The sequence below is a fragment of the Tauraco erythrolophus genome, chromosome 4 (assembly GCF_009769465.1).
Source record: "Tauraco erythrolophus isolate bTauEry1 chromosome 4, bTauEry1.pri, whole genome shotgun sequence".
NCBI lineage: Eukaryota > Metazoa > Chordata > Aves > Musophagiformes > Musophagidae > Tauraco > Tauraco erythrolophus.
In genome coordinates, this window is record NC_141468.1 from 81,106,294 (window position 1) to 81,250,472 (window position 144,179).

At 44.5% G+C, this 144,179-nt stretch overlaps 4 protein-coding genes across 4 annotated transcripts; 2 read left to right on the forward strand and 2 right to left on the reverse strand.

Annotated features, from left to right (window-relative positions):
- Window positions 1-21,040: 21,040 nt before the first annotated feature.
- Window positions 21,041-37,697, reverse strand: GOLT1B (golgi transport 1B). The gene is made up of 5 exons (XM_086610579.1): window positions 37,621-37,697; window positions 33,126-33,217; window positions 31,206-31,384; window positions 24,131-24,212; window positions 21,041-22,795 (listed from the first exon to the last, which is right to left on the reverse strand). Exons 1-5 carry the CDS (start codon window positions 37,643-37,645, stop codon window positions 22,757-22,759), a joined length of 417 nt encoding a protein of 138 aa, XP_086466705.1. The 5' UTR covers window positions 37,646-37,697; the 3' UTR covers window positions 21,041-22,756.
- Window positions 37,698-40,208: 2,511 nt separating this feature from the next.
- RECQL (RecQ like helicase) lies at window positions 40,209-65,941 on the forward strand. The gene is made up of 14 exons (XM_086610584.1): window positions 40,209-40,224; window positions 41,599-41,796; window positions 44,114-44,293; window positions 45,183-45,289; window positions 46,261-46,459; window positions 47,593-47,759; window positions 48,304-48,385; window positions 55,743-55,891; window positions 55,977-56,094; window positions 57,694-57,832; window positions 62,199-62,290; window positions 64,231-64,450; window positions 65,341-65,470; window positions 65,678-65,941. The coding sequence occupies exons 1-14, from the start codon at window positions 40,209-40,211 to the stop codon at window positions 65,864-65,866; spliced, it is 1,986 nt and encodes a 661-aa protein (XP_086466710.1). The 3' UTR covers window positions 65,867-65,941.
- Window positions 65,942-74,672: 8,731 nt separating this feature from the next.
- PYROXD1 (pyridine nucleotide-disulphide oxidoreductase domain 1) lies at window positions 74,673-94,746 on the reverse strand. Its single transcript, XM_009989076.2, is given in 13 exon segments — window positions 74,673-75,252; window positions 75,773-75,910; window positions 76,199-76,321; window positions 79,668-79,780; window positions 80,676-80,805; window positions 82,078-82,178; window positions 83,168-83,328; window positions 84,263-84,336; window positions 86,171-86,299; window positions 87,914-87,976; window positions 87,978-88,034; window positions 90,237-90,317; window positions 94,592-94,746. Coding segments are annotated over 13 exon segments (1,500 nt in total). The 5' UTR covers window positions 94,673-94,746; the 3' UTR covers window positions 74,673-75,003.
- Window positions 94,747-100,199: 5,453 nt separating this feature from the next.
- Window positions 100,200-101,191, forward strand: LOC147528926 (uncharacterized). Its single transcript, XM_086610770.1, has 2 exons — window positions 100,200-100,375; window positions 100,549-101,191. Exons 1-2 carry the CDS (start codon window positions 100,200-100,202, stop codon window positions 101,189-101,191), a joined length of 819 nt encoding a protein of 272 aa, XP_086466896.1.
- Window positions 101,192-144,179: the final 42,988 nt, after the last annotated feature.

Consider the following 144,179-nt stretch of genomic DNA (forward strand, 5'->3'; position numbering starts at 1 on the left):
AAGAAGATCCAAAAGGAATTGTAAATGCAGCATCTCCAGCTCAATGGAGAACCAGAAAGGAAAGCTGATGTTACTGAACTTCTATCTCCAGGTGTCAAGAATCAACCTGAAAATGCCCAAAATCATCTCTGACAAGGTGTTGAAAGGAAAAGGATAATATTTAAAACTTACATTATTCCATTGGTACAGACACTTGTCAATATGAAAAAACCATAGACTTCAGAACTTGTCTTTGTATTCCACAATCCACTGTGTAATCCTGAGGACGAAGCCTGGGCCGTGGATTGGGCCACAGCACAGGCTCAGATTTAGAAAAAAGCACAGCTGTGTTAGAAGGATATAGAAAGAAGTAAAACTGAACTGAACTGAATGCAGTCAAAAAACCCAATGGACTTCCTTTATGGTTACAGAAGCAAAACACTTCCCAGCATGGAAACCTTTCTTTCATTTGTCTCCCAAACTGTACTTCTCTTTCTAAAGACAGTTATTCCAGTTTAAGGCAAGGTCTGCAACTTAGTTCCCATGCACATATAAATAGCTTACAGCATATCTAACCACCATACTTGCTTAAAAAGCAAATTATATACTCATGATGGATAAATGCCTCAAATACATGAGCATGTGAATGCAGTTTCTGTGTGCGTGCCAGTATACACGCACGTGTACAGCCGTGGCAAAACTTGTGGCTGCGTAGCCACCATATGCTATAATACCCTATGCTACAACCACCACTTCATGTTGTGTAAGGAATAAACTTGGCTCACATCACACTTTTATACTACTACACAACTATTCATTTTTTATAATTTTCACCCCCTATACTTCAGGCAGTACTTTCTAGCAATTAGGAAGGGGTTTTCAAGTTTGTAAGTAGGCGCTGCCACAGTACAGGGCAGGATTCAGAAACTCTTATAGTTTTGACTCTTACCACTAGCACCTTGATTACTTAAGATTATCTTAATAAATCTTGATGTTCTGTTCTCAAAAAATTATTATTAGGGTACTTATGAATGTTTTAAAACTACAGATCCTACTCAAAAAGTTACTTATGCTTTTATTAGTCAAGGGTCAAAAACTGAACTTCATCTGTTTTCTCAAACTTTAATATCTGGGAAATAAAACCTACATCATACATCTGGCAAGAAACTTACTTGACAACTACCCTGCTAAATATGTTGAGGATACTGCAAGTATTAAAATTTGTTTTAAAGTTTTCTTCCTTGTATTTTTTTTGATTAAGAATTTCCTTTATTTTACTGGAGGGTAAGAAACTCCATGCATCAATAGAAATTACACTATTACTGCTAATTTTAAGTGGACTTTATGCGATTTTTTATTATTTTTTCATGATGATATGCAGTTGTATAAAACCTTGTGAATTAATAATTTTGCTGTGAGAGTAGAACATGCGATTTTGCATGGTATCTTTATATAGTATATTTAAGATATAGCAATTTGAAGTTCACACTCCAGAAAATCAGAAAAGGTTTCCTTCTTTTCAGTGCTTCATATAGTTTTGCCAGTGTTTAATTTTCCACATATCAAAGGAAAAATTACACAATTCAGAAAATTACAGGAAGTAAAAACTACTAGACAGAGCCTTTTTAAAAGTTTTAAGAATTCTAACAGTGCATTGAACTTTACTTGCAGTCTGTTGCATTGAAAAGAAGTAAAAAGACCTTGCGAATTTATTTTCAAACGAACGAGAAGCTGCTAGCTTTTAAAAAGCCAGCAGTATTATAAAAACCTCAACCTTAAGTAAAAGATGTCTGAATCCCCGAGATATCCTCTTAACTTTCCCTTGACATTAGTAACTGTCCTAGGAGTTTCAACATACCTCTTCCATTCCCATGGCCAGTTCCTCCTGGTACAATGATCCTTGTTTAAAGAATTATTCTTAAAATAGAAGGTAAGGAAAAAAAAGTCTAGCAAAACCAGGATTTATTCTGATTATGAGGAAAAAATACTAGCTTGGCTCTTCAATATGGATGGGGGAAGAAAGTACAGTACTTAGAGGAAGGGTGTTGAGTCTAGGAGGGAGGTACAGTTCTCTTTCCTGGCTCAGCAGTAGGCACACTGATGGAGTATTGATAAACCTTGAGGTAATGAAAGAAACAAGGCTCCCAGAGCGGAAAAAAACAAACAAAATCCAACAAACCATAAAAAAAAATAAATCCCCAACAAATAAGCTCCAAAGTGTCTAAATAAAGTAGCCTTCTTGTGAAGAGACTTGCACCAACATTACTGTTCAACCTCTTCAGTTAAGCACTTGGAGTTCCTTGAGATAATAGAGAAGAATAAAATATTACCACTATACTGATACGTTAAAGAAATCACCTTCCGCAAAGAAATCTGCCTATATTGGTGACTTTAAAGACCATTTTGCACAGAGTTCTTTGTACTGTTGAAAGCCTAGCAAACAGAGCTCTGGAACGATCCATACTACTGTGGCAAAGGCTAAGACTGGATTAAAAAAACATAATTAAAAAAATCTTAGTTCATAAGCTTTTTGCAGGACCATAGGAAAATCCAGGCTGGAAGGCCACAGCAGGTCTCTAGTCCAACCTCTTCCTCAAAGAAGGAGCTCTGAGCTCAGACCAGGTTTCTCAAGGCTTTATCCAGTTGGGTCTTCAGAGTTCCTAAGGATGGAGACTGCACAGGCTCTCTTAGCAACCCATTGCACTGCCTGATTGTCCTAGTGGGGAGAATTTTTTCCTTATATCCCGTCTGAACCTTCATTTTAATTTATGCCATTGTCTGTTGTTCTCCTACCATGCATCATTGCTGAGCCTGGCCCCTTCTCCTTGATTTTCCTCTGGATTTTGGAAGGCTGTTATTACGTCACCCAAAGCCCCCTCTTCTCCAGACTGAACAAATCCAGTTCCCTTAGCCTCTCAGTGTCAAAGTTTAAAAAAAGTTCATTCTCAGTAAGGGTAATGCAAATTCAAGCATTTATTACAGAAGTGATGACCTCTAAGACAACAGTCTAAATAAAACTGAACAAGTGGACATGACTTGTGTGGCACTGATTTCTTTGAATAATAGTGGAAATTAACACAATCAGAATATTGTGGAATTAAACTGTACTCATATACTAGGAAAAGCATTATTTTCTGTGCTAAGAGTGTTTTCACCAAATATTGTGTGAAATGCTCTAACAGGCAAACTGAATTAGCAATAGCTGCATACCTACTGAGAAGTCATATGCTGCACTTCATTAATACATCAGGTACATTCTAAAATAAAACTTGGAACAAACTGCAGACCTCAAGGGAATAAAGTAAATGAGTAACTGTTGGAAGGGTATTATGACATTAGTTTGTAAAAACAGTAATCAGCTATGGGCCAAGATGCACAAAAGATGGGTAAAACTTCTTGATAATTTTAAAGACACGTTCCATTATTTAGCTCACGTTAACTCTTTTGGAGCATTTGATGTACACACACCGAAGGGCAGCATTAGGCCTTTCCATAAGAATAACACTGGATTTTCATCTGCAATAGCATATGGTAACACTTGCTAAATTGCCCTTCTACAACAGGCGCTCTATTTTATGAGGTAATATTTCCTGTCCCTCTAATATATAAAGTCATAAAGTAATGAAATTGTTTCCAAGGATATAGGACCACCCATTCACTTCAGCCTATGTAAGAACTGGAGGTATCAAGTAACTATGAATTACAAATTAGGGTCACATACTACTTTGATTTATGCCCGAGTTCCACTGAAATTCAGATGTTCAAGATGAAGGTCATGCATTTAGTCTCTACATTAGAGCCATTGTGGCAGTTGGATAACCACAATTTATTGTCAAAAGCCACAATCAGTATTGCGTGGCTTGAGCTCACAGGAGTTTCTGAGGAGCTTATCTAGTACTGTAGAGTACATAATATGTCACTGTAGTGACATGAAGATGCCAGTCCTCATGTGCATGGCCTAAGGAGGCTAATTTTGCAGATTTTCCAAACAGATTTCACCCCTTAGCTCCTTCATTCTAACACTGAAGGTCCTGGCTTCAAACCTCCTAATAATCTGCATTTGCTATACATTCAGCTATGACTCTTCATTTAAGAAAACGGCATAACATAAGGAAGCAATAGAAACAACGTCTGTTCTGATACTTTAGCATGCCCACACCAAATAAATTGTTTCAAAATGGCTGAATAAATTCAGAGTGCTTACACAATTAATGAGCTGATTTACCTCCTTTCCTGATGTTGCCCTCCCAGGGATAAATTCATCACTAGTGAATTCCATTTGAATTATTTTCATCTATCAAATTAAACCAAGAGTATGGCCTAAGGAGTGGTTTAGTAAGATATCAATTGTGTTTAAAGCTACCTAATGATTTCACAAGCTTCTTTTTTTACCTATGACTTTGCAGCAGATTTCAATATTCAATTTCCATGGGAAAAATCAGAATATCCACCAGATCACACAGTGCTAGGCCTGTAAATAACAATCAGTGCAAGAGGTGGACAAGGCAGGACCGCAGAAACCAGAGGCATAATTCATTTCTTATACATAACATTCCTTTAAACAGGCCAGAAAGAGAAGGTTGAGGGTGGGCTGGAAACGGTTCAAGGAGAAAGGGAGAGTTGTGACTAAAAGCAGGAAATGATTAGGAGGGAGATGAAGGGATAAGGCGCTGTAATAATGCTGTTGGTTACCGACACCTTTATAAAGGTATTGGTTTTTGCTAAGTACCTTGATAATCAAATTTTCTGCACCTTTGACTCACTCTACAAATACACAGTGACAGCCATAGCCCTGAAGAGCTTACAGTCTGGACAGATGAGGCAAATAAAGGGTAAAGGGCTCAGACAGAACTGACTTGCCCAAGGCTACACCACTTGCAAGTGAAAAGAGTGTACTGCTAGTGCTGTAGCTATTGCTTGGTGCTGTATTTTCTACAGTAAAAATACAAAGCAAAGTTAGGTTTTGTGCAGGTGAGCAAAACCCATAGAGACAGCACTGTTTTGAGCAAACAGGCAGGTAGGTCTATGGCTTGCCTGCTACTTATTTTTTGCATAGGCATGCCAGAGCATTACTGCCAGGTGCTGGATAACAGCCGGGAGACCAGGGTCATGCTCTCTTTCCTAGACAGACAACAGGTACATTAAAGTGATATAAAACAGGACAGTCTGTCTCACTCCTTGGCTCACTTGCATTCTGTCCCTCAGCATTCTGGCTGGGAGCAGCTGCTCGAGTATTTTCCCTGAGCAGTTTCAGATCAGTTTTCTGCCACAGCTGGTCTGCCCCTTTTCAGTTCCAGGAGGTGCGAATGGGACTAATCAGAGCCTCCTGAGGCTCCTCCAGAGCACTCCCCCATTCTAGCCCTGCCATCATCAGTAGCACCTGCATCACTGCTAGACCCACCCAGGAGAGATCAATGTTGATGAGACCTAGGATGGGATTAGAGTAACACTTGGCATCAGCAGCAGAGAGGAGCTGGGGAGGCACATGCCAGTCACATACCTGTTGTGCCTATATTCCATCTGTTATAGTTACTCAAGGACAGCAAATAACTCAGTCTTGTTTTTCCTCAGCTGTTAACCTTGGCATCGGGCAGCAGCTGTGAAGTTCAAAGTCAGCCCAGCACAGACTTTCTTCAAAACCCAAGAATTATTCTTAGTGCAGCTGTTCCACAGGGTATAAAGTTGCTGTGATGTTCCCTCAATCTAATTAAAAAGCACCTGTGCTATCTCCATGTCCTTTGTCTTGACAAGGAAGACTTCTCTTTAATCCCCAGATCAGCCTCACTAAGCAGAAGAACATAAACACAACATTTTTAAAAGGATAGTTCCCACAGATGCTCATCTCTCTTTAGCGTTCACTACCGACAACTCCTCTTCTGTTATTAAAGTTATTCCTGAATTTACTCAGAACTTCTAAATATGTTACTGGGTTTTACCCCTAGTCTTAGTATTAACGGCAGACATAAGACCCATAATAAAGTCATAGGCATAAAAAAGGCATGATGCCTGCCAGGAGACCATTCCCTTTGCATTTTTTTTTTCTTTTTAATCATTAAGAACCCCATGTTACAAATTTCTTACAAAACAGTAAGAAATCCACCTCCCCCCCACCCCGAGGAAATTATACACCTTCCCTTCCCCCCCGCCACCCCCCCCCCACTCCCGACTCATTATTTCTTTCCACACATGCTATCTGCAATAAAAGAACATGGAAACAGGTAGAATCACACACATCCTGCTTCTGAATCTCGAAAATGAATCTCTTGTGGACAGAAATCTTCTTCGCAAAGCACGAATAACAAACGAGAGCGTTAAAATCTGTAAATACAAATCAGTAAACCACCGCTTTCCTTGTTCGCCACGAAAAAGTCCCTCTGCTACTCCGCATCCTCCGACGGATGGACGAGGAGATTTTGGCAGGAAACCCGTTCCGCTTACCTTGATCATGCTGGCAAACGGGGGGATGTTTCCCTGCCGCGGCGGAGCGGGCTCTCGGCGGGCTCTCTTCGGGCACCGCTCGTGCTGGAGCCCCGGGTGCGGCTCCGGCGGGGGCGCGCTGCGCGGGCTCAAGGCCGGCCGATCCGGCTGCGGGCGCCGCCGGGGCTGCTGCTGCCGCCGCCGCTGCCGTGGCCGCTGCCGCCGCTTGCGGGCTCCGATTGCATCAGCGGGCGAGGGCGGCGCGCACGGCGGCCGCTGCTGGGGAAAGCGGCGAGGGTCTGCGAGCCGCCCCGCCTCGCTCCTCCCGGCGCGCACGCACACCTCCCGCCGGGCCGCTCCCGCCCCGCCCTCGCCCTCGCCCTCGCCCTCGCCCTGGGGAAGCACCGGCAGCGCACAGCCGGCAGCGAGGCTGGCGGGAGCCGACGCACCACCCGCACCTCTCGGCGGGGGCAGGTCGGCTCGCAGGGCTAGTAGTGGCCCGTGGCTCACTCCTAACGCGGCTCCGCATCATGCGCTGCGCCTACCAAGCACAGAAAATGAAATGCTTTCACTGGCATTTACACCGACGATAACACGTTCTTCTTACCCCTCTCCCGTAACAAGCATTAAGAAACTCATAATTTTCAGTCTCTGAGTCATTTCCTCCTTCTTGCGTCCAAGTCCTCTGACACACCACCCACCTCACCCTCCAACCCTCCTGTCACTAGCAAGCCCATCAGCCCTCTGCGAGGCAGCTTTCCCCGGGGCCTCCCGCCTTCCACCCCTACGTGCCCAACTTGCTACATCCTCCAGCGCTGGCAACGAACGCGGCAGGGGCCCACACTACCCATTTTATTTGGAGCTAGCTGGGACTGCCAGATGTTTCACAACGGGCTCTCGGTCCTCCCCCTGCTGACGAGTGCCTACTCCAAGCTGAAGTCCGCGTAGCTACACCTTCACGGCTCTTCATTCCTCAGCCGGCCATCTTACGGCCAGCTGGAGTGTGCTGCTGGGGCTCTGATCTCTGTGTGCGGGTGCCGGGCAGGCGATGGGTGACCCCCACCTGAAGGCAAAAGGATCAACCTCAGATGTCAGTCTACTCTGTTACTTCCATCAGTGCTGATGACAGTGAAACTGCACAGTAGTAGAACAACAAAAGCGTGATTTTTTTACAGAAAATCCCAGTATAACCACAGTGTAATATTCACAACGTGCTTACTTTCATCTTTACTGATTTTTACAGTTAAATCTTTTCTTCCTTTACTACTGTTTTCATAAACGTTTTCCCCTTCTGATCTGCTTGAGAGTAGTTGTAGAAAGCTGTTTCATCTAAATGCCACTGTCGAAAGTGTCAGGTTCTGCTTTGCGTGATGTACATGAATTATTCTCTCTTTTATAGTTCCAGAGGTTGGTTACATAAAGATAAGTAGATTTCTTTTCCAGCCACTCTTCAGCCAGGTAAGAAAGTGCTACTTAATGGAATTACAGAAATTTGAATTCCAAAGAAACACGGGTAAACAACACTACCCAAAATGAAAGTTCATGTGAACAGTGATTTTTTAGTGGCTGTTTAGGAGAGAAGAAAGATGGAGCAAAAAACAGGAGGCAGAGAAGGCAGGAAAGAAGCGTCAGACAGATAAAATTTATCATTGGTGAACTACTCAGTGCTCATGAGAGCAATTCAATCCATTCACGATAAATTCTCTTCAGAGTACGACCACAAGATAGGAACAACCATGCTGGGTCAGGCCAAAGGTCCATTTAATTCAATACCCTGTTTCCGACAGCCAACAGTGATGATGCCTACAGAAGTTAGAAGAACAGACACAGCACTAAGGGGCACTTTCCTGATACACTGGTTTTGCCTCAAGGGGTTTGTACCACAGCAATTTCCTCAAAGATGGATTCTTTAGGCTTAAAAGGTCTTTGTGGGTTTTTGTTCTATTAATTTAATTGCTCTTGAACCCATGTAAAATTTGGCATCTGTAAGATCTTGTGCTAATGAGTTCCACCATTTAGCTCTATTCTGCAGAAAAACACATAATTTTGTCTTAATTTGAACTTGCCACTTGAAAATTTCACATCATGCTCCCTTCTTCTGATATTTTGAGACTGTAAACACAAATGAAGACCGAAATATTCATCCCCTCTAGGTCATTTGTGGTTTTAATGGCTACTGTTGAATCCTTTGTCAGCCATCTCCTTTTCCAGATGAAGAGTCCTAATCTTTTTAGTCTTAGTATAAGACCAGTTCCATACTCTTGATCTTCCTTGATTTAGGATAGGGACATGAACTACACAAAACTCTCAAATGCAGGTCGCCATATTTACTTTTAATTTGCCTTTTTCCCTCTGTTTCTTTTCCTAATAATGCTTGGTGTTCTGTTTACTAATTTGACTGTTCCTGAGCACTAAACTGACCTGTTATTTTTACAAACTATCTAATTCCAGGTCATTCATAACCTATCACTGTTTACAGAATTTTAGTTGTTTGGGTTTTTTTTCCCTGCCATGTGCATCGTTGTATACTTACTGACATCATTATCTGCTATTTTGACAACTATGTACTCAATTTCATAAGGTCCTTCTGCAGCTCTTCGCAGATAGCTCAATCTTGGCTGAATTGTCTAACACCATTATCCTGGAGGATTTAATCTCATCAGCAAACTGTCCTTTCTCTATTTGTCTCCATTTCCCTATCATTTGCTCAATTGCACAGACTTTCTCTGTCTTCTGTTTCTTATCTTTTATCTAATTAGTGAGAGCAACCATAAAAGCGCTGTTCTTATGGAGCTTTTTTCCTATGAGCCTTTGATAAGGGACCTTGTCAAGTCCTTTGTAAATCCAATTAGATTGCATCAGTTGGACCTCCACTGTCTGCATGTTCATGGAATCCTTCAAAGAAGTTTCCATACAGGCAGGTCAGGATTTCCTTTTACAAAAGTCTTGCTGAGTCTGCCCCTCAAGATGGTATTTATCCATATATCTTTTTGCATTTCTTGCTACAGGGTCTATAGTTTCTCCAGATTTAATTAAGTGTCCTGAATCCCTCTAGAACAGAGGCTGTTTGAAGGCAGTTTTACTGTTTCCAGACCTCGATTTGCCAGTCTGAATAGTACTGTGCTGTGAGCCCTTTTTCTTTCTAAGTCCTCTGCATCACACTCCACCATATAGATGCATTTCAAGTTATCCTCAAACTACTACCAACTATTGAGGTACAGAGCAGAATCCATGGCCTGGGCATAGCTAAGAAATAGGAGAAGGAAAGGAAAGGGAAAGGAGAAACTTTATCTGAATTACCGAGGATTTCTGCAAAGCCAAAACACCAAGTTCTCTAGGAGATATATTAAAAGAGATCTTTTTATTGATAGTCAAGCTGGCCCTGAACTTGCAAATAAAAATCAGAAAAGGAGATCAAAACTCAGAGAAGCTACAGAACTTGCCTCGCAACTTACATCTTGCTGCAACACCCCAAAAACTGAAATTACCATTAGTAACTGTGCCAGACAGACACACGTTCACAGTGTTGACTTGCATTACTTAAATTTAGTTACACTTCCTTATGTAACACTCCAGAAGTTACAATGCGAGGGACGTTGACTTTATCTTTACCTCTGCTGATTCAATCAGTTGTATTGATCCATCAATAATAACATAAACTTTCTACATTCTGAATATTTCATTTTCATAAAGCAGACCATTGTTCATTTCTATGCTAGATTTTCCATTGAAGCAAAGCATTCTGTGAACGCTTGACAGCACTGTTAAACCTTAGAAGTTGTAATGACTAAGTTTTTCACAGATATGAGAGAATTAGATAATTCATATGCTTCGAGTCCAAAGCATTTCCAAAAGTTCTAGAGATTCAAAGGGTGAATAGGACCTGCGATACTTGAGGCCCTAGGGGCAGATTATGTTTGTAAAGTGGCCACAAAAACCTGTGATTAGTATGTCTCATTCATTTTGCTGGTCTGCACAGGAGCCACTCAGAAGAGCACAGCATTCCTTCTGCTTGCTCTGGGCTCATGAGTGGAATTTTTGCAGTAGATCAAAGAGGTTTCAGTTGTGCACGTTATCCAAACCAGGACTGAATAAACTCACATTTTAGCCACAGAAACATGAGGAACTACTGTTGGGAAAAAGAAAAGGCTCTATGATACAAAGCCAAATGGGGAATTTTGAAAGAGGCAGCTCGTATAATTCCATAATTCTACACGGAATGAAGGGCAGAAGTCCATAGCTTGATACACTTTCAAAGGTTTCCTCTTATAACCCCAGTCTGCATAAAGATGATAGAGTGAGGGTGAATAGAAACCACATTTTCCATTTAAGAGAAAGATGGGATTCTGAGATTTTTTTCCTTCTGAAATGGAATGAAAACTTCCTGTAGTAAAATGTGGAGAAAGCAATTTTGAATCAAAAGATATCATTCTCACAAAATCTGTGTTTCAGTTTGATTTTGATCTTTTAAAATTTTCAAACTTTTTGTAATATAAGCCCTTTTGAAATGTGTTCCAAAGCTATTTAAAGAAAAAAAAAAGTATCTTTTTCAAAAATACTAGAATGGCATGTTTCGATCTTTCCGAAATACTTTGCTCCTACTTAACTTTTGTACTAAAAATCACGTTTAGTTTCTGCAACTGCATGAAAGTGCATTGACACAAATATTTAAAATAAAGAAACATCAACTTTCATCTAAAATATTCTTCAAGGAAAACCTGCGACTGATTTCAGTCCCAAAACTAAAACCCTTCAGAACAATTAAGAAAGTAACTGCAGGACATGATTTCCATATAGCTGCCTTGCAGAACTGGGAATACAGTTGTGGAAAGTTTCTAAAGTCCTGAAGTGAGAGAGAGAGAGAGAAAAACCTCTGGATAAGAATCAGGTTGGTGTTGTAGAAATTTCCTGACAGAAAAACAATATATTATGTAAATATTATATGCATATATGTGTTCATATATGTAGAAAATACTAGGGTAAGATAATTTTTTGCATTATTTTTGTTTCAGAGAAGGACAGGTCATTTAGAGTCTTGCCAATTTGGGCTACAACAGAATGCCAGGAGAAGCTGAAATAATAAGCCTTAGACATAGAAAGCAACAGTTGCCATTACTAGTCTTCATTTTGGAAAAGCAGAAGAAACAGGATTCTATGCAGAAACAGAAAGACAAAGGCACAGTAGCCTTTCTTGCAGTCACAGGCACACGTCGCCTCACAGAAGGGCTCAAGTCACAGGCACACGTCACCTCACAGAAGGGCTCAAGTGAGATGCAAGGTTTCAAGGGATGTTATTCTCAGAGCAGCAACATCTTTTTGTGGCAGCACCTTCTTCTGGTGCTCATTTCCTTATTTCCATCCTTATGACGTTTTTCCACCTCCTTGGACGTGCCAGCTCCACTGTGTGTGGGCTCTGCTGTAAAACAGTCTAATAGAGTGATCTGGGTTTAAAAAACCCAGATAAAAAAGCATGGGAGTGGGAAGCAATTGTTGTAGATGCTGAAGGGCAGGAAGCATCTAACCTGGCATCCTCACAAAGTACAGACTGCATAATTACACTGTTAGAAAGAAGCATTAAAAAACACAAGTCATGAGAGAAGATAAAGGGGAAAGCAGCTGCAGAACACCTGACAACCAGGGAAACACTAAGAAAAAGGCTGAAAGGGAAAGGCCTGCATGCGTGAGGGTAATCAGAACCAAATAAACACGATGTCTCCCACTCGCTCAGGGAAACAGTGTTTTACCCGTTCTCCCTAAATAAGCACTTTGTGAATGTGTCACTTATTTCTGCCCGGAGAGGCAAGAAAAACATTACGCTCTGGGAATCAACCAAGGCACAGAGTTTGTTTCCAGCATTTCTTCCAGACTTCTCCTCTGGCCTCAGCGTGGCGTGGCGGGGGCGGGGGCGGGGGGGGGGGGGGGGGCGCGGTGCAACACCCGGACCCACAGGGTCTCCCAGAAAGTTCCAGCTGCCACACTGTTTGCCCAGCCTGCCGGAAAGGCACTGGCTTCCTTGTGCCACAGACAGTGACGTGTCACTCACACCTCTGAAGGAAAGCTGAAGGCATTTAAATTGAGTCCAGGTGCACCAGAGGTGGGAATGGGGCACGGGGAGAAGCTGCAAGTGCAGCAGCAGCCCCTCGGCTGGCTCTGTCCGAGCCTTTGGCACCTAGGCTGCGTCAATCCTGAGCTCTTATCAAAATCAACCCACTCTTTCACCTCTCAAGGGAAGCACCATGATTCCTTGCCAGCCTGTTTTCCCCATCTAAAATAACTCCCAAGATTTCATAACCATTAAATTGCTTCTTTCTCCCCCATTCAGGCTTGCTGAAAAAACTGGCAGAAAAGTAAGAGAGGGGAAACACTTCATAATTTCTGCTGTTGTGTTTTTTTCTGAGGGGATAAGCAAGTTGAAGCTAATTCTCCACATAAGTTCATAGAATCTTTTAGGTTGGAAAAGACCCCAAAGATCATCAAGTCCAACCATTAACCTAGCACTGCCAAGTCCACCACTAAACCATGTCCTTAAGCACCACTTCTACATGTCTTTTAAATACCTCCAGGAATGGTGACTCAACTATGTCCCTGGGCAGCCTGTTTCAGTGCTTGACAACCCTTTCAGTGAGGAAATTTTTCCTAATATCTGACCTAAATCTCCCCTGGCACAACTGGAGGCCATTTCCTCTTGTCCTGTTGCTTGTTACTTGAGAGAAGAGACTGACACCCACCTTGATACAACCTCCTTTCAGCCAGCTGTAGAGAGCAGTAAGGTCTCCCCTGAGCCTCCTTTTCTCAAGGCTAAACAATCTCAGTTCCCTCAGCTGCTCGTCATAGGACTTGTGCTCCAGACCCTTCACCAGCTTCGTTGCCATTCTTTGGAGACACCAAGTTAGATGGTTAATGATAAAAGCCACTCAGCCAGGCCACCTGGAAGACTCGCTGCTGAACTGCTTCAATACGAAAACTAAATCAGTATTTAAAGACTGACCTCATGTGATTTTTTTTGGGTGGTGTGAAACATTTTGGGCCAAAAATGCCTTTTATTTCAAAGCAGTAAAACTATATCATAGAAATCAATGTGAAATCTTGTTTTCTCTGCTGTTACTGGAAGAGCTTTGGAGTGCCTGCAAGAAAAGGAAGCAGCAAGGCGAGAGAAAGCCTGCTTTCACCATCTCCAGGTACAGCCTGACTGCTCCCGGTCCTGCCAGCCGAGGGAGAGGCCAATGTGCAGCGCTGCAGCACGAACGGCGCTCTATAAAAGGCTCAACATCTGCTTCGTGTTTGAAAGCCACGTTGCAGTTCCCCCGTCTAAACTGAACCAAGCTTAAGAAGACTCCAGAAGCACACAAGGAACCAGCCAGAAATTTTCAAGACGTTTTTTGGGTCCCGCTTACCACCTACAGGACTCCAAACCATCAGCTCCTTGCGTGGCTGATTGGAAAAGAAGACAATAAAAAGCATCTCTTGCCCTCGACCACAACGGGATACCACCACTCGATCCCCATCTCCCGGCTGTGCCGGTACAGCCCGGCTGGCTGCCGCGGGGACCGCGGGCTCCGTCCGGAGGTCCCGAGGAGCCGGGACCCCCCGGGCCCGTCCCGCCCCCCCGCGCCTTTCTCTTCCTCATGGCTCCCCTGGTGGCAGCGCGGCGGGGCCGCTCCGGACACGAACCGCACGGAAAAAAGGAAAATAGAATGAAGAGGTTGGGGTCACCTACGCCGTCAGTTCGATGGCGCAGGAGGCCGGTTCTCAGTTCTTTATAAACATCTTGGCTCCTGGATCTTGAGATCTGCACCCCTATTCCAAACAACACAATTCCTGTCTGGATAAGTCAGCTGGGAACCCAATGCTTTTATGAGCTTCCATCATATGCAACAAGCTCCTTCAAATCTCTCTGTTTTTATAGGGGATCCGTTCCATTCCCCAGCAAAGCGGTACTGCTACTTCAATGAAAAATGGTACAGGCACCCACGTGCTTTTCAGCACGTGTACCTCCAGACGCCCGCTGCTTCAGCAGGTAAACTAGACACGTTAATGACTGGTAAAAACCCACATAAATGCATGTCTATAAATAGATCTTGAGCGACATCCCAAATTATCAGTCGTAACGCTTAGTTCGAGATAATTAAACCCATGCTAAATTACTCCACGTCAATCCTGTCATTCTTCGGTAAGTAGTTACATATTTGAGCAGGATGCTTTAGCATATAATAATTATGCTGAAATTAGCATTGGCGAGGGATTACAGCAGCTGCAGAATCTCTTTGTTGAACTGAACATGAGGTCCAAATCTTCTGAAAGACGCTTTAATATGCCAAGACCAATATTAGAGGGGAAAAGCTTAGAACAAACGAGCCACCAAGGCCAAATTCTGCTAGGTAAGTCGGCCCGGTAATGGCACACTAGTGCTGTCATAACTGGTAATAGCAGTCCAAAGGGTGGAAGTAACGGCCAAAGCAAGCCACGACGTGGCACCAGAGAAATAGAGACAGGAATCCAAGGGCTGGCAGTAACATCTGAAGAGACAGCTGGAAAACATACATGCTACAGTTGCTTAGGGACATGGACTCTACTTTCCAGCCGGATAACCAAGCGATCCAGAAAGGCAACAACTAGATGGAGTCTGTATCTTGAAATCTGCCACAGAAACAATTTGAAAGTAAACCAATAAAACCTCACCTTTGACACCTACTGCAGAGACAAGATTCATAGATTCATAGATTCATAGATTTCTAGGTTGGAAAAGACCTTAGAGATCATCGAGTCCAACCATCCCTAATCCCCATTAAACCATATCCTCAAGTAGCTCATCCACCCTATTCTTAAACACATCCAGGGATGGGGACTCAACCACTTCCCTGGGCAGCTTATTCCAGTGGCTGACAACCCTTTCAGAGAAGAAATACTTCCTAACATCCAACCTGAATCTCCCCTGACTAAGCTTATGCCCATTTCCTCTTGTTCTATCACCCATCACTAATGTAAAGAGCCCTTCCCCTACCTCCCCACCATCTTTTCTCAAGTATTCATAGGCCGTAATCAGGTCTCCCCTCAGCCTCCTCTTCTCCAGGCTAAACAGCCCCAACTCCCTCAGCCGCTCCTCATAAGTTTTATTTTCCAGCCCCTTGACCAGTTTAGTTGCCCTTCTTTGGACTCGCTCCAGGAGCTCAATATCTCTCTTAAAGCGAGGGGCCCAAAACTGGACACAATATTCCAGGTGCGGCCTCACCAGTGCCGAGTACAGGGGCAGGATCACTTCCCTGCTCCTGCTGGTCACACTATTCTTGATACATGCCAGAATCCCATTGGCCTTTTTGGCCACCTGGGCACACTGCTGGCTCATATCAAGCCAGTAGTCAACCAACACCCCCAGGTCCTTTTCCGCCAGGCAGCTCTCCAGCCACTCCTCCCCGAGCCTATAGCGATGCTTGGGGTTTTTATACCCCAAGTGAAGGACTCTGCACTTGGCCTTATTAAAGCTCATGCCATTGGCCTCAGCCCAACGATCCAGTCTGTTCAAATCCCTCTCAAGGGCCTCCACACCCTCGAGCAGATCGACACAGCCTCCCAGCTTGGTGTCGTCCGCAAATTTACTGAGGGTACATTCAATCCCCTCATCGAGGTCATTGATAAAGATGTTAAACAGAACTGGACCCAGCACTGAGCCCTGGGGAACCCCACTGGTGACCGGCCTCCAGCCGGATTTAGCCCCATTTACCACCACTCTTTGGGCCCGGCCATCCAGCCAGTTTTTAACCCAAAGGAGGGTGTGCCTATCCAGGCCAGCAGTTACCAGTTTCTCCACCAGAACACTATGAGAAACTGTATCAAAGGCTTTACTGAGGTCCAGGAAAACTACATCCACAGCCCTTCCCTCGTCAACCAGGCGGGTCACCCTGTCATAGAAGGTGATCAGGTTTGATTGGCAAGACCTGCCTTTCATAAACCCATGTTGACTGGGCCTGATCACCCGGTTAACCTGTATGTGCTCATTAATAGCACTCAAGATAACCTGTTCCATGACTTTGCCCGTCACCGAGGTCAGACTGACAGGCCTGTAGTTCCCCGGATCCTCCTTCCGCCCTTTTTTGTAAATGGGGGTAACATCCGCCAGCCTCCAGTCCAGCGGAACTTCCCCAGTGAGCCAAGACTGCCCAAAGATAATGGACAGGGGTTTGGCAATGACATCCGCCAGCTCTCTCAGGACTCTCGGGTGGATACCATCAGGCCCCATAGACTTGTGGGCATCCAGCCGAAGGAGCAGATCCTTGACCCGTTCCTCTTGGATCACAGGAGCTTCGATCTGCTCTCCCTCCCTGCACTCAGACACCGAAGGCCAGCTCACCTGGGAACTGCTGACCTTATTATTAAAGACTGAGGCGAAGAAGGCATTAAGGACCTCAGCCTTGTCTTCATCCCTAGTGACTAACGTACCCCCTGAGTCCAGTAGGGGCTGGAGGTGATCTTTAGCCCTCCTTTTGTTATTAATATATTTATAGAAAGACTTTTTGTTGTCCCTTACGGAGCAGGCTAGTCTAAGTTCCAATTGGGCTTTTGCCTCCCTGATTATCTCCCTACATGCCCTAACTTCCTCCCTGTATTGATTCCTGGATGCCTGCCCATTCTTCCAAGACTTGTAGACATCCCTTTTTCTTTTGAGATGTTCCCAAATCTCCTTTGTTATCCAAGCTGGTTTTCTACCCCGGCGGCTCGACTTCCGGCACACAGGGACAGCTCGCTCCTGTGCCTCCAGAATTTCCTTTTTGAATAGTAACCATCCCTCCTGCGCCCCCTTACCCTTGAGAGCTGTCTCCCATTGGACTTTGTTAACCAGACTTCTAAACAGCCCAAAGTCAGCTCGCCCAAAGTCCAGCTTGGCCGTTTTAGTGTTCCCTCTCCTAACTTCCCCTAGAATTGAGAATTCTATTATCTCGTGGTCACTAAGCCCCAGGCGTCCTCCAAACCTTCACATCTCCCACAAGACCTTCTCTGTTCACAAACAGCAGGTCTAGGGGAGCTCCTTCTCTAGTCGGTTCACTAACCAGTTGTGAGAGGAAGTTGTCCTCCACACTCTGCAGGAACCGCCTAGACTGTTTCCTGACTGCCATGTTATACTTCCAACAGACATCAGGCAGGTTAAAGTCACCCATAAGGACAAGGGCTAGTGAGCGCGAGACTTCCCCCAGTTGTTTAAAGAATAGCTCATCAGTCTCACTGTCCTGACAGGGTGGCCTGTAGCAGATACCCACTACAATATCCGCCTTCATAGGCCCCTCTTTGATTTTCACCCACAGACATTCTACTAGGTCATCCCCAACATTTAACTCTAAACAGTTTAGATCTTCCCTTACATACAGGGCAACCCCACCACCCCTTCTACCTCTCCTATCCCTCCTGAAGAGTTTGTAGCCATCCATGGTAGCACTCCAGTTATACGAGTCATCCCACCATGTTTCAGTGATGGCAACTATGTCATAGTTTCCCCGGATAGCAAGAGCTTCCAGTTCCTCTTGTTTATTGCCCATACTGCGTGCGTTCGTATAGAAGCACGTAAGTTGGGCTTTCGACCCCACAGCACCCCTAGGGGGGGAAGTTTTATTACCTGAGCTGGTTTTTTGGGATTCTCTTTAACCTCTAGGCAACTTGTGTGTTGCTCTTGACTACACATATCACCCCCTAGTATCACTGAGGCAGCAGGCCGAAGGCACCTGCCTACACTCCCTTCATCAGACAATGGAGGGCCGTCCTCGGCTGTTAATCCTCTAAGTCTGATAATACCCCCCACCCCCTTCACATCTAGTTTAAAGCCCTGTTGATGATCCCAGCTAGTTCTGTAGCGAGCAGCCTTTTCCCCCGTGGAGACAAACCCGCCCCGTCCCTAGATAGAAGATCTGGCATTAAGGTCAGCCCGTGGTTAAAGAAGCCTAGGTTGTTTTCCTCACACCACTTTTGTAGCCAATTATTTAAATCCTCGATCTTTGTTTTCCATCCTGTGTCATGTCCTAGAGTCGGTATGATAGAAGAGAATATTACTTGGGCCCCCGATCCCTTCAACATTCTTCCCAAAACCCTGAGATCTTTCTTAATAGTCCGGATGTTTCTTTTCCTAATGTCATCCATACCAACTTGGAAAAGAAGAAGAGGGTAGTAATCAGTGGGCCTGACTATAGATGGGAGTTTTTTTGTTACATCCCTAATTGTTGCCCCAGGAAGGGAGCAGACCTCCCTGTGTAGAGGGTCAGGTCTACAAATCTGGCCCTCCACACCCTCAAAAGGGAGTCTCCTAAAACAATCACCCGCCTTTCCTTCTTAACTGAGGCTGTCTTGATGATACGTGTGGTCCTAGGGAAGGATACTAGCGTGTGTGTATCATCATCCTCCCTGGGTGTTGGTTCCACTTGCAGAGCTTCAAATCTGTTGTGTAATGGAACCTGGGAGGTAGTTGCAGGAGCAGAGGGGGCAGGCTTGCCGCGCCGGGCAGGGACCTGCTGCCATTGCTCATTCCCACCTGGATTCCTCTTCCCGGCCAGGTGGGGAGAGGTTGGGGGCTCCTCAGTCTGAGAAGCTGTGGTAGCCTGTTGGGTCTGCGGGCGGGAGCACAAAGTACTGGTCCAATGGTCAATCTCCCTCTCGCACTCCCTGATGGCCCTCAGCCTGCTTACCTCCTCTCTGAGCTCTGTCACCAGGCGGAGGAGTTCCTCCACCCTGGCACAGCTCCCACAAGTGAGTTCCCCGGTGGCAACCTGAGCCAATACACTTGGGGAACAAGACCTGCAGCTTACCTGGGTGGCAGCGTGCACCCAGCGGGGGTCCGTCTGGGAGGCTGCGTCGGTCCTGGCTGGCACCGGGCTGGAGGCAGCCTTCGCTTTATGCCTAGTGACCACCATGTCAGTCAGGGACTTCCGACCGCGCTCGACGCTCTGCCTGCTTGCTCTCCCTTCTTCAAAATGTTCTTGACGGACTCTAAACTACAGTGGTACTACATTGTGAGCAATAACAAAGTCTAAGTGTTCCTAGTTAATAAACGGCAACTGTTCACCGAAAATAACTGGCCGTGAGCTACATACACATTAACATTATACCGCTCACAGTTTAGCAAATATAACTAGATGAAGCTGTTTGGTTTTTTTTTCCTCTTAAATTAGGAAGTGCCAATTCTCTGGAACTCTTACGATAGAATCAACTTCAGTAAAAGTTAGTAGAGAGGCTGGAACTTTAGTCAAAGTAAGTTTTTGGGGCATTAACTGGCACGTAGCACCAACACACCACCTCAAGGACCAATTAAAGCCCCTGCTGAGCTGTTCTACTGCCTCCTCAACAGCGGGCTGCAAGCTTGCAGAGCACCACAGAATAGTAAACCTGCTCATCAGGCCACTCTCTAGGTCATAGAGAACTCACACTCATACTCCTTGAACTAAACTAGAAGCACAGGGACTAGAACCTTTTTCTCCTAAAACTTCACAGTTATTTCCTCAGAAAGGAAAGGAGGTAGTTTAATGAAGAAACTATTTCCCACATAACTGTAATTTGCACATTTTGTCGTGCGTTTGAAACTGAAAACTGAATAACTAGGGGGATGTTTATGTAAAAGATTTATTGTAAGAAAGAGAGAAAATCTGTCAATTTAAGATTAATCAAAGACACTGTTCACTACGAAGGTCACGACAGTGTAAGATAGCCAAGCAGTAACAGTATGCACTCCCTAACCTTTGGAAAAGGTCAAAAAAGGTTGTCAAAACACTTTCTTCAAATGCACACAAAGAGACACAAAGACAAATTATAGAAAAAGGTACCCATTTATTCAAGGTATGACAAGGATATTTACAGTATTCATTTGCTCAGAATAAGATCCATCCTTATGATTTTTAAAGCAGCAATTATAAATTACATTTAAAAGGGGAAACGTTCCAAGTATGTTTCTGTTAGAGATATTTTTACAAGGACAGAAACACTTTAAGGCTAAGTTGTTTTGACCTTTGCTGCCACCCACATTTCTCTCAGCAAAACTGTCTCAAAGACAATGTTACCTTGAGGGATAAAGACTATGCTAAATTTAACATACAATTTTGTTCCCTCAGATGCTTTTCACAACAATTCACATCTGACAAAAATTGACTTTTTATTGAAAACAATGAATTAAACAGGAGTGAGATGAACTGCCTACATCCTGGCATTTCAGAGGGCTAAAAGATCATATACAGCAACACATTCATCACCTCTGAAAGGTATCATCTGCTTTCTCGTTGATGAAGGGACTTCAGCTTACCACGCAATTTGCTTTCAGTCAGAGCTCCATAGTCATGGGGTGAAATCCACCTTTCCCATCCCATTATTTTTCAAAAAGCAAGAACAAAAATCTTCAGGTAGCTGACTCCTAATGTAAACGATGAACACTGTCTGCTTTAAACAGTACTTGATTCCCACAGTACAGACTAGTGCTCTACCAAAGCAAACGAGTTTGCTAACTGCTGTAGTGTTATTCTCTACTCATTTTAACACACAACAGATCTATGGAGCAGTTAAAATTGGTTTATCTCTTGAGGTAGAAGCCACAAGTCATATTTAGCCCTGTCTGTAAACTATAACACACAAGCCATCAGGCAAACAGAGCCAATTTTTGTAATTTATAAAATAAAACCTACTGATTTTTCAGATGCTACCCATTGTAAATATAATGGCATTTTTTCCACTCACTGTGTGAGAGGGAAGCAAATTAAACATTGAGAATACTGGATTGTGGCTATTTATACAGTTGTAATGAAAACAAAACCAATCTTATACAAACAGACTTTGCAGCAACTTCCAAAAGGGTTGGTGTATGTGGATTCCTCTTAACTTAAAATATTTTGCAAAATACTAATTTTAACTGCGTAATAAAGAGAAAAAACCCAATGAGACCAAACAAACCACCCCACTCCCCGTCATTAGACCTTCAATATTACATAGCTACTTGAAATACTACCATTGCATTTTGGTAATTTTTTTTAGGATTACATTTAAGGGAAAAGAAAGTTCGACTCAACAGAAACCCACAAAGCCTGCACAAATACAAGTTACTTAATTATGACGTTTTGTTAGGTGAGGACACTACAGAACTAAATTTATTGGAAGTGCACAATGTTTAACATTCCAATAGAAGCAGAAACATGATCCTTGCATTAGTAGGGGACATTTATTCCAGGTTAGCCAAGAATCTCTGTAAAAGCAAAGTTGTTGGTGTGGCTGATGGGAGTTTTAAGTGATTTGAAGATGACCCAAGCAACAAGTTACAAAACATACGGAGATGGGCACTTGAGCTTTAGTTAGCCCCATTAGCTCAATTTTCTCCCCAGAGACTCACGTACACAGAATTTTAAGTTTTCATTTTATTACTGTAAAAAATAAAATTCAATTTGTAGTTCCAGAGTAAACAAAGAAACCTTAGCTTCAAGCTATTTAAAAACAAAGGTTCAAATTTTGCTAAGATACATTTCACGGGGTTCACATCAGCACCACAATCAAATGCTTTTTTGTGAACTAAGCATATTTCACAAAGTTTTCATGTTAGGACAAGGGGCTACATTCTCACCTGGAAGCACGCGTAGCGTGACTCATGGAGAACAAATTGGAAGGAGTGCAAGTCAGTTTCCAGAGTTCCCTCTTGAGCTCTACGTGTTCAGAACCAACATTTAAGACTGAAGTTACTAAAGATTGACCTTTTGCATATTCCGAAATGGAAGGCAAATACAATCAACTTACGTTTGGCTTCGAAACATTAAGATAACAATGTTTTATTTCAGCCACATATTTACAAAAGTGTTTAGAATAGAACCGTGTAGGGTTTCCTTTTTTTTAATGGTCATAATACACTTAAAGATGAATAGTCATCTCAACCTTCATGCAAAGATGCATCTCTTGTTACACAAGAAGTTTTCTGTTTGTCATTTTGCACTCTGAGCATAGCAAGCAGAGAGCTGGATAAGTTTGGGTCACCCTTAAAAATGTAGGCCTGTTTGCTCTACTGCACCTTCAAAATAAGGAAGTAGAATACAGGCACCGTTAATTCCACAAGGGTTCATTGCCTCTATCATGTTTTCCAAAACCAACAAAAGTAGTCTTGAATTGTTGTAACATGGGTTATTCCATGACTTTCACCTCTTCAGTTTACTTCCTGAACTCTGGAGTTACTTTCCTAGAAGCATACCTGCTGAGCTTCTTTTCTAATGTATATGGTTGACTATACATTTTAATTAAAACTGTTATGTAAAGAACATAAGGAGCTTTTCCTTTGTACACAACTTAATCTTTGTGCTGAGTATTCTTCAAAAGGATCTTATAAATAATACAATAAGTTTAGAAGCAGTCTTCTGCCCTCTTGTCATTATACCATGTTGTTGCTTTCTCCAACTTTATCTACAAGCTGTAGAAAAGGAAATAAAAAGGTTTTAAGCTGCGTGACATTTATGTACAGTGAAGTTACTCTCAAATATTACTTGCTACTTGCAGTTAGTACGCAACTGAAAATGCGAGTCAAATAGTACTCACCAAGGTCTCATGATTTAAGTTTGTGAAAATTAAAAATCTTACATTGCCATTGTGTTTCTGCATGACATGTTTTTCTCATATAGACATTAACAGTGCAACATGAAAATGCAACAGAATGAAAAAGGAAAGAATGCAGATAACACTACTAGCTTAATGATTAAAACAAAACAATACAGTATCAGCCACACATGCATTAGTAGACCAAGTAAGATATTTCAACTGACCATTACTGTGGATTCTCTTCTGAGCCTACGTAGGCTTTGAATAAAACATTAACAATTATCTTTATAAAACAAGATTTAACCCCATTATGATCAAATTAAATTACTAAGTAAGATCAATTGACAAAATTAAACATTCAATTGATCATGACTTGAGTGCCAGAACTTGGCCTAAGATTGGAACAGATGATTTTGAACATTAATTTTTAAAAAACAGCCTGCATATGTCTAAGTCACACCTCCTACTAATTTTTTGGCAGTAGCTATTAAAACTTTTGCTTTCAAAACTAGAGTTAAAAAAGCTCATGTTAAAATACATACAGAAATTAGCACAGTAAAAGTAGTTGACTGAAACACCCTAGATTACCATCTTTCTGGCACCCCTTAATTGCCTTCAAATCCCTGGCTATTTGGTTAAGAAAATGGAAAACTGCACTTGAAAAAACACAAATCTTAGTCAATTGCAAGATGTAGACTGGTGCAGTGGATCTTAATAATATATTGATGAATGATTATGCATCGTGAGAGTTTCTGGATTCACCATACCAGCTGCAACTTAACACTGAAGTGTTTGCTTTTATAGGCTACTTTTAATAAATATATCCAAATGCTACACAAAGAAGAACAGCGTCCTCCTCATCGTACTGACAGGAGAAGAGGCACAGAACAGTGGCACAATTCACCTATCTGGTGAAGCAGAAAGCAGAAGCCCAGCATTCCAAGTCACAATCCAGGGCTCTTTCTGCTTCACAATGTGTAAGGAGGGGCAGCTTTTGCAAAGGTGTCCTTTTGTTCCTCTTACATCTAGAAGACTCTCACTGGGAATGTAGGTATGATCTGTATGGTGCAAGAACTACACAGCAATACACCCAAAGTCGCTGCTCTGAAGTTATACTTGCTTTATTTCCGATGCATTTCTACTATTGCTATGACAATGGAATAAAAACCAGTACAGGCTTCAAATTTTACATGAAGTACTGAACACTTACCGAGCTTATACCGGGTAAATTCAAGAGATATCCGAGAACTGGAACTCTTCTAATAAAGCCAACCACCACAGGAAAGAACCCCCTTTAGGTAAGATATCAGAAGATTAGTTTAGATATAAAAAACTAATACATTCTCATATTGCTATAAAATGAGGAAATAGGAGGTATTTTTTAAACCAAGATTACATAAAATCTTGTAGCTTGTTAGCAGCACATTAATTTTACCAAATATTTTGACATATATTCAGTAGAGAAAGGAGAAAAACAGGAAAGAAACACCTTATTTTTAAGTGGACTTAATTTTCTTCATAACTGGCAACCCTCAGTCAGCTAAAAAATAACTAAAGAAAGAATATCCAACTTAGTCAACTGAACTGATGCTCCCAACTGATTTCTCAATATCACCATACACATTTTGAGATAATTTCTTTTTTACATTATAGGAAACAGTCTTGCAATATCCAGCTGTAAAACCAGCTGAAGTTAATTCTGAGTAATCCTCTTTGAAGCCATATATGGTATTCTTTACATTAACTAAAGAAGATTATAGAATCATAGAATGGTTTGGGTTGGAAGGGACCTTAAAGATCATCTAGTTCCAACCCCCCTACCACGGGCAGAGAAATCCTCCGCTACACCAGGTTGCCCAAAGCCTCATCCAACCTGGCCTTGAACACTTCCAGGGATGGGGCATCTACAACTTCTCTGGGCAACCTGTTCCAGTGCCTCACCCCCCTCAATGTAAAAAATTTCTTCCTTATATCTAATCGAAATCTCCCCTCTTTTCAGTTTGAATCCATTGCCCCTTTTCCTATCACTACATGCCCTTGTAAAAAGTCCCTCTCCAGCTTTCCTGTAGGCCCCCTTTAGGTACTGGAAAGCTGCTATAAGATCACCTCGGAGCCTTCTCTTCTCCAGGTAGAACAGCCCCAACTCTCTCAGCCTGTCTTCATGACAGAGGTGCTCCAGCCCTCGGATCATCTTCATAGCAGAGGTGCTCCAGCCCTCGGATCATCTTCATGGCCCTCCTCTGGACCTGCTCCAGTAGCTCCATGTCCTTCTTATGTTGGGGACTCCAGAGCTGAACACAGTATTCCAGGTGGGGTTGCACGAGAGCTGAGTAGAGGGACAGAATCACCTCCCTCGACCTGCTGGCCATGCTTCTTTTGATACAGCTCAGGACACGATTTGCTGTCTGGGCTGCCAGTGCACATTGCCGGCTCATGTTGAGCTTTTCATCCACCAGCACTCCCAAGTCCTTTTCCTCAGGGCTGCTCTCAATCCATTCTCCGCCCAGCCTGTACTTGTACTTGCCCCGACCCACGTGCAGGACCTTGCACTTGGCCTTGTTGAACTTCATGAGGTTCTCACAGGCCCACCTCTCCAGCCTGTCAAGGTCCCTCTGGATGGCATCCCTTCCCTCCAGCATGTCCACAACACCACACAACTTGGTGTCATCTGCAAACTTGCTGAGGGTGCACTCAATCCCACTGTCCGTGTCTCCAACAAAGATGTTAAATAGCACTGACCCCTGTCAGTACTGGACCCACTAGTCCCAGTACTGACCCCTGAGGAACACCACTCATCACAGGCCTCCACATGGACATTGAACCGTTCACCACAACTCTTCGAGTGTGACCATCCAGCCAATTCCTTATCCACCGAGTGGTCCATCCATCAAAACTATGTCTTTCCAGTGTAGAGACAAGGATGTCATGTGGGACAGTATCAAATGCTTTGGATAAGTCCAGGTAGACAATGTCAGTTGCTCTTCCCCTATCCATCGATGCTGTAACCTCATCATAGAAGGCCACCAAATTAGTCAGGCAGGATTTGCCCTTAGTGAAGCCATGTTGGCTGTCACCAATCACCATTTTCCATGTGCCTTACCATAGCCGCCAGGAGGATCTGCTCCATGATCTTGCCGGGCACAGAGGTGAGACTGACTGGCCTGTAGTTCCCTGGGTCTTCTTTTTTCCCCTTTTTAAAGATGGGGGCTATGTTTCCCCTTTTCCAGTCATGGGGAACTTCACCAGATTGCCACGACTTCTGAAACATGATGGATAGTTGCTTAGCAACTTCATCTGTCAGTTCCCTCAGGACCCGCGGATGCACCTCGTCTGGTCCCATGGACTTGTCCACCTTCAGGTTTTTAAGATGGTCTCGGACCTGATCTTCTCCTACAGTGGGCAGTTCTTCATTCTCCCAGTCCCTGCCTTTGCCTTCTGTGACTTGGGCTGTGCCGCTGGAGCTCTTGCCATTGAAGACTGAGGCAAAGAAGTCATTGAGAACTTCAGCCTTCTCCATATCCTGAGTAGCCAGGTCCCCCGTTTTCTTCCAGAGAGGGCCTACATTTTCCCTACATTAGGCACAACAGAGTTGTGTACTCGCTCATTTCACAAGTTTATGTAAAGTCAAAGACTTTAATCATGAGTCAGGGGATGTTGCCTACCATAGCTGCTATGGTGTAGCCCCCTGCACTGTCAACTTTGTCTCTGCAGTAGCAAAATAAATTTTCTATGGCAGTCTCAGCTGTTTGCAGTCAATTGCAGCAGTTCAGCTGTTGGTGGCCTTCTGAGTTACCTCTGTTGAGCTATACATTCCCTGCGTAGAATAAGGATTAATGTGTAATGAGACCTCAGCCACAGTGAAACAGCCAAGTTTCACATGCCATCCTCTTCACTACACTGGTAAGAACTATTTGCTGGATGATATGAATACTGGCAAGTATTTCCTGGAGATTTTTTTTTTTTTAAATACGGGATCATTTCAGTGGTCCAGTAAATTGTGATGCAGGGCACAGAAACCATTTGTAACAGATTAAAGCAATTGGCATAGCCAAGAATAACGAATAGTCAGAACAGGTAAGATGATATTGTTAGCCATAACTTTGAACGCCTGTAATCTGAACAAAGCTCCAAAAGCAGCTGAGAGCACAAAAGATACTGCGCCATAACAGCCTTCTCCAGTCAATGCAGTTTGAGCATGTGAAAGCATGGCAAAGGACTAAACCTCTGACGGGAAGCTTGTGGCAGCATGTTAAGTAAAGACAAGAAGGGAAAGACATTCTAGATTTAAACCAGAGTGAAATAATTGCGTTTCTCTCTTATTTCAGTCAGATGCATCTTTAAACAAGTTAAAAAAATCTTTGCAATCTGTCATTTAAGTGTTCTTGGCCACTAACACCGAATCGTTGCTTTGTGGACAACAGGGGCTCTGCAATAACTGCTACAGGGCACGTGAAAGGTGACTGTGTAACAGTAGCCTAATATGCAAAACAACAACCTATGAGTAAAGATTCTAGAGGGATCTGAACACTCAGTGGAACTGGTTCAGTGGTCAAAAAAAGACACCAATAGACTGAAAAAAGTACAATACAGTGGTTTACATTTATACTAGCTTAGTCTGAGTTGAAATAAAGTTACTAGAACTGCTAAATTGCTCTTGATAAATATACAACTTTTCCATATAAAAGTCCTAGTAATCCACACAACTAGAACCATTACGATGCACAGAAATGCCCATCTTCGCAACATACAGCCCTAACAAATCCAAAAGGTACATAAACTGATCTAGTATTCTTTGGGCTTAAGAAAACTTCGGAGACCACTGATAACCAGGGAAGTTTTCTGTTATGCAACCAAACAGTAGGATCCTGAGGAATCGTATAAAGTGATGCTTGAGCAAAAAGCTCCATTTTTAAGTTCTTCAGAAAGGAGCAAGGTGCTGAAAGCACGATATTGGTTGAAATGGACAAGACTGAAGCAAAACAAAAAGCTTTGTTTGAAGTAGTAGTAGCTAACATTGTAGCAAGGGATTTAGATTCTAAGAACTATTAAGTACTAGAAAAAACGGTCTATAGATTTTAAACTAAAATAGGTCAGAAGACATTCACACCTGGAATTATATGTCCCTTACTGATACTCTTCTGGCTAAAGGATAGTCCTAGTGACCTTCAGATAACTACTGACCTTCTAAAATCCCTTCAACATTATTTTCCCCTGCTAGCCCCAGTCTAGCACCAATAGATAATCCATAACCATACCTGCTTAAACACAGTAATTTATAATTCTTTCAAGATCATAGAATCATAGAATGGTTAGGGCTGGAAGGGACCTTCAAAGGTCATCTAGTCGAATCCCCCTGCAAGGAACAGGGATATCTCCAACTAGATCAGGTTGCTCAGGGCCTTGTCCAAACCGGCCTTGAACATCTCCAGGGATGGAGCATCACCTCGCTGGGCAACCTGTTCCAGTGTTCTACAATTCTCATGGTAAAAAATTTTTTCCTAATATCCAATCTGAATCTACCTCCCTCTATTTTAAAACCATTACCCCTTGTCCTATCACAACAGGCCCTCCTGAACAGCCTCTCCCCATCTTTCTTGTAGGCCCCCTTGAGGTACTGGAAGACTGCTATAAGGTCACTCCGGAGCCTCCTCTTCTCCAGGCTGAACAGCCCCAACTCTTTCAGCCTGTCCTCACAGGAAAGGTGCTCCAGCCCTCTGATCATCTTCGTGGCCCTCCTCTGGACCCTCTCCAACTGGTCCATGTCCTTCTTAAGTTGGGGGCTCCAGAACTGGACGCAATACTCCAAGTGAGGTCTCAAGAGGGCAGAGTAGAGGGAGAGAATCACCTCTCTCGACCTGCTGGCCACGCTCCTCTTGATGTAGCCCAGGATGCGGTTGGCCTTCTGGGCCACAAGAGCACATTGCCGGCTCATATTGAGCTTCTCGTCCACCAGTACTCCCAAGTCCTTCTCCTCAGGGCTGCTCTCGATCCATTCTCCGCCCAGTCTGTATTTGTGCCTGGGATTGCCACGACCCAGATGTAGGACCTTGCACTTGGCCTGGTTGAACTTTGAGGTTGGCACGGGCCCACCTCTCCAGCCTGTCGAGGTCCCTCTGGATGGCATCCCTCCCTTCCAGCGTGTCGACGGCACCACACAGCTTGGTGTCATCGGCGAACTTGCTGAGGGTGCACTCCATGCCACTGTCCACGTCACCGACAAAGATGTTGAAGAGGGCCGGGCCCAACACGGACCCCTGAGGGACGCCACTCATGACTGGTCTCCACTTGGACATCGAGCCGTTGACCACTACTCTCTGAGTGCGGCCATTGAGCCAATTCCTTATCCACCAAGTGGTCCATCCATCAAACCCATGCCTCTCTAGTTTAGAGAGAAGAATGTCGTGCGGGACAGTGTCAAAAGATTTGCACAAGTCCAGGTAGATGATATCCGTTGGTCGACCCTTGTCCACCGATGCTGTTACCCCATCATAAAAGGCCACCAAGTTGGTCAGGCACGATCTGCCTTTGGTGAAACCATGTTGGCTGTCACCCACCACCTTCTTGCACTCCATGTGCCTTAGCATGGTTGCCAGGAGAATCTGCTCCATGACCTTGCCAGGCACAGAGGTGAGGCTGACCGGCCTGTAGTTGCCCGGGTCCTCCTTGTTCCCCTTTTTGAATATGGGGGTTATGTTCCCTCTCTTCCAGTCATCGGGGACCTCGCCAGACCGCCACGACTTCTCAAATACAATGGCCAGTGGCTTGGCGACTTCATCCGCCAGTTCCTTCAGGACCCGCGGATGGACCTCATCAGGTCCCATGGACTTGTGCACCTTCAAGTTCCTCAGATGTTCCTGAACCTGCTCTTCAAGTACAGTGGGCGGTGGTTCATCCTCACAGTCCCTGCTAGTTCTTTCCACAGCTTGGGTGGTAAGACAAGAGGCTTTATCAGTGAAGACTGAGGCAAAAAATCATTGAGTAACTCAGCCTTCTCTATGTCGCGGGTAACCAGAGCACCAGTATCCCTCCGGAGGGGGCCTACATTCTCCTTGGACTTCCTTTTGTCCCCTACATAGGAGGGGTGTTTGGCTGAAAACACACTCTACTTGCTTTGTACTGGCTGATTAAACCCAAGTGCTACATGCAAGCAGTGACAATGTACTCAGTGAAATACTGTGATTTTCAAAACAGTTGCAGTGATAGAGTTCAGAGTCATACAGAGTAGAGCAATAAGAAGCACATATTAAAACTGCAAAATTAATTTTCAGAAATCTCACTGTCTTCAGTAGGAGCCAAGTTAAGATTTTTTTTTTTTAGAAAATATTTAAACATTTTTTCTAAACTAAATACAAGACTAACATAGAATTTTACTGAGCAGAAAAAAAAGCACCATGAAAACAGTGGTTTGATTTTGATTAACAGAAACTGTCTTATTTAGCCAGTAGCTGAACACTCCAAAACTTATTAGATCAATAAGCGTTAATGAAACAGTCTTCATCTGAACATAAGTCCAAGAACCACTAAAAGCCTCCCTTCTTACCTATTAGCATACTTTGTACTTTGTTCCACAGTGAAGTACGGAACTCCAACCATGGTAATAAAGATAAAATACATATACAGGTTGTAACAAGTCAAATTCTTTCACCATTACAATTGCATTTATGAAGAAGTTACATGACACATTGTGAAAGCTATGACATTTATCAAGATTGCTGCTCAAAAAGAATTTTCATTTTTCCTTAACTCAGTTGAGATAATGCCAACCAAAAACAGCAGTTCTGACTATAGGAGGGCACAAGCATAATGAAACGTGACAGAAAACATCTCTTCGCTGGGCTGCAATAGTGACAAAATGATAAGGTTACAAACCTAGAATGCTTGTAACAAAGTATTTTGCCCCGTTTGTTAAAGAAAAGAACAAACTCCCTGCCAAAAAAATACTAAGTACCTAAGTTGCCTTTTTTAATGAGAAAATATTTAAACTTTGCACTACTAACAAGTTAGGCTCCCAGGTATTTTGAAGCTTTACAATTCTTTGGTTAGACATAAACAACATTACCAGAGTCGGTTTGGTATATGCCTCACAAACAAACAAATCTGAATCTTGGAGAAATACTTACCAACCTTCCACCTCTTGCAAATGCAAATCAACAACTTTTTATATAATCTATCAAAAGTGAACATTTAAAGGATGCTGCTTTGTCAGCTGTAATGCAGCAACAGTAAACGAACATGTTGATTCCTAGATACGCCAATACCGAAAGGTATTCTGAAACAAGTCTTACCTGAATAGTAGGAAGAACCCATAAATTTCAAGGATCATTCCTATTAAAGGCCAACCAATGAGAACTATGAGCACACCACCCAGGAAAAAGCCTGTTGCTTTCATTTTGTGCTTTTGAAAGAAGAATCTAAACGTCCTTTCTAAACCGATAACAAAAGACAAGCCAGCCACAAATAAAACCTAGAAAAGACAAAAACAACCAAAGAAAGAAAACAGCTCATTATATTCCTAAGTTTAGGATGTAAACACAAAAATATATACTACAGAATTGGACTGCACTCCTTGCATAACTTCTTTTAATACCAAATGACAGATGGTGAGAAGGAATTTACTAGTGATTTTCTTCTGTAAAGTCCATCTTAAAGCACTTGTAGCCAGCACTCAGAACTCTCAGCTACTTCAAAAGTAGAGAGTCTACCTTTGTGGTCTCTGACAAGCACAACCATGTCAACAGGCCTGGTGACAGCAGTTATATCAGACACATTACAAAAGCACCTCTGTTCTGTGCCATAGACATCTTCAACAGCTTGCACTGATCTACTGCACAGTGCAAAGCCAAAAAGGGAAAACAGATGAAGAGCATTATCAGTTATTGTATTTTTTCCTTTTTTTTTTTTTTTTTTTTTCCTCTGTATATAGTCTTTCTACTGTTTACTAGTTCCAGTATAGACTGGACAATATCACACTAGTCCCAACTAGTTAGCATTACTTTTAGCGCCCTTTAACAACAGGACTTGTAACTACTGCAGCTTGTAAGCATACATCTGGGCAACATTTTGCTGAGAAGGAGATAGTAACTCAGATTTTACTCAAGATTACAGATGAAGTTTAAGTTTTGTACGTTATTTAATAAACCACTTTCTTACCATCTCTTCCCTTTTCTGACACCACTTATTTTTTAAAGCTTTCTGTAAGGATACAGTATCTTTTCTTGCATTATCTTTGGTTACCACTTAGCCTGTCATTGTCTCTTCCTACGCGTTTTCATCATTTTCCCTAAACAGGATCTTGTATTTCCATCTTACATTAGGGGAAAAAAAAAGCAGCATTATTTTATTTTTTACTCTCCCACTACACACTTTATTGATGGCTCAGAACAATGCTTCAACTAATGCACCCAAATTCAACTATGCAGGTTTGGATTTTCCTTCAGTGAATCTCAGTATTTGACTCTGCTGCCACAGAAGAAAACTCATCAGTTTTGACCACAGACTTTTAGGCATCAGCAAAAGATGACACGAACCTTTACCAGGCTATGCTCTGGGCTGGCTGTCGAAGCTGAGAGCAGCAGAAGCACAGAGATTATCACAGTCAGAAAACATCCTGTCATCTTACATTTGTTTCGGACTGGGAATTTTATGTACTAGGATTTATTTTCTTTGCTGCTTTAAGTGAAAACTTTGCCTTAGTAAAAAGTGAAGATATTAAATCTCTCTATTATGAAGGGTGATTGCTTTTTCTAAACCCAGACTACCAGCAATTCATACTTCTTTCTTTCCTCATAAAGCACAGCAAAGCTACGTTTGTTAGCATGTAAGAACGCTTCACTATTCTTAGGCAAATATATACTGAACTTTGACAGTTATCTTACAAGATCAGAAAAAAAGAAAGCATTAGCAATGACAGTCAATCTGAAAATCATATTTGCAGCAGCATAACAACTGTGGAACAAGCTGCTGCTTGTCTGACCAACATACCACAGGCCTGACCTGGAGGTACAACATTTAGATTCTTGTGAGCTGTTCTAACTTTAATCAGGAAAAACTAATCACTCGTATCACTGAGCATAATTCTTTCTTTATACCAAATTGCTACAGGATTTTTTGTGATCCAGTTTCAAATTGATAAGATATTGTTCTATTTTTATCATATATCTAGTTCTAAGCAGTGCAGAATCTAAGATAAAACAGAAGACACTTACATTTCCAATAGCCAAAAGAGCTTTGTCGAAGAAGAGTATCATTCCAAAGAAAAGGAAAAACACTCCAAAGCCTGTTAATCCCATTCCAATCTCTGAAAAAGAAACAAATTTAGGCATACAATAAAACATGGTACCAGGAAAAACTCATGCATAAAAACAGTGAAAAAAAACCTTAGATCATCCAATCTGCAGATATTTTAAATTTATAGAACTCAGCCTATTTTATGACCACCTAAAAACTTTCTTGAGTTTACAAATATAGCAAGTCTTGTAAATACCAATTACTTCAATAACAGAGACATCTTCAGAAGCTCCTTATCAAAAAAGCACGTATTTGGAACTATATACCAAAACTGAATGCAACAAAAAAGCACGCATGCATGTATACACACAGCAAAGACATCCCTTTTGATTTACTGGTAGTGTGGACAGGAGGATTGTTTTATGAACACATAACAGAACTTTGTTTTCCATTTGCAACTCTTACCCCATTACATTTACTGCAATAACATGTGGTTCTTCCCATTCTCCTGAGACCTCACATTCCACCTTCCATACCTTGCGTAGCAGCCCCACTTCCCCCAGCTTCTCGAATGAACACAAATCAAAGCAATGCTACAGGCACTTTCCAAGCTACACGTGCGCTGATGGCTATCAAACACCAGCTTGGGTATCCAGCCACTTTTCACAAAACTAGTAGATACTAAATGTCTTTGAGTTCTGCCTGGCTGTAAAGGTTGCTCAAGAAACACTGGGAAGGTAAAAGTACGATGGAAGGTTTCTCTGAGAAACTAGGCTAGAAATGTCAAGCTATGACTAAAGCTACTATTTGATAACAGCCTCTAAGATATCTCGAAGACCATACTTAGAAATACATCCTAATTTTAAAATTAAACCTCTAAGGCCTAACTTATTTCTTTCCCATTCGGTTTGCGTGAGAGTCAAACAGGAACAGCAGCAACATGGCTACAGATGTCTGTTTATCCGTGCGCTCATCCTCACGTTATTGCTATCCCTGTGACCAGACAATTTAGAAACCTACAGGATACATAAAACCAGCTAGCAAAACCAGTGTAATACCACAGACAGGCTGGCAGCCTAGTTTGCATCTCTGTGTGCACGTGTATATATATTTCAAAGATCCCAGTAGTTTTGTATAGCCTAGCCTGAAACAAACAAAACCCCACCCACACCATCACAGCTTTCACCGCTACCGTTCACCAGATCTACCTAAATGTACTTTAGTTGCACTTTTGACTGCAATGTAGATCAGGGTGATTGTTTACTGTTGCTTGAAGAGCTCGGGAGTAAAGGAGTATCATTCTCCTATTTCAGGACTTCCATTTAAGTTACTGCACAAAAATTTCAAAACAGCTCAGTGTAAAGAGATTTGTTACAGCAACATTCAACTTCCCTAAATTCTGAAAAGGCTCATCTTTCCGCAAGGTTGCAGACCATGTGGTGCTAAATCTGTAGTTCTACTGTATCACCTGCCACTTCAACTTGTGCTACGAGCATTTTAACCACCCAGAATTAAAACTACTACGTAACCTGCTACATTTGATTTAGTGCAGACATTCTCAATACTTGTTTACTGCAAAAAATTGAATTGCAAGTTTTATTTTCAATTAATCTGCTGACTGAAGGCAATACAACAATTGCAATCTGCCCTTTTCTCTAGTACTCTTTAGTTTAGAAGAGCAGAAACAATCTGCATTCTGGAAGGAAAACACTTGGAGGCAGGACTCCAAAGGAATTACTAGCTGCCAATAAGATAAACATGCAGTCATGGGAAGCAAGCATTCATTCCTCCTGCAGACACAGCACAAAGTAGGGATCAAGCAAGAAGGCAGAGGCCAACTCCCAACATCTGCTGCAGTTACTACTCTGACACTTCTGTATTCACTGGAAACATGTTTGTAATCCTCTACTGCTACAACAAATTCAGATTCACTCTACAAGCCAACCATATTCTCTGGTTAGTGGAGGGGAGAGGGAAAAAAAAGAGCAATACCATTCCCATCAGCCCAAAATTATTACTGAAAGAAGATTAGTAGCCCAAGATTATTATTTTCTGTTGTTAATATCTCAGTAGAAGGTATTATTGACCTGATTTGATTCATATCATCACTTGGAAATATTTTTGACTAGCATTCATAAGGAAGCAAAAAAAAAAAAAAGCAGCACTGACATTTTGTACATATCTTTGAAAAAATGAACACGGAATTTTTATAAAGAGGGTGAACTATTTTTAAATGCTTTCTCCTACACCAGAGGAGCCTTCCCAGATTATTCAGATATGACATTTCAATGCCTAGAAATGTAGAAACACATACCATGCAACATTTATTCTGGATTATTTTAAGTTATTATGATTTATGGAGAGGAGGGAGCAATGCTTTCTCAAACTTCCTGCAGAAATCCTGTAAGCCATGCAAAAGTACTGCAGCACTGTATCAAACAGCTTAGTAAATGTTAAGATACCTTGCTTATGGAAGTTCAGTGAAGATAATGCACATTCTCTATCTTTTGTGTACGAATTAAGAATGGAATTGAGCACTATAAGCTCTCAGAAGACAAAGATGAATACATTTTATACACTATGAAAAGTTCCACTTTTTAGTTATTATTATTTTGCTAGTAGTATTTCATAGTATTGAAAAACTATTTTGGGAAAAACTAAGTGCATTCTTTTGCAATTACTGATGATTTACAACTCCATTCAATGAATCATTTCAAAAATGTTCTAGACTACAGCTGCAAATTTAACTTTCCAAACATCAACTAATGCAGTGGTCCTCTGCAGGTACTTATCATGCTACTCCACCAGTGACTCTATGGCAAACTCCATGTTTTTCCAGACAGCAGTGAGTTTAAAAATATCTTACAAAATACCTTCAGAATTTCAGAAAAACTGTGGAAAAAAATAAAAAAAACCCTCTGAACTCCACAGTATTTTACTGAACTACTCTTGGTTCTGAAAGTCAAAACCAGAGTCAGCACTGGAGTCAGCTGAAGGTCCCAAATGAGGGACTAGAAAAGGAGAAACAGTGACTGGATCTCCTCTTTCTAAAGGGATATTTCTTTCCCCCCCAATGAATGCTCTGGACAGAAGGACAGGGGAATGGGAAAAAGCAAAGCCTACAAGGGTTTAATCAATCAGAAGTCTAAAAATTAACCCCAAAGGTTAGTATTCATCCCTGTAACAGAGCACAGCACCTGAGTTTCTGAAGAAATCATTGACCTTGAATGTTGCTAGCCTACTTTTGTCTGTCTTCATCCTTGGCCTTAACTGGCTCTCCAATACCTTTATTTCCAGTATCCTACTATCAAGTTAAACTTATCTCTTTTAACTTTCTTTTCTACATCTTTCATGCTTACCCTCCTCCATAACTGACACCATGGCACTTATCAAGCGGACTCATTTCCTTTCATGGCAACCATGCCAGAAACACATCAAAAGCGACATTTTAAATCAAAGCCCTAATATTCTCCTTTACCTTGCAGTTTAAGCTCTTAAGAATCTCCCTACTTTGATTTCTTTGTATTTTCCCTTTCAGGATCCCTATTTCCAAGTATTTCTATTCAGTGAAAACGAAACTAGGGTCACATACAAATACTTCTTTTCTCGCTTCAGACTGAGTGTCTGGTTCTCACCTTAACGCCTCCTCAGTGTCACCTGCAAACGTTTAGTGCGACCGCAGCAACTTAAGAGAAACACAGTAAAGTCAATAACGTGTAATTAAGTGATTCCAAACCACTGACGCCCCCACAGAGGCACACTAGAAGACTTTAGCTAACTACTACTTTTGTTTACTCTTCAGCTTTCATTCATTCTCGTCATCGGCACGTCCCAGCACCACCGCCAACCCGACAGATCCCACAACGCCAGACAAACGCCAGCAGCAGCGGCGCCGGTCACAGTGCCCTCCTAAGGACGAGGGAACCAGCCCGGCCGAGCGCTCCTCCGCAGCCCCTCTCACTTTCCGTTTCACCTGGCAGCTTAGGGCCCAGGCACTAGAACCGGGACCGGGACCCGCGCGGTTTTAACAGCCCTCGCGAAGCGGCGATGCCGGCAGCGCGGCCAGGTGAGCTCCACCTACACCCTCCCGTTCCCGCCCCGCGGGTGTTTTCCAGCCGGTGCCCGCCGCAGGGTGGGAAACAGGGGTGCAGCCGGCGCAAAGCGGACCCCTCCTCAGCGACTCCGGCCGCAGCGGTCGCGGGCAGAGGAAGGAGCGGAGCTCTCCGCAGGGGCGCTCCGCCACAGCGGCCCGGGCCGGGGCCCTGAGCCTCAGCCGCTCCGACCGAGGCGCCGCGGGAGCGCGAACAAAGGGCACAGGCAGGTACGGGAGCGGCAGGCCAGGCCTGCCCTGCGCTGCTGGGCCGCCACCGAGGTCCCTCCCCGCCCCGCGGCTCGGCCGACCTCAGCCCGCGGCGAGCGGCCCACCCCCCGCCTCCCACCGCAGGCCACCGGTGACGAGGGGCCGGCGCTTACTCTGGGTGTCGGAGAGGGAGATCATGGTGGCGGGGGGCGCGCGACGGGAGGCGACGGCTGCCACGGCCACGTCTTCCGGAAACACGCAGCCCCCTTCCTCTCGCCACCGGGTGAAAGGGGGCCGCCGATTGGCCGGATTGGCACCAATCGGCAGCCGCGTTGTTCGCGCGGCTGCGCCCCCTCCAGTCCCGGCGCCCGCCTCCCCGCTCTCATTAAAGCGGACGGGAGCTGCTGCTGGTTGTCGGCGTCAGCGGCAGTTGTGGCGTTCGCCGCTCTTAGTGATTGGCTGCGGGGAGGCGGCAGCGGCAGAAGCAGAAGCGGTGGGGGCGGGAGGGGCGCCGGGCGGGCGGCCGGGCCGGCCGGCGGGGGGGAGCGCGCGCGGGGCCGGCGCGAGGGAGGGCGGAGGCGGAGCGCGCGCCCCGCACCAGCCGTTGCGGCGGGAGGGGCGGCGGCGCGCGCCGTGGCCGTGGCCGCAGCGCGGGAGGTGCGGGGCGATGGGGCCGCCGCTGCCGTCCCGCTCCGCCCTCCGGCCCGCCGGGCAGGTGGTGTCTCTGCCCGGTCGAGACGGCCTCTCCGCGGGCCGCTGGCGGTGCGGGGCCGCCCCGGTGAGGCGGGCGGTGCCGCCGCGCGTGTCCGGCTGTGCAGCGACGAGTGCTGAAGCGGCGGAGATGCGTCTCCCAGGTGTCGGTTTGGCTTTTCCTCCCTCGGTCTGGATGCGCGTTTTCTAAGGTGGCTTCCCAGGGTTGCGTGGCGGAATGGAGGAATTTTTTTTATCCGGTTAAACGACCGCTTGGATAACACGCCGTGCTCGTAGGAATATCGTTGGGCTTATTCCCTAATTTTAAGGGTTGTTTGATAATGCTCTGTTAACGTCACTCAGTTCTTTTGAGTTGGGACCGAAGAGCTTTGATTCGGAGGTTGGATGGGGTAACCATCCGGGTTACCCAGGTAACGTGGTGGGGTAAGAAAGCTTCCAGTGCTGGAACTGGGATGTGAGTCTGTGCAGGCTGGAAAGTGGTGCCGGTTACTGATTTGCCTGTTCGAGGCACGGCCAGCTGGTATCCATGTAGAGGCCTTGTGTTCCCTGCTGGTGGGCCGTTTAAAAAAGGCTGTAAGAGGATGAATTCACAGGAATTTAGCTGGTTTTTATAGTGGGGCCAGACTGCCTAATGGGCAAGATGCTTCCACTTGCCTTTTGTCCACTGTGGTCTACGAGTTCATTGTTATTTTGTTTCTTAGGAGCTGCATTTTTGAGGAATCAAATCGAAATTGGGATCTTCTTTGGCAGTGGTGGTGTAGAATCAATTATAAGGTGTGCGGAGCTACTTCTTTTAGAGGTAGGAGCTAAATTAAAGACTTGCGGAGCTTTAGCAGCATATAGGGAAGCTTTGAAAGGTGATTTTCATTCTTTTCCTGCTCCTCAGATAAGAAAATCAGCTTCCTGAGCCATTAGCCTAGTGGTATTGATGAGGTTTGGGTTTACTATGGGGAGTAGAAGTAGTGTATTGCACTTAGAGTGTGTCTGTTCCACACCTACTGATTTTTCTGGATGTCACTAGTTGCTCTGTGCTTTGAGGAGACTAACATTTCCAAATACTTCTGTGCAAGTGGCAGGTGATACAAAGGCAGAACTGTGTAACTTGAATCATGTGGATGACTTGGATACTGCTGAGTTATCTTATACAGTAATCAACTTATTTCTGAAGCATGGGCTCTTATTTTTAAGAGAGAGACCTTATTTTTAGCTATAACTTTCTGGCAAAGTCAATATTTTATTCACACATATATGTATTTTTTAATATATATTTTCCCCCCATTTATAGTAAAACATTTGTTATGTCAGGATCAACTTATAGTGAAGGTCTGCTGAATTTGTTCCCTTTCACCTTCCCTCAGATTTGGCTCCCATGTACCTAATAAATAGTTCAGAATTCAACAAGAGTGAGAGAATATCAAGTTTCTTGAGTTTTGTATTATTAGCATATAGTACGACACAGAATGTTGTTCAGAAAGTTAGTCAATAAATCAAGTTCTAAGTTCATCTCACTGATGACCTAGTAAAAACTAATCTCCCTTCTCTGAACCAAACTGCTTTTCTTCTTCCACCTAGAAGATCCTCTAGGTGTTACGGAGGCTGCTTTTCTAAGAGGCACAATGTAATTTGTTCAGAGTTTTCTGTAAAATAATCTTTGAAAAGATGAAAAAAAAAATAGGTTGAAGGTAGGTGAGTGACTGGTCTGTATTAGACCATGAGTTGGTTAAAATTCACTTGGTTTCGTTTGGAAGGCTGGTGAGCTATAGCCTTGGGAATTGATTGTAAATTGGTATCTGTCCCTTTCACAGAAGGGAAAAACTGTATTGTCATCTAGCTGGGTGTATTTATATAGGCAGATTAGATGAACCAGTAATTAAACTGTTGTATTAAACCCTCCTATGTTAATGAAGAATCTCTTGCAGTAAGTTTGTTCTAAGTTTGGAAGGATTACTCATGAAATTATGTTTCTTTTTTATTTATTTTATTTTATTCTTAGTGAGAATTGCTTTGTTAAATAAGATCTCCTAAGGATAACATTATCTAATTTCCAAAGATGACGGCTGTTGCAGGTAATCCAAAATTAGTATTCACTTTGTTCGTTTTGCTGTCTTTAACCGACACAATCGCCTGATGTTATTGACTGTTAGTTGTGTGAATTTAACGTATGCAGAAAAGTTTGTGGGATCTATGTTGTTACACTTCAGATTTGGGAAAAAAAAAAAAGTTCTTTTACTGGAAACTTCTTGTTTCTTAGGTAAAAACTAAAACAGAAGGAGATTAGTCAAGGAAATTACTTGATTTTCGATATTTAGAAAATATGCTTCCTATTTTAAGATACTTTCAACTCTTTCCTGCTGCATAGCAGTGGACATTTAGGAAGACAGATGTCCCCATTTTGTGCCATTTGTAATGAGGGTATCTTTTTCCTTATCATACATTTTTGCTTCCATAAGATTATCATATCTGCTACAGTTGGACGACAATCTCTTATTTTGTGGGGTGGGGTGCAGGAAGACATTTTTGTTTTATGCTTTTCTGGCCTGGCTCTGAAATAGTGGTACACGCTTGGCATGCTGTGATATGTGTAAGTTATTGTTTTAAGCCTAGGGGATTAGATTCTAGACCATAATCTGTAATTTACACAGCTGCATGTTAAGATGTAAAGAGACAAATTCCTGCCAAAGATTCACTTATGTAACCCAAGCTTTTGGGGAATATTTGCTTCAGTTTCTTCAAATGTGAAGAATGACTTGTGTTCGCAAAAGCTTTCGTCCTGAGTTCAAACCTTGATGGTTCTGCGTAGGAGGGAGATGTGGGCACATGAAATGTCGCTTTTTTGCTAATGTCCCTATTTCCACCTTCGGAATACTTTTAATTTCTGAGATTAATGTTGCTTCTCACATCTAAATGCTTTCTATTAAAAATGTTCTAATGTTGGGCTTACCTTGGAATTGGCTGGAGTGTTGACTTGGAAGTGTCTGCGCTGTAACACTTGGAGCTTTAATATCAGGGCAAGTGCAATATGCTTTTCAGTGCTTAACATGCATCTGCAGAAAAGAAAATAATTTAAAGCGCTTCTGTGGAGAGGCACTGCTTTTGAGAAAGTGGATTTTTTTTCTCTGTTAATCAGTGCAGGCAATGATAGTGTTGCATATCTCATACACTATATTGAAGATGACAACTCACAGTATACCTGAGTATGTATATGACCTACTAATAAATACGTTGTTAATCATTGCTAAGTATTTTTACATGGCATATGCAATATTAGAAGCTAGAATCTTATCAATGGACCTGTCAGGCTGTCTGTTTCTCTAGATGCTTTTGGTTTGTTTTTAATTTTGATTGTTCTCAATTAACAAATGAAATGAAGTATCCTTTAAATGTGGGATTAGCAATTTACTGTAGTCTCTATTCTGCTTTCACCTTGATTTTCACTTCAGTGCTAGAGGAGGTACTGGCTTCCATTGAAAATGAGCTGCAGGCAGTGGAGATGCAGATTCAGGAGCTTGTCGATAAACAGCAGGAACTTATTCAAAAGAAGATGAGGGTACAAAATCTGATAAAGCAGTCCTCAGGAGACTCAGAGGCAGGTGGAAGTAAAGACACCGAAACTTCACCCGAGGCATGGAACAAAAAAGGTTTGCAGAGTCAAATTCAAGTATTCTAACATAGAAGTAAACTAATTCAGTAGGGGGAAAATGTGTTCATACAGAGTTTTATGTGGATAACGTTATTTTCTGATCCCATTTTGTTGAACTGGGTGACCTGCCATCTCAATTACACAGGATAATGTTTGTACTTAATTCCCTGGACATTCCTTAATACTAATCTGAGTTCTTCTGGGCAGAGTTATTACAACAATGAGCTGTTATAATTGCTTTTATTCTTTTCTTGTTGCAAAGTCACAAGTTGATTTGATTTGTTGTAAGAATCCCAGAGTAAATCTGGATATATTGCAATGTTTATATTCCTTGTTCATTTATGCTCTAAAAAGAATTACTCTGGATATTTTCAGGATTTGATAAGAGATCTTGCACTCTGAAAGGTAGTTCTCACTGTCTTTGTGTTTCTGCTCGCTTGAGTGGGTAGGACGTTGGTTGTGTCTGCTATGGATTATGTGGCCCCGGTGTTTTGCAAAATTATGCAAATCAGATGGGTGCTGGGCCACGAAGATGATCAGAGGGCTGGAACACCTCTGCTATGAAGACAGGCTGAGAGAGTTGGGGCTGTTCAGCCTGGAGAAGAGAAGGCTCTGGGGTGATCTTATTGCAGCTTTCCAGTACCTAAAGGGGGCCTACAGGAAAGCTGGGGAGGGACTTTTTACAAGGGCGTGTAGTGATAGGACAAGGGGCAACAGATTTAAACTGAAAGAGGGCAGATTTAGATTAGATATAAGTAAGAAATTCTTCCCTCTGAGGGTGGTGAGGCAGTGGAACAGGTTGCCCAGAGAAGTCGTAGATGCCCCATCCCTGGCAGTGTTCAAGGCCAGGTTGGATGAGGCTTTGGGCAACCTGGTGTAGTGGAGGATTTCCCTGCCCATGGCAGGGAGGTTGGAACTAGATGATCTTTGAGGTCCCTTCCAACCCAAACCATTCTATGATTCTAGAACACATCAGTATGGTAGAGTTAGTCCAAGTGGCAAGTGCCCTATGGTGGTGCAAGGGCTGCTGTTCTTTTCAAAGTGCTGGTTTTCAAGTTAAATGTTAGTAGAAGTCCTGGATAGTTGGTGGGTCTTGATTATGTTATGCCTAGCCGCATTCAATTCAGATATTTTTGTAATTTTTTTTTCCTCCTCTTCTTTTACTTCACTTGCAGTTTGGAAATGCATTGTTAGTTTCTGCCTGTAACTATTGTATATGTTCTCTTTTTTGCCTTTTTTAAAAGTGAAATTAATGTTGTGGTCTAATCCATATTCGTCTGTGTTTGAGAAAAGTATTACACATATGTAAGAATACCGATACTTTATAATTACAAATCAATGCTATTGAACAGATCAGTTTGGTTTGGGTAACTTTGCCTAATTCTCTCCTCCTGTGCTCTGAAAACTAACGTCTTTGCAGTCAGATGCTGTGTATATGCTGAATAAGAGTAATAGCTAAATCTGGTCCCAGTATGAAGCACGCTGAAGTCAGTGGGAGGCTTTTCTTGGTTTTGGAGAGCCTGGGATCTTGGCCGGAGGAAGCAATGTCACCTCAAGTCCCAAAGTTACTTCTTGCGTTGCATGCAGTGTGGCCTGGAGTTCCCACAGTTTTTCTGCATTTTAATTTTAAAAATACAAAAATGGTTAATATGCTTCCTGATGCACCTGCAATTTAAGTTTTTACAGTATTGTTTCTTTAAATGATGCAGTCTTTAGCTCTTTATGGAAGAAGACAAAAAACTATTGTAAGCATGTTGTGATGATTATTTTGAGGAAGATTACATTTCCTTTCCTTTTTTTTTTTTGTTCAAATAAATGCTTGTTATCTCTGGATCATATGGAAAACATGGTAGCCCTGCCTTCACTATGCTATTTGTAACCACTGTGTTTATGTGAGGGAAGCATTTGGACAACTTAGTAGTGAGACTGTTGTAGGCCTCAGTGTCTGGTTTTATTTATTTTCAGGGAGGGCTTCTCATTTCCATATAATTTTGGACTAATCAGTTAACTTGATCATTAGCACTTTGAAGCTCTCCATCTGCTTGTGAGTTTTTCTCGTTAGTTCACATCTATGTGCGACGAGAGCCTTTAGTCTGGAGGTGGATTTCATAGAGTTTTCAAAGGTCCACATTAGAAATTAGTTTATACAGACTCAGGTTGTGTGTAGCTTTTTGTGTGCCGTTACTGAAGCTTTGAACACTTTCTGAGATCTGAAACTGTGTTGCTTCCAGATTCACCTACTGTATATGTAAATTGCCTTCCTTCTTATATTTTAACTGGGTTATGAAGCGTGTTTGTTTTCTTTCCCTCGACAGATTTTCCATGGTATGAGAAGATAAAAACTGCACTGCAGAGCAAATTTAAACTCCAAAAGTTTAGGTCCTTGCAACTTGAAACAGTAAATGCTGCAATGGCGGGAAAGGATATATTCCTTGTCATGCCTACAGGTGGTGGAAAGAGCCTTTGCTATCAGTTACCAGCTGTCTGTTCTGATGGTATGTAAGGGAAGAAAAGATCGTGTAAAAACAATTGGAATTCTTTGCTCCCTTTTATAGTTATTTCAAGAATGAACATTATATTGGTGTCTAATATCACAGTATGGGGAAAAAAAGAGCAAAGATATGAGAGATTTACTAGAAATAGTTGCTATGCTCTCTCTATTTTCTCTGCATAGCAGAGCTGCAATAGCAGCTTTAAAATAGGTATGCCTTTTAGATGTGATTTAGATTTAAATAATTTATCTAGGTTCCTTTCAATACATTATATTGTTAAACACTGAAAGAACAGTTTAAAAGTTTGTCACTTTTTTTTTCTTTCCCTTTTAATTCAGTATACAGACTGTAAATTATTAAAGTACAGATATCTGTTATTTGTCTGTTCCACTCTAAAGTTTTAGCTTCAGATTATTTGGGAGAGACTTGGCGTATTAACTTTTAAAAGTAAGTGTCCAGTTTGATTTTTCTAAGCTTTTTTTGAAAATTAACCCATCCAATTACATGGAAGTTTACTTACTTACAAAGACAAGATTTACCAATACCTGGCATTGCTTAGTTGTGTGGAAAATTAGCATCTCATGCCACAGATGTGAATCCATCTGTCTTTGTTTTGTATATTAGTTCTTATACTGTGTTTGTTCCAGCTCAGTTGTTTGTGGTCTAGATTCTAAGACAAGGTGCATAATGTCACAGGCAGTTGATAAGAAGTATCCCTATGTGACCTCGCACTCGCTCACCGCCAGTCTGGGAGGGCAATCTGTGACTCTGTGTGAAGCTTAAGCTCACCTTTTGCAGTTCCTTCAGAACAGGGCTGATGTGGTAAAAAGTGTTAGAGGAGATATTTGTGACATGTGCTCTGTTCAGTTTGCACAACGATTGACTGTTACAGGTTTCACACTTGTGATATGTCCTTTGATATCACTTATGGAAGATCAACTCATGGTTTTGGAACAGCTTGGTGTTTCTGCAACTTTATTAAATGCCTCAAGCAGTAAGGTATGTTTAACTGCCAAATCTTCATGGTTTTTGTGGTGTATGTCCTGGCATCTTGCCTGCGCGTGTTATTTATGAATGCTGAATGAATAGCATGGTTTTGTCAGCTAATGCCATTCTACCAACAGTATCTTGCCAGCTGTGTGCTGTGATATGGATAATGTGAATGAGTATCTTGCATATTTGTTTTGATGACAAGAACACATGTAAGCCAACACCTTTCATGGAATAAGTGGATTTCATGGGGCTAATTAGATGATCTGAACTATTTTTGGCTGGTGTATGTTGTAGATTTTTACTCAGATTCTAGACTTAAAAGAAGATTGGAGTAGGTGATTTTTGTCTGCTAGTAACATGTTGACCAGTGCAGGCTTTTACGTATAATTATTTGCCTTACTTTAGGATGGTGAGCTGCTTGATGCCGAGGCCAAGAAGCAACTTATTTTTCAGTCTGTTAATAGTCAATTGCTTTTTACAGTGAAATATCTTTTCCTGACTAGCAGGAGGCCATGGTCATTAACTTCCACGTGACACTGGATTTGATAGATTAGTGGCCTGATGCAATGTGCCAAACTGGGAGCTTGCTATGAGGTAGAGCGCTTCGAAAGCTCAATAATAAAGACTACAGTTGTGTGTGAGAAATTATTTTACACCTGTAGTACCACAGGCATGTTTGATACACTATAGTTTATTGGGAAAATACTGATACCACATGATGAAACAAAGACAAATACTCAATAGTTTGCTTTTACAAAGTTTTGTGACAGATTTTCCGAGTATTAAAATTAACATTTTATATATAATGATCTTCTACAAAGACATATAGTAGTGGTAAATACTATGTGACAGTTTATCAGTCTCTGTTAATTACCCCTTAGGAATTGTTAATAACCTCTTAAGAATCTTAGTACTAAGCAACTGCAGTGTGTTGTCCTCGTTTGTTAGCCCCTGACTTCTCCTTTTGTTTTGAACAGGAGCATGTGAAGTGGGTTCATACTGAAATGCTAGACAGAAATTCGCAGCTGAAGCTCATTTATGTGACCCCGGAGAAGATTGCAAGAAGCAAAATGTTCATGTCAAAGCTGGAGAAAGCTTATCAAGCAGGGTGTCTCGCTCGCATTGCTGTAGATGAGGTCCATTGCTGTAGTCAATGGGGCCATGATTTTAGGCCTGGTATGCTCATATCCAGTTTTCAGTGTTATTCAGGCATTAATAAATAATGAGTTAGGCCTGAAATAAAGCTGGGTGCTTTCTTCTTGTGTTGAGTAAATACTTAGTGTGTGGCAAGTACCTATGTTAGCTCCAGGATTTTAAATTTAATTCACAAATTACTATATCCTTGTTCAGGATCTTAGTTCGTGCAAATGGGAGCGACTTCAATGTAGATTTTGCTGTGAGTATTCTGAAAAACTCCTATTTCGGTTTAATTGGAGTTTAATAAAATGAAAGTTTTTGGCTGCTCTCTTTAATATGGACAATACCATCATCTTGAATCTACTGCTGCATGAAGAAGTGTAATTCTGTGTACCACTCCTTAACACTGAGTGACAGAGGTAGGGCATTTTGTAAATTCATGAGATGTATTTTAATTGCTTCTAAAGCAAGTTGAAACAAATGCCCTTGACTTGGAGGGAAAGAAATTGTTCGTTCTTCAGTCTGTTTCCTCTCTTGTCAGTTGTAGAAGACTCTTACTTACTGGTTACTGTTTCTTTGCCTTTGAAAGACATGAAGGAATAGTAACTGTAAAGTCAACCTTTGCAGTTTTGTTAAAAACTCTCTTTGAGCAAAGAGCCATGCCAGTTAAACAGGCAACGTGGAATGTGGATGTGTACCTCTGACTGCGTTTCTGTTTTAAGGCAGCAAGTGCTTGGCAGCACCGAGCCTTTAAAATCTTTCTTTAGTACAGTCTGGTCTATGTATCCAAATTCCTTGTTGCTTGTTTATTAGCAAAGCTGTGTTTACTGAAAAGCTGTAAAAACAGACCTGCAAAATAACCTGAATGTTGGTTAATGTGATGCCATTTCTATTTTTCTAACTTTTTAAGAAATTCTATTTCCATATATTTCACCTTCCAAATTGTGACTGCTTCTGTAAACTTGAATTAGAAGACAAAGCATCTATTTTGATAAGTGCAGCCTCCTTATTACGTCATTTGGATGTATAAATTAGTTCGATAGTAAATTGATGGGTAATAACATTTGTTGCAGTACTACCCCACTGAATACTATCTACATGAATATATTTTTAAACTTTACATCTATGGTATGAGAAATCTTTTTCTTTCCCCTTTTTGTTTTCTTGCTTAGACTACAAGTCTCTTGGTATCTTGAAAAGGCAGTTTCCCAATGCTCCCCTGATTGGATTGACAGCAACTGCTACAAATCATGTTTTAAGGGATGCTCAGAAAATTTTGCATGTTCAGAAGTGCATTACCTTTACTGCTTCTTTCAACCGGCCCAATCTTTACTATGAGGTATGTCTTGTTACCTGTTTGTTTGACTGCATTGCACTCGTGTTGTCTGTAAGGTACAGTTGGATTTTTAGAATAGATAACTAGCTTTTCAGCCGAATGATGGTGTTCTTCCACTACTTTATCTTGCTGAACTTGTCATCTGCAGAGGAACTTGGGCTGCTCTGTCTTTGTGAGAAAGCTTAGCAGATAGGACTGTGTACAGGGGAGAGTTAGGCAGGAGGTTCAAACAGGCAGCCTGTTGGAAAATATGTCATATGATGGCAAAAAGTTGTGAATTATTATGTTATACTGTATTTTCAGTTTGGCCACATGTTCTTTTATTGTTCTCTGTGAGAAAACTTCTGGGTTTGGTTGTGTGGTTTTGGGGTTTTTTTTCTGTGGACTTTTGCGGTGTAATCTGACTGTACACAAGGAGAATATAATAATTTTGGTTAAATGGCAGAATAGTTGTGTTTTCTGTACTGCAAGAAGTAGAATAATAGGATTGTATGACAGACTGTGTGCCCACTTGAACTCTCTGGCATGTCTGTATTATATTTTTGAGGTTCGGCATAAGCCTTCAAATAATGAAGAGTTCATTGAGGACATAGTTAAGATCATTAATGGAAGATACAAAGGGCTCTCAGGTAAAAAAAAAAAAAGGCATGTTATTTTTTATAATCTTCAATGTTACAGGGATGTTTTCAAGTGATCCTGAAATGTGTAGAGAAATTCTGCCATCACCATACGTGAAGCATTAGAATTAAATTTAGTAAGATCTGTACCTTGAATAATTACTCTTTTCATTCATTAGTGGTTAAATATCTTTACAGTTTACTTCTATCGAAGTGTTGAAATATGTTTATCTAGAAAAATGTTTACACAGATGAGAATAATAGCAGTTTTTGTGAAAACAAGGCTCAAAAATGTTGTCTATATGTGCGGAGAAGGGATTTGGAGAAGTACTGAGACGACTCAATATGAGTTAGCTGCAGGAAGTCTCGTTTATTGCGCAGTTCTTATTGCTTATATAGGCAGTATTTGCCAATAATCCTAAGACCACACCTTTTCTACACCATTATTGGATGATACATATGCTTGTCATATTTAACAGCTTATTTCAAACAGGTACCCGCCTAGCGAAGCTCTGCTCTAAGCAAACACTACTCCCTTATCATACTGCATAGTTTTCTTATCCTTAACTTCAAGGGCATTCTGCCCTTGAGGCCTAACTTTAGAGCTCCAGTCTCTATTTACACAGGATTTTCTTCGTGCAGTCTCTTCAAGGATCTGCACTCCGACAAATCCCCCTTTCTTTTCTTGCACGAAGAAAACCCTGTGCACGAGACCGTCAACCCCAGTTACTAGCATGTTGTTTTGGTACAGCCTTGCAAAAGCAGTTTCTAGCATACTACTTCCCTTTCCGAGGGCTTTACTATTTCTGCTATATCCAAGATTCCACTGAGCAGGAGGGTGTCAGTCGGCAGGGTCATCGCAGAGAAGAGAGGCAGGCACGGCACCTTCAGGGCGTCCCCTGTTTATCCACACAGTGTGCTCTGCAGCCTCTTTCCGCTCCGCTCTGAGCCATCCCTTTTACACCCTCAGCAGAGTCTATGAAATAGGTACTGATACGGCGTTGCCGCACGCGTGGCCAGTGCGTGCGACAAGGCTGCCCAGTATGTGCTCTGCTGGCCAACAGCGGATTTTGCAAATCGCAACATGTTGTTCAATAACAATCCTCCTAGCTTCTCTTTTCAAAGTTACGTGCTCACAACTAAGTCCAGTTAGTAATTCTTTGTCTTTAATTTGGTACCAGTTAATTGTTTTCCTTCCAGTAGCTACGGGTGGAATTCACACACCTTCCGATCGGAGAAAAGACACAAAGCATATATACAAGCAACTTTCACACACGTAATATACCAAATCATAAGAAACATAAAGACAGTTTACATATCAATATACAATCCTCCACCACAATTCTCCCCAAATGCTCTCCAAGCCATTGCAATTGTTTGTGGATGGACTCACCATGGTCACTTAGATTAAAAAAAACACATGTTTGTGTAACGTGGTTGTTGCTGGCACTACCTACAAATTTTGATCCTAATAAATTTAACTCTTGTGGGGAAATATACGGAAGACTGCCCCTTTTTTTTTTTTTTTTTTTTTTTTTTTTTTTTTTTTTTTTTTTTTTTTTTTTTAGGTATTTGTTTTGATGTTAAATGAATTCATTCAATAACCACTTGTCCCATAGGTGAATGAGGGATACTGGTAGTGTGCGTCACTCCCCAATCCTGTAAAAAGGCACCATACTGGATCACTGTCTGTCCCGATTTTCTCTGGTACTCCCATGGTTTTCTTCAGCGTGAGCAGTAGCAACAACAACGGCAGAAAACATATCAACAGTTACATGCACATATTTAGATCGATTAAATGATTGAATATAAGTAATATCAGATTGCCATAATTCATTGGCACATAAACCTGTTGGATTTACTCCTGCTGGAGTATTTGAAGGCACAATATGTTGACGGTCAGGGCAGGCACCTGCAATCTGCTGAGCCTGATCTGCTGTCTGACCTGACAGAGAGCATCACCTACCACCAATTGACAAACTGTAGGATTATTCATCATTCCTTGAAGCAGTACAATTCAATGATATTGTTGCGTGGGTCGTTCATTGTTAAGCACTGGAACTGAAAAGGCAAATCTAGGACAATCGTTAGGGTGTAAATAAATAAAAAGTAAAAAGGTGAAATAACCCAATCTTTTAAATCAATCACCATCAAATGCTAACATTCTGGAATCATAGTAGGATTTGATACACCCGGTTGTAATGCATCCATTGGTGAAATGATTGCATAATAGCTCTTAAATCTTTTAACATAAATCTCCATTTTCCTGATTTCTTTGGGATAACAAATATTGGAGTATTCTATAGGCTAGTGGAGGGAATTATATATCCTAATTTGAGCTGTTCATTGACTAATTTTTGAGCTCACTCCAGCCGCTCACCTTTTAATGGCCACTGATCGACCCAGACCGGCTTGCCAGTCAACCAGTCCAGCTTGAGTCGGGGCTGGACATCAGTGATGTGTGCTAAAAATTTGAGGTTAGCCTCACATTCCACTGATTCAACAAATCCCGACCTCATAATGTACATGGGACATCAAAAACATATGGTCTCAAAATAGCTTGTTTGTTACCTGGGCCTACTGCTAACAAGGTCTGTGCACTCTGCTGTGGGATCTGTGTTCCACCTACTCTGATCACAGCTGCCAGGGCTTGTATCAGAGGCCGAGAGGGCGGCCAGTCAGGATTCTTCACTATAGATACATCAGCCCCTGTGTAAACTAGGCCAGAAAAGCCTTCCCATTAATGATTACTGTTAAAGGAGGCTGTGCAGCTGTGACTGTCTGTGTCCAAAATTCTTTTTGTGATAGCAGAGTGACCTTTATTGTTATATAGGCAGCTTTTATAGATTATTACTCTGGCCACGATGTGTCCACGCGGCCCTCACCCAGCTGTGGTTGGGTACAAACAATAGTGCACGCACCTATTTTAACTTTACTATTGGCTATGCCTAAAAAGGAGCTATTTTTCACTTGCTAAAGTAAACATCATTTTCTCACACACTCTATATCAACTTCCCAAACTCCCCATGTCAACTTCTCACACTCCCTGTGCCAGCTGTTCACACTCCCTTCTCTTTCTCACCCTCGTTATCGGTGTTTCCCAACTTCAGAAAAGAGCACAGGCTTAAATCATCAAGGTGAAACCTCAACTGTAGCTGTGTGTATGATGCCACAATTCCCCCTTTTTTGTTTTTCTATGACCATTACTTGATGAACCGTACTCTGTACCGTTTGCTGGGAGCATAACAATAGGCAGGGGGTGATTATTACTATGCATAAAAGAACTACTAGCAATATAATGTCTGCTTTACTAGAGATTTTAACCATCCTGTCAATTAAGAACATTGATAAAGCAAAAGCTGTAGCATTAGTTTGTTTTGTAAGCCAACAACCCAACTTATTCAGTATAGTTAACACCTGTGCCACTCCAACTCCTGGTGCAAATATTGAAGCTGCAATGATTTTAGCTGGTTCCCAAAATTCTGCTCTGGAATCGCACTAGCTATCATAAGCGTGCGTGCTGCAGCTATTCTGGGTGTATCTATGACTTAAGTTCATGGTGGTGTTAGGGAAATACATTCTTAAAGTCCCTATAGTACATGGATCTCCCCTTATATGCAAAGGAATACCCTGCTAAGCTCTATTATAGCCCTGCAGAAGCAGTTACTAGCATTTTGGTGTTTTGTTTGTTTGTTTGTTTGTTTGGCTTTTTTTTTTTTTTTTTTTTTTTTTTTTTTTTTTTTTTTTTTTTTTTTTTTTTTTTCCTCAGAATCAATTACCCTTGGGAGTACAGACAATCCTAATTTTGTGGTGGATGATCGTCCCAGCAATAGTGCACATAATCCTTGTGATATAAGACCAAAGACACCAGTAGGAATTAAATGCACCAACGTGTCAGTGATTACTGTTGACCAAAACATTTAGCTGCCAATATCTCTGCTTTATAGTGTTCCGAGACCACATTCTGACACGCCTTTACTAAATCTGCAATCGTTTTTTGCCCGATTTCTGATAAGATCAAGAGCTTGTTGGCAGTCTGTGTTAGCATTTTGAATGGCTAACTGGAATACCAACACATCTGCAGTAGCCGGATTTTCTGTTTATCTCTGAACTGCCATTTGTAGCTGATCAAAGAAGAAAAAAAAAAAAAAAAATGCTCATAAGGTTCCTGTGCTCCCTGCCGAATGGAAGCAGAGGAAGCCTCCCCTGTCCCCAAAATCAGGGACACGTCTTAATGCTCTCTTAGCCAATTCAGTCAGTTGTTGGAAAGCTACTTGCTGTAACCCTGCCTGTGCCTGATTTTGACATGAGTGACATTTTATTCATCCCAAAATATTTAGCTCTCGATTTAAGAGATTTAACACCTATAACACTTTAGCTATTGTTTCATTGGGAGATTTCCCCATCATTCCTGCTTTAAAAGCATATTCTCCAAAGTACCATGTGCGTATTCTGTGATCGGTTGCCCAGTAGGATTGTAAGAAATACCAGCAACATGCTCAATATCTTATGATGACAAAAATACATATGTCTGATAAGAAGTGTATGCCAAAAGTTCCTGCGAGCGTAAACCACGAGGATTAACACCATTCACTGGTGGCACGATCGTATTTTGACAGGTACTACACAATTGTACGATTGAGCGGGCTTGCTCTGTTGTTATACCAAATTGTCACCTAATAGCATTAGCAGTCTGATGGTAGCAGTCATGCAAGATGTTTGCCTGCATGAGCGAGTTTGGTACCAGAGCTGCACTCGTGAGGGGCTCAGCTCACCTGCTCCCTTCTGCTATAGGCCCTGGCAGCGTGGTGTGCGCTCGCAGATGTACAATGGAATATGCACGTTTACGGTTTTGCAACACTGATATTAACTGTTCAAATTGCTGGAACAGAAAAGGATTAGTTATTTCCCGCAATGCCGATCGAGATGATCCAAGTTACGATGCGCTGTCTCTCGGTACAACCTGGGCCCCGGGCCTCAGCCGGGCGGGGGGGCGGGGCCAAGCGGCCGCTCGCCAGGCGCGGCCGGCAGGTGGGGGGGCAGCAGCGGCGGGGGGGGGGGGGGGCGGGGGGGGGGGGGGGGGTCAGCCCTCCCTCGCCTCAGCCGGGCGGGGGGGCAGGGTGGCGATGACGACCCAGCAGCCCTGTGCCGGCCCCCCCTTGTTGTCGTTGTTGTTGTTGTTGTCGCAGCTCCGGCCGCTCGCGCTCCGTAACCGCCGCCGCCCCCTCCCGCCGAGGGACCATCAGCTGCGAACGAACCGGCGCAGCGGGGCCCGCCGCGCGTCTCCGTCCCGTCCAGCCGCGGCTCGCTCCGCGCACGGGCGGCAGCGCCGAGGCAAACGCCGCCCGCGGCCCCGGCCGGCAGCAGCAGCGGCGTCCCCGGGGCGCCGCCGGGCGCAGTGGGCGGCGCGGCGGGGGGGTGCCGGTGTACCGACTTCGTTGGAAGAGGGGGAAAGAAATAAGTCTGTCTTTCGTTCGGGGCCCTGGATCAAAAGATTCGATGATGACTTTTCCAGGCCAGCAGCATCCCCACAGGTGGCTGCACGCCAAAGTTTAACGTCTATAGTGTCCCAAGTCCTTGTCAGGTATATATTTGAAGAGCTTGCCTCCGGTACATGGGCTGATACCCAAACCAGGAGTACCGGGAGTTTTATCAAGTCAGAACTGTTAATAGTGCTGGTTTCTCTAGCACTTTGTCAGCACTTTAACTACAGACTTATGTTCTGTTAAAGCCATGCTTCCCATTATTCCCAGTCGCTTACCTCCTCCTGTTGAGGCAGTTGTCGCTTATTTTTTTTTCTTCAGTCGTTTACTTCTTCTTTCCTTTGGTTCCTAATTCTTCGTGTTTCACGATAATATCTTTTGCATACCCCCCTGCAATCAGGGGGGGCCAATATCTTTTTCCAAGTTTTAATCCACGCTTCTCGAAGAAGCTTCCCAACAACGACAATGCAACGTCCCGTTCCATCGTCTTACCGCGACAGTGGATCCTACAGATCTTCCGGCTTTCCCCTATAGGCCGCCTGTATGTAGATCTGCACGGCTTTCCCCGATGGGCCGCCTTAATGGATCCTGCGGATCGTCGGCTTTCCTGTATAGGCCGCCTGGGTAGATCCGCCCGGCTTTCCCCGATGGGCCGCCTGAGGTCGCCGTCCCTTCTCCGCTAAAATAACACTCGTTCAAAACAAGTAATAAATGTCCCGAGTGAAACGATGAGTCCAGCTCATTTTTTCCCGTCCCTGTTCGGGCGCCATAATGCGGAGAAGGGATTTGGAGAAGTACTGAGACGACTCAATATGAGTTAGCTGCAGGAAGTCTCGTTTATTGCGCAGTTCTTATTGCTTATATAGGCAGTATTTGCCAATAATCCTAAGACCACACCTTTTCTACACCATTATTGGATGATACATATGCTTGTCATATTTAACAGCTTATTTCAAACAGGTACCCGCCTAGCGAAGCTCTGCTCTAAGCAAACACTACTCCCTTATCATACTGCATAGTTTTCTTATCCTTAACTTCAAGGGCATTCTGCCCTTGAGGCCTAACTTTAGAGCTCCAGTCTCTATTTACACAGGATTTTCTTCGTGCAGTCTCTTCAAGGATCTGCACTCCGACATATATGTTCTTAAATCACACATATGTCATTTGGTATCTATGTGTCAGCATACTTACTGTCTTTAAGACTTCTTTTCATATTCGATCATAAGATTTGTGTGTGACACAGTGCCCAGAATGAGTGTGTGGTGGGGTGAATTGCACTTTTATGATGAAAGCTGAACTGTAAAAGTTGGGCTTTGTGTAATCCATAAATTATGTAGTGCAAATAAAGAGGAGAGCCATATTACAAAGGCAACAGAACCCAATTTTCTGGAGCAGCAGTCTGTCCCTGTCTGTGCTGTGGAACTCTGTGGCTGTGAAGAGCAGCTCTCTGACTACAAACCATGCTAAGGTGATCACAAATCACGTGGCTTTGTGTGTAGTCCTTGATTTAGCCCAGACTGACCAGTGAGAAAAAAAGGCAGATTGATCTGAAACCTCAGGGGAGATGTCATAGATGTCGTAATCAACAGCACCCCTTTACATAAGCGTTAATAACTGTTGTCCTCCTTGAACTTTAATGGAATCCTTCCATGGCTGTGTGGATTGGCACACGTTTTCTCTGTAGTCTGCAAGTCAAAGCTGATAATTGAAGTTCCCTTCATGGCTACCAATACTGCAGAATGAATAGCACAAAGATTGTTTGCTGCTTTTTATTTATTTATTTATTTTTTAGTTAATAAAACTTTCAGAGTTGTTTTTAAGTATTGGGAATTGTTTGGGGGTTTTTTTTGCGACATTACAATAAAGTATCTTTCACTTTTGTGCAGGAATCGTTTACTGTTTTTCTCAGAAGGATTCTGAGCAAGTTACTGTGAGTTTGCAGAAACTGGGAATCAAGGCAGGGACTTACCATGCAAACATGGATGCTAAATATAAGACAAAAGTTCATAAAGGATGGGCAGCAAATCAAATCCAGGTTTAGTAGATACTTTTCATAGACTTATGTCTCCTTTAAACAAATTGTGTTTTGGTATCTTGATGGTTTCTTAATCTTTTTTCAGGTTGTAGTGGCGACTGTTGCTTTTGGCATGGGAATTGATAAACCTGATGTGAGGTTTGTAATTCATCATTCTATGAGCAAATCCATGGAGAACTACTACCAAGAGAGTGGACGTGCAGGTATTGTTGGAAATGACTTTTTCAAAGTCGCCATTTACATCAGTTAAACCCATAAAATTGTGTTTCAATTTCAGTCATTTGTGCCAAGCGTCTTGTCTTTGGGATAGGTTCTAAATTGTGTAATGCCACTCTACTTCTGTAAAGAGACTTTAAAGCAATTACAAGCTACGTTCATGACCTCAAGCCTCTGTACTGCAGCGTAGCAAAGAATAACTGGGTACCTAGCCTTACTCAGCACTTTGTTTATGTGATTTTTTTTTTTGTGTGTGTGTGTGACATCTGTGGCTTACTAGAATAATTTCATAACATGACATTGACTGCTCAGATGTATGTTACAGAAACAATTTTTTTTTTTTAACCTTTGCATAGCAACTGGAATGGATGAATTTCAGTGGCCACAGAAATACAAGTAGGATGGGGAGTCTGGAGCAGAGCGTTTTAAGGATTGATCAATGTATAGTAGCTGTTACAGCTCAAAAAAAAGGTTTTGTGTTGTTTTGTTTTGGTTTTGACTTTGTGCTTTATTACTTTTTCAAAGACAAATTTGAATCTATGTGGAGAAAAACTTTTTAAGGACCCTGAGAGGCAATTAGTTCAGATTTTAACTATGCCTGTGTGATATAAATTGGCCTTTATGCTTGCGTAAGAAATGCAACAGTCATCAAAGTTTGTGGGAGTTTGCATCTGCTTATGCTAGAACCTGGTTACTTCTAGATAGTGCTAGAGGTAACAGGAAGTAGAAATATTGCAGTGGTGAGACAAGGGCTGTATAGGTGCTGAATAATTGTTTCACAATGTTTATCGATTTAGGATGATTAAAGCAAGCTTTTGTGTTTCTTGTTCATAGCTCGATTTAAATGGGATTCTTCTGAGGAGGGATTAATTAAGCATTGCTACTCATTTGCCTGGATGTGCTACTTAGCTTATGAAACCTTCCTTATTCCCCCTGACTGCCCATCCAAGTGAAGTAGTTCTTTCGTCTTATATTTTAAACTTTTTAAAAAGTTTAGGTTTTTTAGGCCTTTTCTGCTCTCTGGATCTTGTAAACAGCAGGAGGACACCTATCAGCACATCATTGGGAGGGGTGGGCAACAGGAAGCAAGAGATGATCTAAGTTCAGCTATAAAAGGCACAGTTGGTTTTAAACAGAATATTTTGTTAAATCATACCTAATTCTCTCTGTATTTATTACCATTAATACCTGTAAGGTATTTGAAGCTCACAATGTCTTTTAAGCAAATAATTATGCTTCAAGATGTATTGGCTAGGATTTTCCAATAGTTTTCAGGGCAAGAAAATAGTGATTTGACTTTCTCTATGACACTCATATCTTATTTTAGTTGTTAGAAAGTCAGAATCTTCATTGTGTAATATTTTCAGTTTGCTTGATTCTGTAGTTGTAGAAGACTGTTCTACATCTGTTTAGTTTTTGGTCTGTATCATGCTGTGTTCTATTGGCTTGATACTCCGTTACAGTCCTGCACTCCCTATATAGGGGCTGCAGAAGCCCATGAAGGTAAGGGTGGAATTTGCACCAGAAAATGCTATGCTTAAAATAAATCACTTCTAAATTTTTTTGTTTGTTTTAATGCATTGCAGGTAGAGATGACCAAAAAGCTGACTGCATCTTGTATTATGGCTTTGGTGATATATTCAGAATCAGCTCAATGGTAGTGATGGAAAATGTAGGGCAAGAGAAGCTGTATGATATGGTGTCCTACTGCCAGAATATGAACAAGTAAGTTACTGTGGTAGCTTGGTTGCTTAAGTTTTCAAATAGGCTAATTTTGTTGGGTTTTTAAGAGGGCATTTGGAAAAAAACCCACACTAAAACCAACAACAAACAAAAAAACCCAAACAAAACCACTGACAAAACCACCAACAACAACAAAATAGAAGAACCTGACTATACTACAGAAACACAACTGTTGTAACAGCCCTGAGTTTGGAGTTTGTGGTTTGGCTGCGCAGTTCATGTGCCCTTGCATGTAACTGAATGTCGGTGTGTTGCTCGCCAGCTTCAGGATAAAGGTCTGGAAGCAGTTACGTTGACGCGAAGTATCTGTCAACAAACACTGTTTGGATTTCAAATCCCATTCAGATCAAAAACTGGAGTGCTTTGGTTTTTACTCTAGGGTGCCAGTGTTTAATGGCCATCCAGGAATCCACATGTGTGTAATGCTTCATCTGCTGTCCTGAGCTATATGAAATACTTCATGGAAAACACTTGTATCTGTGTTGTGGTCAGCTTGTGCATTCAGCATAGCCTTTGCTGGCCTCAGTCTAAGAATTACTTCATATTCTTATGATTTTTCATTCTACTGAAATTGCAGATTATTGTCTGCCCCATGATTTCTGACTGCCTCTGTTAAAAGAAAAAGGAGGGTAATTGTCATAGGTGATTCCCTTCTGAAGGGAACAGAGAGGCCAGTATGTTGACCGGACCCAACCCACAAGGAAGTCTGCTGCCTCCCTGGGGCCCCGGTCAGGGGCGTCACTAGGAAACTCCCTGGTCTGGTACGGCCCTCTGATTATTATCCATTACTGGTAATGCAGGTTGGTACTGGTGAGGTAACAGAGAGAAGTCCAAAGACCATCAAAAGGGACTTTAGGGCATTGGGGCGATTGGTTGAAGGGTCAGGAGCGCAGGTAGTGTTTTCTTCAATCCCTTGAGTGGCAGGAAAGAATATAGAAAGGAACAGAAAAACAGACTGGATTAACAGATGGCTCAGAGGCTGGTGCCACCGATGGAAATCTGGTTTCTTTGATCATGGGGAGGCTTTCGCTGAACCAGGTCTGATGGCACCGGATGGGACTTGCCTTTCTCAGAGAGGAACGAGGGTCTTAGTGCAAAAGCTAGCAGGGCTCATTGACAGGGCTTTAAACTAGATTTGAAGGCGGAGGGGGGGAATATCAAGAATGATAAAGATATGCTGGAAGTACCTGTAGAACAGAAGAAGGGAATTCCAGCCGCTCCAGCCAGGAAGTCAGATTCATCTGGGGCTCAACTTAAATGCCTTGATGCCAATGCGTGCAGCATGGGAAATAAGCAAGAGGAGTTAGAAGTGTGTGCATGCCTGTTGGGATAAGATCTTATTGGCATCACGGAGACGTGGTGGGATGAATCCTATGACTGGAGTGTCAGAATAGAAGGGTACAGGCTCTTTAGGAAGGATAGGCAGGGGAGAAGAGGGGGAGGAGTTGCCCTCTATGTCAAGGACCAGCTAGAGTGCATGGAGCTGCACCTGGGGATGAATGAGGTCCTGACTGAGAGCTTATGTGTTAGGATTGAAGGGAGAGCAGGGACAGGGGATGTAGTAGTAGGGGTCTGCTACAGACCACCTGACCGAGGAGGACTGGGTGGATGAGGCCCTCTACAGACAGATAGGAGCTGCCTCACGTTCACGAGCCCTGGTCCTCATGAGGGAATTCAACCACCCTGATATCTGTTGGAAGGACAACACAGCAAGGCACAGGCAATCCAGGAGGCTCCTGGAATGCATGGATGACAACTTCCTTTTCCAAGTGGTAGAGGAACCAACGCTGGACATTGTTCTCACTAACAATGAAGGGCTGGTGGGGAACGTGACGCTCAAGGACAGCCTTGGCTGCAGCGATCATGAAATGGTAGAATTCAAGATACTTAGAGAAGCAAGGAGGGTGCATAGCAGGCTCACTACCCTGGATTTCAGGAGAGCAGACTTTGGCCTCTTCAGGGATCTCCTTGCTAGAGTACAATGGGATGAGGCCCTGGAGGGAAGAGGGGCCCAAGAAAGCTGGTTAATATTCAAGGATCGCCTCCTCCAAGCTCAGGAGCGGTGCATCCCAACAAAGAGGAAGTCAGGTAGGAACACCAGGAGGCCCGCATGGATGAATAAGGAGCTCCTGGACCAACTAGGGCACAAAAAGAAAGCCTATCGGGGGTGGAAGCAAGGACAGGTAGCCTGGGAAGAATACAGAGAAATTGTCCGAGTAACCAGAGATCAGGTTAGGAAAGCCAAAGCCCTGATAGAGTTAAATCTGGCCAGGGACATCAAGGACAACAAGAAAGGCTTCTATAGATATGTCAGTGATAAAAAGAGATCTAGGGAAAATGTAGGCCCTCTCCAGAAGGAAACGGGGGACCTGGCTACCCAGGATATGGAGAAGGCTGAGGTTCTCAATGACTTCTTTGCCTCAGTCTTCACTGGCAAGAGCTCCAGCGGCATGGCCCAAGTCACGGAAGGCAAAGGCAGGGACTGTGAGAATGAAGAACCACCCACAGTAGGAGAAGATCAGGTTCAAGACCATCTAAAGAACCTGAAGGTGGACAAGTCCATGGGACCTGATGAGGTGCATCCATGGGTCCTGAGGGAACTGACAGATGAAGTTGCTAAGCCACTATCCATCATATTTCAGAAGTCGTGGCAATCTGGTGAAGTTCCCCATGACTGGAAAAGGGGAAACATAGCCCCCATCTTTAAAAAGGGGGAAAAAAGAAGACCCAGGGAACTACAGGCCAGTCAGTCTCACCTCTGTGCCCGGCAAGATCATGGAGCAGATCCTCCTCGCGACTATGCTAAGGCACATAGAAAACAAGGAGGTGATTGGTGACAGCCAACATGGCTTCACTAAGGGCAAATCCTGCCTGGCTAAATTGGTGGCCTTCTATGATGAGGTTACAGCATCGATAGATAGGGGAAGAGCAACTGACATTGTCTACCTGGACTTATCCAAAGCATTTGATGCTGTCCCACACGACATCCTTATCTCTAAACTGGAAAGACATGGTTTTGATGGATGGACCACTCGGTGGATAAGGAATTGGCTGGATGGTTGCTCTCAAAGAGTTGTGGTGAATGGTTCAATGTCCGCGTGGAGGCCAGTGATGAGTGGTGTTCCTCAGGGATCGGGACTGGGACCAGTGCTATTTAACATCTTTGTTGGAGACACGGACAGTGGGATTGAGTGCACCCTGAGCAAGTTTGCTGATGACACCAAGTTGTGTGGTGTTGTGGACATGCTGGAGGGAAGGGATGCCATCCAGAGGGACCGTGATAGGCTGGAGAGATGGGCCTGTGAGAACCTCATGAAGTTCAACAAGGCCAAGTGCAAGGTCCTGCACGTGGGTCGGGGCAATCCCAAGCACAAGTACAGGCTCGATGGAGAATGAATTGAGAGCAGCCCTGAGGAAAAGGACTTGGGAGTGCTGGTGGATGAGAAGCTCAACATGAGCTGGCAATGTACGCTGGCAGCCCAGAAAGCCAGCCGTATCCTGGGCTGTATCAAAAGGAACGTGGCCAGCAGGTCAAGGGAAGTGATTCTGCCCCTCTACTCAGCTCTCGTGAGACCCCACCCGGAATACCGTGTTCAGCTCTGGAGTCCCCAACACAAGAAGGACATGGAGCTACTGGAGCAGGTCCAGAGGAGGGCCACGAAGATGATCCGAGGGCTGGAGCACCTCTCCTATCAAGATAGGCTGAGAGTTGGGGCTGTTCAGCCTGGAGAAGAGAAGGCTCCGGGGTGATCTTACAGCAGCTTTCCAGTACCTAAAGGGGGCCTACAGGAAAGCTGGAGAGGGACTTTTTACAAGGGCGTGTAGTAATAAGACAAGGGGCAATGGATTTAAATTGAAAGAGGGGAGATTTAGGTTAGATATAAGAAAGAAATTCTTTACATTGAGGGTGGTGAGGTGCTGGAACAGGTTGCCCAGAGAACTTGTGGATGGCCCCATCCCTGGAGGTGTTCAAGGCCAGGTTGGATGAGGCTTTGGGCAACCTGGTGTAGTGGAGGATTTCCCTGCCCATGGCAGGGGTGTTGGAACTAGATGATCTTTGAGGTCCCTTCCAACCCAAACCTTTCTGTGATTCTACTTACTTTTCTGCTTTAACCAAACTATTCCTACAGTGGTTTTTTTATCTTACTGAAAGCTACTGGCTACTCCTGTTAGCATAACTGACAGGGAATACTGTGTTGCAGTGTTTTCTGATTTTTTTCAGAGATAATTCTTCATGCTTGTTTTGAGATATGAGCTGACCCAAGGGACCTTCTTTTTGCCACTTTCTTGATTTATAACAGGTGTATATATGTGTGTTCTGTAGTTTCTTTTCTCTCTGTTCTTTCAGATGTCGCCGGGTCCTCATAGCCCATCATTTTGATGAAGTATGGGATTCTGCAAACTGCAACAGAATGTGTGATAACTGCTGTAGAGAGAACTGTAAGTAAATTGGTTTTATACCCAAGGACAGGGAACATAGAAAAGGTTGGGTTAAAGAAGTACCTCATTTAGACAAACTGTGAGCAACTTCTTTAAAGCTTGCTCGTAATACTGCCTGTTTCCAAGGTGTACATTTTGTTACGAACATCAGTTTTCAGTGGCTTAGTGTTGCCAAATTCAGGGTTTTTAGCAGGATTTTTCTTGGTTTGGCTTTTTGCCTGAGGCCAAAACCCTTTGGTGTCTTTCAGGCTCAGTGGTTCATCTGTTCCCAAAAGGGAAGATGGGGCAAGGGGGAGATTGGCTTTCCTGTTTTAAAAAGATGATGGTATTTGTCAGGTTTTGTTTCAGGATTTCTTTGAATGTGAAAGGTTTATTTTGAGAAGGAGCCTCTTGCTCTCTGTGTGGCAAACTGTTCACACTTGGGCTCTGAGAAAGCACAGTTTGCATATGTCCTTTCATAACTTGCCTGGTAAAATCTCTAAGGATTCCAGTGCTGCATGCTCATGAGACCTACCTGTGTCAGGACCGTGCCTGAGAGTTGTGCAAACAACTGAGCACACTAATTTAGAATTTTGCTGTGTGTTAGCCCTAACAGCACAAGGTCTGTCTAGTGTGTGGTCTTCCTTTGGAATAAAGTTGGGATTGTAGAAAGGAGGGCATATGGGCCAGATATAGAGGGAACTTGGGAGATGAGCTGAAACAAGACCTGCTGCATGGTAAAGGAGGGTAGTTTCAGTAGAATGTGGTTCTGGGACATAAGTTCTTTTGCTGCTTTGCCCACAAACATCCTGGGCAGTGTTGGGTAGCTAGTTTAACAAGTATCTGAAGATGCACAAAGTATTTGTTGCTGCACTTAGTGAGAGCTCTGGTTTAGGCATAGGAAATCCCATGGAAATCACTGAAGAGAGTGCTGAGAAAAAGTTGGTCTTGGGCATCTCTCGTGGACCATCAGAACCACCTTCAATTTCTTTGAGTACCAGGTGAATTCTTGTAATATGTGGAAAATACCACGTCCTTGTATCTGTTGCAAAACACTTGGATGATGTAATGATCAGTACTTGAAAAACTTAGGAACAACTCTATATTCAAAGCTGTTCTCATAACTAGATTTTATTTCCCGGTACATTTTTGAGGGAGTAAGGTAGACAAAGATACCTAACGTCGTTTTTCTTTATACAGTTAGTTCTTCTATATAAGAAACTATTTTGCAAAAATCATGCAAGTAACCATGTTTTGTAATCTTCTAGTTGGAAATGGCGCTTAGTTGAAATTTATTCAACTAATAGAGATTGAGAAGAGTGTGGAGCTGGTTTGTACCCAGGATTTACAGGAGCCATGCGATGAAGCAGACTTCAAATATATCCTGTTTACTGCTGGTTTACCTTCAGGGCCTTTTGATGTATAAGCAAGGTCTGAGGAAACCTAGCAGTAGTACTAGTTTTTCAGTGCTTGATTCTTAGTACTGGAGAAGGCAGTTGAGGTAATTCTATGCCATGACCTGATCGTGCAGTAGAAGCATAATCCTTATATACTATACGGATGTGCTAGTGCTCGGAATAATTATTCAGAATAAAGTTGGTTTGTATAATGAAATTAGTATTTTTTTGTCTCATTTTGTCCATGTCTTGAGAGAAGAAATGTCAAGAAATTTACAAATGCTTTGTAAATGCTTCTTTGAAATAATTTTTATGGTTTGTAACTGTAAATACATGCAAAAATGTTTGCAGGATTGGAGTTTTAATAATGAAGTAGAAAGGTAAATGTAAGTTTGAGTACAAATATATCCTAATTTGACAGAGGGAAAGTTACACCTTTGATTGTTACAAATTTATATATTTATATATACATACAAAAGTGCATACACCTAATGTGTATCTGGATACTATCTAAATAACTATAAATAACTTGATGTTTAAACATTACTTCATTTTTATTTGTAGCATGTGAGAAAATGGATATAACAGGATACTGCAGGGATCTAATCAAGATACTTGAGCAAGCTGAAAACATGAGTGAGAAACTCACTCCACTGAAATTAATTGATGCATGGTCTGGGAAAGGTGTGTCAAAATTGAGGGTGGCTGAAGTTACTCCACCAAAGCACCCTCGAGAGGAACTGGAGAGAATTATTGCCCATTTACTGCTGCAGCAGTATCTGAAGTATGTAAGATGACTACTTTTTTTTTTGTTTAATATCTAGTAGCACTTTTTCTTTACTCTTGTGTTACTTCTGTACAGTATTAATGGATACATTCTGTAGTCTTATCTTTAGCCTTTATTGCAGATGCATTTAATGTATTAAAAAAAAAAACTTGAAAGATTACTATATTTCTACTTCAAAATGTTAAAACATAAGTTTGAGTAATACTTGAAACGCTGCATCTCTTGCAGTCTTAAAAAGCCGGGGTCTTCTATGTTCAGGTTGAACCTTTAAATCTGCAGCAGCCTTAATTTTGGAGAAGTCTGCTGTTTATGCAGAGTCTTACTTATACTCCATGGTTAAGCAAAGCAAACAGGCTTGTCCAGATGAAGTCCAAGTCAGGACAGGCTGGCTAATGTGGAAAGTGGTACTCGGAAATTGTAAGAGAGCATAGTGAAAATAACAACAGTGCTTCTCTTGTAACCTGGCTGTCTGTGTGGTATGTGTTTTATCTTGTCAGAAGTTTGTTTTAGAAGTTGTAAGAGTATGTACAAATCGAATATTTAATCCTTTTATTTTTGTCTTAGGTTTGGGTTTTTTTGGTCATCTGTACGGCTGACTTTTTGTACTCTTAAGAGTGTGAGCAGATGACTTATTACATCTCTTTTCCTCATTGTCCTCCGCACAGATTGACACGTGTGCGTGAAGGTCTACAAACTGAACTAAACTGTTAAGTGTTGGCCAGACTTGCTCTAAATTAAGCGACTAGCCACTTGAGTAGATAAAGCAGAATCAAGCTGCTGTTTTGAACATCCATCAGAAGGATTAATATGTCACATTTTTCCCCCTGCATGGTCTAGCCTGTCTTTGTCTCCAACTTTCTCTTATAAGGCTGATTTAATTTATGCAGGGAAGACTTCAGCTTCACTGCATTTGCTACAATATCCTACCTGAAGATAGGACCAAAAGCAGGTCTGCTGAAAAATGAGGCACACGTCATCACTATACAAGGGATAACAAACAAGAAAAGTGTTTACAAGGTATTTGTATCTGTACTGACTTGCTATATAGGTATATTTTCCATTATAGTTTATTTTAATAGTTTGGTATCTGCTCAGTATATTTTTTTGTAGTAGTGCAATCAACAGGATTTAAAATTGATCTCATTATCTTCTCTCTTGTGTGGGAACGCTGAAAAAGAAGAAAAACAATGTTAGAATTTTAATAGAATTGTTTATAACTTACAGGACAAATCATCTCAATCTTCGAATTCGAAAGGAAGCAGAGGAAATGCTCAGACTGTTTCAAAGACTGTCCAAGATTCAGTGGTGAAGAAGTCACAGGAATATAAACGGCCTAACTGTGGTTCTAACTTAAAAGCAAAGAAGCTTAAGCTTCAGGCAGGTGGAGACGACCAACCAGTAGTTCTTGACTGAGTTTCACAGACTACATTTAGGATCTCATCATATTTGCTTCTCCATGGACAATGCAATGTGTAAGTTCAGTTAGTGTTTTAGTAATGGTATTTTTTTATGATTTTTTTTAATAAAAAAAAACAACAGGGAAACAAGTATCATAGAATCATAGAATGGTTAGGGTTGGAAGGGACCTCAAAGATCATCTAGTTCCAACCCCCCTGCCATGGGCAGGGAAATCCTCCACTACACCAGGTTGCCCAAAGCCTCATCCAACCTGGCCTTGAACACCTCCAGGGATGGGGCATCCACAGCTTCTCTGGGCAACCTGTTCCAGGGCCTCACCACCCTCAATGTAAAGAATTTCTTTCTTATATCTAACCTAAATCTGTCCTCTTTCAGTTTAAATCCGTTGCCCCTTGTCCTTTCACTACACGCCCTTGTAAAAAGTCCCTCTCCAGCTTTCCTGTAGGCCCCCTTTAGGTACTGGAAGGCTGCTGTAAGATCACCCCAGAGCCTTCTCTTCTCCAGGCTGAACAGCCCCAACTCTCTCAGCCTGTCTTCATAGCAGAGGTGCTCCAGCCCTCGGATCATCTTCGTGGCCCTCCTCTGGACTCGTTCCAGTAGCTCCATGTCCTTCTTGTGTTGGGGACTCCAGAGCTGATCACAGTATTCCAGGTGGGGTCTCACGAGAGCTGAGTAGAGGGGCAGAATCACTTCCCTTGACCTGCTGGCCACGCTCCTTTTGATACAGCCCAGGATATGATTTGCTCATGTTGAGCTTCTCATCCACCAGCACTCCTAAGTCCTTTTCCTCAGGGCTGCTCTCAAGCCATTCTCTGCCCAGCCTGTACTTGTGCATGGGATTGCCCCGACCCACGTGCAGGACCTTGCACTTGGCCTTGTTGAACTTCATGAGGTTCTCACAGGCCCATCTCTCCAGCCTATCACGGTCCCTCTGGATGGCATCCCTTCCCTCCAGCGTGTCCACAACACCACACAACTTGGTGTCATCAGCAAACTTGCTGAGGGTGCACTCGATCCCACTGTCCATGTCTCCAACAAAGATGTTAAATAGCACTGGTCTCAGTACTGACCCCTGAGGAACACCACTCGTCACAGGCCTCCATGTGGACATTGAACCGTTGTATCTTTAAAACCCTCAAATCTAGAAAAAGTCTAGTAGTCAAGGGAAAAATGCTTTGTATCAAAATAACTGGTACATATCTTACGATACAGCATGATTACAAAATAGAAATAATTACCCGGTTGCCTTTTTAATTATTTTGGAAGTGTAACATGTAGCACCACTGTTGCAGAATCGCACAGACTGGAAGAGACTTCCAGAGATCATCTAGTCCAACCTCTTGCTCCAAGCAGGTGCAGTTGGAACAGGGTGCGCACGCCTGTGTCCAGTTAAGTTTTGACTGTTCCCCAGGATGGAGGTTCCACAACCTCTGCCAGCATCTGTTCTAGTACATGACCACTTTCATGACCAAAGAAAGAAAAAAGGGCATTTCATAAAGCTAATTGTTATTTCCTGTGTTGCAATTTGTCTGTTGCCTCTTGTCTGTCTTACTACTATGTTCTTCTGAGAAGAGTCTGACCCCGTTGCTGCTGTGGTCTTCCAGTTAGGTAGTTGAAGACAGCAGCAAGATCACACCATCACTCCCCCTTCCCCTGGCTTTCTTTTTTGAATGCAGAAAAAATACAGTTCTCTGTTTCTCGTCTCTAAGTCCCTGCTTCTCTCTGAGCACCTAGGCGGCTTGGTATCCCTCTGCTAGACTCAATCATATGTACCTGTGTGTTTCTTTTACTGGGAAGTGCAAAACTTAACCCAGCACTCTAGCTGTAATCTTGCAAGTGCTGAATACCCAGAAAGAGTAGTTTCTCCAAAACTGCTGGCTACATTCTTGCTAATATAGTCTACTATGCAGTTGTCGGCTTTGCTGCAGATGCACTCTGCGCATTCATGTTCAGCTTGTTACCTACTGGGAACCTGCTGCCTTTTCTGCAGAGCTACTTTCTGACCACTCCAGCCACAGCCTGTAATGTTGCATGGTGTTACTCCATCCCAGGGTCAGGGCTTTGCTTTGAGGTCTTTGTCAGTGCACGTGTCCAGCCTGTTAAGGTCCCTCTGAATAGCAGCCCTGCCCTCCAGTGTATCAACAGCTCTCCCAGCCTGGGTGTCATTTGTAGTCTGGCTGGAGCACGCTTCGTCCTTGTGTCCAGAGATTGTTAATGAAGACCCTAAATTGTATTGGCCCCAGTACGGATCTGTGAGCGTTGCCACTGGAAAACGGCCAACAGTTGGACTTCATACCACAGATCCCAATTCTTTCAATCAGGTGGTCTAGACAACTTTCTGCCTGCCTTGTTGTATGTTTATCCAGTCTATATCTCACAGATGTTTTTAGCTGTAAGGAAATTATAGGAGATCATGTCAAAAGCCTTGCTAAAGTCAAGGTATACAACATCCATTGCTGCCCTGTTATTCACACATGCAGTTATCTCGGTTTGGTTGAGTAGGTACATTTTGCTCCTGGTAGATCTAGCCAGGTATTCCAAGTGACCTTTGTGTGTCTGAAAATGTCTGGTCTGGTCCTGTGAGTTTGTGTATAGCCGATTGGTGTAAGTGATCTGTAATTCCACCTTCTTCTACTGCTGTATTCCCATGGACTGCTAGTAGGCTCGAGGACCTGGGAGGTCTGAGGGAAAACCTTACCAGTGAAAATGAGGAAAAAAAATGCACTGAGTAACTCAGTCTCTTCAGTGTCCCGTGTCACTAGTTCCCCTACCCCTCTGAGAAGTGGGACCATACTTTCCTTAACCTTCCTTGTGCTGATAAGGTACTTACAGAAGGTCTCCTCACTGCCTTTCACATCCTTTGCTAGTTCCACCTCCACCTGAGCACTGACTTTTCACTGACTTCACCCTCCCTGCATGCTCAGGCAATGTCTCTATTCGTTCTGGGTATCTTGTACCTTCTGCCTCCTTTGTGTGTTTGATCTAGGCGAAGAGTTTTCTGATTGCCTGTGCTAGCCTTCTGCATGCTTGCTCAACCTTCTGCACATGGGGATAGACTGCCTGTGTTTTGAGGAGGTTGTAGTTTGGAAATCAAGCAGTTCTTCTGAGCCCCTTTGCCTTCTGGGGCAGTGTTCCAAGGGCTCTGACAAGTACATCCCTGAACAAGCTGAAATCTGCTCTCCTGAGGCCCAGGGTAGTGGTTCTACTATGTTTTCCTCAACTCTCTGGGTTTAAAATCCTGAATCACTTGGTCACTGAGCAACATATGAGATCTGGTACCTAGTAAGAAACAAACTTGTTCATGTCTCCAAGTCAGGTTGGCAATGAGGGCCTTTGCCTTCCACAGGAAGAATTCTCTGGTAACTCTCATGTTCCTTTTCTTCACTGTGTGAACGCTTGGCTCAGGTTCAGCTGGCATTGATGCATCCCTTGGTGGAGTCATCATCCTCATCTTTCTCAGGGCCCTGTACCTACTCTGCTATAGCAGATACTGCAGATGGAAAAGGAGCCCTTTTCCTCCTCCTGAGACCAAGAGGTTTCCAGCCTCCCCTCTTGTGGAAGTCTCCATCCATGGCTCCTGTGAGGGTAGTCTCAAGGTTTTCCCTCCTTTGCAGCACAGGACTTGAGTGGTCCTTAGCTCTGCAGAGTCTCTGTGAAGACCTTGTCATCTCGTGTTCCTCCTGGCTGCTACACAGGCTGCTCACCTCCTGCAGCTCCTTCACCCAGCCACTCAGCACTGCAACCAGAGCACAGCTGTCGTGGTTTTATAATAAAAGGAACTGAGGGTCGAGACAAGAACAGAGAGGGAGCACCCACCAACCCTGGTCCCAGGCAAAACATGACTCAGTTTTTTTTTTCCTTAAAACAAAACAATTTATTAACAGTTGTTTAAACAAGGACAAAAGGAAACAAAACCGGTTACTTGAGAGGATAAAGAGTAAACAAGGCCAGATCTTAAAAACAACACCTCCCCACCCTCTTTTTCCTTTTGTTCCTGGCTCTGCCTCCCCCCCAGCAGCGCAGGGGGACAGGGAATGGGGGACTGCAGGTCAGTTCATCCATGTTGTTACTGCTGCTCCTTTCTTAAAGGACGAGGAGTCCTTACACCATTTTTCCCTCGCTCCAGTGGATCCCCTACTCACGAGAAAAATCCACAAACTTCTCTCAGGCTGAGTCCTACGCGCAGGACGCAATCATTCCCCATCGGATTACTCCAGTGCGGGCTTCACCACAGTCTCCGATTCTTAGGGAGTTGCGGCCACTTGCTTTGGCGTGGGTTGTCCCATGGACTCCAGATGCCACATGACCTCGTTGTGCATCCCATGCCCCATTATTAACAGTACCTGGTCGTGCATCCCCTGCTCCATGACCTCTTCTAGGCTCAGGCATCTCTTTCCCTGACGTGGGCTTCTCCATGGGCCACGAGTGGGTCTCTGCTCCACTGAGTCTATCTTGGTTGCAGGGGGGCTGCCTGCCTTCTCGCCGCCAGTTTGCAAGGGAAGCTTCAGCTCCAGCACACCTCCTCCCGCTCCATCTTGACTGACCTGGTGTTGGTGTGGCCGTTTCTCTTAGATCTCAGTCCTTTCTGGGTGAACTCGGCCCGGTGGGCACCCCGGGAGTGGGGTGCTTCCCGAGTTCCCCATGCGGCTCTGCCGGCGCCATCTTGAGCACATGGCGCCGGCCTGCCCAGCCTGGAGGGAGGGCTGCGCCCTCCTCCTCCCTCCTGGGCAAAAAGACCTTTTCCCATCCCTTTGTCTCAACTTAAATAGGGCAATTCGCAGAGGTGCCGATTTGGCTCAACCCCCTGAGGGGGATGGGACTCAGATCTGGTGGCACAGGGAGCAAATCCCCTCTCCTGCCACCAGAACACCCCCCACACATCAAACTATCACAACAGCTGTCGCCAGCCTGAGAGAGAGAGACATCAGACATCAGGAGACCTGGGCTGCTGCAGCACCCTTCCTCTGGAGCCATGTGTGGGTCAAAGCCTCTGCTGTGCCAGGGCACTTGTTCCAGCCTAGGTGGACATCACCATCACTGCAGTTTTGAGCAGAGAGCTGTAGACTGTTTCTGCAATACTTGCACCTACTACAGCACATTTGAGTACCTGAGTGTACTTCAGAGAATTTCAACAGGGCATTGCTACAACATTGCCCTACTTCTGCCTTACAGAGACTTTTTGTGAAATATTATATGTATTTATCCCTTTAAAATGTATCTGTTGCTCTTTGAAATGGATTTCTCTAGCTCGTTATTCAAATAGAAAACTACTACTTCTGTGCTTTTCAAAAGTACTTAAATTTATATTTAAAAGCAAGACAACTTTTCTGGATCTCAGCTCTTCTCTTTGTAAAAGTTAAGTTATACTTTATTTGGGAAATACAGAAAAAAGTGCCACTCAAGAAATACTTCTCTTTTTTTCCCTTCCTTCCCCTGTTGAATTGGCTTACATTCCAACTACAGGTCTGTATTCTAATTAGAAGGTGTCCTAAGAAATATTCTTCTGCTCTGTAAGCACTGGAACACGACTGCACTGAAAGTTGCATACTTCTAAGTCCTAAGTCTGGGCTACGTTAAGTTTAATCTTTGGGAGGTTTCTAAATTCTAGTCTCTTAACTTTGCTACTCCACCTATCCATTTGCTTATTATGCTGTTTGTGGAAATGGAAAAGAGAAAGCAACTATGTGAGAGTATCCCTGCTTGCCTGTGGCTTGAAATAGTGTGTCTCCACCGTTGTAAAGAGCAGCCTGTCTCTCTTGACTCACCTACGATTCCTTTCACATAACGTCTCAGTTCTGTCCCAGTAAGAGACAGCCAGTGGTTACTGCTCCAACTGTTCTTGCCTTACCTCATCCCACAGAGCTGTGGCTGACGGCCATTAAATAACTGTCTGGGTGAACACCAAGTGTGTTTCTCCATAACACACAGGGTCAGTGCAAGCTTAGTCAAAACTATAGTAGTTGAGAGAAATAAGATGATAAAAATGGCTCAGGATTACAAAGTGAGAGTATAACAGAAGACAGAACTTGTTTTTAAGATGTTTCACAAGTAGTGGGAATTTGATAATTCAGAAATGATGGCAGAATTTTGAGGTTTTGAATTAGATTGAAACTAATACCTCTTTTCTTTTGCTAGGAAGGCAGAAAAAGTATATTTGAACACTGCCAGGACCTGAGACTGAACATGGGAAGACCTTAGTGTAGTACGTGCAAAGCGATAGATGATAAGCATACTTGAGCCGTTACCTTGCTGAGTTTGGAAAAACAGGAGCAGCTGCTACTGAAAGCCCACTGTTTGGTAACCCATAAGGCCTTTTGCTGCTACTGAGGACTTGTGCTTTCAGCTTGTGTTTGTTACAAGCTGGAAGTGAGAGTAGCCGGGTTGAGAGAAAAGGCCTGAAGAGCAGCTCTGTCCACACGCTGTTCCTCAGCGGCAACAACGGCTGGGCTGCGGTTCTGTTTACACTTAACCTTTAAGCAGAGCTTAATCTCAGAAATGCCGATGTAGTGGTTATGCTATTTATTAAAAAGAATCTTTAAACCACTTGAAAGTTACAGATAGAGCGAGTGGTCCTTTCCTTGCTGCTCAGGGTTCTAGATGTGTCCTCTTAATTTCTTCTAAACTAGATGATGTGTATTCAGCCCCTAATTCTAGGACTGCAAAATGCTGTTCGGATAAATTCAGTAACCAGGAAATTACCCTTATTAACTCCTTTGAGACTGATCTCAACCTAGAACCATGTAACCTCCCGTCTCTCACATGCACGTCAAGAAGTTGCTAGAACATGATTGCCATCTTAATATTTACATTTGACTAATTATATAAAAAGTTCGTAATCATGGAAGGCTCATTTTCATACAGTAAGTAGGAAAGTGATACTCTTTTCCAAACAAGGAGCAAACTATGTGGCTTAGCAATGTTCCATATTCAGAAAACACAGAATCACACAACAGCCCAGGTGGGAAGGGACCTTGAAAGATCTGGTCCAACCTCATGTGGGCGAGGGAGCCTAGATGAGATTATCCGCACCCTGTCCAGTTGTCTTGAAAACCTCCTGTGATGAGGACTCTACCACTGCCTTGCAGAGGTTGTGCCACTAACTGGTTCTCACTGTGAAAGCCTGAGGGAGCACTTGAAGGGTTGGGAACAGCCAATGTTTTTCTGTACAGGCAAGGGTCAGGTATGCTAAAAGCTTCAGTTCTTGGAGGGCCTAGTGTAAGCTTTTTTCCATTCCTACTTTTCCCAATTGAGAAGTACTTAAAGTTATGACTGTCCTCTGAAATTGGTTACTTAAAGTGCATCGACATTGGTTTATTTGCTCAGTCCTACCTTCTGCGCTGTGTAATGAAGTTAAGTGCTATGAAGTCTTTTTCTTTCCACACCTAACCCAGCCAGAGCTGTAGGACACCACTGGCAGCTAGCTGAACTGTGGCCATTCTACACCACGGGTCACAGTCTCTCCTCAGCAATCTCTGTGAAGAAAATCTTCAGCCACAGAACTTTTCTGCCTCCTGTGTCAGCAGGGAGAATATTTAATTGTATGTGAAGTAGAAATACATACCTGTTGACTTCCTTTGAACATCGGTGTTCCAGAAGCAAGTAACTGTGCTGCAGGAGTGGTAAAGACCCAAGAGCAACTGCTGATTTAAACATTGCTTAGGCACACACGAAGCTGAATGCTAGATTAGATTTTGGTTTTTGTTTTTTTTTTAAGATCTTAGCAGCCAACGATCAGTAAGGTAAGTTCAAACTCATTAGAAACGAAGTTCTGGTAGGCTTCACTTTGAATTCCCCCTCCCCCCCCCAATATTCAGATGTGTACCAACTTAAATATAAAACAAAAGCTTAGTTTTTCACCCATTGTTAAACTGAAACCTTTGCTAAAAGTGGAATTAATTCATTTAAGTTTACAGTCATTCTCTTAAAAAATAGAGTGATTTTCTGGGAGAAGTCTCAGTATGTACTGCCAACTTCGTGTTTAGTGGAGTACAACAAACTGTTCCCAGTCTGACCCTAAATATACAACAACTTCCAAGTAGCAACTGTATAACAAAACCAAAAGCCAGTATGGAACAACCTATGTTCATGGATGGCACTATGGAATATAGAGGACATTAAGGAATAACTTAAGCTGTTGGGCTTTATCACCTAGGCAGTAAATCATGCCTACCAACTAAAAAAAGAAGGAACTTGATTGAAGCAAGCCTGCATGTACCCATATTAAAGTGCATCTTATGTAACTAAACATACAGCCAGGGAGCTAGTTATAACTGAAAAATAGCTTAACCCCCCCATTTGCAACTTAATAGTAGGTATTAGCTGACAAGAAAATACATTTATTTCAGAAATGAACTTATAAGGGGAGGAGGGAAACAGAAAAAAAAAATTATAAAGCAGCCATCTTGCAGTGTATTTGCAGACCACACTCCCAATAGCGAGAGCTCTGAGTGCCCTGTTCCCATAAAGGTGTCCCATGTTAATCAGAGGCAGCTCAACGGATGGTACCGTTAACTGGGACTGGAGTCTTGAAACCTGTGGCAAGTGCTCACAGGTCTGAGCAGCAGACAGGTGCTAGGGGGACGTAACACACTGCATGACTGCCTTGTAAACGTTCACCTGAGGAAGTGATTTTGGAAGCAAGGGCTTTCCTACCTTAGCAAATACACCACCCAAGGCAGCACTGTCACAGCACGGGTGGCTTACTGGTTGAGGTGAGGAACATGCACGGCAGGAAGCCATCAGGAAACATGGCAGGTGAATTATGCACAGTTGGGGGAAGAAGGGAGCTATGAAGCAGGTGCAGGATTTGACACATTTTATTTCAGAAAGTGAAGGCTACCTCCCATTCAAGTGCATGCAGTGCCATCTGAACAGCACTTGTTACAGCCCTGTTCTCATACGCTCATCTAACCTAGACGAAAACTCTTTTGCCAACGCTCATCCACTTGCTTTTGCTGCTGCACTTCTACACAGATTAATCTGATTTGCTGGTCAGTATTTTGACAAGAACAACACAAAATCCTAATAAGGAATTGCATTTATCCCTAATTTCTGCCAATCCTGAGGAAACAGTCTTATAAGACGTATTACTCAGTGTCAAAACTTTATACAAAATGGAAATGGGGGTTTGTTCAATCAAAATAATCTTCTATATCAATATCTGGATTCAGGAGATCTTCACCATAGGCTGAAAGATCCATTTGATTTAAAATCAAGTTTTCAAAGGTTTCTTCCAAGTCCGTTTCACCAATCAGCACAGCTCCCATCATTCGGCCGTTCTGCATCACCACTTTAACATACTCTTGCCCCTTGGTACATCTCAGCATCAGTTCGTGGTCTAAACCCAAGCCTTGAGCATTGTATTTTCCTAAAACCACAACCTAACAGGAGAAAGAAAAAAGCACTCATAAGATCATTTCAGTGGCTTTTAGTATTTCTGCTGATAACAGTTCTAAGCTTCAAAAAAAATGATGTAAATGGAAATATTTGACCCTAGGGAACCTCCCTCCTTCATTGGCTTTCAAACCCACAATAGAATTAAAAATCTGCACCTTGAAACATGATACACAAAAACCAATAACGTACCAGTAACCATGCTGAACTGTGTTGAATTTATCCATAAACAGAACCTTAATGAAATGGAATATATGCAGAGATGCAAAGTAGATCAGTTGTCATTCGTCAATTAAAATTTATAATATATCTGCAAAGATCTTTGCCCTCTTCAGTTTCAGCATTTGAAGTTAGTATGAATGGAGAAAATCCAAACCAAGATTAATTATTACTAGAGAATACTGTTTTGTCAACATTAAAGCATCTGCTCAGCGTTAGCAAGTAAATACAAGTAAGCAACATGGGTGTTCTCAGTGGTTTAAGACTAACAGACTGCATGCATTTTACCTTGTAATTGAAAAATTTTGTAACATGAGCAAAAAGTTCAAAGCTGAAATCCAGATCAATGGATTCCCCTAAAGTATCTGCTGCCATGCATTTTGCTGCATACCATCCCATCTGCCTAGCTTGAGTCCACAGTCTCATCTTAAAAAAAAAAAAAAAGAAAAAAGTAAACACACAGATACATGTCACTGTGCAATGACCAACACTGTCTCATCAATCCGTTCTACATAGTTCATGATACTCAGAAAGGCTGAACGGCCTTTCAGCCACAGAGAGAACATTATCTGTCGTCAACACACCCCGGATTATCTAGTTGTTCACTGGTTTCTGCTTCAAGGAAACTTTGTTTTCTCCCATCTGTGTAATAGTGTGTCATTTACTTTGTACATGAGTCTGCTGCTGAGCGCACAAACATGAGGTTTGATTTACCTGATGCCACACTGGACTAGGTTCCCACGCCGCCGTGCAGATATCTCCAGCTGCATATATGTCTGGCAGGGATGTGTGCATGTTTTTATCTACTTTAAGACCTCCATCTTCACCTACAGCAAACTGAAGTATTGGCACAGATCAACAATGAGAAAAATAATCATTTAAACTAAGTAACTCAACTTCCATGTTCAGCAGTCATCTCATTTGTTACTTTTAATGGCAGACTCCTAAAGAAATTTCAGTAAATCCACTATTCTGGTTAACCAAAACCATTTGAAGATTATAGGAATAAATACGAGAGGAACCCCGCAAGATGCTCTTCTGGATGCCATGTAGCAACAGAGAAAAAGGTCATGCAGTGTAAACAATTTCTGGCTATGCATTCTCCCATATAATCTGCCTACATTAGAAAAGACTGATAATCACAAGGGAAACGTATTCTTCAAACCTCACAATCTCAAGACTCCTTCGTCTTCAAGGGCAGAAAACAGATCCCACAAAGAGTTCCATAATGAAGTGTTTTTCACAACTGTCTATGTATCAGGTATTACTTCTCCATATTATAATGCAACCCTGCCCCCCCCTCCCAAATTCTTCCTGCACATTATCAAACCTTGAAGCCTTCAAATAAGCAAAGACAAAATTAGCCTACAAAAGCAGAATTTCCTAGCAATCTCTGCATTCTTTTCTCACCAAGTTTAAGAACAGACCAGTGTTGCGTTTTACAAGTGACCTTCACATAGCCTTGGAAACATCTCAAACTCTATGGATTAAACAAAAGCTTGGAACAGCATAACATACAGAATAAAATTATTTAACATGAGACTATCTAGAGTGGCAAGACACGAAGCATTACGCGTTATTTTTAGAACACAGCATAGATTTGAAAAATATTATTACTGATACCTAGGCTGGAAAGTAACAGAGCTTGCCAAATTTCAAATCACGCTGTGTACGTTACGGAGACACCTAGTCTGAAGAGTACGTTTTGTATTTTTGCCAAGGCCAGAAAATACCATTGCAAATGCCTAATTCCTAATCTAACTTTATAACACAGGCCTTGAAATATTTCATGGCTCAACATCAGATGTATGTTTTCATATTTTTTTCCTGCTTTATTCAGAGGATAGTGGTTTAGTTCCTTATCAGAAGGAACTGCAAAACACTAAATACCCTAACGTACTGGTTCTGGCTGAGATGGAGTTAAGTTTCTTCACAGTAGCTTGTATGGGCCTATGTTTTGGATTTGTGATGGTAACACAGGGATGTTTTCGTTGTTGCTGAGCAGCGCTTACACAGCACCAAGGCCCTTCTTGTTCCTCACACTGCCCAGCCAGCAGTGGGGCTGAGGGTGCACCAGAAGTTGGGAGGGGACCCAGCTGGGGCAGCTAACCCCAACAGACCAAAGGGGTACCCCAAGCCATACAATGTTGTGCTCTGCAGTAAAACCTGGGGGGAAGAAGGAGGAAGGGGGGATGTTCATCATTATGGTGCTTGTCTTTCCAAGTAACTGTTCCGTGCGATGGAGCCCTGCTTTCCTGAAAAAGGCTGAACATTTCCCTGCTGATGGAAGTAGGGAATGAATTCCTTGTTTTGCTTTGTGCGTGCAAAAGGCTTTTGCTTTCCTTAAAATGCCTTTATCTCAACCAATGAGTTTTCTCACCTTCACCCTTCCAACTCTCTTCCCCCATCCCGCTGCAGGGAATGAGCGAGTGGGGCTGTGTGGTGCTTAGCTGCCAGCTGGTGTTACACCAGACCCCTGACATGAAGACAGAACAATCTCAAGACCTGAAAACTCACACAGCAGCTATGAACTCCATAATCATCATGCACGTGTGGATGCTGATTCAAAGAGTGACTTCCCCTGAAGAATATGGGCACTTTTATAGCTCAAGTTTCCCAGATGAAGAATATTGGAAATAACTGCTTCCTTCCCAGGAGAAAACATTAAGATTTGCAAGATAAGAACATGGTGCAGAATTAACATAAAAATTATTCTAAACTTTTGCCACATTAACCAATTATATACATGTTTTTCTCTCTTTGTATAGCTTAATCTTGTGTATACTGTATATATACCGTGTATCAGTACATAGCGATACAATAATATAGCAATACAATAAGCCAAGAACACTAACAAAATTAATTCTTATCACAATAGGTATTTCCAATATCAATGTTATGGTTTGAAGTGGGGGGGGAGGTCCGGGTGGCAGAAGCTGCCCATCAGACGGACTCCCGTCCCCCTCGGGGCTTGAGCCAATCGGCGCCTCTGCGAATTGCCCTATTTACGTCGGACAAAGGAACCGGAAAGGTGTGCCGGTGCCCAGGAGCGAGGAGAAGGGAAAGGGGGGCAGGGCCCCCGCTCCCGGCCGGGCCCGCTCCGTCGAGGATGGCGGCGGCAGAGCCGCTTGGGGAACTCGGGGAGAGCCCCGCTGCCGGGGCGCCCACCGGGCCGAGTTCACCCAGACAGGACTGAAATCTAAGAGAAACGGCCACACAGATAAAAGGTCAGTGAAGATGGAACGGAACAACGTGTGCCGCGGCTGAGTCCCCTTGTGAGCGGCCCCTTATAACAGTCCTCGGTGGAGCAAGCAGAGACCCACTCGCAACCAGTGGATGACCCACGTCGGGAAGAGATGCCTGAGCCTGAGACTATTGTGAATCATGGGCACAGGTAGAGACACATTTACGCATTTTACGCATTTTACGCATTTTACGCACTTAAAGTCTGTACGGAGACGCATTTAAGGTCGACATGACGACCCACGCCGGAGCACATTTAAAGTTTGTTGATGACCCACGCCAGAGCGAGTGGCTGCAGCTCCTTAAAAGCCCAGGACTGGTAAAGCCCGCACTTGGGCAAATCCGATGGGGTAAGGATTTGCCCCCCAGCAGGCAGGATTCACGCCTTCGCCGTGAGTAGGGGATCCATTGGATCAAGGGACAATGGTGTAAGGACTCCTTTTCCTTTAAGAGAAGCGGCAGTAACAACTTGGAATGAACTGACCTGCACTCCCCCATTCCCTGCCCCCCTGCGCCGCTGGGGGGAGGAGGTAGAGCCGGAAAGAAGCAGCAAAGGGGGGGAGTGGTGGTGGTTTTAAGACCTGGCCTTGTTTTCTCGTTATTCTCTTAAGTAACCGGTTTTGTGTGCTTTTCTCTTTGTAGGTAGCTGTTAATAAATAGTTTTGCATTAAGAAAAAAGCCTCTTTTGCCCGGGACCGTGGTTGGTGGGTGCTCCTGTGTTCCTGTCTCGATCCTCAGCTCTTTTATTACATTTTTTCTCTCCTCTCCATTTTACTGGACTGGGAGAGCTGCGTGGGTTTGGTTGCCGGACTCAGCCTAACCCACGACAATCAACAATTTAACATTCAAAATCTTTAGCAGTGTTTCATGTCAGAAGCATAAACAAAAGCTTATTTCACCTTAAAAAGCTTAAACTTTTAAAAGAACTCAGTATACTTACATTATTGCCATCGAGAAATGGTTTAACATTTGGCACAACTCCAGTTGCACTGACAATGAAATCGCATCCATAAATTTTTCCATTAGTTAATTCCACATATACAGGCCACAGCACTAAAAAAGGGGAAAATTTTGCCCTGAGAATGTAACCAACAGAAGTTATTTTATTAATTATATCTTATTATAAGACATGATTTAAAAAGAAGAAAAAATAATCTTTTGAGATATCTAATTGATTAGGCAGGGAAAAAATTAAAATCTATAAAAAAAAGAAAATCTTACCCATGACATTTCTTACCTTTATTTAGGACTAGAAAAATGAGATTTTGGAGCTTAGCTCCAAGTCCTACTATTAACTTTCTCTGGAATTATTCCTAAATTGAAGCCCTCATTTGTAAGTGGGAAATACTGAGTTCCGCCACAGCTTCAGAGCCACGGGGTGTTCTCTGAAGTATGCAATTGCCAAGTATTTTTTTGCATATAAATTTACAGATGCACAGGAAATGCCTCAAAAACAAAAAGAACGTCAGAGATTTGACCTCCTAGAATCAACGCTGGAAACAACTGGCTATTAAAACAGTATTTTAAATATTAATTTTCATTCAGTGAAATTTAAAGATAGAATGAAACGAGTGATATTTTGTTCTACTTTCTTTCAAGACTTACTTCAGTTATGACACTAAATTTTTTTTTTCTGTTTTAACTCTACTATTAATATATGATTTTACTGGACTGTCACAAGGAGGGAATATTCTGCATACAGGATTTAGGTGACTTTGTAGAAAAAGTCTGACACATAACATTTTGCAATTTAATTGTAAATTTAACAAATTAAAAATGTAGCCCGTAAATCTAATTCCCAACTACTACAAATTGGTAGAGCTCCATTTAATATCTAGAAGTATAAGATTTGTTTTCCAAATCTGTAATCTGAAATAGCAAAGAATACCAAATGCTCCAGCACTGCTTTATCTTCAGTATGCTATCTCTAATCAGCACTGGCACCTACCCTCATCTGGTTCTACATTTTTCTCTTCCTTAGGAAAAGCCAAAGAAGTCCGTTGCAGTTGTATAAATTCTTGCTGTAAGTGTATTTTCTTTACTTCACATAGTATTTCAATATGTACTTTATGACAAAACTAAAGAAAGATTGACAAAATTATAAACATAATGATTAGAAATAACAATATTTTTAATGGTAAACAGACTGTCACCTAAATTTACATGTTACTAAACTGGAGGGAAAAAAAACAACCCAACCCAACCCAACATATATCCCATTCTAAAGCATGACATTAGATGAGTTCCCACAGTTTTGCCTTTTTTGGCACAGATCTCACCACAGCAAATGGTAATTTACCTGCTTTTTCAACAATTATCTGATGTTCCTTGGAATATGACAATTTTAGACTCTTCTGGCATGCCAGAAAACATATTCAAGTTCCCCTGAGTTTACAGGAAGAGAATACAGAACTATTCAGAACAGAAAAAAAGTAAATCTATCTTTTCTGTCTTTCAGGATTTCAAATCCTTCATTTTTCTATCACAAATTAAATTCTTGTAACAATAATAAGTTTATGTTCTAAATGCTGTAAAAAGAAAAAGGAAGTATAATCCTGTTCCGACAACCCATGTTTCAACCACTTACTCCTATTCTCAAGATAGAAGTTGGAAAGTTACCTGTTTCTCTAAACAGGCCTTGAATGGTTTTATTCTCCACTACACAAACACATTTCCACAGCCTTTGACAGCCAAAACACCACTGATTAATCTGCTGAATATCCTAAACATCCTTGAGTTGGTATTGTAAAGCCATTTCTGTATAATCAATGACTGACACCTTTGAAAGATCTTCTCTTAAATGTGTGCAAACAACTAACAGCTAAGAAATTAATAAATAAAAACCTGATAAACTATGAAATGTAAGGATTTTCACTTTATTTCAAATATCCAACTCGTCACAATGCTCAGGTCTACTACTGATTTCACATTTCATCTTCTGTGACAGGAGACTGATGTTCCCTGTACCTGTGTACAAATCCTACTGTCCTATTTTTCACATAAGAAAATGTACATATGGCAGCTAAAATTGGGACAATAGAGGTACCACTGCTTCTGGTTAAAGATAGGATTGTCCCCAGTCCTACAGAAATATGCAAACCAACATTTATGTTTCAATCTAAAGAGCTAAAACCATGCCTGTGGATCCGATTTGCCACCTTCTTCTTGAAGCAGAAAATGTCTTACTTGTGTTGAAATACTTTCCTATTTAATTCTGACAGAACAGGAGAATCAGTTCAAGCACATTTTATTTTTATTTTTCTAATAATCCGGAATGTGACATTTCATGTTCTGTCATCCTTCCCCACTTAAAGCAAGTTAAACAAATGTGTAAGCAGGATTATGACTACCTCTTTAGTCCCTTTAAGATGCAAGCCCTCATGCCAATCGGGGCCTAAGGCACTGCCCAGTTTGTCAGATGCTGCTATAGGTCTTTCTTTTTCCTCACTTCCTGAAGGAAAGACATGGAGAATATCATTTAGCATGCACACTTCATTGCCTGCAGAACTCAAAACAAGGATTCTCAATTATAAGAAATATGATCTGGTTGGCAAAAGGGAAAACAAATATGTGTAATGTCCCAAAACCCATTAATTTGCAGACAAATCAGGCTCCAAAACAATATTTTTAACACCTTTCAACTTCATGCCTTTCATTATTTCACTCACCTCCGAAACAACCATGCTGCTGTTAGATGCCTGCACGGAGACTGACCCTCAAAAACCACCCGGGTTCTGGAGACCCATGGTAGACTTAGTTCCTTAATATCATCGCTAATATTTAAATTGATGCCCACCTGCTAGCAAATGGGCGCTGTCCCCTCCATCGCAAGCAAGTGCAAATTCTAACGTACCATGATACAGCTGAAGAACCTTGGGTGCCATTTTGTGACGTTTAGGCTGACTGTTTTACAATTTATTCTTTCAACCTGAAGTCTAGAACTGCACTCTTCTTTTTGTTATGATTTTGGTCATATGTATGTTTATGTAATGTTTCTTCGTGCAGTTCTAGCTAACTGTTGTTATTAAGACTGCAGTTTCACTGCATCTGTAATAATGTCCTGTGAGGTTTCATCTGGTCCTCCAATAGCTTATTACAGGAGAGCTCCTTCCTACATAATGCTGACATTATTCAGAAAAACATTAACAATTCCAGAAAATAGAACAGGTTCTTCAGCGGATGGAATACAGGAGATGAAATGTAAACTTGGTGCAGATATAAAAATAAGCACATTTTTATTTTTTAGGGAACTATTACATGCTGTTGTGTGTCTACATTAATTGTGGATGGGGTTTTAGATGGCTTTTTTTTTTTTGAAGAAGGAAATGCCAGTGATGATAACAGTAAACCTTATTTATGGCCTGTTAAATTACCTGATATTAGGACTATTGTTAATATTAAATGCTGCTGCTGCAGTGTTAGGAGACTGAAACACTGTACCTTCCGTTGTATACTTGGTTCTTTTACATCCAATTGGAGTCTCTCGTTTTTCAGCAGTTAGCTTTGGAATGAGAAACTCAGCTGCTCCTGCATCAAAAAAAGTGTTCCCAATGGCTTTGTCTTTGATAGCCCAGATTACTTCGCAGCCTTGAATTTCATACCTGTGGACATTTGAACAATGATAAAGCAACACACTACCCAAAAAGGATCCGACTCCTAGCAATACAATTACAAGGGTGCCAAGTTTCATTCCAGAAGCTAGAAATAAGGGATCCAAGACTTTTAAACCTATCAAATCTACTTCTGCTTCTAAATATTTACATAAGGAACACATAACAAAAATCTCTTTGAGCTGACAGGTCATACTTTCTCACCAGCACCACCTCAACTGAACCAGAGTAGAGGGGTGACGGGAAGCAGATCAAATTTGTAATAATAGAACTTAGTATTTCCTGCTCCCCACAATGAGAAAAATGTGCATTTTTGTCAGACTGCCCACTGCTAAGAACAGGCATTTAGACCTTGTTTGTACTATCTGGAACATGAACTGGCAGAGACAAGCAGAGGACAATTTAGCGAAAGTGAAAAATTGGTTCCCTGCAACATAAAACAAGCCCATGTGATTGTGTAATACAGGTGGTTCTGCAATCTAGCAGACTGCAGGGCCACATGGTTCAATATCTTACCTGTGACAAAGGCTACGTCAGACACTTGAAAAACTTTATCAACTCAAATTAGGATGGGTGCAAGATAACCTTCCTCTCTATTCTGTCTCCAGAAGTCAGACAAGTTTTATAACTAAAACACTGCTCTTCATAGTCTTAACAGAAATCTCTGTTGGTGCCAAATCACAAAAACACCGAATATACTTGATAACTATGTGCCAAAGCTGCTTCTGAAGCTTGCTGAATTTTATGTGACAGTAAGAGCCACTATACTGTGAAAAAAATATTTTAATTAATTTTGCTACTAAATGCTTTAAGAGCTACAATTTTATGTCAACCTTCTCCCAAACTCATGCACACCAGATTTAACATCAAATTGTTAAAGACTTTATTTACATATTTATCTTTAAAACTTACATCATTTACTTACACTAATTCAAGTGCAATCCCACCATTTCCTACCACTACTATTCTCTCAGCTTGAGCCAAATTCTTCTGAAAAGCCTGCATTAAGAAAGAAAAAGTCAATTAAACCTTAGACCATATGTTCCCCCACACTGACCAATTATATCCTTTTCCGTATTTTCTTGCTCTTTATCTTTTTATTCTGACTTTCTCAGACTACTACACACATTTACTTATGCCAAGATCTGTTACAGAAACTACTGAAACCTGTGCAGTTCTATCACATTAACGGATAAAGTTATCAATACAGGCCTTGCAAGTCTCAAATTGAGACAGAAGAAGTTAAATAATTACATTTAAGCCAATTTGACAGAGCCCTTAATAGAATCTATGAGATTTTTCTCTGTCCTAGAGACCATTAGCATCGTGGTATCTATTAGTCCAGTTTTATCATACCTTACATAACTTTCACAGTGATTTGCATAACATTAAAAAGGCAAAGATACAGATATTTAGGAATTTAAAAATTCCTGATCAGAAACCAAGAATTTAAAAAATAATTTGTAGCAAATCTGAGAACCAATTTTATTTGCACAAAAAAACTTTAAGATGGAAACAAGTCTCCAAATCACATCTTAGTGGTGAGAGAAATTTAAAAGAAAAAAAAAATAAGGCCCAGAGAGTATTTTTTAGATCATAATACAACCACTTCAAGTATTTTCTTTCAAACAAATCAAGAATCATGACTATCAGACCAACTATTGCAATTACACGAAAATCTTGTTCATCCATGCTTCCAGTTTCCCTGACTAATTGTGTCAGGGAACTGTAGAAGACCATGAAAACTTTGCAGTCCTTTAATCCCTTCAAAGAGGGATCCTGAAATTGTATCAGAGAATGTATTGAGAATGCAACCAATCACCATTAAAAAAAACGCCAAACAAACCAGAAACAAGTATTTTCAGCCTCATTCTAAATTCAGCATCGGTTTTGACCAATGCTAGCCCAGTCTACTGTCTCCCACAGTGGCCAACAGTGGATGCACAGGGAAGACCATCAGAAGACGACAAGCGATGATACTATCCTGGAACACCCCCATAGGCTGCAGACACCACTGGTGCCACTCAAATGGCATCTTTCTCTTCAATTTAGACAAGATAAATTTATCAAGGGCTGTCTTTCTTTGTGTGCTTTTTCTTCCCTCTTCTTCTTTTTTCCTTTTTTAAACTCAGGTAAAGTTTTATTATCCAAAACTATCGACAACAATTTCATAGTTTCACTTCAGTTTGCTTGTATCTCCTTTTTTATTCTCAACATCAAACTTCATTCGATGAATTATAGTTCTTATGTCATGGAGAAGCAGCGTTCACTTTCACTCTGCCTCCTCTAATTCTTAAGACCTACAGCAGTGAAACCTCACTTTCTAATTCTAAGCTGAAGTTTTAGTCTATTAAGTCACTCTTCATATGAAAACTTTTCCACATCTTTGACTATAACTGTAGTTCTTTTCTGTACAATCAGGAGAGGCTACAGTAGAACAGGGAAAAAATGTCCTTCAGTAGCTTTTCACTGTACGAAGTAGCCCTTCGTCCCCTGCACCAGATACACCTTCTCAGGGAAGTTTCTACTGGTGCCTACTTCCTGTCTATATAATTTCAGATCGGCTTCTGCCTGGAGGGTAAAAGAGCATCACTTATTCTAGATTACCATGTTAGAAATACTGTCTATGAGCTATCTATAAACCCACTAAATTTAGTGACTATTTATTTATGTAATGGCATTTTAAGGCTATTTCTCTGCTACTGTTTCTATCTATGGACATATAATAACAAACATCATCTTATATTTCTCCATTCCACTCTGCAATCATTTTTAGTATTTTGCATCAGAAGCAGGATCATATTATACACTTATAGGTTCAAAACACATTTACCTGTGCACTGTCAGTATCGCGGATTCCTAATACATATGGGTTTCCTTCAAAAATTAATTTTGGTTTTGCCCCAGCACACAGGCAAAGTTTTTCATACATATATTCTTTCCCATCTTCAGTGAAAATTTTCTGTTAAAAATTAAAAGAAAAGAAAAAACAATTGGAGACACCTAAGAGAATATCAGCTTTTTTTTTTTCCTTAATGTCATGGCAATGACAGGTATGTCATGGCAACAGCAGATATTAAAAGCTGTAACTGGCTTTTTAAAGAATAAGCCTTCATACTCTCATTGATTGTGTATCACTTATTTGCATTACACTCACTACAGACTTACAAGCCTTACTGACAATACAATGACAATATTGACTTACTGACAATATAATGTCATATACTTATAATGTATATGACATTATATTACAGATAAAATGGTAAGTGTACATGGTGCACTCAAAGAAAGATGAAACACAAAGACTACCACGTGGTGGCACTCTGTACTCACCATCTGTGCTAAAAGAATCGGTTTTCTATGTGACAATGTCATTCCACTCCAGTAACAGATGTAGACCTTTGCACTATGATGTATTAGCAATTAAGAATCTCATTCAAAACACTTCAGCAATGATAGACCTATGTTAACTGAACTGGGCACTGGCTAAAGCACAGTTTAGAAAGACTGCAAATTCTGTTCTTTGCTAAAGAAAAAGGGTAGGCACTAAACAAGCTACAACGTTCTGCAACAAGCAATACTTAAATTTTAACATTCTATGACCTTATTTGTTGCTTTCCAAACTAGAACCTAAATAATTTACAGTGGTTTTGCACAAAGACAGCTTTTACTTTCAGATAACAGAGGCAAAAGATCCTTCAAATCCATATGCATGAAATATTTACAGTGGTTTTGCACAAAGACAGCTTTTACTTTCAGATAACAGAGGCAAAAGATCCTTCAAATCCATATGCATGAAATATTCATGCTCACAGAGACATACCTAAACTAAAACAACATTATAATAGTGATACAAGAATATCATTAGATTCATAATATTAGCAGAATTATAATTGAACTGGAATCATATCTCTGTGACTTAAAATGAGCAAAACCAGTTTTGGATCTGAATGTGAGTTTCTGATAATGGCTGAAGTGAAAAATAACACGTCAAGTTGACACAGACACTAACAAGGATCAGTATGTGCTGTACATTGCTCATATTTGCAACATATTTCCTGCTAAAAGAGAAAGAAGAAAAGGTGGAAATGTTGGTTCTTGCAAGATTTTTTTTTAATCATAAAGTTGTTAATATTTTGGTCTCTGTAGCAACAAGCAGTAATTCAGGAATCAGACAGGTATCCAATCAGGGGGGGTTACAGAAATTTTCTGACCCTTATATTGATATACAGTATTGGTTTCATCGACTGGTTCCCCCTGCTATTCTAATCAGGTATTCAGTGCAATATCTATAAGGTGTCAAAGACTTAAATCTAAAAGATACAGTTTCTTAACGAACAAGTAATTTTTGATCTACAATTACATCACCTTTATACACTTCTACTGGAACAACAGTGTAAGTGATTAGCGAAATTAAAGTTAGGAAGTACTTTCTTGTCATTCTGGCAACTTTAAACTTTAATAACCAGAATGTTCTTCAACGGAATTGCATACCCAAAACATTCACCTGTTTCTTAGATTTTTTTTAAATAATTTGAAAAACCACATAATAGTAAAAGAGAAAACATCAGCTTACATGTTCATCACTTTTCAATTGTTTAACTCCAGACTGTATAACTTTAATATTGGGATATCGTTTTTTCTAACAGAGAACTTGGTTGCTCTTCTACATCAAATTCTTCAAGTGTTTTGGAAACCTGCAGGAAGAAGGGATGTGTTTAAAAATATGAATAATTTATTAATCTCTTTTTCTAAAGCTTGTAACAAAATGTTACGTTCATTTCCAGTAAAGAAGTCACAACACAAAGCCCATATTGTCTCAAAACATGTTATCTTACTGCTAAAAGTTCCATTTTATGTACGGAATCTTTTCATGCCTATTCTTGGTAAAGAGTCATAGCAGCACAGATTATTTTGATTCTAAAGCTAGAGATTAAGGAAAAATGGAGAACCCTGATGGCTGCTCTAACTGCTGTAATGTTCTGTTCCATATATAGACTATATTATTAGAGCTGGCAACTCTGCTTTTTAACTTACCTGATGCAACGTTAAGACTCTGTTTTTGTTTGTTATAACTTTGATAAAATAACTCAATCATGTTCCCCCAGGCAAACATCTTCCTCTCCTCAGTGTTTTGGAAAAAAATATTTGGTCAAAATAGCTTAGAGAATTATGGAAACACACTTTTGTCTGGAATAAATATTTTTATTCTATTTAAAAAAAAAATCTGGTGAAATTTTCTTGAAAAACCTCTTGTTGCAGGTAGTAGGCCCTTATGTCCCAAAAAGTGCTTGCAGCTGTTCAGCTTGTAAGCAGGATATGCAAGACAAGTGTTTAGGCAAAACAGACTCAAGATCATCTCAAAGCAGTTACTCAGTTAGCATCTCATCCGTAGTCACTATCTGGTATTTCAGAGATTGACGGGGAGGAAAAAAAAAAAACAACAAAACAACAACAACAAAAAAGAGGTAAACCAGAACTTGGAAAATATTCAAGTAAGTTATATTGCTTTTGGGTTTCTTCCAGAAGGGAGCAGCTGCATAAGAATCTCCAGGCCTTCTATTTATAGAATATTCAAAGAGTCTGGAACACAGATAGGAACCACAAGCCACACCATGGCTTGCAATTCAGAAAGAAATTAAGATGATCATGTCCAAAACTCAGATGCTGCTGCCTTCAAATAGTGTTTAGCTTTCCTTTACTCTTCAGATACTGAAACTTCTGCCGATGTGAATTACAGACTTTACATCTCTGCAACGTGTAAATGTCTTTTCTGGACACTCATGACCCTACTGTCAGCACTCTCAAACTCAGAATTTGAGATAGTCTTTAGTTGGGTGTTACTCTACCAGTCTCACACAGAGCTCTCAGTCTGTCAGCTGTGTTCTCAGAATTCCATTAGCGCCAGACAAAAAAAACAGCGCGAAAGGAAGAGATGCTGATAGCCAATTATAGCCACTAAATGCAAAGAACTGCTCTTCAATCTCTCTATGCTTTATTTTCTCCCTGTTAGTGATTTGATTCAAGCATTCATACACCAAGAAAATCATGTTAAAATCAGGCTGTCAGATAAACTGTAAAGTGGTCTTTACTTGTCATGAGATACGCCTCACCTGTTAGATACCATGTTTCAGAAAGAGAATCTTGAATATAAATGCCAGATGGAAGCCCAGCTCTAGGTGTCTTAACTTTTCCTGAGAGGTTAACCCTACTGGCTGGCAGCTTTGCATCTTCAGTTCTGTGCAATCCAGACTTTAACTCGTTCTGTGCCCTATGGTAGAGTTTAAAGTTCCTTCAGAGTGGTAAAAAGAACAGTGCTTTCCAAGATCTGAGTACATCTGCGAAACTAGCTTAATGAACCTACTAGCCAGAAACCTGAACTCTTTTTTTCTTTTTCAGACCAGCAGGAAAGAAGTCATTGAATCACCAGCTGTTGGAGATGTGGATAAAGCTGAAAGCAATTTCAGAGAAGGCTATCTCTTGTTACTTGTCAGAAGTCTGGTTTTGCCCAAAATTCAAATACACTACTGTATGAGAACCACTAGCAAGACTGTTTCTTAAGTAATTTATTCCAAAGATACCATTTCAGTGCTTAAAGCTAATCATACCCATTAACAAAGTGAAATAAAGCTTCAGTAACTTAGAAAATACTTCAACCACGTCAAGTACCTCATTTAATCTTTGCTGGAATGTTGTGAATATATTCCCTAATTACTAATGATTATGAATCACTATAAAATATCTCATCAGTCCTATGAATACTTACCACTGCAGTCACACTAATGTGAAAACAAGTTCAAAATCATAAGCGTTTTCAGGATTAGGTTCTAAATTACCTGTACACATACCAACTTCTGAAGAGGTCTTACCATGAGAAAAAATAAGTCTCTCTCTCTTACCTGTTTGAAATTTGTTACAGCTTTTATAACTGGAGAAGCTGTCATTAAAAAAATGTCTTCTGATGGGAATTCCACAGCCAGCTTGTAAAGAAACAGAAATCATGGTAAGTGAATACAGTCATCAATACATTTTGACTTTAAGACAATAAAATTATTGATGAAAAGTAATGTATGTTACTACATTACTTTAGTCTTGCAGAATCCTATTGGATAAACATGACTTCAAGATTATGGAAGGGTAATGACTGAAATGAACAGAATTTGGAGACCTAAGACTTTAATTCGTTCACACACAAATATATCTTCATGAATTGCAGCCATGGTCTAAATGACTACTCAAAAGACTATTCTCACAGTATTCTAAAGGCCAACTGTAGGAACAGACTACAATCATGTGATTTCTGGAGACACCCACTTGCTGGACGTACATTTTTCTAACTGCATAGCAGTGACTAATTCAGATTTCATTTTGACAGAGGAAATGCCGATTCCTATTGGCTATTTTAAATGTTATTTCATAAACTGATAAATGGATTATTATCTTTAGAGTGCTACTAAGCAATACAAGACTTTTACAGGCCCCAAGCGAAAGTGAAGAATTCCAACCTTAAATGTGCATTGCTCTGCCACAGAAACTAAATCACCTCTGTCAAGTACAAACCACTGATCTCTGAGATGCAGATAAAAGCCAGGGTTCCTTGTCACCAGTGTTCTACAGATGAGCAGAACCATTGTACAAGTCACCAAGAAGCAAATTTAATGTTGTAAACAAGCAACTGAGTTATAAAGAGTCCAGCATGTACTGCTGTACCTCTGACAGGAGCAATCTAACATAATCTGAAGGTGAAAGTGGTGAAACCTTGTGGCCATTTTAAGGGAGATTCACACGGTCACACCAGAGGCAAATACAAATTAATTTAACAAGGCTATGTAAAACTTCATGTAATCCACACTTTATAGCATGCATCCCTAACATGCATTTCACACACACTGTAGCTGTATGCTTTGTATTGACAGACAGTGGGAAGAAAGGCTGACATGTATCCCACTGTGCTGCTGCAGTCGCTCCCAGCCTCAGAAAAACAACAGAATGCCATGGAAAGCACATGATCATGTTCAGTGTCTTTGTTAATGACAGACAGGGGGACTGAGTGCAGCCTCAGCAAGTTTACAGATAATACCAAGCTGAGTGGTGCAGTAAGGTCAGTTAGAAGGAAGGGATGCCAATCAGAGAGACCTTGACAGGCTTGAAGTTCGTGAAGTTCAACAAGGCCCAGTGCAAACTCCTGCACCTGAGTTGCAGCAATCAACAGTATCAGTACAGACTGGTGGACGAATGGATTGCGAGCAACCCTGTGGAGAAGGACTTGGGGATACTGGTTCATGAAATATAAGGTAAAGGCTGTCAACATGCACTTGCAGCCCAGAAAGCCAACTGTATCCTGGGCTACATAAAAAGAAGTGTGGCCAGCAAACTGAGGGACCCCACCTGGAGTACTGCATCCAGCTCCGGGGATCCCAGCACAAGACAGCCAACCTGTTCAAGCAGGTCCAAAGTAGAACCACAGTCAATGGTCAGAGGACTGGAGCACCTTTCCTATGAAGAGAGGCTGAGAGAGTTGGGGTTGTTCAGCCTGGAGAAGAGAAGGCTCCGGGGAGACCTTCTCACAGCCTTCCAGTACCTAAAGGGGCCTACAAGAAAGCTGGAGAGGGACGTTTTGCAAAGGCGTGCAGTTAGAGGACAAGGGGGAATGGATTTAAACTGAAAGAGGGGAGATTGAGAGTAAATTTAAGAAAGAAATTCTTCACTCTGAAGGTGGTGAGGCACTGGAACAGGTTGCCCAGGGAAGTTGTGGATGCCTCATCCCTGGAAGTGTTCAAGGTCAGGCTGGATGGAACTTTTGAGTAACCTGATCTAGGGAAAGATGTCCCTGCCCACGGCAGGAGGGTTGGAACTAGATGATCTTTAAAGGCCCCTGCCAACCCAAACCATTCTGTGATCCTATGTAATAATCACCAGAGGTACACTGTAAACCAAAGTTTAAAATTGACATCGTGTGTTCTGCATCACTTACTTCCCTCTTTTAAGATTTAATAGTTGTTTGGAACTTTCATTCAGTATTATTAAGGTTATTGTATTTTTTACCTTTTCAAATACTAAATCAGAAATCTGCCAAATAGAACATTAAGTTTATCAATAAATAGGGAAATGTATGTCATCACAATCCAGAAAAGAAATAAGCATGGAAGGCAGAAATTATGTAAGATGTGAAACATTTTGTGACAGAGAAAATAAATCTAACTCAAGCTTTAAGGAAAATTCAGCTTTTAAGACATTTTGTCAGAATATTTCAAATGTACTCAAAAGTAACTAACGCTATGTGAATTTTTGAGACAGACTTCATGCAATGATTGCTCTCAGATAGCTGCCTGAGAAGTCTGAACTACAAGATATATAATGCATACCCAAAATGCAGTATGATGGATAAGTTCTTTATTGTCACTATGTTCCACAGAATTGTACTTGCTCAAAACCAGGACTAAGAAAAATTGTGTTCGATTTTCCTCCTTTATTTAAAGCATGCCCCCAGCTATGGATGTACAACACAAAAATCCTTCTAAAAGACACAGTGCTGCTTTTAACAGACCTGGTGAATTAAAACGTATGCTAGAAGACTACTACAACTGTCCTTCCTGCAGTACTAAGAGACGAAAAAAAGAAACAAGTGTCTGTCATCACATAACAGTCTCATTTGGGTTTTCCAGGAAAAAAAATAATGGTGAGGGAAAGGAAAGAGAATAAGAAAAGAGGTGTGAATTAGAGCAACAAGCAGTGCTCTCTATGAGCTTTGGAAGAAAACAAAGTCCAAACTCTGCGGCACTAACACAGCAGAAAGGATTTTCAAGAAAAGAGTAAAATTTAGTCCCTTTTATAGCAATCTTAAAGACTACAGACATCCAATATATATTGGAAATAACTGTATTGTGAAACAGGATTATAGCAATTAGATACAATTCTAGATTATTTCCAGGAAAACATAAAAGTCTCTGGGAATATTAAATATTAACCCAAATCTTATTCTTGCAGGCACATAAGGATACACAAGAGCTTTAATTACGTGAATAGTTTAATCAACTTTTAAGGCATTACTCATATTAATACAGCATTCAAGTACCAGAGCCCACATGCTACATTAACCACGAATAAAAGGAAAAAAAAAAACCTCAAAACTAATAAATGGTAGAAATGAAACAATTCCATAAAGATGGAAAACAGTATCAATATTTTTGCAATTTAGTCTGCATGTGGTTTATACAAGGTCAGAAATGCAATAATATCACTTCATCCTCAGAAAACAGATGCATCTGAATCAGTGTCTTTATATTGCTTTGTATTTTTCACAGATAAAAATATCCTTCACTGAACTAACATCCACATCATTTTATTCCACATTATAGGTACAAAATGACCTCCATTACACTTACTTAAAAAAACCCACAAACCTTGAAATCAAAAAAATGAACAAATTTATTTATAGAGTTTGAGCTCATAGAAGGCTGAAGAGACTGGACAATCTCCACAGGTGTAGAGCCCTAAACACGGATGCAATATAAACAGAGCAATATTTTTATAAAAAGGAGCACATTATAGCAGCATTCACCTTAGCTGCAGTACAGTCCTTTATGGGTATGAGGAGTAACGAATGCGGTGCTCCTTCAAGTTTCTGATCTCTTGACACACAGAATCCCACCTTTCTGAAGTTACAAAGTTTCAATCCTCTTTTTATGAGGCGGTCATAAGCCCTTATGTGCAGACAATTTATCCTCTTGAGAAATATTTCTAAACAGATAAATATTGTTATATCACAATATTGTTTTCCTGGGGCTGGGTTTGTTTCATTTACCCTTTTTTTTTTTAAGAAGGACAAAATACCTGTAGAAAATTGTGCTACATAATCTAATGAACTGTTTCCACAGAAGTTCGCAGGTTGACCCTGAGCGCCCTGACGCCTCTCAGCCAAACCCGCCGCCCGAGCGGCCCCTCCAGCCGCGCCGGCCGTCCCACCCGGGGCGCACACGCCGCAGCCAGGGCCCGCAGCCCTCACCACCCGCCTGCAGGCTCTAACGCGCGGGTTACGGTAACGCCACGGGGCCGCAGAGCTCCCTCCGGGCGTCCCAGGGCAGAGCCCCGGCCTCACCGGCGGAAACGCGCCCCCGCCCCTGCTGCAGCCGAGAGCGGGGAAGGCCGCGGCCCCCGGGGCCAACATGGCGCTCCCGCGCGGGAGGGGAGGTGTCTCCGGCGGCTGAGGGGACGCGCGCATGCGCGAGGCAGCGCCAGGGCCCGCGGCCCTTACCTTCTCCGCGCAGGTAACCCCTGCGATCCCTCCGCCCACCACAGCGAACCGGCTCCGCGCAACGCCGCGGGCAGCCGCCATTCTCCCGCCTGCTCCCGAGCGAGCGGGCGACGAAGGAAAAAAAAAAAAAAAAAAAATCGCCACTCGCTCACGGGGGCACTTTCTCACCGCCGCGCCCGAAGGCGGCGGCGACGCTCCGCCTACGGTGCGCGGAGCGCCCAAACTTCCTCCGTTGGCGGCGCGCCCCTCCCACGGGGCCGGGGCGGGGGCGTGCGCGGCAGCCCGTGCTCACCCGCCTTGAAAACCTGCTGGCAATAGGCTTTTCCGCTGAGTGTTTGTGTTTAAATTTGGAGTTTACTTTCTCCCCTTGCCGGAGCGAGGACTTCGCAGCCCTGAACGCCGGAGGATTTTGATGGACTTTGTCCAAGGACCAAAGAGAGCGAATAGCAAATAGTTACCATAAACATTAAAGAAAAAAAAACCCAAAACACATTCAGGCCTTTTTTCATTCCTTAACTGGAAATCAGGAAAAAGAAACATGGAAATGTGAGAGACTGTGTTTTCCCGAAGCCTCCCCCCATCCCATCAGTTTTGGACACAATACTAAAAGTATAATTTAGGCCTGGGTGAGAAGATGAACATGGAGCTGATGTTTCTGAGATGCTCCTCTCCCCACCTATAACCTTCCTTTCACAAAGCGTAACCGTATGGAAGCACCTGGTGCTTCCCTGCGTGGCGTTTGTTGCTGCTCAGTGAGGACATGGCCAGCGGTGCCCGGCTTCGGTGTGGTGAAGCCTCAGTTTTCTCTCTGGTCACCACAGCAAATGACTTTGCTGTTTTCCTTCTTTGTTTTTGAGACCCGGATAAGAAGTGTGGTACTGTAACATGAGAAGTGTGTCAAACTAAGGAAATAGATTGACATGCGATAAACTACCAAGCAACGCCTATAGTCTGACACGAGCTGCTTAAAATGAGTCGCAGCTTTTGCAGTCTAGTTTACCTTGGCGTTTTCAGGATATTAGTAAATATGATTCTCATTCTAACACTGACCTTCAAGGCTTTTTTTCCTCTTGGAGGAAAGGATAAGCTATAAAAGATAAAACTACTAATTATGTGCACCACAGAAAATGATGCTATTTTATGGCCAATGCCAGTTCAGACATTCCTGTAGCTATCGGGCATCAATCATAGTTTTCAAAAGTCACTTCCTGATGGCAGTCACGTATAAATACTTTCATTTTGTCTTTTGTTTTAAGAAGTAACTTTTTTTTCCTAGCACTGAAGGTAATTTCACAGTCCAGGCAATTGCTGGCCATTTTGATCATAAACTAAATTCTGTTCTCTGAACACATCCTATTCCAGTGTAAATTACCTGAGTAAATGACCTGACCTAAATGGTGCAAGAAATTGGACAGACTTGCATCAAGTACAAGAACACCTTCCAAGGATTTTATTCTGCAGTATATGATAAATGATGGGAGAAATTCTTATTTTACTTAGCATGTTTGCTTGTGAGAACTAGGAAAAGTTGTTATTGCCTCCATTAAAAAAAAAAAAAGTAAAAAGCCATTTGGACACAATGGGGCAAATTAAGACCATTAAAGTAGTTGCTCACAGTTACAATGTACCTTCTTAGTTCCTAACTGACAACAAGGAGATGGTAAGGGCAGATCTGTAAAAACTTTTCCAGATTAATAACGTTTAATTTGTGTAGAGGATTGTCCTAGTTTTAGCTGGGACAGAGGTTTTTTTTTAACAGCTAGAAAAGCTCCATGTTTTGGTTTTACTCAGAGGCTCACTCTGAGAAGAATGCTGATAACAAGCTGCCAAGGACTTTTCAGTGTGCCGGAGTGCAGAAGCACGGCGGCATAAGGAGGGAGCATAGATGGGACAAGGGGGACACGATTCCCCTTGTGATTTGTGTGGAACTTAAGACTGAGGGCCAACTGGCCAATTAGTATTCCATATCATGCAGCGTCATGCCCAGTATAAAAGCGAGGGTCAGACGGGAAGAAGGGCTTTTGCGCTTTGGCTTTTGCGCTTTGCCTTTTGCCGCTTTTGCTCTTTTGCGCTTGCTGTTTTTTTTCGCTCTATTGCTTTTCTTTTTTTTCCCTTTCCTCTCTCTCTCCCAGTACTCCCACTCTTGGAGTACTATCTCTCCCTCTCTGCCCCTCTCTATTTTGGGGCCTCGCGTTCGTCCGGGATTTGCAGTTTTCGGGACGAGACGGGCTTCGCATACGAGGGGGTGGTGAGCATCTACATTGTATTAAATCATCTGTATTAAATCACTCTTATCTCAACCCACGGGTTTCACGTTTATCCTTTAATTCTCTCCCTCATTCCTGGGGGTGGGGGAGGGGGAGTGACCGGCTGTGTGTGGGGGGGGCGGTTCAACATAACCCACGACAAGGATGTAATGAACTTGGCTTTGGTATCAGTAAACCGTTGTAAATTAGTTCCTGACACTTCTTATCAAGCATAGTGCATATGCTTTGGAAAGGAGTAGCAGAGGATATAAGACCATGGAAGAAGATGGCAGTCATTAAGTAGGTTTTATTCTTTATGAAATGAGAACACTTAATGTTCCCTGAGGAACACTGAAAATCGCTGTACACGCGTCATGGTGCCCATGTCACTCATATCAGTGTGTGTTTGCATAACCTTCAATGCATGACTTGCTTATCTGGCACTCACGATCTAAGTACAAGTGTGACTGTCATAACCACCCCAAACTCCAGGAGCCAAATCCTTGCTGCAGTCTATAGATGCAGTGGGTATTGACCTGGGGGAGTCCTCGTGGAAATTCCGTAAGAAAGACACTTATCTGTGAAGCGCAATCATTCCTCTATGAAGGAAGGTTGACTGGGTCACTGCTACCCTGCATCCTCTGCATCGATCTGGCCTCTGTGTTTTGGCACAGAGCAAGGCCTGCAAGATCATGGCTCTGTTGTGAAAAGCCGACTGTGCTGCCTGCCAGTGGTGATGCTCCACAGGTTTCTGTCATCCTTCCTTTTCTGCAAGTGTGTTTGGGCACCTCAGATGTGTGTAGGCCTTTGCTGATTTGGGCTGAGATGGCAGGATTCGTCTGGGAATACGAATAATGTATCACTCACGAATAATGAATTGATATACAAAATAAGACAATAAAGCCTTTATAGTGATACATACTATAAGGAGTTCTTTTTCTTTCACTGTTTTCCATTCCTCAAGCAGCTGGAAAAATTGTTCAGACAGTGAACGCAGAGGGAGGCAAGAGGTGCCCGATCCACTGATTGAATGATAAGGATGAAGTGAAAATTACATACTATTTGATTGGCCTTTGGAAGGGGATCAGATAAGTGATAAAGCCTTAAAAAAGCACTAAACATTTTTCAGGCTGAGCGACACTAAAGATTTCAAGAAATTTTTTGTCAGTTAGTACTTGTTTCACATAAAGGCAGAATATGAAATATTATCATTGTAGTTAATCAGAATGATTTTTAAAACTACAGACTTGCTTCTAGGAAAACACCTGAATATTTTGGCACCAGGAGGTGCTGATTCGTTATGATTCCAGTAAAAAAAGCACTCAGACTCTGCAAAGTCTCACTTAAAATGACATTTATTGGAGCTAACACTATAACAAAAGAAGAGGATAGCATAGATAATCTCATATCCCTCCAGACGCTGGGAGCCCCCAGTTGTGCAGCATTGGATGGATCTCCAATGAGACACACTGTACAGATCTCGTCGGTGGAAAGGTTACCCAGCACTGCTGTCTTTTGAGCTTTTACAGGATTTTCCTACAACTAAACATTTCTATTCATCATTTCTACTGTCAAACAAAAAGGATGTTCACACGAGAACTCGTTGCTGCACTGTTAGATAAAGGCAAGGCCACGCAGGTGGTGTAATCGCTGGTACTGAGTGGGAGCTGATAGGAGCTCCTTCATTGCAGTTAGCTGGCTGAGTTCATCCCGTGACCAAGTGATGTGTGCGGCACAGCACAGCCTGAAGGCCAGGCTGGACCTGCACCACTGTACAGCACAGCACAGGCTTGGGCCAACCCAGGTCAGCTGTTTTGTGGATCACTAACTCCTCGATGTACAATGATCTTCCGGTCAGGATAACTAACTTCCACCCCTTGATCCACATACAGTTGACCTTTCCTACAGATACTCTAAGCTGCACATTATACCAGTAAGGTTTTTGTGGCTGCTAGAAAGATTATTTTACAAAAAACAACTACTAAAATTAATAATACAAGAGTAATAAATATTGATTGTGAGAATAAGTGTAGGATAGCAGTCACTTTGGAGCTGAGACCATCAGAGATGGCCTGCCATCAGGTTCCACCCCTAGTCCCGTGTACCCTAAGACACGGTGGAGCAAATTTCACCTAACAGTCCAGTTATGCGATGTAGTAGATGAAAAAGAGCTTTGGTGCTGCTGGAGGGCAGAGAGGTCTGGCACTTCTTGTTCGCTGATGTACAGCATACAGAGATCAAAATCAATACTGTGAGGCTCCACATAGCAGTTCTGTGTGAGATAAAACAAAGAATTTCTTTTACATACCGCATAAATTCAGACATGTAATGAGTGATGGCTGCTTGTTTCTTTAGGATTAAGTATGTGGCTCCTGGTCCATGTGTCCCATTTGCAGGGGTGATGCATATGGAGAGAGCAAAAAAAAATATATATAAAGGAGTGCAAAAACATGTCTGCATTTTTTATTTATACCTAGATACACTTTATATATGTGTATTCATAGAAGCATGTGTCACAACGAGGTATGATGTAGGGTCAATAGACGACAGAGAGGGGGACTACCTTGAGCCCTTTTCAATTTGACCAGCCTGTCAGGCTTACACTGACAGGGTCACTGGGACAAATCCCTCTGGACAGCCTGCAAGGTTGGAGGGTGGTCGCCTAACCTATTCAGGGACTCTCACGAGCAGAGACACTGGGACAAATCCCTTATATCCTCTGTATCAACTAGCAAAGTTTCCGGAAACTCATATTTATAGATAAACTAATTTTATTACATATGTTTGTGACAGGATACAGGCTCAAGAATAGCTGGTGATAAGGTACTGACTGCGAAAACAGATTTGGAACAGTATACAAACAGGACTGATCAATGATAATTTTAAATAGCTAGCAAGACGTTAGTAACTAAGTGCACATAACACAGAAAGGTAACACTGACAAGGAGGTAGGTAACAAAGTGGCTCATTATGAGATGACGCAAGCAGTAGAACAAGGTGAGGTATTAAGTTTGATTCCTGAGAAATTTTGCTACTACCTGAGTCAGTTAAATATGACGAAAAAGATCAGAAATTAATTAATGACTTAAAGGCAGAGATCAGCTCATCAGGATGGGCAATGTTAAAAGACAATAGAATAATAGTTCCCTTTAAGATATCATGGAAAGTCGGCGCAGGCAGGGCGCGCGGGAAGGGCGCAGCTCCCTCCTGGATCAGGGAGGCTGACACAAGTGGTGGTCATTGCTTTCCCTGAGGCACACACAGCTATGGTTTCCACTCGGCTGAAAACCATCACCAGGAAGAGTGTAGCGACTCATACGGAGGTCCCATGCAAACATGTGGCTGTCCAGATCTCCAGCTGCATGGAGTGCCTGAGCCTGTCACTGGAAAGCAGCAGAGACAGCTGTGTGCGCTGTGACCAGAGTAATGATCTGCTCTGCCTGGTGGCAGAGCTGAAAGATGAAGTAGAAAGGCTAAGGAGTATCAGGGAGTGTGAGATGGAGATCGACTGGTGGAGCCACACCATATCATCCCTGAGGCAAGGGGAGTGGATGGACACTCCACAAGAAGCAGAGGATCTCCTACCCTCTTCCCACCAGGCTGAAGGAGGGACCTGAGAGACTGAGGGGAATGGAAACAGGTCCCTGCTCAGGGCAGCTGGCGAGCTCCCTCCAGACCGCCCTCACCTACCCAGCTGCCCTTACACAACAGGTATGGGGCTCTGGAAATTGAGGGTCCAGCAAATGAAGATGAAAATATAGATGAGGGCCCACCCAGGGGTTTGCCTAAGGTGAGACAGTCTGCCCCACACATTCTGACTGCCTCTATTAAAAAAAGCAGGAGGGTAATTGTCATAGGTGATTCCCTTCTGAAGGGAACAGAGGGGCCAATATGTCGACCAGACCCAACCCACAGGGAAGTCTGCTGCCTCCCTGGGGCCCGGGTCAGGGATGTCATTAGGAAACTCCCTGGTCTGGTACAGCCCTCTGATTATTATCCGTTACTGGTCATGCAGGTCGGAACTGATGAGGTAACAGAGAGAGGTCCAAAAGCCATCAAAAGGGACTTCAGGGCATTGGGGCGATTGGTTGAAGGGTCAGGAGCGCAGGTAGTGTTTTCCTCAATCCCTTTAGTGGCAGGAGAGAATACAGATAGGCACAGGAAAACACACCTGATTAACAGATGGCTTAGAGGCTGGTGCCATCTACAGAATTTTGGTTTCTTTGATCATGGGGAGGCTTTCACAGAACCGGGCCTGATGGCAACTGATGGACTTCAGCTGTCTCAAAGGGGGAAAAGGATTCTTGCTCATGAGCTGTTGGGGTTCATTGAGAGGGCTTTAAACTGGGTTTGAAGGGGGAGGGGGATATAACTAGGCTCAGTAAACTAGGCTCAGGGAATAAGGCCTCCCACCCCCCCCTAGGGTGAAATCGGCGTGCTCAGCTGGCTCTCTGAAATGCCTGTACACCAATGCACGCAACATGGAAAATAAACAGGAGGAGTTAGAAATCCATTTCGATCAGGGGGTTATGATCTTGTAGCAATTACTGAGACTTGGTGGGACAGCTCGCATGACTGGAATGTGGTCATGGATGGCTATGTCCTCTTCAGGAAAGACAGGCTAGCAAGGCGAGGTGGTGGAGTTGCTCTTTACATGAGGGAGCAACTAGGGTGCCTTGAGTTCTGTCCAGGGGCGGATCAGGAGAAAGTTGAGAGCTTGTGAGTGTGAATTAAAGGACAATCTGGAATGTGTGATACTGTTATTGGCATCTATTACAGACCACGGGATCAGGATTGTTGGGGGAGTTCCTGACTACTACAATAGAAAGCACCTGTGCCTCGTTAGGACAGGTGCTGTGAGTCACGTTGGTCAACCGGAAACCACGTGACTCGTGGATGAATAAAGGTGGGGCACTCCCAAGAGGGAGTGGGGCAGTTCCCTCCTGGAGTTTGGAGTGATAGGAGCCCCTGGAGAGCAGCATCTTGAAGCTCTCTGTTGGAAGCCTTTGGTTGTGACAAGGACCTTTGGAGTGTGATAGAGCCTTCTGATATACGAGGGAGATCACAACAACCTTCTGGGTTGTGATTCCCCGAAGAGTGAGACACAGGCAGTCCGCGACATCTGGTGACCCCGACGTGATTCGTTGGAACAGGAACCACTGGGACTGCAGAACGAAGCTTGAGAGCGGCAGGAGCTGCGGACTGACCAGTTTTGACTTAGACACCTGGAACAAGGTGAGCCGCTGGGAGTGAACATGGGTCAGAATTTTGTAAAGGAAAGTCAGACCTTCACCTTTCTCAAATCTGCAGGAATGGCTGCGGGGCTCAGTATAAGTAATGAGGATTTATATTACCTACTCAACTGGGCAGCGGGACATGAAGATCTAGTCAACCTCACCTTTACCTTTAACCTAGAACTTTGGAAAAGGTTGGGGGATAAGTTACTCTATGAAGCTGTGGTTAAGCAAAAAGGCCGGACCGACCTGCTGTGTACATGGGAGGCCCTAGATAATATAATTCAAAAGGGGTCAGCAGAAGAGGAGGAAGAGGAATCAACAGATTATGTATCTGCAAGCGAGGGGTATGAAGGGAACAACGAACTGTCTGAAGGAAGACTAACCCCAGACAGCGTGGACAGCGAGTTAGACGTATCCTCGCTGTTCACAGAGATCAATAAAGTTGCGGGGACTATGCAGGGACTCTACCCCACCCTGCAGGAAATATTGGAGCGTCCCCCACCCTTTGCCCCAGCAACCCCCCCTTCCTCCTCAGGATGTGTTATGCCTACGGCTCTGCCATTTGAGCAATTGGCCCCACCCTTGGCAACTTCATATCCCGCGGTATCTGGTTATCCGGCCCAGGTACATTTGGCGCAGCCAGCACTAGTGCGCCAGGCCGTAACAATGCTCCAAGGAGTATCTCAGCAGCTGGCAGCTGTAGTGGAGATACTGCATCAGGCTATGACCCCCCCTGTAGCAAAAGAAATTTCAGGAGAAACCTCCAAGACAAGTGACAGCTCAGCTAAGGAGTTACCACCGGTTTCTCCACCAAGGGAAAAATCACTAGAATCTATCTGTTTATTAAATCCAAACCCCTTGGGAACCCCTACAGCAATAGTTCAACGCCGTGACCCGGTCCGTTTTTGGAACGAAATAAAAATGAAAGCAATAGAGGCTGGGGATTGGGACTTGGCTCAAGTCTTGGGGCTGCCAGTCAATAACGAAAAATTATCCATGATGGAAATAGGGGAAAGGCCAAATGTATTCCCTGTGGAATTGACCCTCCCGGGTTCTAACCAGCCCAATCAATACCTGGGCTGGTCATGGAAAGTCGTACAAGACATACAAAAGGCAGTAGCACAGTATGGGCCAAACTCCCCAGCAGTAACACAATTATTACGATTACTAAACCTGGAAATATTGGTGCCGTATGACTTTCAACATTTGGCTCAGATTATGTTCCAGCCGGTACAACGCTCCATTTTTATGAGCATGTGGAGGCAGTTGGCTGATCGTCAGGCACTACAAAATATACAGTTACCTCAAGGTGACCCATGTTATGCCGTAGGTGCAGATGTCCTGATGGGAACGGGTCAAGTATTTAGTAATCCGGCAGTACAAGCCCAATGGCATCCCCAAATTCTTGGGCAGATCAAACAAATAGGAATGCAGGCCCTCATGCGGACCACAGAAATGGCGAAACCCCAAGCGAGGTATTCCACAATTAAACAAGGAATCAAGGAGCCTTTCTTACAATTTGTAGAAAGATTGCAAGGGGCTATAGAAAAACAAGTTTATGACGGCAATCTACGGGCCCTGTTGACAAAACAACTCGCAAGGGATAACGCCAACGCTGACTGCCGAAGAGCTATTGAAGTACTCCCAGGGGACCCCTCCCTAGAGGAGATGGTCATTGCATGTGCTAAGGTCGGGTCTGTAGAACATGAAATGACCGCGCTAGCCACCACCTTGATGGCCTCAGATAATAAGAAATTGAAGTGTTATAAGTGCGGGAGAATAGGTCATCTCGCAAAAAACTGCAAATCCAATGGCCGGCCGAGGAGCAGCAGAAAGAGAAAGTATGCACAGATGTCATATGGTCCAGGCAAGCCCTTTGCGGGAACACTACAACAGCCACAAACTAATCCGGAAAAGACCCCTGAAGGAATGTTGCGGCAGCCGCAGATTAAGCAGCCAGAACAACCAGGGTGGATGTATCCAACTTCATCAGAACAGTGGATATATCCACCACCGACGTGGTATGACAGGAAAACATAAGAACGACTCCCCCACGGTTTTGTTCCAAGGCATCTGACAAATGGCGATGAAAAATGGAACTGGAACATTAGAAAGCCCTAAATGCTATTAGGTATTTTTTCAAAAAAAGAAAGGGGGAATTGTTGGGGGAGTTCCTGACTACTACAATAGAAAGCACCTGTGCCTCGTTAGGACAGGTGCTGTGAGTCACGTTGGTCAACCGGAAACCACGTGACTCGTGGATGAATAAAGGTGGGGCACTCCCAAGAGGGAGTGGGGCAGTTCCCTCCTGGAGACTGGAGTGATAGGAGCCCCTGGAGAGCAGCATCTTGAAGCTCTCTGTTGGAAGCCTTTGGTTGTGACAAGGACCTTTGGAGTGTGATAGAGCCTTCTGATATACGAGGGAGATCACAACAACCTTCTGGGTTGTGATCCCCGAAGAGTGAGACACAGGCAGTCCGCGACAAGGATGAGGAGGTTGATGAGGCCTTCTACAGGCAGCTGACAGCAGTCTCGCAAATGCAGGCCCTGGTTGTCATGGGGGACTTCAACTATCCTGATATCTGCTGGAAGGCCTACTCAGCCAGCCATCCACAGTCCAGGAGGTTCCTTCAGTGCATTGCTGATAACTTCCTGATGCAAATGGTGGATGAGCCTACCAGGAGAGGAGCACTGCTGGATCTTATTCTCACTAATAAGGAGGGTCTGGTTGAAGCACTGAAGGTTAAGGGTAGCCTTGGTTGTAGTGACCATGAAATGGTGGAGTTCAGGATCTCATGTGGCAGGAAGAGAATACCTAGCAGAACGAGAACCCTGGACTTCAGTAGGGCCAACTTTGACCTTTTCAAACAATTGCTAGGAGAAATCCCATGGGACAGAGTAGTAGAAGGTAAAGGGGCCCAAGATAGTTGGTTAGCCTTCAAGGACCTCTTCTTCCGAGCTCAAGACCGGTGCATCCCAACAGGCAGGAATTCAAGAAAGGGCACCAAGAGACCTGCATGGTTAAATGGGGAACTGTTGGGCAAACTGAAGTGGAAAAAGAGAGTGTACAGATCATGGAAGGAGGGGAAGGCCACTTGGGAGGAATAGAGATCTGCTGTCAGAGGATGTAGGGAGGCAAATAAGAAAGCTAAGACCTCCTTGGAATTAAACCTTGCAAGAAAGGTCAAGGACAACAGAAAGGGCTTCTTCAAATACATTGCAGATAAAACTAACACTAGAGGCAATGTAGGCCCACTGGTGAATGAGGAGGGTGCCCTGGTGACAGAGGATAAGAAGAAGCAGCACCAGCAGAGATTGAGTGCACTATGTTCGGAGATAGGTCAGACACAATGGTCACTGGCCTGCCAGGAGTCGAGGCAGTGACAGGGAGAGGTCAAGCAGGACTCAGGCCTTCTCCCTTCAAGGAAAAGGCAAAGAGATCACTAGCCCAGTTAAAGGGCTCTATACCAATGCATGCAGCATAGGCAACAAACAGGAAGAGCTGGAAGCCATTGTGCAAAAGGAAAACTATGATATAATTGCCATCACAGAGACATGGTGGGATGATACACACAACTGGAGTGCTGTGTTGGATGGCTACAAGCTCTTCAGGAGAGAATGGCCAGGCAGGAGAGGAGGGGGAGTGGCGCTGTACGTTAGGGAGGGTTTTGAATGTCTGGAGATCAGCAATGGTGATGAATGGTAGAATGCTTGTGGATCAAAATAAGGGGGAAGGCCAATAGGGCTGACATCACAGTGGGAGTCTGCTGTAGACCACCCACACAGGAAGAAGATGTAGATGAAATATTCTACAAACAATTAGGGGAAGTCGCACGATCGCAGGCACTAGTTCTTGTGGGTGACTTCAATCTGCCAGATATTTGCTGGAATTTGAATACAGCAGTGAGGAAACAGTCCAGGGGGTTCCTAGAGTATCTGGAAGACAACTTCCTGATACAGCTGGTGAGGGAACCAACCAGGGAAGGCTCCCTGCTGGACCTGCTGTTTACCAACAGAGGAGGACTCATTGACAGTGTCAAGGTTGGAGGCTGTCTTGGACATAGTGACCATGAAATAACAGAATTTTCAGTCATAGAAGCAGTAGGGAGGGGGGTCAGTGGAACTGCTGCCTTGGACTTCTGAAGGGAAGACTTCAACCTTCTTAGGAGACTGGTTGGAAGGGTCCCTTGGGAGTTGGTCCTGAAAGGCAAAGGGGTCCAGGAAGCCTGGACAATTCTCAAGAGGGGAATCTTCAGAGTCCAGAAGCAGGCTGTCCCAGTGAATCGCAAGATGAGCCGGAAGGGCAGAAGACCAGCCTGGCTGAACAGAGAGCTCTGGCTAGAGCTCAAGAAGAAAAAGTGTCCTGGTTTTAGCTGAGACAGAGTTAGCTCTTCTTTTTAACAGCTAGAAGAGCTCTGTGTTTTGATTTTACTCAGAGACTTGCTCTGAGAAGAATGTGGATAGCACGCTGATGTTTGTGGTTGGAAGTGAGACTTCAAGGACTTTTCAGTGTGCTGTGTTCTGGCCGGAGTGCAGAAGCACGGCGGGATAAGGGGAAAGCATAGCCGGGACAAGGGGGCCACGATTCTCCTTGTGATTTGTGGTGGAACTGAGGGCCAGACTGGCCAATGAGGTATGCCACATCATGCAGTGTCATGCCCAGTATAAAGGTGCAGGGGAGCCAGAAAGAAGGGCTTTTTGCCCTTTTGCGCTTCTGCTCTTTTGCTCTTTTTCTCTTACAATACTCCCACTCTTGGAGTACTATCTCTCTCTCTTTCTCTCCCTTATCCCTGGGGGTGGGGGAGGATGAGTGAGTGACTCTGCAGGATTTGGTTACCGGAACAGCCTAACCCAGGACAGTCTTTATTTGGCACCCAACGTGGGGCCCAAGGGGTTGAGATAATGAAAGTAAATTGCTGTGATTGGCCATTGTGGTTTTTTTCTGGATGTTGCTGGCCGGAATGTTGTTTGCAATGCTTTCATACATGTTACCAGACATCTATATTTTAGCTCCTTATCTGCCTTATATGATATTAGGTGGAATGTTTACACGGTTTTCTAGCTCTGGGTGCTGGACTGGTATGAAAAGCAAGTTATCATTAATTAAGGGGTTTGCCATACTGTACTGTGTAACGCTGATAAGATCATGGGTGTTGGGACCAGCTCAGTCTCTGTATTCAGCAGTGCAGAGCGGGATGGTAGTAGTTATAGGCGACTCCCATCTGAAGGGGAAGGAAGGTCCAATATGCCGGGCTGACCCTGCTCTGAGGGAAGTCTGCTGCCTCCCTGGAGCCCAGGTTAAAGATGTTGCTAGGAAACTTCCTAGCCTGGTACGATCCATGGACTACTACCCTTTACTGCTCTTCCATGTGGGTGGAGATGAAACTGATTCAAGGAGTCCACAGTCAATCAAGAGGGATTTCAGGAACCTGGGACAGCTGGTAAGAGGATCTGGGGCACAGGTAATCTTTTCGTCCATCCTTCCAGTTGAGAGCAATGACACTGGAAGAAGCAAGTGGGATTCTGCCCCTCTACTCTGCTCTCGTGAGACCCCACCTGGAATACTGTGTTCAGCTCTGGAGTCCCCAGCATAAGAAGGAATTGGAGCTGTGTTGCTCACCAGCCTGGGCTGCAGCTCCAAGGATGCCATTGCATCTCCCACAGCCAGGAGGAAATGGCCTGCCTTTTGTAGGCAGGGTCTGTACCTTAGTTAATTAGTTAATTATGTTCAATTCAAGCCAGCTGGGTAATAATAATTGCATGCCATAATTCCCCCTTTTTGTTTTACAGTTTTTTGTTTTCAAAGGTGTTTTCAAGAAGGCTTTGCGGTGAGCAGAGACCCAGTCCATTCATTCCAACTCCAACACACTTCCCTCCCATGAATATCACATCGGGGCTTGTGACTTTACCTTCTTCACCGAAGGACTCTTGCTCTGGCTCTCAAGTCAGGGTCCTCAGGGTCTCTTCAGATGTATTACATCAGGGTCACCAGTTGTTGCTTACCAGCCTGGGCTGCAACTCCAAAGATGCCATTGCATCTCCCACAGCCAGAAAGAAATGGCCTGCCTTTTGTAGGCAGGGTCTGTACCTTAGTTAATTAGTTAATTATATTCAATTCAAGCCAGCTGGGTAATAATAATTGGATGCCATAGAGCTGCTGGAGCGGGTCCAGAGGAGGGCCACGAAGATGATCTGAGGGCTGGAACACCTCTGCTATGAAGACAGGCTGAGAGAGTTGGGACTGTTTAGCCTGGAGAAGAGAAGGCTCTGGGGTGATCTTATAGCAGCCTTCCAGTACTTAAAGGGGGCCTACAGGAAAGCTGGAGAGGGACTTTTTACAAGGGCATGTAGTGATAAGACAAGGGGCAATGGCTTTAAACTGAAAGAGGGCAGATTTAGAGTAGATATAAGGAAGAAATTTTTCACTCAGAGGGTGGTGAGGCCCTGGAACAGGTTGCCCAGACAAGTTGTAGATGCTCCATCCCTGGAAGTGTTCAAGGCCAGGTTGGATGAGGCTTTGGGCAACCTGGTGTAGTGGAGGGTTTCCCTGCCCATGGCAGGGGGGTTGGAACTAGATGATCTTTGAGGTCCCATCCAACCCTAACCATTCTATGATTCTATGGTGATGTGGAACTCATTGATTAACTTTGGGCGTCACCTGGCGGATGTCATTGCCAATTATACCGGTGACTTCTCATTTACAAAAGCTTATGTTGATTTTGATAATACTGAACATCATTGGAATAATTTAACAAATTTGATTTTGCTGCAAGGTCTCCTGAATATATGTTTAATTATATATATAGTCAGGGTCAATTGACCATTTAGGGGTGTATACCAATTTATTTCTTGTGTTATTGTGCTTACCATCTCGACCCCCATGACAAGCACTATAGCTACTCAAACCTTGGCTTCCGATCCCCAGTACAAAAGCAAACAGCCTGCTCAAGCTACCACAACAAACACTGCACCTACTCAGACTACAACGGTATCAGTTGCCCCCGTAAGAAAGAGAAGATGTGTACAAAAGTTAGAACATAGAGGAGATGATGATGAAGAAGAGCCAGGGCCATCACAACAACCAGATGGAGAAGAGCAACCAGAGTCATCACAACAACTAGATAAAGAAGAGCAACCAGGGCCATCATGACAATTGGAGGAAGAGCAGCAGAGGAAATGTGTACGAAAATCAGAACGTAGAGGAGAAGATGATGATGAAAAGCAACCAGGGCCATCGCAACAAGAAGAGATGAAGCGGGAACGTTCTGTTTCGCCCCAGAGAAAATCTCAATGGAGGAGAAGTGACAATGTCATAGATGACACAATAACCACCCGATCTCTAAATATGAGTGAGCTGCGAGATATTCGAAGAGATTACGGCCGTCTTAGAGGTAAGCCCATTGTCACTTGGTTACTTAGATGCTGCGACACGGGGACCAGTAGTCTGGAATTAGATGGTGGAGAAGCCAGGCAGCTAGGAGCCCTTGCTATGGATGGAGGCATTGATAAAGCAATTGGAAAGGAGACACAAGTTTGCAGCCTGTGGAGACGGCTCCTGGCAGCTGTAAAGGCAAGGTATCCCTACAAAGAAGAGGTGCCATGTAATTTTGGCAAGTGGACTGACATAGAGAGAACTATTCAGTACCTGAGGGAACTAGCTGTGCAAGAGGTGATTTATCCTGACCCAAGAGGAGGACTGAGATGCGAGGATCCAGATGATGTCCTGTGCAGAAGATTCTACGGAGCGCACCAAAAGAATATGCTACCTCACTGGCAATAATGGACGTCGGAGATGATGACACACCACCCATATGTACTATGGTCACTCACCTCCGATGATATGACGATAATACTTCTGTACGGACCTGCGTTGCAGCTGTGGAGAAGTTGTTCAAGGAGGTCCGAGAATTAAGAGAAAAAGTAGACTCCTTGCCACCTGAATGTTTCAGAATTTCAGCTGTTAGAACCAGGCGTTACCCTCCTCGAGAGAGACAGTACAGATCACAGGGCGAGCTGTGGTTCTACCTGCATGATCATAAAGACATGAGAAAACCCACCTCAGCTTTAGAGGCAAGGGTACGCCAGTTGGAAGGAAGAACCAACAGAAATAGAAATTTTTCAAATTCCTCCAGGACAGCTATTGCTCCAGTCTACAGTGAACAGTTCCCTAGACAAAATGGGAGGGCTGATCCTCCTAGCAATCCTGATTCTAATCCTGCTTATTCCTCTGCACACGGAGCAAATTATAAATATGATAACAGGTATTAGAGGGGCCCTGCCTCCAGCCAGGTGGAGGAGAGGGATAATCGAGTTTACTGGACTGTGTGGATTCGGTGGCGTGGCACATCATACCCCAGAAAGTGTAAGGCTCTAGTGGATACTGGTGCCCAATGCACCTTGATACTGTCGAACTTCAGAGGGGCAGAATCCATCTGTATTTCTGGAGTGACAGGGGGTCTCAACAACTGACTGTGTTAGAGGCTGAAGTGAGCCTAACTGGAGAGCAGTGGCAAAAACACACCATTGTAACTGGCCCAGAAGCGCTATGCATCCTTGGCATAGATTATCTTAAGAGAGGGTATTTCAAGGACCCAAAAGGGTATCGGTGGGCTTTTGGCATAGCTGCAATAGCGACAGAAGAAGGCAGACAGCTGTCTACTTTGCCTGGTCTCTCAACGGACCCTTCTGCTGTGGGATTACTGAGGGTCGAAGAACAACAGGTGCCAATTGCTACTACAACAGTGCACCGACAGCAGTATCACACCAACCGAGACTCTGTGATTCCTATCCATAAGTTGATTCATCAACTGGAGAGTCAAGGAGTGATCACCAAGACCCGCTCACCTTTTAACAGCCCCGTATGGCCTGTACGTAAGTCCAATGGTGAGTGGAGGCTGACGGTAGACTATCATGGCTTAAATGAAGTTACACCACCGTTGAGTGCTGCTATGCCAGATATGCTGGAACTTCAGTATGAACTGGAGTCAAAGGCAGCCAAGTGGTATGCTACAATTGATATTGCTAATGCATTCTTCTCAATTCCTTTGGCAGCAGAATGCAGGCCACAGTTTGCCTTCTCTTGGAGGGGCGTCCAGTATACCTGGAATCGACTGCCCCAGGGGTGGAAACACAGCCCTACTATTTGCCATGGACTGATTCAGACTACACTGGAACAGGGTGAAGCCCCAGAACATTTGCAATATATTGATGACATCATTGTATGGGGCAACACAGCAGAAGTTTTTGAGAAAGGTGAGAAAATAATCCAAATCCTTCTGAAAGCTGGTTTTGCCATAAAATAGAGTAAGGTCAAGGGACCTACACAGGAGATTCAGTTTTTGGGAATAAAATGGCAAGATGGGTGTCATCACATTCCAATGGATGTGATTAATAAAATAACAGCTATGTCCCTACCAACCAACAAAAAGGAAGCACAAGCTTTCTCAGGCATTGTGGGTTTCTGGAGAATGCATATTCCAGTTTACAGCCAGATTGTAAAACCTCTCTATCAAGTGACTCAAAAGAAGAATAATTTTGAACGGGGCCCTGAGCAACGACAAGCCTTTGAACAAATTAAACAAGAAATAGTTCATGCAGTAGCCCTGGGACCAGTCTGGACAGGACAAGATGTTAAAAATGTGCTCTACACTGCAGCCGGGGAGAATGGTCCTACCTGGAGTCTCTGGCAAAAAGCGCCAGCAGAGACACGAGGTCAATCCCTCGGGTTTTGGAGTCGGGGGTACAAAGGATCTGAAGCCAACTATACTCCAACTGAAAAAGAGATATTAGCAGCTTACAAAGGAGTCCGAGCTGCTTCTGAAGTGATTGGTACTGAAGTACAGTTGCTCCTGGCAACTCAAGTGCTGGGATGGATGTTCAAAGGGAGTGTCCCTTCTATACATCACGCAACTGATGCTACATGGAGTAAGTAGATCGCACTGATCACACAAAGGCCTTGTATGGGAAACCCCAATCGCCCAGGAATTTTGGAAGTGATCACTAACTGGCCTGAAGGTAAAGACTTTGGAATGTCACAAGAGGAAGAGGGTGTGACACGTGCTGAAGATGCTCCACCATATAATCAACTACCAGACAATGAGAATAAATATGCTGTTTACTGATGGATCCTGCAGCATTGTAGGGAAACATCGAAGGTGGAAAGCTGCAAGCTGCTGTGTGAAGTCCTATGCAACGAGTTGCAGAAGCTGCTGAAGGAGAAGGTGAATCAAGTCAGTTTGCAGAGGTGAAAGCCATCCAACTGGCCTTCAATATTGCTGAGCGAGAAAAGTGGTCAGTGCTCTATCTTTATACTGACTCATGGATGGTGGCAAATGCTCTGTGGGGGTGGATAAAGCAGTGGAAGCAGAGCAACTGGCAGTGCAGAGGCAAACCCATCTGGGCTGCCCATTGTGGAAAGACATTGCTGCTCAAGTAGAGAAGCTGGTTGTAAAAGTACGACATGTAGATGCCCATGTACCCAAGAGTCGGGCCATGGAAGAACATCAAAACAATCAACAGGTGGATCAGGCCGCTAAGATCAAAGTGTCCCAGGTAGATCTGGACTGGCAACACAAAGGTGAAAGATTCTTAGCTCGTTGGGCCCATGATGCCTCAGGCCATCAGGGAAGAGATGCAACATACAGCTCGTGATTTGGGCACAAAAAGGGCCCTGAAAGAGGGCAGATTTAGATTAGATCTAAGGAAGAAATTCTTCCCTCTGTGGGTGGTGAGGCACTGGAACAGATTGCCCAGAGATGTTGTGGATGCCTCATCCCTGGAAGTGTTCAAGGCCAGGTTGGATTAAGTTTTGAGCAACCTGGTGTAGTGGAGGGTGTCCCTGCCCATGGCAGGGGGGTTGGAACTAGATGATCTTTGAGGTCTCTTCCAACCCTATCCATGTTTCTATGATTAGTATTATTATTTTTTTTATCTCAACCCACAGGTCTCTTTTCCTTTTTCCCTTTAATTCTCTTAATTAAATTAAGAGATTTAATTTAATTGGGGGTGGGGTGGGGTGAGCGAGCAGCATGGCATTTAGTTGCCAGGCAGCCTAAATCACAACAGGTTGAAAGGGACCTCCAGAGGTCATCTAGTCCAACCCCCCCTCCTCAAGCAGGGCACCTAGAGCTGGTTGCCCAGGACCATGTCCACATGGCTTCTGAATATCTTCAAAGATGGAGACTCCACAACCTCTCTGGGCAACCTGTGCCAGTCTTTGGTCACCCTCACAGCTAAAAAGTGTTTCCTGATGTTCAGACTGAACCTCCTGTATTTCAGTTTGTGCCCATTGCCTCTTGTCCTGAGCCTCCACCCAGTGCCTGGCTCCATCCTCTTTGCACCCCCTCTTCAGGTATATATATGCATTAATAAGGCTAAGCAGTCACAGCTCCCTCAGCCTTTCCTTACAGAAGAAATTCTCCAGACCGTTAATCGTCTATGTGGCCCTTTGTTGGACTCTATCCACTATTTCCATGTTTCTCTTGTACTGAGGAGGTGTGACTGTTCATTCAGCTTCAAGAGTTAAGTAAAGTTGATATTAAACATTACACAGTCCATGCATGGAACTTCTAAGAGAAACTGGTCAGAGAGTATTGGACACTGACACCCTTGAAAGTGCTTTTTACTTTTCTTTTCTCTTGACACTTAAAAATCAGCTATTCCTGTCATTAGCTCTTATTAAAGGATGCTTTATACATTTTATACCTATACTTTTATGGAGATATGTATACTTAATTTCTGTATCTTTGCATATATATATACGGTATGTATATATAGAAGAAGAAGTCAGGAAGTGCCAAGGGAGCGAAGAGACCCGCCCCAGGAGCCGGCATCTCTCACGGGAGATGCTGACGTGGCCTCGGCGTTGCCAGAGCAACAGCGGTTCCACCCACCCCTATAAAAGACTGGCCCAGAGAGCGCAGCGCGGCAGTTTGTGGAGAAGGGCGCAGTCAGTCGACAGTCGGGCTGTCTGCTCGAGAGGTCAGTTTAGCTGCCGGCCGTCACTGTATCAGAAAAGGCTCAGCCATGGTGACCACCCGGCAGAAGGCGAAGACCTCTGCACCCAGCAAGAGGGATGTGGGAGCGCAGACAGAGCTCCCACAGAAAGACGCGACTGTCCAAGTCTTAGGCTGCAGGGAGTGCCTGAGCCTCTCCATGGTAAGTGGTGAGAACAACTGTGTGAGGTGCGACCAGGTGGAGGATCTGCTCATCATGGTCGCAGAGCTGTGGGAGGAAGTAGAAAGGTTGAGGAGCATCAGGGAACCTGAGAAGGAGAGAGATCGGTGGTGTTGGGTGCTGCCCGACCTGAAGCAAAACCAGGAAGAGCCACAAAAGGAAACACAAGACAAAAGGGGTTCTGGTTCTTGATTCCACAAGGCAGAAGACAGTAACTCAAAGATGAGCCACAAATGGAAACAAGTCCATGCTTGGGGCAACAGGTGACCCACCACCTTGCCTACCTCAGCTTCTCAGGTGCCTCTGCACAACAAGTATGAGGCTCTGGAGGTGGAAGGCCCATTGACAGATGACGTGGCTTGAGGGACTATCTGTACTAGAGGTGTCACCAGGGTCAGAAAGGACTGACGTCCTTCAGCGACGCTCGGTGGCAAGGGCAGTGAGTTCTGCGGCCGGGAGCTGGATTGGGGCGGAATAAGCGAGGCAAAAGCAAGGCATAGCCAGCGGGGAGCCAGGTTCTCCTGTGTCCCAGTTCCGGCAGTGCCTACGTGACTGCTGATGCGGGGGGCGGCCCCGGAAACTGACACGGGAGATTTAAAGGGCCCTGGGGAGCACAGCGAACAGGAGCGGGCAAACAGGGGCGCGGCGCGGCAGTTCGCGCAGGCAGGGCGCGTCAGGGAGGGCGCCGACCCGGGGCATTTGCTGTTCCTGGTTCTCAGGACAACATGGCCAACACCCGCCTTAGAGCAAGGGCTGCAGCTTCGGCCGCGAGGTCTGCACCGGCTCCCCCTGCGGCAGTCGATGCCTCCGTGCAGACAGAACAGCCAAGGGGAGAGGCTGCGGTGCAGACCCTGGGCTGCAGGCAGTGCCTGGATCCTACTTGTGGGGCAGGGACAGGCACCAGCCCTGACTGCAGAAGGTGTATCCAGGTGGAGGAGCTCCTGCAGCAGGTGGCTGAGCAAGAGGCTGTCAGGAGGCTGAAGGACATCAGGGAGGCTGAGAGGGAACTGGATACTTGGTTCCAGGCGCAGTCTGCAGTGCACCAACCAAAAACCCCTCCACTGACACACAAGGTAAGTAAGAAGGCAGAAGATGCCAACCAATGGGAAGTTGCACGGTGCAGCAGGCGCAGCAGGAAGAAGAAGCAGCTTCCCCAGAACCCCGCGGTGCCCCTGCAGAACCGCTTTGCCACTCTGCAGACTGAAGAAGTAAAACCTAGCACCTCGGGGGAGGCACTGGAGAAGGACAAGGCAGCCCAACCAACAAGGGTGGTAACTAGCGCCACCGAGAAAAAAAGGCGCATGGTGGTAGTGGGTGACTCCCTCCTGAGAGGTACGGAGGCACCCATCTGCCGACCTGATGCGCTGTCTCGGGAGGTATGCTGTCTCCTGGGGGCTCGTATCAGGGATGTTGCCGAAAGAATACCTAGCCTCATACGGCCCACAGACTATTACCCACTACTGGTGTTTCATGTGGGTGCCAGTGACACAGCTGGCAGCAGCCTGAAAAACATCAAAAGGGACTTCAGGGCCCTGGGTGCAACAGTCAAGGACTCTGGGGCACAGGTAGTGTTCTCGTCAGTGCTCCTAGTTGAGGGGCAGGGACCTGCAAGGGCCAAACGTATCTGGCAGGTTAACTCATGGCTCAGGGACTGGTGCTACAGCCAGGGCTTTGGGTATTTTGACCACGGGGTGATTTTTGAGAAGCCTGGGTTGCTAGGGGCAGATGGCGTGCACCTAACCGAGAAGGGGAAGAAGGCGCTTGGACAAAGGCTTGCCAGACTTGTCCAAGGAGCTTTAAACTAGTATTGCTGGGGCAGGGGGAGCACGGTTCAGCCCACTGCTGTCAGCATGGCACCAGTGCCAGCACCGAGGGTCCAGAGGCTGAGGAAGGATCGCAGGTATGTTCAAATGAACTTACACTGCCGTCCAAGAGAAGCCCTGTCGCTCCAGCCAGCGAGTTGGCTTTGTCGGGGGCTCAGCTGAAGTGTTTGCACACCAACGCACGCAGCATGGGAAATAAACAGGATGAGCTGGAGATGCGTGCACTTGAGCAGGGCTACGACCTTATTGGCATCACGGAGATGTGGTGGGACGACTCCTATGACTGGAGTGTCAACATGGAGGGGTATAAGCTTTTTAGAAAGGACAGGAAGGGGAAACGAGGAGGGGGTGTCGCTCTCTACGTCAGCAACCGGCTGGAGTGCGTGGAGCTTCGCCTGGGTTCGGAGGAGGAGCTGACAGAGAGCTTATGGGTCAAGATTAGAGGATGGGGACGGATAGGGGATGTTACGGTACGGTAGGGGTCTGTTACAGGCCACCTGGCCAGGAGGACAGAGCAGATGAGGCGCTTTATAGCCAGATAGGAGCAGCCTCACGGTCACAAGCCCTGGTCCTCATGGGGGACTTCAACCACCCTGACATCTGTTGGAGAGACAATACGGCAGGGCACAGACAGTCCAGGAGGTTCCTGGAATGCGTGGACGACAGCTTCCTCCTGCAGGTGATAGAGGAGCCGACAAGGAGGGGTGCCATCCTTGACCTTGTGCTCACCAACAGGGAGGGACTGGTGGGCGATGTGAAACTTAAGGACAGCCTTGGCTGCAGTGACCACGACACGGTGGAGTTCAAGATCCACGGGGCAGCAAGGAAGCTATACAGCAAGCTCTGTGCCCTAGACTTCAAGAAGGCAGACTTCAGCCTCTTCAAGGACCTGATGGGCAAAGTGCCGTGGGAGGTGGCCCTGGAGGGACGAGGGGCCCAGGAAAGTTGGTCCACATTCAAGGAGCACCTCCTCCAAGCTCAGCAGAGGTGCATCCCGATGAAGAACAAGTTGGGCAAAAAGACAAGGAAGCCCGCGTGGATGAGCAAGGAGCTCCTGGACCAACTGAAAATGAAGAGGTTAGCCTATAGAGGGTGGAAGCAGAGACAGATAGTCTGGGAGGAATACAGAGAAGCTGTACGAGTGACCAGGGATCAGGTGAGGAAGGCTAAGGCCCTGAAGGAATTGAATTTGGCAAGGGATATAAAAAGCAATAAGAAAAGCTTCTATAGGTATGTAGGGGACAAAAGGAAGTCCAAGGAGAATGTAGGCCCCCTCCGGAAGGATACTGGTGCTCTGGTTACCCGGGACATAGAGAAGGCTGAGTTACTCAATGACTTTTTTGCCTCAGTCTTCACTGATAAAGCCTCTTGTCTTACCACCCAAGCTGTGGAAAGAACTAGCAGGGACTGTGAGGATGAACCACCGCCCACTGTACTTGAAGAGCAGGTTCAGGAACATCTGAGGAACTTGAAGGTGCACAAGTCCATGGGACCTGATGAGGTCCATCCGCGGGTCCTGAAGGAACTGGCGGATGAAGTCGCCAAGCCACTGGCCATTGTATTTGAGAAGTCGTGGCGGTCTGGCGAGGTCCCCGATGACTGGAAGAGAGGGAACATAACCCCCGTATTCAAAAAGGGGAACAAGGAGGACCCGGGCAACTACAGGCCGGTCAGCCTCACCTCTGTGCCTGGCAAGGTCATGGAGCAGATTCTCCTGGGAACCATGCTAAGGCATATGGAGAGCAAGGAGGTGGTGGGTGACAGCCAACATGGCTTCACCAAAGGCAGATCGTGCCTGACCAACTTGGTGGCCTTTTATGATGGGGTAACAGCATCGGTGGACAAGGGTCGACCAACGGATATCATCTACCTGGACTTGTGCAAAGCTTTTGACACTGTCCCGCACGACATTCTTCTCTCTAAACTAGAGAGGCATGGGTTTGATGGATGGACCACTCGGTGGATAAGGAATTGGCTCAATGGCCGCACTCAGAGAGTAGTGGTCAACGGCTCGATGTCCAAGTGGAGACCGGTCACGAGTGGCGTCCTTCAGGGGTCCGTGTTGGGCCCGGCCCTCTTCAACATCTTTGTCGGTGACGTGGACAGTGGCATGGAGTGCACCCTCAGCAAGTTCGCCGATGACACCAAGCTGTGTGGTGCCATCGACATGCTGGAAGGGAGGGATGCCATCCAGAGGGACCTCGACAGGCTGGAGAGGTGGGCCCGTGCCAACCTCATGAAGTTGAACCAGGCCAAGTGCAAGGTCCTACATCTGGGTCGTGGCAATCCCAGGCACAAATACAGACTGGGCGGAGAATGGATCGAGAGCAGCCCTGAGGAGAAGGACTTGGGAGTACTGGTGGACGAGAAGCTCAATATGAGCTGGCAATGTGCTCTTGCAGCCCAGAAGGCCAACCGCATCCTGGGCTGCATCAAGAGGAGCGTGGCCAGCAGGTCGAGGGAGGTGATTCTCCCCCTCTACTCTGCCCTTGTGAGACCTCACTTGGAGTATTGCAACCAGTTCTGGAGCCCCCAACATAAGAAGGACATGGGCCAGTTGGAGAGGGTCCAGAGGAGGGCCACGAAGATGATCAGAGGGCTAGAGCACCTTTCCTATGAGGACAGGCTGAAAGAGTTGGGGCTGTTCAGCCTGGAGAAGAGGAGGCTCCGGGGTGACCTTATAGCGGTCTTCCAGTACCTCAAGGGGGCCTACAAGAAAGACGGGGAGAGGCTGTTCAGGAGGGCCTGTTGTGATAGGACAAGGGGTAATGGTTTTAAAATAGAGGGAGGTAGATTCAGATTGGATATTAGGAAAAAATTTTTTACCATGAGAATTGTAGAACACTGGAACAGGTTGCCCAGAGAGGTGGCGGATGCTCCATCCCTGGAGACGTTCAACGCCAGGTTGGACGAGGCCCTGAGCAACCTGATCTAGTTGGAGATATCCCTGTTCCTTGCAGGGGGGTTGGACTAGATGACCTTTGAAGATCCCTTCCAGCCCTAACCATTCTATGATTCTATGACTAACCCCTGTATCACGACCTCCTCGACAGGGAAAAAAAGAAGGGTAACAGTTATAGGCGACTGCCATCTGAGGAGAACAGAAGGTCTAATATGCTGGGCTGCCCCTGCTCTGAGGGAAGTCTGCTGCCTCCCTGCAGCCTGGGTTAAGGACACTGCTATGAAACTTCCTAGCCTGGTACGGCCCACGGACTACTATCTGTTATTGCTCTTCCACGTGGGAGGAGATGAAGCTGAAACACAAAGTCCAAAGTTGATCAAGAGACACTTCAGGGCCCTGGGACAGCTGGTAAGAGGATCTGGGGCACAGGTTATCTTTTCTTCCATCCTTCCAGTTGCGAGCAGTGACACTGGAAGAAGCAAATGCATCCAATCAATTAATATGCGCCAGGGCATAGGCAATCCAGGAGGTTCCTGGAATGCATGGATTATAAATTCCTTCTCCAAGTGGTAGAGGAACCAACGAGGAGAGGTGCTTTGCTGGACCTTGTTCTCACCAACAAAGAGGGATTAGTGGGGAATGTGACGCTCAAGGACAGGCTTGGCTGCAGTGACCATGAAATGGTGGAGTTCAAGATTCTTAGGGAGGCAAGGAGGGTGCTCATCAAGCTCACTACCCTGGATTTCAGAAGAGCAGACTTTGGCCTCTTCAGGGATCTCCTTGGTAGAGTACAATGGGATGAAGCCCTGAAGGGAAGAGGGGCCCAAGAAAGCTGGTTAATATTCAAGGATCACCTCCTCCAAGCTCAGGAGCGGTGCATCCCAACAAAGAGTACGTCAGGTAGGAACACCAGGAGGCCTGCATGGATGAACAAGGAGCTCCTGGACCAACTCAGGCACAAAAAGAAGGCCTACAGAGGGTGGAAGCAAGGAGAGGTAGCCTGGGAAGAATACAAAGAAATTATCTGAGCAACCAGAGATCAGGTTAGGAAAGCTAAAGCCCTGATAGAGTTAAATCTGGCCAGGGACATCAAGGGCAACAAGAAAAACTTCTATAGATACATCAGTGATAAAAAGAGGTCTAGGGAAAACGTAGGCCCTCTCTGGAAGGAAACGGCGGACCTGGCTATAGAAGAGTACAGTCCCTGCACAAAGTCCAAGTCATGTAAGACTTGTACATGTCTGCAGCAGGATGCCTGCGAGCTCTTTGTCGATTACAGGGTGAGGTGCCAATCAGAGCTATAACTATCGCTATATCCATATCTGGTTTTAAATGTTATCTGAATATCTGGGAGGAGTGTGAAACTGGGTGGAGATCTGGTGATCTCATTCTTCCATTCTCCTGCCCTGCACAAAACGAGCTGTTACCTCCACCCATGCATAGTGGAAATTGATGGACTTTGTGCCATTAATATAAGCGATAAGCCTGTCTGCAGTCACCCCCACACGAATGCCTACACTAATGATGTAATGTAGATCTTGGGTACAAATATGCCCCCAATTTTGACCCCAGACGGGGACAGGAGAAGACTCGATGCCATACCAACAGACTGATTGAGGAATTCGCTCCCCTCTCCACCCCCCCCACTTAGGACGCCTCATGTTCTCTGAGCAGAATATATCACTGAGGCAGAGCTTCTCTGCCTCAGTGATATACTCTGCTGAATGATATTTCGTCCCCGGTGTTTTTGTCCAAGGTGTATTTTGTTGGTTTCGTCCCTGGTGTATTTAGTATTTTGTCCCGGGTGTATTTTACTATTTTTGTCCTCGGGTGTATTTGGTATTTTGTCCCCGAGTGTATTTTGCTTCCTAATGCAGGTTGTGCATTAGCGGGCTTATTGTGCCACGTAGCCGGGCTACAACAGACTGGTTGTGAGCTCTCGGTATCAGACCTGTACGGTCTGTCTGGTAGATAAGCTGTAGCTCTGCAGTTCATTTATCAAAGACAATATCGAAAAGAACCTGTAAATGTTGCCCTTGTAAATAAGCTGTCCTTATTCATGCCCCCCTCCCGATTTTGCTTGTCTTGCATATTTGGGGTCGGCCCTAGGACCGCTTTTATTTCCCCTCTACTCGCAAGACTGGCTACCCAGGATATGGAGAAGGCTGAGGTACTCAATGACTTCTTTGCCTCAGTCTTCACTGGCAAGAGCTCCAGCTGCACAGCCCAAGTCACAGAAGGCAAAGGCAGGGACTGTGAGAATGCAGAACTGCCCACTGTAGGAGAAGATCAGGTTCAAGACCATCGAACCTGAAGGTGCACAAGTCCATGGGACCTGATGAGGTGCATCCGCGGGTCCTGAGGGAACTGGCAGATGAAGTTGCTAAGCTGCTATCCATCATATTTCAGAAGTTGTGGCAGTCTGGTGAAGTTCTCACTGACTGGAAAAGGGGAAATATAGCCCCCATCCTTAAAAAGGGAAAAAAGAAGACCCAAGTGTGGAAAAATAACAGAAATTGGGGGGGAATGGAACAATATTATCCCCCAAAGTTCAGCTTACAAGGGAACTGTTGGCATAATTTTACCTTAATTAAACCTGTTTATGTGACATGTCATTGGCAAGAAAAGCAACCTGCCCCACTGGGCCTAACATTCAAAATTAAAATAAATACTGTGGCCAACCCCTTAATGATGCTCGTTGCCATGATCACATATCATGACATAGATACCCCAATCACCTTGAATAATGTAAATGGAGTTGTACCCTTTTTCACTGTGGTACGTGATGATGATGTTACTGTACAATGTAGATTGATTAATAAATTCTTCGTTAAACCTGTAAATAGTTATGGAATTGGACCCCAAGGTCCTATCATGTTATGTGAGGACCAAAAATGAGATTGTTGGTTAAATTTGACCTCTGTACAAAATCCTTATAAGGTCATATGTAACGACCCACCCAAAACATTGGGGAGAATTAAAAATAAATGTTACAACACCTAGTACCAAACCACCCATCGTAACCAACCCAAAAATTTTTGAAATTGGACCATATGTAATTAGAAACACAGGCCAGCAACAAATGCTGTTTAACCCGTCATGGTCTCTCAAAGGAGTTGAATTATTGATGCAAAATAATGTTTCAGGAGTCCAGCCAGCCTGCTCGTCATTTCTAAAAACCTCTTATGAAGGATGGACAACCTGGCTGCTGAAATGAACCCTAAAACAAACAAAAAGGGACCTAACTGACATCCTGGGAACAGGGTTGGGAATTCTAAATAGCATGGATTCTGAAGTATTGGTGAACAAACTAGTCACCACAACCAGTGACTTGAATAAATTGGAGCATCCTTTACGATCTTCCCTATTGGCTTTGGGAACCAATCAATGGCTTTTAACAGATATATTACCAAAATGGGAAAAGATGAATGAAAAAGATTGGGAACTGATTGTAGATGCAATTGGTGCAGTCCAAAATAATGTCTCCTTGGCTCTTAGCTGTATCCGAGCTCAACTATGGATGCAATCAATAACTGCTTCAATTATAAGGGAAGGTGAAGAAGGCACCTTACCTGCTGAAATTAGAAAGGTGATTTGGGATAATGCAATTGACTTTAAAAAGACATTTTAATCCTGGTGGTACTTAGTAAATTTTACTTATGATTCCACCACCAGCACAGCCACAGCTTTTGTGCTAACCATATACAATGCTTCAGTATTCACAATACACCCAATCATTGCATTAGGATTGAATCACAACGGAACTACACTATATCCTCTGGAGCATAGAGTATGGGCCTGAAAAAATGGAAATAAATGGCAAACAATTGATGTCAATTCATGCATTGTGTGAGAAGAGCAAGGATTCATTTGTGAAGGTAACACCATCCAGGCCCAAGACATCTGTCTTGACACTGAACAAAATGTTTGTCATTTTGTCAACAGGTAGTGTTTTCCTCAATCCCTTTAGTGGCAGGAGAGAATACAGATAGGCACAGGAAAACACACCTGATTAACAGATGGCTCAGAGGCTGCTGCTATCGACAGAATTTTGGTTTCTTTGATCATGGGGAGGCTTTCACAGAACCGGGCCTGATGGCAACTGATGGACTTCAGCTGTCTCAAAGGGGGAAAAGGATTCTTGCTCATGAGCTGTTGGGGCTCATCGAGAGGGCTTTAAACTGGGTTTGAAGGGGGAGGGGGATATAACTAGGCTCAGTAAACTAGGCTCAGGTGTCCTAGGTTACAATGTAAGATGTGCCCGAAGTATGTATTCTATCACCATCTTCATGAGCTGTTGAGACCAGGTGGGGCAGGGTTTTCCTTGCCTCCTCCTTCCAGACTATCTTCTGTTAATGGGCCCATCAATGCCTTGCCTCATGACTCATAGATAACTCCCTCCAGAAGCTATCTCTGTTTAATGGGCAATCAAGGATCTACCGCATGACTCATAGAATAACATCAGCCCCATTGTGAGATGCTCCAGCCAGGGGCAGGGGGGCCAAGCGTTCCCACCTGGATATAATTTGGGGTTTGGGACAGCACAAGCAGCCTTTTCCCACTGGGTTCCCAGAGGAGCAGCTTTTCTTCTCTACCGGATTCCTAGAGGAAGACCAGGCCCATCTACAGCACCACCGGAACTTCAGAGGAAACCTACACCCTTCTACAGGATGACTGCTTCAACAGAACCACATCTGCCACTCCAAGAGGACTGCAGCCGCCACCATTTAATCATACTGCTACCAACACCCTGACCAATAGGGTGTCAGGTCGTATTCTGACTCTGTCAGTGGTTTCTTTTTTTTGGTACTATTGCATTTGTTTTTTTCTTTTTTTTTTTTTTTAATTTTCCTAGTAAAGAACTGTTATTCCTATTCCCATATCTTTGCCTGACAGCCCCTTAATTTCAAAATTCTAATAATTTGGATGGAGGGGTTTATATTCTCCATTTCAAGGGAAGCTCCTGCCTTCCTTTGCAGACCCCTGTCTTTTCAAACCCAGACAGAATTTTGGTGCCCAACATGGGGCTCGAGGGCATCGAGGGAAAAAGGGTATAAAAGGAATAACAGTTCCTAAGTAACCTAATTTTTGTAAGTGTCACCATGTGGTCTAGCTTACCCTGGTTCAGGTGGCACGTGGTCGTGGCTATATTTCTCCCATTTGCAAGCCCTTATCTAAACATGGGTCTTATAACTAAGGCTATTGTGGCTGTTATCCAGTTTGCTTTATGGGTTAATAAGGTGAGGAATTAATGAATTTTTAACTTCCTCTGGAAGGCAGGCACATGGATTCAGAGCTATCACACACTAACTGTATGTTTTTGGGGTTACTTTCATAATGGTACCTACTGCGAGGAAATGACACTGCCCCACCAGTTTTTGAAGGGTTCAAATCTTCTCTAAATGCTAATGATATCATACAGTGGTTGGTGTTGCTGATATGCGTGTTCTTTTTAGCATTCAGAGATAAGGGAAGATTGACTTGGATAACTACCCTGATACCTACCCCAGAGAATAGGGAAGCTGCCACAGAGCCTGACACTGCCCCAGAGACGAGGGATGCTGCCCCAGAGCCTGCCCCTGCCCCACAGCCCACCTCAGAAATGAACAACTCGGATTGGATGGGGGTAATGGAGGAGAAGATACGCCTGGTGCTGAGGGAATACACCTCCCCAGCTGATGGGAAGCCCTCTCCCTGCCCCGAAGAGAGGGAATCTGATGGTGCAGCAGTAGAACCCACAGATATTACAACCGTTCAGGTTCCAGCTGAATGGCAAGGGCAGTCACAGCCAGCAGCAGTCGCCCCTGTGGAAACGAGGAAGTCTAAGATGAAATCAGAGCACCCAGATAGGGATAAGAAAGGAGGGCCCTCACAACCTGCAGGGGAGCCAACAGTTAAGATCATCACCGAGTCCCTGATGTATGAAAGTCTCTGTAATCTGCACAAAGACATTGTACGACGGGGACGTGAGGCTTATACAACCTGGCTACTTCGGGTCTGTCTGGGACCTTATGGGTACAGGCGTGCAACTGGATGGTACTGAGGCAAGGAATTTGGGACCCTTGACCTAGGACTTAAGTATGAATCAGGTGTTTGTAAGGGAGCCAGGGTCCCTTTCCCTCTAGGAACGGCTTTTAATGAGTGTAAGAGAGAGATTTGTCCACAGAGAGAGAATGCAGGAGCACCATCATGGAATGCGCTGGAAGACCCTTGAGGAAGGGATCCAACAGCTGAGAGAAGTGGCGGTATTGGAGGTACTCTTTGAGAGGGATGGACAGCATGATAATGACCCTGACAAGGTCAGGTGCACAGGGCAAATGTTGTGGAGTCTGGCAAATCTAGGGCCATCTCAATACACCACCTTCATTGCAACAATTAATGCCGATAACAAATGAGAGAGTAATCCGTGGGCCTGACTATAGACTATCCCCTTCGTATTTTCCAAGTTGGAAATGATGGCTCTAGGAAAAGAAACATTCGGGCAATTAAGAGGGACCTCAGGGTTTTGGGAAGAATCGTGAAGGGATCGGGTGCCCAAGTGATATTCGCCTCTATCATACTGACTTCGGGGCATGACCCAAGAGGGAAAACGAAGAGTGAGGATTTAACTATTTGGCTACAAAAGTGGTATGAGGAACAAAACCTAGGGTTCTTTAATCACAGGCTGACCTTCTCAAGGCCAGGCCTTCTATCCAGGGATGGAGCAGATTTGTTTCCATGGGGGAAAAGGCTACTTGCTGCAGAACTAGCTGGGATCATCAATAGGGCTTTAAACTAGATGTGAAGGGGGCGGGGGGAATTGCCAGACTTGGAGGAATAACAGCTGAGGACAGCCCTCCAGTGTCTGACGAGAGGAGTGTAGGCAGGTACCTTTGGCCTGCCACCTCAGTGATAGTAGGGGGTGGTATGTGTAGTAAGGAGGAACACACATGTTGCATTGAGGTAAAAGAAAATCCCATAAATAACAGCTTAAGAATTAAAGCTACCCCCCCAAGGGGTGCGACGGGGTCGAGAGCCCAACTTCAGTGCTCCTATACGAACGCACACAGTATGGGCAATAAACAAGAACTGGAAGCCCTCGTTAACCGGGGAAGCTGTGACATAGTTGCCATCACAGAAACATGGTGGGATGACTCGTATGATTGGAGTGCTACCATGGATGGCTACAAGCTCTTCAGGAGGGATAGGAGAGGTGGCGGGGTTGCCCTTTATGTAAGGGAAGGTCTAGAATGCTTAGAGTTTAATGTTGGGGATGACTTGGTGGAGTGTCTGTGGGTAAAAATCAAAGGGAGCCTATGAAGGCAGATATTGTAGTGGGAATCTGCTACAGGCCACCCTATCAGGAGAGCGAGGCTGACGAACTATTTTTTAAACAACTTGGGGAAGTCTCGTGCTCACTAGCCCTTGTCCTTGTGGGTGACTTTAACCTACCGGATGTCTGCTGGAAGTATAACATGGCAGTTAGAAAACAGTCTAGGTGATTCCTGGAGCGTGTGGAGGACAACTTCCTATCGCAACTGGTCAGTGAACCGACTAGAGAAGGTGCTCCCCTAGACCTGCTGTTTGTGAACAGAGAAGGTCTTGTGGGAGATGTGACGGTTGGAGGACGCCTGGGGCATAGTGACCATGAAATAATAGAAGTCTCAATTCTAGGGGAAGTTAGGAGGGGGAGCACTAAAATGGCCAAGCTGGACTTTGGGAGAGCTGACTTTGGACTGTTTAGAAATCTGGTTGATAGACTACAGTGGGAGACAGCTCTCAAGGGTAAAGGAGCGCAGGAGGGCTGGTTACTCCTCAAAAAGGAAATTCTGGAGGCACAGGAGCAAGCTGTCCCTGTGTGCCAGAAATCGAGTCGCCGGGGTAGAAAACCGGCTTGGATGACCAAGGAGATTTGGGAACACCTCAAAAGAAAACGGGATGTCTATAAGTTTTGGAAGAATGGGCAGGTGTCCAGGGAGTACTACAGGGAGGATGTTAGGGCATGTAGGGAGAAAATCAGGGGGGCAAAAGCCCAACTGGAACTTAGACTAGCCTGCTCCGTAAAGGACAACAAAAAGTCCTTCTATAAATACATTAATAACAAAAGGAGGGCTAAAAATCACCTCCAGCCCCTACTGGACACAGGGGGTACGTTAGTCACAAGTGATGAGGACAAGGCTGAGGTACTTAATGCCTTCTTTGCCTCAGTCTTTAATAATAAGGTTAGTAGTTCCCAGGTGAGCCGGCCTATGGTGTCTGAGGGCAGGGAGGGAGAGCAGATCGAAGCTTCTGTGATCCAAGAGGAACGGGTCAAGGATCTGCTTCGCCAGCTGGATGCCCACAAGTCTATGGGGCTTGATGGTATCCACCCGAGGGTCCTGAGAGAGCTGGCGGATGTCATTGCCAAACCCCTGTCCATTATCTTTGGGCAGTCTTGGCTCACTGGGGAAGTTCTGCTGGACTGGAGGCTGGCAGATGTTACCCCCATTTACAAAAAAGGGCGGAAGGAGGATCCGGGGAACTACAGGCCTGTCAGTCTGACCTCGGTGACGGGCAAAGTCATGGAACAGTTTATCTTGAGTGCTATTAATGAGCACATACAGGTTAACCGGGTGATCAGGTCCAGTCAACATGGGTTTATGAAAGGCAGGTCTTGCCAATCAAACCTGATCACCTCCTGTGATGGGGTCACCAGCCTGGTTGACGAGGGAAGGGCTGTGGATGTAGTTTTCCTTGACCTCAGAAAAACCTTTGATACAGTCTCTCATAGTGTTCTGGTTGTGAAACTGATAACTGCTGGCCTGGATAGGCACACTCTCCTTTGGGTTAAAAACTGGCTGGATGGCCAGGTCCAAAGAGTGGTGGTAAATGAGGCTAAATCTGGCTGGAGGCCGGTCACCATTGGGGTTCCCCAGGGCTCAGTGCTGGGTCCAGTTCTGTTTAACATCTTTATCAATGACCTGGATGAGGGGATTGAATGTACCCTCAGTAAGTTTGCGGACGACACCAAGCTGGGAGGCTGTGTCGATCTGCTCGAGGGTGTGGAGGCCCTTGAGAGGGATTTGAACAGACTGGATCGTTGGGCTGAGGCCAATGGCATGAGCTTTAATAAGGCCAAGTGCAGAGTTCTTCACTTGGGGTGTAAAAACCCCAAGCATCGCTATAGGCTCGGGGAGGAGTGGCTGGAGAGCTGCCTGGCGGAGAAGGACCTGGGGGTATTGGTTGACTACTGGCTTGATATGAGCCAGCAGTGTGCCCAGGTGGCCAAAAAGGCCAATGGGATACTGGCGTGTATCAAGAACAGTGTGACCAGCAGGAATAGGGAAGTGATCCTGCCCCTGTACTCGGCACTGGTGAGGCCGCACCTGGAATATTGTGTCCAGTTTTGGGCCCCTTGCTTTAAGAGAGAGATTGAGCTCCTGGAGCAGGTCCAGAGAAGGGCGACTAAACTGGTGAAGGGGCTGGAAAATAAAACTTATGAGGACCGGCTGAGAGAATTGGGGCTGTTTAGCCTGGAGAAGAGGAGGCTGAGGGGAGACCTGATTACAGCCTACAAATACTTGAGAAGGGATGGTGGGGAAGTGGGGGAAGGGCTTTTTACATTAGTGATGGGTGATAGGACAAGAGAAAGTGGGTATAAGCTTAGTCAGGGGAGGTTCGGGTTGGATGTTAGAAAGAACTTCTTCTCTGAAAGGGCTGTCAGCCACTGGAATAGGCTGCCCAGGGAGGTGGTTGAGTCCCCATCCCTGGATGTGTTTAAGAAAAGGGTGGATGAACTGCTTAGGGATATGGTTTAATGGGGGATTAGGGACGGTTGGACTGGATGATCTCTAACGTCTTTTCCAACCTAGAAATCTATGAGAGACAGTGGGCTCTGTAGCCAACAAGCTTAGAAATTATGAGAGTATGATCAATGGCCCGATGCAGGCTTATGTCTCTGCCGTGATTAAGGTTCTCAAAGAGAAGATGAGGAGGAACAGTTCTCATATGGCACCAGTGCAAGTTACAGGCCCCAGAGTCAAAGCCCAACAGAGAGGGTATACCCCACAAGCTAACCTGTGGTTCTTCCTGCGTGACAATGGGGAAGACATGGGAAAGTGGGACAGGAAACCCACTTCTGTCCTGGCAGCACGGGTGCGTCAACTCAAGGAGGGAAATACTAACCAAGGGAATTCTACTGAAGCGAAGGTAGCCTCAACCTCCTACTACCAAGCTGCTGGGTATGATCTGTCAGATCCCCTTGAAGGAACCTCTACTATGTATACTCAGGAAAGAAATTACAACCAAGGCTAGAGAGGCCCTGCCTCTAGCCAGGGAGAGGCACGGGAAAACCGGGTTTTTTGGATGGTGTGGATCTGATGGTCTGGCACATCAGAGCCACAAAAATATGAAGCGTTGGTTGATACTGGTGCACAGTGTACTCTAATGCCATTGGGACATGTGGGGGCAGAACCTGTTTCCATTGCTGGGGTGATGGGGGGATCGTGGCAATTGATGCTGTTGGAAGCCGAGGTGAGCTTGACTGGGAAGGAGTGGCAGAAACATCCCATTGTGACTGGCCCAGAGGCCCCATGTATTCTAGGCATAGACTTCCTCCAGAACGGCTATTACAAAGACCCAAAGGGACTCAGGTGGGCTTTTGGAATAGCTGCTGTGGAGGCAGAGGACATTAAGCAATTGAACACCCTGCCTGGACTATCAGAGAATCCTTCTGCAGTTGGGCTCCTGAAGGTGGAAGAGCAGCAAGTGCCAACTGCCACCTCGACAGTGCACTGCTGGCAGTACCGGACGAATCGAGATGCCGTGATCCCCATCCACAAGATGATCCGTGAGCTGGAGAACCAAGGGGTGGCCAGCAAGGCCCACTCACCCTTCAACAGCCCCATTTGGCCTGTGTGCAAGTCTGATGGAGAATGGAGATTGACAGTGGACTATCGTGGCTTGAATAAAGTGACTCCACCATTAAGCGCTGCTGTGCCAGACATGCTGGAGCTCCAGTACGAGCTGGAGTCCAAAGCAGCCAAGTGGTATGCCACTATTGACATTGCCAACGCCTTTTTCTCCATTCCTCTGGCAGCAGAATGCAGGCCTCAGTTTGCCTTCACCTGGAGGGGGGTGCAGTACACCTGGAACTGATTGCCCCAGGGGTGGAAGCACAGTCCTACCATCTGCCATGGACTGATCCAGACTGCACTGGAAAAGGGTGAGGCTCCAGAACATCTGCAGTACATTGACGACATCATTGTGTGGGGGAACACAGCAACGGAGGCATTTGAGAAAGGAGAGATCATTCAGATTCTCCTGGAAGCCGGCTTCGCCATCAAAAAGAGCAAAGTCAAGGGACCTGCCTGGGAGATCCAGTTCCTGGGGGTAAAGTGGCAAGACGGACGACATCAGATGCCCACCGAGGTCATCAATTAGATCACTGTGATGTTTCCTTCTTGTTGGTCAGTGGAAACATGAGCTTTCCTAGGCGCCACAGGTTTTTGGAGAATGCACATTCCTGAGTACAGCCAGATCGTGAGCCCTCTGTACCTGGTTACCCGCAAGAAGGACGATTTCAACTGGGGCCCTAAACAGCAGCAAGCCTTTGCCCAGATCAAGCAGGAAATCGCTTATGCAGCAGCCCTTGGCTCAGTCAGGATGGGACCAGAGGTGAAGAACGAGCTCTACTCTGCAGCTGGGAACAAGGGTCTGTCCTGGAGCCTTTGGCAGAAGGTGCCTGGTGAGACTTGGGGCTGACCATTGGGGTTCTGAAGCCAAAGCTACAAAGGGTCTGAAGTCAACTACACCCCAACAGAGAAAGAAATCTTGGCTGCCTATGAAGGAGTCCAAGCTGCCTCAGAGGTAATTGGCACAGAGGCACAACTCCTTCTGGCACCCCGACTACCAGGGCTGGGGTGGATGTTTAAGGGAGAGGTTCCTTCCATGCATCATGCCACCAATGCTACTTGGAGCAAATGGATTGCTCATCACGCAGCGCGCCTGTATTGGAAACCCAAATCGCCCTGGGATCTTGGAAATAATTACAAACTGGCCGGAAGGTGAGACTTTTAGAATATCTTCTGAAGAAGAGGAGGAGCAAGTGACACGTGCCGAGGAAGCGCCCCTGTATAACAAGCTACCAGAGAGTGAAAGACGATATGCCCTCTTCACTGATGGTTCCTGCTGAATCGTAGGCACTAGCCGGAAATGGAAAGCTGCTGTATGGAGCCCCACATGACAAGCTGCATAAGCTACCGAGGGAGAAGGTGAATTGAGCCAACTCGCTGAACTCAAAGCCATCCAATTAGCCCTGGATATTGCTGAAAGAGAGAAGTGGCCAAAGCTCTACCTCTACACTTATTCATGGATGGTAGCCAATGCTCTGTGGGGCTGGCTGGAAAGGTGGAAAAAGGCAAACCATCAGCGTAAGGGAAAACCAGTCTGGGCTGCTGATGAGTGGAAAGACATTGCCACTTGGGTAGAGAAGCTACCTGTGAAAGTCCGCCATGTAGATGCCCATGTCCCCAAGAGTCAGGCTAATGAAGAACATCGTAACAACAAACAGGTAGATCAGGCTGTGAAAATAGAGGTGTCCCAGATAGACTTGGATTGGCAACATAAAGGTGAGTTGTTCTTAGCTTGATGGGCCCATGATGTCTCAGGCCGTCAGGGCAGAGATGCCACCTATAAGTGGGCACGAGACTGAGGGGTGGATTTAACCATGGACAGTATCTCCCAGGTTATCCATGACTGTGAGACATGCGCTGCGATCAAGCATGACAAGTGAGCGAAACCTCTATGGTATGGTGGGTGGTGGTCCAAATACAAGTATGGGGAGGCCTGGCAGAGTGATTACATCACACTGCCTCAAACCCACCAAGGCAAGCGTTATGTGCTCACCATGGTAGAAGCCACCACAGGATGGTTGGAGACCTACCCTGTGCCTCACGCTACTGCCCGTAACACCATCTTGGGCCTGGAAAAGCAAGTCCTGTGGAGACATGGTACCCCTGAGAGAATCGAGTCAGACAATGAGACGCATTTCAAGAACGGTCTTATAAACACCTGGGCCAGAGAACATGGTATTGAATGGATATATAATATCCCTTACCATGCACCAGCTGCCAGGAAGGTCGAACAGTGTAATGGACTACTAAAGACTACCCTGAAGGCACTTGGTGGGGGAACCTTCAGAAATTCTGAATTCATTTCTGTGGAAATCCACTTCAGAGCATGTAAGACTGCGACTGGGGAGAGCTGCTACAGAAAAAAGACAAAAAAAAGCTATTTTCTGGGGCTTTCTCGAAGCATTTTCTATCCGGGACCAGATCTGCTGCTGTTGGAGGCAGTGCAGGTGTAGGTGGGTTGCTGTGGGAGCCGGGGCACAACCTCGGCTCACTGGGCTATAAATAGCCTCAGGGAGTACGAGGCAAGCAAGCCTATTGTTCCTGCCTAAGGAGGGGCCAACTGCTGCTGCTTACAGCTCCTTGGACCGGATTTGAAGTGCCTCACCTTACCAAGGAGTCATGGTGGCTTCCCGGAGGAGAATTGTGCTTTCTGCACCCACTAGAAGGGATATTGGTGTTCAGATCACAGGCTGTGAGGAAGGTCATAGCTTTTCCCTGGTAGCTGGGAGCAATCCTGAGGATGGCTGTGTGAGGTGCGAGCAGGTTGATGACCTGCTAAACCGGGTGGCACAGCTCTAGGATGAAGTGCTGGAGCTCAGGGAGGAGGTGAGTAGGTTAAGAAAAATAAGGGAAAGCGAGAGGGGAAATTGACAACTTCCATGATCTGGTTGTGGCAGAGCTGAAAGAAGTGGAGAGGTTAAAGGGGATCAGAGAATGTGAGGAATTAGGGGACAGGGGGCAATGGCACAAGGTCCCTGCTCGATGTGGCAAGTGCAACTGCCCAGCAATTCCTCCGCCCCCCCCCAGGTGTCCTTACATAACAGGTACAGTGCTCTGCAAGGGGAACTGGATAACAGTGAGGATGATGGTTCTCCCTGCTTGGAGGTGTCACCAAAGCCTAGTTGCACTGCAGTCGGCATTAAAACCTCATCAGAAGATGAGGGCCCACCCAAGGGTTTGCCTAAGGTGAGACAGTCTGCCCCACACATTCTGACTGCCTCTATTAAAAAAAAAAAAGGAGGGTAATTGTCATAGGTGATTCCCTTCTGAAGGGAACAGAGGGGCCAATATGTCGACCAGACCCAACCCACAGGGAAGTCTGCTGCCTCCCTGGGGCCCGGGTCAGGGATGTCATTAGGAAACTCCCTGGTCTGGTACAGCCCTCTGATTATTATCCGTTACTGGTCATGCAGGTCGGAACTGATGAGGTAACAGAGAGAGGTCCAAAAGCCATCAAAAGGGACTTCAGGGCATTGGGGCGATTGGTTGAAGGGTCAGGAGCGCAGGTAGTGTTTTCCTCAATCCCTTTAGTGGCAGGAGAGAATACAGATAGGCACAGGAAAACACACCTGATTAACAGATGGCTTAGAGGCTGGTGCCATCTACAGAATTTTGGTTTCTTTGATCATGGGGAGGCTTTCACAGAACCGGGCCTGATGGCAACTGATGGACTTCAGCTGTCTCAAAGGGGGAAAAGGATTCTTGCTCATGAGCTGTTGGGGTTCATTGAGAGGGCTTTAAACTGGGTTTGAAGGGGGAGGGGGATATAACTAGGCTCAGTAAACTAGGCTCAGGGAATAAGGCCTCCCACCCCCCCCTAGGGTGAAATCGGCGTGCTCAGCTGGCTCTCTGAAATGCCTGTACACCAATGCACGCAACATGGAAAATAAACAGGAGGAGTTAGAAATCCATTTCGATCAGGGGGTTATGATCTTGTAGCAATTACTGAGACTTGGTGGGACAGCTCGCATGACTGGAATGTGGTCATGGATGGCTATGTCCTCTTCAGGAAAGACAGGCTAGCAAGGCGAGGTGGTGGAGTTGCTCTTTACATGAGGGAGCAACTAGGGTGCCTTGAGTTCTGTCCAGGGGCGGATCAGGAGAAAGTTGAGAGCTTGTGAGTGTGAATTAAAGGACAATCTGGAATGTGTGATACTGTTATTGGCATCTATTACAGACCACGGGATCAGGATGAGGAGGTTGATGAGGCCTTCTACAGGCAGCTGACAGCAGTCTCGCAAATGCAGGCCCTGGTTGTCATGGGGGACTTCAACTATCCTGATATCTGCTGGAAGGCCTACTCAGCCAGCCATCCACAGTCCAGGAGGTTCCTTCAGTGCATTGCTGATAACTTCCTGATGCAAATGGTGGATGAGCCTACCAGGAGAGGAGCACTGCTGGATCTTATTCTCACTAATAAGGAGGGTCTGGTTGAAGCACTGAAGGTTAAGGGTAGCCTTGGTTGTAGTGACCATGAAATGGTGGAGTTCAGGATCTCATGTGGCAGGAAGAGAATACCTAGCAGAACGAGAACCCTGGACTTCAGTAGGGCCAACTTTGACCTTTTCAAACAATTGCTAGGAGAAATCCCATGGGACAGAGTAGTAGAAGGTAAAGGGGCCCAAGATAGTTGGTTAGCCTTCAAGGACCTCTTCTTCCGAGCTCAAGACCGGTGCATCCCAACAGGCAGGAATTCAAGAAAGGGCACCAAGAGACCTGCATGGTTAAATGGGGAACTGTTGGGCAAACTGAAGTGGAAAAAGAGAGTGTACAGATCATGGAAGGAGGGGAAGGCCACTTGGGAGGAATAGAGATCTGCTGTCAGAGGATGTAGGGAGGCAAATAAGAAAGCTAAGACCTCCTTGGAATTAAACCTTGCAAGAAAGGTCAAGGACAACAGAAAGGGCTTCTTCAAATACATTGCAGATAAAACTAACACTAGAGGCAATGTAGGCCCACTGGTGAATGAGGAGGGTGCCCTGGTGACAGAGGATAAGAAGAAGGCAGAGTTACTGAATGCCTTGTTTGCCTCAGTCTATACTGCTGGAGGCTATCCTGATAAGCCCTGGAAGCCTGAGGCTCCTGAGGAAGTCAGGATAGAGGAGGAGTCTATCCTGGTTGATGAGGACTTGATTAGGGACCAGTTAAGCAACATGGCCATCCATAAGTCCATGGGTCCTGATGGGATGCACCTGCGGGTGCTGAGGGAGCTGGCGGTTGTTATTGCCAGGCCACTCGCCATCATCTTTGCTAAATTGTTGGGAACGGGAGAAGTGCCTGAGGACTAGAGGAAAGCAAATGTCACTCCGGTCTTCAAAAAGGGCAAGAAGGAAGACCCAGGTAACTATAGACCGGTCAGCCTCGCCTCCATCCCTGGAAAGATAATGGAACAACTTATCCTTGGTGCTGTCTCTAGGCATATCAAGGATAAGAGGGTCATTAGGGGCAGTCAACATGGCTTCACTAAGGAGAAGTCGTGCTTGACAAATCTGATAGCCTTTTATGAGGACATCACCCAGTGGGTGGATGATGGTAGAGCAGTGGATGTGGTCTATCTTGACTTCAGCAAAGCATTTGACACAGTCTCTCACAGCTAAACTGAGGAAGTGTGGTCTGGATGATTGGATAGCGAGGTGGATTGTGAACTGGCTGAAGGATAGAAGCCAGAGAGTAGTGGTCAATGGGACAGAGTCCAGTTGGAGGCCTGTATCCAGTGGAGTCCCTCAAGGGTCAGTACTGGGACCTGTATTGTTCATTGATGATTTGGATGAGGGAATAGAGTGCATGGTCAGCAAGTTTGCTGATGACACTGAACTGGGAGGAGTGGCTGACACACCTGAAGGCTGTGCTGCCATTCAGAGAGACCTGGACAGGCTGGAGAGTTGGGCAGGGAGAAATTTAATGAAATACAACAAGGGCAAGTGTAGAGTCTTGCATCTGGGTAAGAACAACCCCATGTACCAGCACAAGTTGGGGACTGAACTGCTGGGGAGCAGCACAGAGGAAAGGGACCTGGGGGTCCTGGTGGACAGCAGGATGACCATGAGCTAGCAATGTGCCCTTGTGGCCAAGAAAGGCCAATGGCATCCTGGGGTGTATTAGAAGGGGTGTGGTTAGTAGATCGAGAGAGGTTCTCCTCCCCCTCTACTCTGTCCTGGTGAGGCCGCATCTGGAATATTGTGTCCAGTTCTGGGCCCCTCAGTTCAAGGACAAGGAACTGCTTGAGAGAGTCCAGCACAGGGCCACAAAGATGATTAAGGGTGTGGAGCATCTCCCTTATGAGGAAAGGCTGAAGGAGCTGGGTTTCTTCAGCTTGGAGAAGAGGCTGAGGGGGGACCTCATTAATGTTTATAAATATGTAAAGGGTAACTGTCATGAGGACGGAGCCAGGCTTTTCTCACTGGCATCCAATGATAGGACAAGGGGAAACGGATACAAGCTGGAACATAGGAGTTCCACTTAAACATGAGGAAGAACTTCTTCCCAGTAAGGGTAACAACACTGGAACAGGCTGCCCAGAGAGGTTGTGGAGTCTCCTTCTCTGGAGATGTTCCAAACCTGCCTGGACGCCTTCTTGTGTGATCTGATCTAGGTGGTCCTGCTCCGGCAGGGGGATTGGACTAGAAGATCCTTTGAGGTCCCTTTCAATCCCTAACATTCTGTGTGATTTTGAAATTTGTCCTAATGAGAATACTGAAACAATACGTGTATATATTGGCAAAGGCTGTGTATGTCTAAGAACCTTCTGTGATTCCATATCTGTTGACAATGTCATTGTAGATGCAAAAAACTATTCAAACTTTTGTGTGTGTAATTTTGTTGAAGTTGTAGGATGTGATTTTACTTACTTAGCATCAGTCATATCTTCTCAACTGCTGCAATCAAATTACACCCTGATTCAAGAACTATCACCAGTATCTATTGGAATGAACCTTACTTTAACAAAGAAACTACTAAAACATCAGGATTTGAAGGAACTGCTGAGACAAGTTCAGGATAATGGGAAAAAGACTCTGATTACCATACATCATGACACTGACGAAACACACCGTGTCCTAGAACGAGTGAAAAAAGATGTGGAACACCAATGGTGGGACACCCTTTTTGGATGGTCACCCACTGCCACAGGAGTTCTCAACAGAATGCTTCACCCTGTTGTTATTCTTTTAGTCTTAACTACAATATGTTTTGTTTTGTTAGTGGTATTGTATGTAAAAATCCAGAAAACAATGAAAAGCTTAACCTATCTGAAATCCATATCTAATAACACATTTGATGTCCCACATGAAATAGACATCCCCAAATTTAATTAGGCATTATGAAGCTTCAGTGACTATAGTCATGGGTGGATTATGTGGAAAAATAACAGAAATTGGGGGGAAGGGGAGAATATTATCCCACAAAGTTCAGCTTACGTCTTAACATGAGGTCAATATAATACCAAAATACACCTCCACTTCAAAAGCTACCCACCTCTGGGCTGTGCAAAGGTATGTATGACTAGAGTCACTCAAGCTCCACCTAAAAGTAAAGAAATAGTATAAAATGGCAAAAGAGAAGGGGGATGTTAGGGAAAAGACCTCCATCGAAACATCTGGGATCAGTCGACGGGCTGGACCTCTCTTCCCCAACTTCCCCCCCCCCCCCCCCCCCCCCCCCCCCCCAAACCCCCCTAAAGGATGCCTATTGGGTAAGAGCTCTGTGTTATGCGCGTTTACTTACTAACATCTTGCTAGCTATTTAGTATGATCACTGATAAGTTCTGGTTTATATTATTCCAAATCAAATCTGTTTTCACAGTCAGTCCCTGTCACTGGCTATCTTCGAAGTTGTATCCTGTCATGAGCATATGTAATGCTTGTGACACAAGCCCTGGTTCTCATGGGGGATTTTAACCACCCTGATATCAGTTGGAATAACAACACGGCGGGGAACAAGCAATCCAGGGGATTCCTGGAATGCATTAACAATAACTTCCTTATCCAAGTGATAGAGGAACCAATGAGGAGAGGTGCCATGTTAGACCTCGTTCTCGTCAATAGGGAAGGGCTGGTAGGTAATGTTGAACTCGTGGGTAGCCTTGGCTGCAGAGACCATGAAACGATGGAGTTTGAGATCCTAAGGGCAGCTAAGAGGGGGAAGCTCAGCAAGCTTGAAACCCTTGATTTCAGAAGAGCTGACTTTTGCCGCTTCAGAAACCTCCTTGGTAGTGTGCCATGGGATAAAGCCCTGGAGGGACTGGGAGCCCAAGATTGCTGGCTGACTTTCAAGGGTCATCTCCTCCAAGTTCAAAGGCATTGCATCCCTAAAAGGAAGAAATCAGGCAAAACCACCAGGAGACCTATATGGATTAACAAAGTACTCCTGGCTAAAACCAAATACAAAAGGAGAATACACAAAAGCATGGAAGCAGGTACTGGTAACCTGGGATGATTACAAGGAAGTTGCTTGTGTACTCGGAGACCAGCTTAGAAAAGCTAAGGCCCTGACAGAGTCAAATCTGGCCAGCAATATTAGAAATAACAGAAAAGGATTTTATAGGTATGTGAGAGAAAAAAGAAAAACGAGAAAGAACGTGGGGCCTCTCTGGAAGGATACAGGGGACCTGGTTACTGAGGACGTGGAGAAGGCTGAAATATTCAGCAACTTTTTTGCCTCAGTCTTCACTGGCAACCACTTGAACCACACCACCCAAATCACAGAGGATGTTGGCTGGGTCTGGGAGAGTGAAGAACCACCCAGAGTAGGAGCAGATTAGGTCTGGGAGCACCTAGAGAACCTGAAGGTGCACAAGTCCATGGGACCTGATGAGATACATCCACGGGTCCTGAAGGAACTGGCAGCTGAAGTTGCTAGGCCACTAGCTGTCATATTTGAGAGGTCCTGGCAGTCTGGTGAGGTTCCTACAGACTGGAAAAGGGCATACATAACCCCCATCTTTAAAAAAGGGACCAAGGACAACCTGGGAAACTACAGACCAGTCAGCCTTACCTCTGTGCCAGGTAAAATCATGGAACAGATTCTCCTGGTAGCTGTACTAAGGCACATAAAAAATAACCAGGTGGTTGGTGACAGCCAACATGGCTTCACTAGGGGCAAGTCGTGCCTGACTAATTTAGTGGCCTTCTACAACAAAGCTACAGTGCTGGTTGACATGGGTAAAGCAGTGGATGTCATTTTCCTGGACTTGTGCAAGGTGTTTGACACTGTCCCACACGACATCCTTGTCTCTAAAACGGAGAGACATGGATTTGACAGATGGACCACTCCGTGGATAAAGAACTGGCTGGATGGTCACACTCAAAGAGTTGTGGTCAATGGTGCGATGTCTACATGGAAACCAGTGTCAAGCGGTGTCCCTCAGGGGTATGTTCTGGGTCCAGTGGTGTTCAACATCTTTGTCAGTGACATGGATGACGGCATTGAGTGCACCCTCAGTAAGTTTGCCGATGACACCAAGCTGTGTGGTGCCGTGGACTCACTTGAAGAAAGAGATGCCATACAGAGGGACCTTGATAGGCTTGAGAAATGGGCCAGTGCAAACTGCATGAGCTTCAACAAGTCAAAATGCAAGGTCCTTCACCTGGGTCGGGCCAATCCTAGGCACAAATACAAACTGGGCACAGAGTGGGTTGAGAGTAGCCCTGAAGAGAAGGATTTGGGGGTGTTTATAGATAAGAAGCTCAACATGAGCCGGCAGTGTGCTCATGCGGCCCAGAAGGCCAACCGCATCCTGGGATGTATTCAAGAGAAGCGTGGTCAGCAGGTCGAAAGGGGTGATCCTCCCCCTTTACACTGCTCTTGTGAGACCCCACCTCAAATACTGTGTCCAGTTCTGGTGTCCCCACCATAAGAGAGACATAGATCTGTTGGAGCGTGTTCAGAGGAAGGCCACAAAGATAATCCAGGAGCTGGAGCACCTCTGCTACGAGGACAGGTTGCAGGAGCTGGGATTGTTCAGCCTTGAAAAGAGAAGACTTTGGGGGGGACCTAATAGCTGCCTTCCAATACCTGAAGGGAACCTACAGGAAGGCTGGGGAGGGACTTTTTACAAGTGTCCACTGATAGAACAAGGGGAAATGGGTTTAAGTTGAAGGAGAACAGATTTAGATTAGATCTTAAGAACAAATTCTTCAGTACGAGGGTGGTAAGACTTTGGAATAAATTGCCCAGAGAAGTTGTGGATGCCCCCTCCCTGGAGGTGTTCAAGGCCAGGTTGGATGGAGCCTTGAGTAGCCTGGTCTAGTTGAGAGGCATCCCTGCCTATGACAGGCAGGTTGGATTAGATGATCTCTGAGGTCCCTTCCAGCCTGTGCCACTCTATGATTCTAATAAAACTTACCATATATATATATAAAAGTTTCTGGAAACTCCATAATTGATGTAGAGAATATAAGGGATTTGGCCCATTGTGCTGCCCGTGAGGTCCCCGAATAGGTTAGGCGAACACCCTCTGACTTAGCGGGCTGCCCAGGGCAGGCAGGTGGATTGGGTACAAGGGTCTCGTCTTTCTTGGGAAGCCGGTATACTGGTGAAATTGCTCCCTGATCTCTTTTGACCTGACCTTGTGTCATAACGTGACACCCAGGGAACTACAGGCCAGTCAGTCTCACCTCTGTGCCTGGCAAGATCATGGAGCAGATCCTCCTAGCGACTATGCTAAGGCACATAGAAAATAAGGAGGAAAAGGACTTGGGAGTGCTAGTGGATGAGAAGCTGAACATAAGCCGGCAAGGTGTGCTGGCAGCCCAGAAAGCCAACCGTATCCTGGGCTGCATCCAAAGAAGTGTGGCCAGGAGGTCGAGAGAGGTGATTGTGCCCCTCTACTCTGCTCTTGTGAGACCCCACCTGGAGTACTGCATTCAGCTCTGGAGTCCCCAACACAAGAAGGACATGGAGCTGCTGGATCGAGTCCAGAGGAGGGACACGAAGATGATCCAAGGGCTGCAGCACCTCTGCTATGAAGACAGGCTGAGAGAGTTGAGGCTCTTCAGCCTGGAGAACAGAAGGCTCCAGGGTGATCTTATTGCAGCCTTCCAGTACTTAAAGGGAGTCTACAGGAAAGCTGAAGAGGGACTTTTTACAAGGGCATGTAGTGACAGGACAAGGGGCAATAGCTTTGAACTGAAAGAAGGCAGATTTAGATTGGATATAAGAAAAAAAATTTTCACTCTGAGGGTGGTGAGGTAGTGGAACGGGTTGCCCAGAGAAGTTGTAGATGCCCCATCCCTGGAAGTGTTCAAGGCCAGGTTGGATGAGGCTTTGAGCAACCTGGTGTAGTGGAGGGTGTCCCTGCCCATGGCAAAGGGGTTGGAACTAGATGATCTTTGAGGTCCCTTCTAATTCTATCCATTTTATGTTTCTATGATACACATATAAACTTACATACATATAAAGTGTATCTAGGTAAAAATAAAATATATATACCTAATAGCTGCCTTCCAATACCTGAAGGGAACTTACAGGAAGGCTGGGGATGGACTTTTTACAAGTGTCCACGGATAGGACAAGGGGAAATGGGTTTAAGTTGAAGGAGAACAGATTTAGATTAGATCTTAGGAACAAATTCTTCAGTACGAGGGTGGTGAGACTTTGGAATAGATTGCCCAGTGAGGCTGTGGATGCCCCCTCCCTGGAGGTGTCCAAGGCCAGGCTGGACAGAGCCTTGAGTAGCCTGATCTAGTTGAGAGGCGTCCCTGCCCATGACAGGCAGGTTGGATTAGATGATCTCTGAGGTCCCTTCCAGCCTATGCCATTCTATGATTCTATGATATACATATTTGTACACTCCTGTATATATACTTTCTCTGCATATATAAAATGGATCAATATATATCCATATCTATACTTACATAATGCTTTATCTGTACACATAAAAATTTATTTTTTGTCTATGGACCAAATGGAATGGGCAGCCAATCTGGCCCAGGGCACTCTGAGATCATGTGGGCATGACAATGTCAGAAATGGCAACCAGCAAATCAGAAAGCAGTACGAAAACACACAGGAAATGATGTTGTGAAAGGCAGCAGCCTCCGTGGATGTAGTGAGGGGCCTTCCCTTTCTGATGCTCCCGAGGAAGCTCCTTGGGGTGGCTGCTCCTGCCAGACAATTACAGGGCAATCAGAAAACACATAGGCCATAACATTTTCAAAAGTGCACATAGATTAATTAGATGTTAATTGCACATTGATGAAATGGACATTGATGAGAAAGACATGTTAGGGGTAGGCAGCAGACACAGGCAGCTCATGACCCAAAGGCATATGCCTGCATTAGCCATCAGATGGAGGGTCTCATACTGCTCTGCACCAGGTGCTGCCTACCCGTAGCCTGGGCCCGGCCGGGCAGGGTGCTTGCTGGAGGATGCCTAAAGCTTTACTTCAGCTGCCATCCCATGTACTCTCTGCAGGTTCACTCCCAGGCTTTGCTCTCTCACACACCAGGATGCAGCCAGTTTCTCATGGGCCCAGCAGGGCTGTGTCAAAGGGAAAGCCCCCACCAGCAGCCCCGCCTCCTACCCAGTGCCCTGGGAGCCCTGCCCACCACGCTAAGGAGTGGGGTTAGCACTGGCCTCAGTGGCAGTTAGCACCGCCGCACCCACTGGCCTCCAGCTACCAGCACCGGGGCTCGGGCGGGCCACACCCTGAAGGAGTATTTTCCCCATTAGGCATTAAATTAGGCATTTCTTATTAAAGGCCTTTCCTGATTGATCATCACCCACGATCGACTGGGGCACTCCCATGCTCCATGTCGTACTGTGCACCACTGATTGCGAGAAACTTCTTGATCCAAATTGCCTGCTCCCTTCCCTTCCCCCTAAATGTCAGTGTTCGTGACCTTACTCTTGGTGCAACGAGTCGCGTTTCCATCAGTCTAGATACCCGCATAGACGAGCCGTAGAAGACCTATAACCCGTCTCTTATATGCTACCCCCTTACCAGCCGTTCCGGGGAGGGGCCGCCCGTTCCCTCATCCTGTTCCCGTGGCTGCCCAGAGCTGGGTGAAGCCGGGGGGCAGCTAAAGAGGACACCTCCCCCCGCCCCCAAAGAAGAGCCGCCTCCGCATCCAGCCGTGCCTTCCCCCGGCCGGCGGCAGCTCTTGTGCCGCGGCCTCGGCGGCACGTCCGCCTCTGCCCCCGGGGGCAGCGTCTCTCTGCGAGCAGCCTTCAGCTTCGGCCGAGGCCTGCCCTCCGCTCCCCGCGGCGATGGCAGCGTCCCACACGGCTCCTGCCCGGGCAGCCTCCATCGAGAAAGCCACCGCTCCGCGAGGTGCAGGGGCGACCCCTGCTGAACGGCGGGGTCGCAGGCGGCGGGACGCGGCTCCTTGCCGGGGCCCAGGGAAGCCGGGCAGTGCCGCCCCGAGGCCGGGATTGCTCCCCTCAGTCCCGGCCGGCCGCACTGTGCCGCTGCGCCGCCTCATCGCACCAGCTCCCGGGCGCCTGAGCCGTGCCCGCTGGGAGAGAGCGGCCCTGCTCTGCGCCTCCTAAAACCCCGGACCCCGGCGGCGTGGGAGTGCAGCCGGACACCCGCACCCCCCCCCGGTGCCCCGAGCCCGCTCCAGGGCGGCTTTTCCAGTGGGATCCCGCCCGTGGTGCTTCGTTATGGTCCCAGGCTGAGAGTCACTCGGACTGCGCAAAGGGCCGCGTAAAATGCCATCTATCAGAGCTAGGGCTGTGAGGCAGAAGAGGATGAAAGCGGATAATCTTACGTCCCTCCAGAGGCCGGGAACCCCGGGCTGTGCGGCATCGGATGGGTCTCCGGTCAGGGTGCAGTAGGCTGTGCAGGTCCTGTTGGTGGAAAGGTTACCCAGCCCTGCTGTCTTTTGAGCTTTTATAGGATTTTCCTACAGGAAAACATTCCTATTCATCATTTCTACTGTCAAACAAAAAGGATGTTCACACGAGAACTCGTTGCTGCACTGTTAGATAAAGGCAAGGCCACGCAGGTGGTGTAATCGCTGGTACTGAGTGGGAGCTGATAGGAGCTCCTTCATTGCAGTTAGCTGGCTGAGTTCATCCCGTGACCAAGTGATGTGTGCGGCACAGCACAGCCTGAAGGCCAGGCTCGATGTGCACCGTGGCACGGACGTGCACCTGCTGTGCCAGGATGCTTGCTCTGTGGATTGCTGACTCCTCCGTGTACAGCGGTCTTCAGGCCAGCATCACTGGGCTGCTTGGAAATGCCTTTATAATATGCTTATGCTTGTGCATTCAAACACAGTACATGTTTTAGCTGATCTTGATGTGTTCTGTAACAAGATATCCAGAGATTTGTGTGTTTTTTATTTTCGAAATGATTGTTACTAAGATTTTCTCTCAAGAAACCTGTGTGTG

What these genes read in the sequence shown, in the direction of transcription:
- GOLT1B (XM_086610579.1), bottom strand. Translation starts at nt 37,645, where the DNA reads ATGATCTCCCTCTCCGACACCCAGA. An exon ending in CTCTTTTGGCTATTGGAAAT is followed by an intron (nt 31,385 to 33,125) that starts GTAAGTGTCTTC and finishes TGTCTTTTCTAG; the next exon opens with GTTTTATTTGTGGCTGGCTT. An exon ending in GGGTTCTTCCTACTATTCAG is followed by an intron (nt 24,213 to 31,205) that starts GTAAGACTTGTT and finishes TCTTACCTAAAG; the next exon opens with GGGGTTCTTTCCTGTGGTGG.
- RECQL (XM_086610584.1), top strand. An exon ending in TAAATGCCTCAAGCAGTAAG is followed by an intron (nt 45,290 to 46,260) that starts GTATGTTTAACT and finishes TGTTTTGAACAG; the next exon opens with GAGCATGTGAAGTGGGTTCA. An exon ending in ACAAGAAAAGTGTTTACAAG is followed by an intron (nt 65,471 to 65,677) that starts GTATTTGTATCT and finishes TATAACTTACAG; the next exon opens with GACAAATCATCTCAATCTTC.
- LOC147528926 (XM_086610770.1), top strand. Translation starts at nt 100,200, where the DNA reads ATGGAGTGCCTGAGCCTGTCACTGGAAAGCAGCAGAGACAGCTGTGTG. An exon ending in CACACCATATCATCCCTGAG is followed by an intron (nt 100,376 to 100,548) that starts GCAAGGGGAGTG and finishes CTTACACAACAG; the next exon opens with GTATGGGGCTCTGGAAATTG.